The following is a 106,604-nucleotide window of genomic DNA, read 5'->3' as shown; positions in this document are numbered from 1 at the left end:
CAGCTTCACTAAGTCACAGTAGGATATGTGTTGCCGTACATATTCCTGAAAGCTTAAGGCTACCTAAGATTTTTTTCTTAAGATACATACTGATCTCCCATAGCATTACATAATCTGAAAGAAAAGCTCTAAAGCAATAAAACTTTTTTTTTAAATAATTCAGTCTTTTCGAAGTTAGAACAAGTTCTTTTATGTAGTTTTTTTCTTATGAGTTAGATTAATTTTTAATCAATATTATTTTCCTTTGTTATGGGAATAATTCTAACGTGATAGCCTTGTCTTTCACACTTGTCTTTTCTGAAAGAGTTAATATAAAAATTCTTAAGGCTACACAATAGCTGAATTATAAACATATTCCAATCTTTATAAGATAATTAATAAGCCAGTCTTACACCGTTGCTTACTCAATAAATTTATTGCCACTTCTTCCAAAGCTTCATAGAAAATTGTGGAAGTTGTCTTAACTATCAGCTGCACGCTCCTGAGCCCTGAGGAAGCTAGCCTTCTTCTGAGCAACACGGTCTTTCTTCTGGGCAAGGGACATCTTGGAACTGTTCACTCTGCAAGATAAAGACAGGGTACGATATATCCAGAGCAGAAATAAGCAAAAGGGTGGTCAAGAAAACTGAAGCTGCAATTAAGAATTCTATGTTAGAATATATTGCCACTTCTGTAACATGTTCTGTTTCTTAAGATATCGTTGCAGCACCACCAAAAGTATGCTAACAGTAAATTAAACTGTGCTTAACCAAAAAGCACAGTTAAGCTCCTGTAAGGACTAGACAGTAAGAAAGTCACTGCAGTATCTGTGCCTTAGTTTTTCTCCCAAATTCCTGAAAAATCTGAATAGTTTAATACTAACAACTTAGTCAGCCTGCCCTCTCCTGAATAGAAGACGCCTTCCCTCTGAAAACACGAGGATGCTAAAATACACTTAAGGAATACCAGTTATTCAGGCCACAGCTATGGTCTACTGCTTGATTTTTATTTTTATTTTACAGCTAATGGCTCTTAAATTTTTTATTTTCTGTTGAAAATAACTCCTTAAGTTACATATAACTGGTTATATCTTAATCTGATCTAAAACACATGAGTTTTGACACAAGTGTCCTATAAATCACTATCTGTTCCAACCTAACTAAAGTCTCTTTAACAGAAGTCATGTTCATGTTTACCTCTTTTTCTTGACTTCTCTCTTGGGTTTCTTTTCATGGACTGGATTATCCCGTATAGCAGCATGGGCTTTTTTGTACATTTCTTCCATCTTGGGGGGGAAAGAAAAAGGTGTTACTATTTTAGGATCATATCAAGAAATAACATACCCTTCGCAGAGACGGCAGTAGAAAAAGGTTTCATCACAATACAGCTTACAAGTTTGTGTGGTTCCCTTGACAGTATTTTCTTCATGCAGATCACTGTTACAACATACTGGAATCCCTGCCCATTGCTACGCTGTGATTTTGATTTGAATATCCAAAATGGCAGCTTGGACACAAAACCAAGGAAGTATTTTTACCCCTATTTTACAGATAGTGAATCAAGGATGTAGATTAACTACGTAGTACTTACAAGTCTCATAACTACAGGCTAGCAGAGAAGTGCTATTTCCTCTGAAGGCTACTTCCTAGGAGCTAATTTCCCTGTATTTAAATTTAAAGGCAGTACAGAAAGTTACTCTACTTCCACCTAGAGTAAAATAATTCTCTGAATTATTTTAAATATTAAATATTATTTTAAATATTAAAAGTAAAATTAATTGCTCTGAAGACTTAGTGCTTACATTAAACCAAAATTACTTAAGTACTTTCATCAGATGCAGTCTTACCACTTCTCAGACCCTATTGTGGTACACATTACAAAGCTAATTAGTAAAAGAGAAGGGAAGAAGTTGTGAGACTTGTTAATCTGTAGCTGCTTTCACACAAGTCCCTGCATCATCCCTAAGAATGTTGTCATGTAGCAGCAACAAATACATTAGAAGAGGCTACGCCAAAGCAGTTATTTCTGAGAGCTCACATGGCATGAGAACATACAGAACTCTGGGTACCAGGTCGTTGTGCATAAGTTCTTATTCTTTAACATAGCAGGACAGGAGCATGGAAGCGAGCTGTTCAGTTACACAGATCAGAAGACCCTAGCCTCTCTGACCCAAAGACAACTAGGGCTCTATAAAGGCACTGATTTGCTGATGGTTAATTACAACTAGACCCCAGCTGTGAAAAGATTCTCTATATTAACATTGTTTAGTAATGTAAATACAGTTACATTTTTTTAAGTAAAGATTACATAGCAAAAAATTAGCAAATTGGTTAAGTTTGCAGAAAAAACAGAAGAACCTATAGTAATAAAGGTATAAAGAATTAAGTTAGCTTTTCATAGCCTAGAAAAGGGACATTAGAATGTTTGTTTCACTTGTCAAGAGTGCAACCAGAGGAAACCAAGATTATTACAGGCAGCAGACAAGCCATCTGAAAGACATTTAATAGTTGAAACAAGCAAAAGAAACACTGTGGTAATTCCACAAATCTTTGTGTTTTGTGCAATATATTCAGAAATGGAAAGTTGTACTGAAATAAGATATACAACACTCAGAATATACTTCATCAGATGCTAGCTTCTGCAACAGAACTAGCTTGGGCTTTTCTGAATTTGCCACAGGCCTACAGCTACCTATAGTCACACATCATAAAAAAAAGATGTGATATAGAGCACATCTTCAGTTACCCCAGCTGCAGAAATGACAGGCTGCAGTGCAGGATTAGGAATGACTGGGTAGCCAAGCATAGAAACTGGTGATTTAATTTCTGTATCTGGAAAAATGTATGTGGTCTATCTTAGGATGCAGTCCTATAAGCTTATATTTTCAAGCAGAATGCTAAGCTTCAAAGAATGAAAAATCACTTTCCTTTCAAAAGACCTACTATATACTACAGATACCTTAATAACGGGATTTTTTTTTTTACATGGAGAACACGTAACATAAACCACATTCCCATTTTACATTATCAAGCTTTTTTGCATTACTGAGAATGCCCTACACAAGACCTATCAGCATCTCTACTAATGTGCAAGAGCCAAAAAGACAGATCTTACCCCATCAGGTGTTACATTGTTCTTTATGTATTGGGAGAATTGCTTTTTGTAAGCATCTTCATCCTCCTCCATCAGGTAACGCATATAATCTGCAACATTTTGGCCCATGATATGCTTGCGGTGAACCTCTGCATTGAATTCTTTGCTTTCTGAGTCATAACCAGGGAAACGCTTGGTACTGTGAAAGAGCAGTTACATTCAGAGTAAGACATACTGCCAAATGCTCTGATTCAGAGGCAAGCTTCCACAAAGAAATAACTGTTGGATAAGATTCTGCTATAGATAACTGAGGGATGGGACCCTCTACTTAAAAATGGAAAGATAAAGAAAAAGAAGAAACAGAAGTTCATCTCAGCTGCCATCAGTCCCGTCTTGAAACAATGCAGTACATCATATACACACCATGGACCAATTACAGAGTGCTCAGTCACGGGGTATCATCATGTAGCAGCCAAGTTAGAAAAACTGAAGAATTAGTCAAGAATAACAGGACAGCATGAGAGGGAGTAGGAAAATGCACAACAGATTTCTGAATTGTTTTCCCCACTGCTGCTGTCAGAAGCAGTCAACTGTATTATTAGTGTTAAGTAATACTACCAAAAAAATCTTGATTTTGTCACTGGTAGCTTCTGACAGGAATTACCAAAACTTCAATGTGGAAATTTTAAGTGCAGGTGGACCACTCAGACCTACTACTGTCTTGACAACTGTGGGAAAAACCAATGGTTGTTTTGCATCTGGTATGATGTACCACTGCAAAATTAATACCTACATGCAATTTGCTTAAGACTTGAAAAAACAAACACTAAAGAATATTTATGGATGTGCATTCTGCATATATGGATGCACATATCATCCAGTACATATGGGTGTACTGGATGATTTCAAGTAAAAGCAAGAAGGTAGCTCTTTAGTTCCTAATTTATAGATTAATTTATATAATTTAATAGAATCTCTTGATAGTCACAAGATTCATGCAAGTTCTATCAGAATTGCACCAATAGATTAAAAAACAACCAACCAAATAAAAAAGCACTACCCCAGAACCTACACTAAAATAATAATTACCAGGTTATAACAAAACTATTTCAGCACAAAAATGACAGTATATTTAGACTGTCATACACAGAAATATCTCAGGTAATTCTAAAGGGATTTTTCCAGACAGACTAGATTACCTGTGAGGGATGGAGAGACCACCATCCACTGCACCCTTCAGAGCACCAAAAACTTTGTTTCCAGTAGTAGTTCTGGCAAGACCTGCATCAAGGTAGCATGTGAAAGCACCAGGCTTTCCATCCACACTTTCCACATTGTATTCATCACCAGTCACTTCAACTAGGCCTTCATAGATCTTATCAAGGCCAAATTTATTCAGAAGCTGTGGGAAGGGGAAAGAAAAAAATGAAAAAAGCACATCTGAAAGTCTGGCCATTTACTGACAAAATTAAGAATCACCATCAGTTTAAAACACAAATTTGTAGTAGAATCTCCATGCTTTCAACCAATTTATTTATCAAAATGATGTACTCCATACTAGTAACAAAGGTTATAAATAACCATCACGGTAAGCATGCCTGTTATATTTCAATTTCTTGTTCCAACTGGTATGCCAGGAAACTCGAAACTTATTCACATGCTCGTATGGAAAATGGATAAATGGGGCTTACACATGTCTGAACTCTTAAAGGTACATTTCTTACATTTTTATCCTGACTCCCTCCCTCCAACAAACTTAAGTGCTGAGACTTAAAAATTGGCTGCTGGGCTTGAAATTGGATGTTTTCATACTTCTCGCTGTGATTTGACAGTCACAAGAGGCCATCAAATCTATACGGTAAAGAGAAAGAGTTAGAATTTAGAGAAGCCCGCAGGATCTAGTATCTATACTAACTCACCACTTAAGAAAGTAGGCTTTCCCTAAGTAGGCTTTCCTTTTTGAAAGAAAACCAGAAAAACAGAACAGCTACTTCCAGACCATTTGTCAGATACTTACCCTGCGTGCCAAAAGCAGACCTGTGCAGTATGCTGCTGCATAATTAGTCAGGCCAACCTTCACACCGTATTTTGGCAGCTCATGGGCGTAAGCAGCACAGACAATCATGTCGCCTTCGATCCTAGCATAGGCAATCTGACAGCAAAAAAAATAAGTTAGTTTTCTCGTTGTAATGCTGGGTTTAATTTACTATTACTTTGACATCTACTTAAGCCAATAGGAATTCTGTAGAGAAACGTCCAGCAAACTGCCAACCAAGCTCACGAGCTTTTGCTTCATTTTTCTTTTCAAAAATTTCTTACAGCATAATTAAATCCTCTGTTACAGAAGCTAAGAATTCAAATCCATATTAGGGCAGAGAAAGTAGATGATGGCAACCACTTTCTTTCATTTCTTCACAGACATCAAGATGCCAGGAAACTGCCTACAAAAGCAACCTTTCAAATAATTATTACATACATAGATGGATTCTGTCCCACTTTCTGCAGGTAGCTCTCATATAACACAGCATGTAAATCACCTTAGAAAAATGCAAAAGCACTTAGAGTTTGCGAGGACAGTGTTACTTCATGGAGTGATTTTATTTATGGATCTGAGATCTTCACAATCTCAGGGGTCTCCTGTGAGACAGCAGTAATATCAGATTTGTTTCTACTGTTCCTTTCACGTATAGAACCTTCTCCCTTTGACTCCCATCTCCTCCACACCTAAAAGTTGCCCCCTCTTTCCAGATTTTCCACGTACTGGAAAGGCACTATCTGTCAGATGTGAGTGCCTGCCACCACCACTTCTTGTTTTGAATTTCAGAGATAAAGTAACCTCGCCAAGGTCATACAGTTTAGTCTGAACTGGTTAAAACTGGTACTCTTTACCATTCTCTAGAGCTAACTACTCAATGAGGAAACAACAAGCATTTCTAGCTTTTTTAAGCTTTACACATATTCATGATAGAACAGGCCTAAGTTTTTAGCTTCAAAATGTTCTGAAAATAAACCAAGAAAGTGAACTACAGCAATAAACTGCATTACACAACGCAAGACACAACTTAATAACCATGAAAAAGTGACTATTCTTATTTGTCAGTCTCCTTTAATCTTACAGGAAAACTCTTGTAAAGCTTATCTGCTTCCTCCGATCCACACTAACATCACAGTGAAGACCTCCTGGAAATGAGGTCACCTTTATAAATAAGGTAACAGTAAATGCAGGTTGACCCGTCCCACAGGCAGTTTTGTTGTCTCCAATCAAGCAAAAAAGCCTCTCTTTTCAAAGTACTAAGTTTTAAGCCAGTAGAAAAGATAGGGAAGTTTTCCCGTCCCTAACCTTGTTTTAGAACACTAGCAAAATTACTTTTGTGAATATGGATTGTTACCAAAATCGTGTCAACTTTAAAGACTGTTTTTCTCCCTGAAGCCAAGCAACAATATACAAACTGCTCAGGACAAAACCCAACAAACAGCTGCCTCAGCCATCCATCCCCCTTTCCATTTACTACATTTCAAGGTTGATAAGTAAGTGACAAGCACCACAAACCTTACCTGGCAAATGATGTCTCTGTTGGTAACACGCACAATCATCCTATATTTAGGGGTGTTGTACTTGTTTTTATCCTGAATTACCAAACGCTTACGAGCATAGTAATCAGTTTTTCCCTCTGAAAAACAGCAGTTATATGTGTGAGAATGTGTGTTAAGAAACAGCACTATTTGTCAATATCATTTAGTTAAGTGATACAGGGAAGTTAACTATACCTCTCCTTCTCCTGAATTTTACTTGGTATCTCTTGAAGTAGGCCTTATTCTTGACAACTTTCACAAACCCCTAGAATAAGAAATATAACTAGATGTTATTAACGTGTAACTATGTAAACCAAGGCCATTTAAAATGAATTAATTCTGCTATGAAAAAAACAGCGATCAATCTGTAATAAAGTAACAGGTCATCTTACAGCTAAGCTGAGAGTCATCTCAGAAAAAAAAAAACACGAAAAAACCACAAAAACCAAAAACACACACACAAAAAAAAAACAGAATTCACATCCTTCACAGCAACTTTTCTTCTCCTGAAACCACATGAAGTCAGGGGCAAACCAGACATTACAGTCGATAACTACACGTTTGTCTGCACAGACTGAAGCAGTAAGGTCACTCCCACTCAGCTTATTTTCCGGGAGAGCTCTCCAGCAGCAGCCCCTTCTCTAATCCTCAGCTACCGAACGACAGCAGCACAGACGAAAAGGGAAAAAAACACGAAAGGAAACCTAGCGGGGCGTCCGGCCGGGCGCTGCTCGGCACCTGCCAGGTTTCAGCGCGGAGACCCCGCAGCAGGGCCGGGGGCAGCCCCCCGAGCACCTCCGCTCTCCCCTCGGCCCGGGGGGCTCCGTCCCCGCCGCCGCCCCCCGCCCCCGCCCCCGCCCGGCGCCGGCCCCGCTCTCTCCCGCCGCCGTCCGCCGGAGGCCGGGCCGGGCCGAGCCGCTCCGGCAGCCATTGCCACGTTGGAGCCGGCGGCGGGCCGGGGCCCATCGGGCTCCATCCGGGCGGGCCGGGCGGCGCGGCGGGCAGCGAGCGGCGGGACCGAGTCCGCCCCGGCGCGCGGGTGCCGCAGGACCGGTACCGACCATCGTGCCAGGTACTGTCCGGTCTAGGCCTAGGCCGGGGCCCGCTCCGCACAACGCCTGCAGCCAGCAGCAGGGGGGAAAAGGCCGCGCCCACCGCGCAGCCGCAGCTCCACGGCGGCACGGCTCGGCTCGGCTCGGCCGCCCCCCGGCGGAGCGGAGGAGCCATCGCGTCGCGCCCCGCGGCCCGGCCTCTGGGTGAGTGGAAACCCGGAGCGGCGGCCGGGTAGTCCTTCGAAGCGATGGCTTCGTCCTTAAAAGCTGAAATGCGAGGGGGTGTCAGTGCCTTCTGCTTCCTTGGGGGAGTTCTCGCGGTTGGTTGAACAGTAAATACCTGAAGCCAACCCAGCCCCAATGGAATGCAATTCCTAAGCTGGAGCTGCTCGGAGCGATCGGTATCTGATTAAATAAATCGAGAGCACGGTGCAGCTGCTGCTGTGCGTGTACACGGGGACACACAGGTCGAGTGCTATCGCATCGCTTGGTGTTATTGGAGAGAAGCGCGCAAAGCCAGCACCTCTGTACCTGACACATTTGTCCACCTAGCCACTTTACAAATGATAAACCAAACCAGTAATTTTTATTCACAGAACAGTATTTTTAAAAGTCATGCATTTGCTATAAGTAACCACAGGAGAACGAAAGAAAAAAGAAATCTCCAGGGTCAGCCAAGCACCAGTGTGATTCCACACCACTAGCTTCAGAAGTTATCGAACTAAGCCTGGATTTTGAAAAGCTGAGGTTTCTACCTACTCTTCAGTTTTTACATAAAAGCAACCCTCGCTGAGCACAGCATCTTGTCTGCTCCCCACCACACAACCACCTGCCTGCTGATGAGGCTACCACTGGGCAATGGCTCCCCTGGATGCGGAAGGCCCGATGGTGACAGAAGGGCAGGCCTGGCCTGCTGGGTCCCGGTGGTGAACACGACCAGTGGAACTGAGCGCAGTCCCAACCAGCCCCTAACCCACACCTCCACCCTGCAGGCTGCCCCACACCTGGGCTCGTTACCCCGCCGAGCCGCTTACAAATTCAGGGCCAATTTCCCCCCACACCTCAGAAGCAATGTTTGCTGGAACGAGAGCTACTATCCACAGAGGCTCTGAATTCGTTGAGGTAAAAACTAAGGGTTTGGGTGTTATAGTGAAATATTTGTTATTGGTAATGTTTGTTATCAGAAAGGGAAGCATGTTTGTACGTTCTCTTTGCTTCCCCCTCCCAGTTCCAGGTGTGCGTACGCGGTGTTCCTCCAGACACCAGCCCAGGGGAGCAGGACTTCCCCCGGCCCTGTGGAGCCCAGATTCCGGGGGCCGGGCTGGCGGAGGCCGCTGCTGGGCCCGGCGGTGCGGGGCTGCCCCAAGCGGCGGCGGCTGCGCGCGGAGTGCGCCTGCGCCCTGCCGGCAGGGACGTGGCCTGGCTGCCGCCGCCGGCGGAGCGCGGAGAGCCGCCGGAGGCAGCAGGCGGCGGGCAGGGAGGCGGGCGGGGAGCGGGTCAGCGGAGGTTGTCGCCCCGCGCCGGGCCCACCGATGCCCGCACCTCCCCGCCGCGGGCAACGCTTCCAAGGTGAGGCGCGGCTGGGGCGGGCTGAGGGGCCGGGGGCGGTGCGCGGCGGGGCCCAGGCGGGGCGCGGCGGCTGGGCCGCAACGGCCGGGACCGGGGGGCTGCGGCGGGGCCGAGCCGAACCGAGCGGGCCGGGGCCGGGGGGCTCTCCTGAGGCGGTTGTGTGTATGTGTGTGAGGGGGCTGCGGGCGTGCGGAGCGTGGGGCGGCCCCGGGGGCGGCGGCAGGGGGCACCTCCTGCCTGCGGGGCGTGTTAACGGATTTGTTTTGCGGGAGAGGGGGGCTCTTATTATTATTCTTTTATTATTATTGTTATTGGGGTGCTGTTAAACCTGGAGCTTCTGGACATTTCATTTTTGAGATGCAATTTTCAACTGCTGCTTCGGAGGTCTCGCTAGCACCTCCTGCCGCATCTGCATAACCGAGATTATATAATAAGGGTAAGCAGTTGAGTGTTCCGGCCACTCACTGTTCGTGGCAGCTCTAATGCCCCGTGTTTTCATGCGGTTATGTCGGATTTCTGATGTTTTTTTGCCTTGCTGGCCAGAGAGCAATTGCATGCTAGCTTCATGTCTGCTGTAATGCTTTGAATTCCCAACCCCAACATGAGCCAGTATTAACACTGACTGTGTTAAAACAGTCTCAAATCATCTTGGCACAGTTTCTTTTCAAGATTATCTAGAAAAGATGTAGGATGGAGTCACGTCCATATGGAGAAGAACTGGCAATGTTCAGTTCTACTTTTCTACAAAAGTATTTGAGAAAATACTGAAAAGATGTCTTTTTCCCCCACAAAAAAACTTTTTTTCTTCCATGCACTTTATGTGGCTGAAAGAGAAGGTAACAGTATCTTGGTTTTTTTTTTTTTTGGTAGCTGTTTTGTATAAATATCTTATTACTTCTGTAACCTTCTAACCTGCAGTTTCTGCTTTGATTGTGGCTGTACAGCTCTACATTTACACAACTGTATATCGAGATCTAAGGCTGATTTTGAAATATTTAGATATAAATCCTCTTTCAAGTAAGGGTTGGGAGAGGAAATAAATGGTAGTGAAAGAGGGACATGATCAGGGGGAAAGCACAGGGTATTATGAGTCAGCATTGCCTGAATTTGATTAAACTCAGATGAAAACAGCTGTTGAGTGGGTCCCTGAAGGTCCACCCAGCCCAGTAGTGCCTCTGAGAGCAGCAGATGTTTGGAGAAAATGACTAAACATGGGAATCCTAATTCCTTCCTATTTCTCCTCCTAGCTTCCAGCATGCTGAAGTTTAGATACTTCCTGGGGTAGAGTTTAGTGACTTGGGTTTCATCGTGTTTTTCACTGCCCTCCATGCGTTTTTCTTCTGTACCTTTGTCTGATAGTTTTTGAACAAATAAGCAAGAGATAGCTGGAGAGTGGAAATGTTCGTGGAAAGGAATAGATGGGAGAAAAGCCTTTCAAAGTTGACAGGAGGAGTGGGGGAAAGTGATATGCCTAAACAGTTGCTGTCAGTTTGGTCTCTGGGTAAGACTGATAATAAATGGAGGAGTATTTAAAAAAAAAAGTCCTTTGTCAGTGAATTTTGAAAAACAGTTTTTACCTTGCTAATTCAAGGTTCCATTACAACAGTGTAAAAGAATAAAAGCCATCTTGGGCTATGCTTAGATAGTACTAAATGTTTAAATTCTCTTGCTCCTTCTGATATATTAACTTGTAACAAGGTTTTTTTAATGCTTAAGGAAGAGTCCCAGTAGAATTTAATATTTTAGTTACCATTTTGTCAAAGGCATAGTTAAAAAGAAAAACCCTTTCAGCTGATAGTCTGGGAAGATGAACAATAAAGAAAATCCTGACTGAATGTTCTTTTCTCGATCAACTCCTGCTTGCCTTCATTATACACTCTGAATTCTTTTTTTTCCACGATATGACTACATTTTTTTTTAATATCTATAAAAGCAAATAGTAAATATTATAGTTGCTTAGAACTTTGAGTTGTTAGATGTGTTCTCTGAAGTTCTTGACTGTCACCTCAGTGTGTAGATGGCATGCTGAATTAAAACCCCGTGTCTTATCTACTGGTAAAAAAACAGTATCATCTGTTGGTACATTTTTGATTAATTTAAATGGGGAATGCAGTCATGCTTTCATTATAGTCTTGTCTGCTTAACTGTCTACAGTTCAAGTGCATCCTTCTGCAGCAAGTGGTGATTGGAATAAAAGGGGGCTGGGGATTGGGCAGGAGGCTGGGTAGTAACGTAGGTGGACTTGCCTTGCTTTGCTCAGTTCACATTCAGTCATGATGTTTTCGTTGAATGCACGTGTGCACTTTAGCAAAAACTACGTGCTGGCAAGAGGCTTTAGTGAATCCTAGCTTGTCCTTGATTACTGCTAATTTGTTTAACTTCCTGTGAACTCTGGTAACTATCCAGTTAGCCTTGAAGTGGTGTTTTGGGGAGGGCCTAGGCAATGTCTGGTCTGCTATAGGATTCATGTAATGAAGAATGTGATCTCCTTTTGGTCACACTGACCGGGATTGTATGGTGGTCATTGTGTTATTTCAGGCTTTATTAATGGTCAACTTTGGTGATTTTCTGTAAAAGTAATCCTTCTGAGACCTGGTGAGGCAGTTCCAGTGTAGTTGGGGTTAAAGTACAGTGCTAGGGTTGGGCTTTGTTCTGGACTAAAAATAAGGTGGTGTCCGTGAATGACTGTGGGCATCTAATCTTTCTGTGTTGGTTCCCAACTTGGGAAACAGCCAAAAGGCACTACCACAAATCTTTATTTTTTTTGTATGAACAAATTTTACTTGTCTCCCTAATATAATGTTAAATACCTGCTTGACAGCATCGTAACATGTTCTTGATCAATTGTTTTAAACATTGAAAGTGTAATTATTGTGGTGATACAGAACTCCAGTTCACCAGTATCTTATAGTGCATTAACTCTGTTTTCTTTATTTGGTTTCTTCAGACTGGCAGATGGGCCCAGTCTTGTAATAGTGAGTTGCTATTGTCAGAACTTGACAGTGCACTTGTAACTAAGAGGATGTTATGAGAAGAGCTTACTGTTATTTTTATTAGAGTAAAACTATTGAATGTCATTTAAAATGGATGTAAAAAAAATAATAGCTAGCCAAAAACCGTTCTGGATGTGTATTTTCCATATCACTACATAGGGTGATACTGTATAGGAGAACTTAACTTTAAATCTTTTTCACAGATTCTTGATGCATACGTAGTTTGAATGGCAGACTGCTTTCAGACATGGGGAAAAAAAGTTCCAACTTAAATGTTCTTTGAAACAGCAGAGCTAAAAACAACATTCATTAAGTAAAGTTATTTTTGTTGGATTTTGTTTTGCCTTGGAATGCTGGGACTTCGTGGATTTGGCTGAAGCTTTAGTGTTTCCCAGACATGTGGAAAAAGAATTGTGATTGATATTTCTAAAGACAAAATGAGGATGCAAGTTAAAGTTCCATAAGACACTTACAGACCATGATATAGACTTGGGAGTTTTATTCCTTTTTTTTTTTTTGGACAGATCTTTACAAAAGAAGTGAATAGGCATTTATTTCTAAACAAAAGCATAAGACTCAGTGGTTAAACAATCAAAATAACTTTTCATTTGGCTATGAGTAACGTAATTTCTCTGAAGAGCAGGCTTCTTTTTCTCTAATCACTAACTGGAGGAAAAACTTTCATTTAAGTGGCGTGTTCAGAAAAAACTGCAGGAGCACTGCTACAGACTTTGGTGGCATGGAGGAAGACACTCTACAACAATAAAAGGCTGCTTGCTTTGAGTTATACTGTAAATGCTTGTGAAGACAAGTCATGGATATCCGAAGCAAATCGGTGGGCAAAGTTAAATACTACAGCAAGGCTATGGATGCTGGCATGGATCATGTTACTAGAAACAGGGTACTGATGTATGTCCTTCTATTCAGATCTGCTGGGCTTACTGTGGATAGCTTAGACAACTTCCTGAAACTGGAAGTTACTAAATTGGTTGTGCTTTTCACTTCTAAAAGTTTTACATTTTCTTATACTCTGTCAGCAGCAGCAAGCTGTGATGAACTTGTAGCTTGCAAGTAAGGGTGGTTACTGGTCAGTCACTTTGGAACTGATTTACATGTTTGAATGTGAGTGTAACTGATAGGAAGTTGATTAATTTTACTTGATTAATTAAAGGAAAGAAGAGAAGTATCCTGAGGGGAGGGTCTTGCCAGTCTTTGTCATCTAACTTGTTTTAAATTCTAGTAAGTAAGTAATAAAATTGTAAACTTTACCATGTTCTGTAAGGCCATGCCTGTGTTCTCCATCACCTCACTTCATGCAGCCCTTGGGAAAGGGGACTGTGCACAGCCATGTAAAAGGGAGATAAGCATTTCAGTTCTAGCTTGTGGATTGTGATGTATGTCACAATTAAATAAGGAAAACTAAACCTAGAAAACAGGCTGCCAGTATATAGAAATAAATGTTGTATAGAATGGTGTATTTTTTATCTTGTCCAATATTTGATCCTTTTAACTTACCAATTTAACTCCTTGTAAATCTTGTATACTTTAAAAGTAACATCAAAAGCATTGGTCTTCATTGTGGCTCAGTGACTATTTTAAAAAGTAACTTAGTTGTTTCTGACTTATGAAATATGGATCTAAGGCTTTTATTAAATTTAAGTGCACTGATGTACTTTTGTTTATTTTCACCCTAATGTAGTTTAGCTGCTAGTACTGGCACTGCTCCAGGAGAAAGTTGGCTGAAAGCAACATTAAAGGAACTAGATATTAAGGGATGAGTAGGAAAGTAAAATCTGTAGAAAGGAGCTTTCAGGATGAAGCATGTCTGTCCTTCAGGCTATGCTATTTTTTTGAAACGTGTTGATACTTGAACTCCAGTGAAATGGCTGACTTGCATTTTATTGAAAAACATTTCAAAGTCTTCCAATCTAGTTCATGAACAAACTGAATTTGCAGTTCTTGATTTCAGCCGACTGATCTATGACTCTTCCTGTTTTGTTAGCCAATGGGACAGTCCTTTGAGGATAAGCATGTAGCTTGGCACTCAGAAGCACAAAGATGTTTTCCAAACTGAGGTCTAAGACAACAAAGAAACAAAGGAAATTCCTTCAAGTTCCCCATAAAGCTTTTACTGTAGTCCTTCAGTGCTTCCTTTCATAGATCTGAGGCATTGTTGTCCATCTTGTACTCAGGTGCCATATCTAGATTCCTTACCCTGTGAAAGAAGGCATGGATGGTTCCCTGAAGGTTGTTAGTGTTCATATGCCAGGCTTGAGAGAGAACTTGTTTGATAAAGGGTCATCTTTAGGTAGTGCTTGCAAAAGCACCTTGGTTTGACTTCTCAGCTGGTGTACTGGCCAGTACTTGAGAGACTGTAAACGACAGTGGTCTTCAGAGGTAATTAAAAACCTGGAGTTGTTTGTGGAAATAAACGGAGTTCAGTACAACTTTGAAATATTATTTATATGAACTTTGACAATCATTAACCAATGGCTTCAACCTTTGGTGGGTCACTGCAACATTTTTAATTAAGTACCATCTCAAAACACCTTATATATTAGATTATGTTGTGAACTTGCAGCTTTGTTTCTAGATATTCTAGGCACACCAAAGCCTGAAGACAACTTTAAAGAAAGTGTATTTATTAAGTGATACTACAGAGAGCTTCCTGCTAGCTTTAGATCTACACAGTCTAAAATGTTAGTCTGCTTGTTGTTTACATCAGAAAGGCATGGAGAGCTGGTGATTATCAAACGGAATGAAAGCTGGTGTATGCCAGCGGTGATATTCCTGACTGTTGGTAGGTGACATTACAAGAAAAACTTGGGCATATGAGAGTAAATCAGGACTTTCTCAGACTTAGGCTGAAACCAGTTAAATGAATTTCTTGTACAGAAGGTACAGATGAAGCTGATAGTGAAACCATGCTGGAGTCCTAAATTAGGATTTCAGATTGTCAGAAAGCATTATAACAAGCTGATTCACCAGCTGCATCTCCTGCATGTCATTGTCTGAGTCAGTTTAGTTTATTCTTCAGCTATTAGAATGCTGTTACCTTTTGAAGCAAGCAGTAGACTGGGTTTATGGAATGCTATACAACTTGCTTGAAAACCATGTACACAACCACTTCCTTGTTTGTTTTTTTTTTTAGGATCCCACCTCTTTCTCTTAGGAAGAGAAGAAAGGATAGAGAGAGGATGTGAAATACATATAGTATACATATTAATGTTTGTATAAGGCTTGCAGTTACTTTTCCTTTGTGTGATAAGAATAGTTGAGAGAATAATTCAGGTAATTAAGATAATAAGATTTAATACGTGCTGCTTTCAGGGAAGCACAGAATGCAGATATTAATTCACTGTAGACATTGAGTTCAGTTATCATTTTTGTCAATAAGTCTAAATCAATGTTGTTTTTCCTAAACAAATATTGTCTGCGTAGCAAATATGATGGTAACATTTTGGGGCTTACAGTAGGGTGTTGCAGCATACGTCTGGGATTCTCAGGCAAAAATAACTAGATAATACATACGTGATGTGGGATGCTGTGGTCTATCTAGAGCTGGCCTTACATAAAATATTAAATCTATTGTTCCACTGCAGTATTCATTTGGAATAACTCAAACCTAACATGGTATTGCACTGATCAGCAGCTGATTTAAGATACTAAACTTAAAGCTGAGATGCTGAGTTCATGTATTTTAGTTGACATACGTAAAGTGCACATCTCACATACCTATACAGAGATCAATACAAATGTCTGTTACCTTTGCTGTAGCTTAAAGAAGCAGCCGTAGATCTGTGCCTTGCCTGGTGCTTGACCAGGTAGGTGAGCAGTGCTGGCTGTTTTCTCACTGGAACCTGCAGGGGGCTAGAAGGTCTTTAGTGGTTTAGCCATTGTTTGGTTTTGTTCCCCTCTGTCTCTTTAAAGATTGATCTTTTCAAACTCAAAATTCCTGCACTTAATTAGGAGGTATCTACCTGGTCTTAGGCAGGCAGATGCAAATGAGCTCTCCCTGTGCTCTTCGTCTGTTGGACGTAAGCTCTGTGGCAACCTGGGAGCAGCTGCGCTGTTCCTCCATCTTGGAGCCTCAATGACTCTGGTTTGGAGCCGAGTTGTCTGCTCAGTTTGGAGTGCTGCAAAGGGTGAAGTAGGCATGATCCTGCCTGCTGGTCTGCAAACCTGGCCTTCTTTGGTGGAAAGTGTCGGTGTTCCTGCAAGCAGCGCTTGTATTCCCAGTCTGGTTAGTTAGCAGGCTCTTGAGGGAGACCCCTCTGGGGGAAGAAGATGTGCTCCTAAAATGGACTGACACAGTGGTCTTGCTAATGTGAAATAATAGGTAGTGGCTTGATCAACGGTGCTCTTGGTTTGGTGTGTATCCCAGCTGTTGTTGGTTACCTCTTCAAATGTAACTTAAAGGAGATCAATGAAGCCGGTAAACTGCAGAGGTGAGCTGAGCAACCAATGCTGTCAGCTAGGACCGTCCTGCTGAAGCTGGCTAGCTAAAGGGACAGAGCTTTCATGGTTGTGGTGAGTAGAGTCTGGTGGGTTGCATGCCTCGCTGCTGCCTCTGGTACCTGCTGCAGCACAGGAGGGCCCCAAGCAGAGCAGCCCCACGTGTTTGTGCTTCACTGGTAAGAAAAGGCAGAACAGAGTGGATGTAGCATAGGTGTAGTATGCCTTGTGAGAGGATGATGGCAAGGGCAGAAGTCCTGTTTCATGTTTGGCTAGATTTATTGCTGTGTTCCTGTTAAGATTTTGAATAGGCTGTGGAGTATCTGGCTGTCCTTGGTATTGCTGCAAACAGCTGAGCACCCTTTGCCACGATAATAAAGAGTAGCAAATGGAAGGATGGTTGAAACTTGGCTACATCAATGATGCTCTGCGAAAGGGAGGCATGGCTGTAGGCCTATGGAAATACGGCTGGTTAAGTAATAATCAGCTTTTAAAAGAAATGTGTTTAGGAGAGTGAGGAGACTGTTGAAAAACACCACAGAAAACATCAAAGGTTTGACAGTACTGGCTTTTTTCAGTCTTTCCAGAATGTTGTGCTAAGCAACATGACATTTCTAAAGCAGAGGTGTTAAACCATATGCTTGTATGCTTACTGGTGTTTTTGCCATCCCTGACCCAGATATCCTGCAGCATCACACGTTCACAGCACCTGGAAAACTTGATCATCCCCAAGCATGCCTGTGTTGCAGAGTAAGCTTGGGTGGTACACTGAAGCATTAGGTTAGCAGATATCTCCATTCCGTTTAGGTTTGGATGTGTTTTGTTCCTGACTGGCTGATCGAGGGGTAGAGACTTGCTGTGTGGACATCTGCTACTTGGGCTAACAGCATACCTCGTTAGTGAAGCATTTTATTCTTGAGTTTCTTTGCCTAGCATGTTTTGGATTTCTAGTACGTTTTCAAGCAATATGTTTTATTCAGGGTGAGAGGAAAAAATGAAGAGAAAATTGCTGGGTAAATGTCTTATGGGGAGGATATTAGGGATATACTGTAGATAAGTAGGATGAGAAAGATGGAAGACGAATGAGGATAAGAAATAAAGTTTTGGAGGTGAAGGCATGGTCTTTTAGACTATGAAAAAGTAGATGAAAGTGCATTTTGGTTTTTATGTGTTCTGATCACAGAAGACAGATTCCTGTAAATCACAGCTTCAGGGTATGTGATGCAATGAGTGAAGGCATGGTTGGTGTCTAGTTCTGGCTAATGCGTTTATGCCTTCTAAAGGATGTTTTTTCTACATCTCACAAATACTTTGTACAATGATCTGGTGGTTGGAAGGCTTTTTTCTCCCCTTGATTTGAGCTTGTGGGAATCAAATCTAATTTTTTGGCTGTGAGCGCTTTCATCTAATCAAAAACAGTTTTGCCATCCCACACTTGAATGTAATATTTGAAAGGCAGTATGAAAAGGGGGGATTTATGGTTTGGTATGATTTGCAAAGGTTCCTATTTCTCCATTTAAAAAGGGCTGTCCATTAGCTGCTGCTGTGCTGAGATGGAGTTACTTTTTCCAGTTGAAATTATGCTTTACTTGCATTCTGTTAGAGGACCTTGGGAAGCATTTTTTTTCCTGTTGTTCAAGGTCTTTAGAATCTTAGCAAGTACTGTATAAGCTGTATTGAAGAATTGTGACAACCATTGAGCAAGTCATTATTTTGAGGAAGTCAGAAGATTAACAGTTGTCAGCAACACTGCTTCAGGAGAATTTCCTCTTCAACCTGGTTTTGTTTTTGAAAAATTTGCTAGGCAACTTGCTCTTCTTTTCAGGTGTGTCTAGGTTGTCTCCAGTTGAGCTAGGACAGGAATCAGACCCTGGTTCATGCTGAGCTGGTGAATCAGTGTAGGTCAAGGTCTCTTGTGCCTTTGGTGGCTGAAGGAAGGTGTAGTGAGCGTTCATCAGAAAATATCTCCAGCAGCTGCTGCTCTTCCTTCTCTAGTGATCAGTGAAGAAATCAACAAAAGAACCGGCTAGGCTGGCTGCATTACTCCTTAGTCCTTGACCAGCGTTACTGCAGTCCACGTGCGGTTGTGATCAGCCCCTGCTAAGCAGAGGGACAGATGGATTCCCCTGGTCAGAGCTCAGAGCTCCCTTCTGCTCCAGCTGCACCTCTCAAGAGTGCCCCTGACCCCTCTTGAGCCCCAGAATTGTCTGGGAGCTGGCAGTGGGGTTGGGCTCACAGATGCTTGTTTGTGCAGGGATGACCTGATGAGAAAGTCAGGAAGCAGAAGAGCTGGCAGTGCAAGGCCTGATGGAAGGCAGTCAGGAGCAGTTGTGGATTAATGGGCTTAAATGCTTTGTGACTGTTTTCTGCAGATGCTAGAGGATCTTTTACTTTGTAGTCTAGAAATGTGGTGTCTGCTTCTCTGCTCTGTCACTGTAGGGGGTTAATGAAGGTGAACAGAAGCCAGGGTGGTTGGGGTATTTACGCTGATACACTTCTGCTTCAGTGCCCGTCAGTGAAGTAGTTGACTGCTTCCTTATATATTTTTCTACATTTTTCTGTGCTGTCTTTAGTTTATTAAGATGTTTTAAAGTAAGCTTTTGTTTCTATTCATTTTTGTAATGGGAAGTCTTAACTGATCTGCAGTATGTACTGCAAAAACCAGCTGTTGAACATACATCACAAATTCCTCTGTCTTTCTTTGTGTATTAGCAGCATACTTGCATGTCACTGCTTCTGTACTATTTTATTGCTTTTGCTCCTTGTATTGCTTCTGACAGCTTTGAGTGTTTTGGAAAAGTAAATAATCCCAATGTCAGTTTATGTATATTGTATCTTTTTTCCTCTGTTCAGTGACAGCAGGTTTACTGAAAAGATGAAAAAACAACTGTTGCAACCTCTTCTTTTTGTCACCACAGGTGGCGACAGACAAGGTTGCAGGGAAGCTGAGCTCTACTCTCTCATGGGTGAAGAACACCGTATCGCACACCGTCAGTCAAATGGCCAGTCAGGTGGCAAGTCCATCTGCCTCCTTGCACACTACATCCTCCTCTACCACTCTGTCTACGCCTGCGTTATCGCCATCCTCACCAACACAACTGAGTCCAGACGACTTAGAATTACTGGCTAAACTTGAGGAACAGAACAGGTGAATGGAAAACACCTTGGTCTTCAGGATATAGTAATTTAGACTAAAATTGGGTTGTTGCAGTTTCAGCAGACTCTGTTAAAGGAGGTTGGGTAAAAACTTCATGGCAGAACACCTTCATTTCAAGGCCCCTAAGTTAAAGAATTGATGTTCTTGAGATGTGTGTTTTAGATGCTCTATTTTTGTGGAATGTTCGAGGGTGTCTTTCTCTTCCAGTCTTACAGGAGTGTTTATAACAGCCTCTTATCTGAAGAACTTACGCTGGAGCCACATGGTCTTCAGTATTCAATTTAAAATAGAGTATCATAGGGTTGAGACTCTTGTATAAACTCACATTCTTAAATAAAAATGATATTCCTGTTGGCTTTTTGAAATCAGAAAGACCTCAGAATCCCATTGTTTTCTTGCTTTCCACTATACAATATGCTCAAATTTAGTCTTTAGCATGTTACTTGTTTACTGGTTTACATGGGGTAAAATTTAGTTTATAAAATTTAGTTGGAAACACTAGAATAGCAGTTCTGCTCTTCTGTTACTTATACAGTTTAACGGCTCAAACAAAATTTTTCAGTTTGTGTTCTGTAATTTAGTCTGTGGATCAGGATATCTAATCTAGTACAGGTACAATTAATAGAGGAGGCTTTGCATCTTCTCCAATGTCATGTGGCTGGAGACAGTGTTCAACTATCTATTATTTGCAAGAAATAATAGGTGCATTCTGCTGGTATGCTAATGGTGATTGGTGCATAATACCTTAATTTCATGAAAGGTAAATCTCTAATTAGTCTTTCTTGTTCTTCTGGACTTTTTTTTTGCATAGGCTGCCATTCTCTTTGCAGCCTTTGCATGCTTGTATGTTTATCCGCACCATCTGTGTTTAAGATCCAACTTTTGTTTGGATCAGTTGCTATTGACTTGCACAGTCATTGCAAATTGACAATCTCATTCAGAAATAAAATTGGACCATATGGTTTCTTAATGCTGAATTTCTAGAACCCTTATTTCTGCTCTTGAGGCGTGATTTTTTTAAGTTATCTGGCCTCTTGCAATGTTTTGTTATATTTGACGAGTATGTTTTAGTAGCCTATGAGAGGTTGACGGTAAAGGAAAATTTGAGTTCCAATAGCTTTCAGACTTAAGCTCTATAGCTATCTGCTGCCTTCCATTGAAGATTGCTGTCCCTTGTGCTTCAGGGAAGTGCAGAGACTGACAGTTGAGCTCAAACTGGCTTTTGCTCCAGCATCTATTAGCTTGCTGGACTTTGCAGTGAGGCAGCTGTGGTACTTGTGGTTTTCTTCTACTGATTTAGGTGTGAGGGTAGTAACTTTCAGTAGAGGAGAAGAGGAACTGGAAGGAGGGGCTAATGCCACTGTCTTCTGGCATGCCTTCTCTCATATCCATATTCTGCAGCCTAATAGTAATGCAGTTTACAGGGAAGTTCTTGATGAAGAATGGAAATCTGCTCCTAAACCACCTCATCCTCTTTCCTTATGGTTTATGGGATGGTCGCTCCTTTGAGGATGTATTATGTGTAACTTTTTTTTTTACCATGCTAGTAGCAATTCAAAATTTATTAAAAGAAGAAAAAAATGGAGGTAAATAGTTCTTTGAAGAAAGCTAATTGGCATTTAATCTGAGGTTTTCAGCTCTGTTCATGACCAAGGGACTAACTTATATATGAAAAGCAGTAATATCTGTTCTTTGGACTGCTTATCTGTGTTAGGGCATAATGCTTCTGCCTCTAGAGTAGTCATATTACACCCTGTAGTTAGACTAGTTTGCTTGTTGAAAGCTGCATGTGAACTTGGGCTTGCTAATCTTCTTCACATTAGCTTTTTGCATTTAGTAAAAGTTAAGAAAACTTGTTGGGTTTCATTTGATTTTTTTTAAGCTAGATCTGTTGTTCAATCCTATATTTAGTCTTTTTTTTGTTGATGAATTCTAATCAAAGTCTGTCCTATCAGTTTACATTAAATGTACCTTTTCTTGTGAGATACAATACTTCAGAGCACCAAGTTTTCGTTTATTTAATCATGTGAGGTGCACTATAGTTTAGGAACAGTTTGAATCTGCATTTTAGCACAGTGACACTTTGGCAAGGAATTGTACTCTGAACACAGGGAAGTTCTTGTTTCTGCTTAATGGAAGAATAGCTGGTGATGGATAACTTTAAAGGTTTCATTTCCATTGTTGACTTTCATATGAATAAGAAGAATTTGAATTTTTAAACAAGTTAGAAACTGAAAGAACTCAAACTGTATCAAGTTATGAAGGTATCAAGGATTCTATAATCCAATTATACTGAAAGCCTCCTCAGAATAGTGAGGTAGCTCAGTCCAGAGTCCTGTTGGAGTTGTTTGGCATTAGTAAATCATTTATGAAGTTTTAGGTGAAAGAAAACAGTCACTGAACACCACGGAACTTGTATGCTACTTGCTTTATAACAAGTTTCCCGTTTTTAAATCTATGGATAATGAGCTTATCCAGGTAAGGTCAAATTACTGAAATCTGGCATAACTTTTATCAGAAGCTGTGAAAACTGAAAGTAACTAGTCAGAGCCTTTTACAGTTATAAGGGTTTTTGTAATTGTATTTATAATCATAATGTTTCTTCTGTGCTTGTTTTTCCTCTTCATTACTTTGATCTTTTGATACTGGCCCAGGCTGGTAAAGGAATTCCAAACTATGTTTTCATTACGCATAAATCAGGTTTCTAAACATATTTTTGATTTTTTTCTCAAAATGAGATTTTTCTGCATTGTCTTAATATGAACTAAATTGAAATCAATTGTGGAAAAAAAGCTTGAAGTTTGTTTGAAGGCCATACTATTTAACCTTTCTCTAAATAATGAAGTACTTCTGCAGAGACGGTACTTGTTGTTATTTTCATTAATGAAAATACATTTTTCCTAATTTGCATAAAAAAACAATAGGTGAAAGCTAGGTGCAGGGAAAGATAATGTAAATAACTCTACCTTGGTTGAGAGCTTGAATTGTAGGTACTCCAAAACTTGTGTAGAAGGGCTGTAACTTACTAAATATCTAAAACCTGACTTGGCCTTGCTAAAATACTGGAAGGTTTTTAGATTTTGTGCAGATGCATGAGAAGTTAATCAACCATATCTGTCTGCTTTACAGATGGTAGAATTCTTGGAAGTTCAAGAACAAATAAAACTGTTGATACAGCAAAACACTTTTTTTTAAGTTACTCTTCAATTTTTGCTCTTAGCTAACATGTGGTTTAAAAAAACACCTTCCCCCGCTTATGGGGCTCGGTATGAGTTGAGGATAAACAGAGCAGGCCTCTTTGCCATGGATCCCCATCTGTCTCTACCTCCTTGCAAAACTGATGGTCATAGCAGCCAGCTAGCAGGGAAATCAGTGAATTGTTCTTCTTCCAAAGCAGAAGCACTGAGGTTGCATCTTCCCTATAGGAGGCAGCGCAGGTCAGTGCCCTGAAGTCTGTAGGAACCTGTCCAGCACTTGGTACATCTTTAATATACCTTGCTACCTGATAATCAGAGAAGTTCTCATGTCTGAGCTCCAGGCTTTAATTACCCATTCATTAGCTGTACTAACAGCTGTTGTTGCCTGGTTCATATTCTTTAGGTCTGAGACTTCTCTCATGCACTTAGAAAACACCATGTTAATTTGAACAGTTGTCAGCAAACTTCAGGCATTCTAAAATTGCTTTGAGTTTTAGTTATTCTGTCTGTATTTACATTGTCATCAAAAATATAATGAAAAATGTGTCAACAGGTGGCTTTTTTGCAGGCTTCTTTTGTCTTTACTTTAAAATTACTGTCTTTTCTAGGACTTTTGACATTTGACACTATTGTTAGGATATTGAGTAAGGATATTTAACTTGCTTGTGTTTGTGTTCTCTTTGCCAGAGTGATGCATGACAGCCCTATTTTTTTGGTCTGTTGCTAGTAAAATCAAATCCTCTTGCTGGTACTTACACCTTAAAATAAAACTCATCAATATTTCCTGTAGGACTGTTAATCTCTAGTTGGTAAATGTGTGAAAAAGTTGGACTTGCAATGCTTTTGTACTTTCTCTAATTTGATCTTTTCACATTTTAAGATCTAGTTCATGAGATCACAAAGAACTTGTATTAAAATCTCACTTCTGTTAGTGCTGATGCATTTTAAGGCATTTTTATTCCTTTCTTGAAAGACTGCAATGTGAGGTGCTCTTCTGTCCTCAGAATTACTTGAACTCAAGAAAAAACAGTAACATTGAGCAGTTCTCTTCAAATTTAGTATGGGTGGAAAAACTGTACTGCTGAACCTCTGGATGCATTCTTTAAGAGTTTGAAGAACTGGCTTGTAAACAAACTACTAATAGTATGATACTGTGATAAGGTCTAATTTTTTTTTGCATGCTTTCTTTGCAGACTCCTGGAAACTGATAGCAAATCCTTGCGATCAGTAAATGGGTCAAGAAGAAATAGTGGATCTTCTCTTGTATCTAGCTCATCAGCTTCTAGCAATCTCAGCCATCTTGAAGAAGACTCGTGGATCCTGTGGGGGAGGATTGTGAATGAATGGGAAGATGTACGGAAAAAGAAAGAAAAGCAAGTTAAGGTAGTAGCTGGACAGCTTTTGTAGGATATATTTGTAATGTGATATAAGTGATAGCTTTTTATTTTTCCTGTTGGCTTTATTCTTTTAGATAAATATGTAATAGAAGCTTCTGATTAATTCTGCTTCAATTCCTAAGACTTTGTGCTTCCTACATGACCATTACTAGGCTTTGGTTTTGCCTAGTATGTCTTAATGAAATTAGATGCATACCAGAGATTTCAGCATACTTGTAATGAGAGATTTCCTTGAACACGGGGAGATATACTACGTTTTCAAAATGGAATTACCTACTTAGTAATACAACAGCTGGATGCTATGATTATTTTCCCACTGAACAGCAATCTCTTTAAAAACATTATCACTAGAGGACTTAATTCTACTGTATGAAGATCTGATAGGAACTTAGTTTCATTGTGCGTGCCAAGTAACTTGACCCCAGGGATGACCTTAAGTGAAAGAACACACAGTTTCTGAACTCTGAGTGGACCAGACAAATTGTGACCAGTGTGTGTCCAGTCTGGGTCAGTTGTGGGTTTATGCAGCAGCAGAATTCAGTTATACTTCAAATTTAAACTAAAAAGCATCTAAGGCATTTAACATATCCGTGTTTCAGAAGCAGCAAGTACAGCAGCGTGGGATTTTTGTTCATAGGCAGTCTGTTCTGCTTTGGTTCTTTATTGGCTGTAGTCAGTAGTTTTATGTGCAGAATACAAATTTCAAGGTCTTTTGAGCAGTTTGAAGTGTGTGTGTGTGTGTGAATAGGTTGTGGGAAGGCAGAACAATGGACTAAAGCAAAGTATCTTTTATGTGAAGCAGTTGTGAAGAAAGAACATGACTTGAGAGAGGAAACAAGGGATGAAAATGAATTCAAGACTTTCTGCTTGCATAGGGAAAACAGTTTCTGGAAAGGTGTTCCCAAAATGCCATGAAAGGAAGGCCACAGGAACCTTGCAAAAAAAGAAAAAGACACAAGTGGGATGATAATAAGTAGATCTGGTTGGATAGAGTTCAGTGTTTGAACTGCCTGCATGTGGACGTTTTAGAGTGTAATGTGTCACTCACTTTTACTGCTGGTCAAGTATCATTTAGGGAGTGTTTGACTAACTTTTACTAAATATTTAAATATATTGCTAGTGAGTTTTTCACTGCTTGTTAAATAATTCTCAGGTGTGTTTTTGTTTTTGTGTTTGTCAAAAGTCAACCTAAGCTTTGTTATCCTGCAATTAAAATGGAATATGGGAACATCCATACCTTTTTCAGGATGGTACTAGTAGGTATGATTTTTAGCAGCACAACCATCTCTTTGTTTTGACTATGAAACCTAGTTTGAAGTTATTAGATAGCTAGTAAGTTCTTGAAGCTTTAGGCATAGGTGTATATACCTTCTTATGTATGTGGTAAGTTCCATTTGTGTGTCTTCGTTCTGCTTTGGAACGTGCTTCCTGTTTATGGGGAGATTCTGAAAGAAGACAAATCCTGCATTACAGTATGCATAATACTATGTAAAATACTATCTTAGTGATAGTTAGTAGGTGTGTTTTCCTAGGTGTGTTTCCTCTAGGAATGATGAAGATACTGACCCTGTTATTTTTGTCAAGGAGGTGCATGGTAACTTAAGGCAAGGGATTACTTGCTAATGCTTTGTTTTTATTTTTAGCCTTTCTGAGTTATTAGATGACTCATCTGCAATCTGATAGTGTGTTGTTGACATATCAGCTTTCCACATCTGTCTCTAGCTATTATGTTAGGCTTGTCTTGGAGTTGGAGATGTAGGAAATAATATAGGGTGTCACAGTTGTGTCATACACTGAACAAATAGTTGAAGTGACATTACTAGGATGGTTCTGAAAATGGCTGGATATCTTGTGGATATTAGAAAGCTGAGGTCAGTGATGTAAAGCTGCTGTGGCAGAGTTCAAGTTTAATAAGTAATTCAAAGCAGGAGTGTCTCTGAAAGTATCACTGAATTAACTAGTCTTTCTGGCTTGGTATCTTCCTTCTTGGAGAAGTAGGAAAAATACTTGGATAAATAGGAAAAAGAGGAAGCTTTGCACAATAGAAGATGACTGGCTTCAGAATAAATACTAGTGAGCAAAATAAACTATTATGTAGGAGACAGCGTACTTAATAACAGTTCTTAAGGTTTAAAACAAGAAGGGAACCTTCTTGCCTTGAAGAGGGGGTCTTCTAGGTCAGATTGATCCCAGTTGCAGAAAGTACTACTAAGTCTGTAAACTCCCTGACTTGTACTTTTTCATCAGTTTTTTCAGATCAAGCAACAAAACTACTTCCTACTTGTGCTTTATGAAAAGACAAGTACCAAACTTGAAATCTGGTTCTCAGATCTATTTATCTGGGAAGGTTTGAGTTGTATGATACTTAGCTGGTGGTTTTTCTTGTGTTTGTTTGTTTTTTTTTTTGGAATGTAAAGTTAGTTCAGTAGATGTGAACTTAATGTCTTCTTGGTACATCTTCTTGGTACAGTGTCAGAAAATAAATTTAAATACTTTCTTAAAACAAAAGAGAACTTGGAAATACTGGCACACCAGTGAAATTAGATGCATCAGTGAAGTGTGTCAAGTAACTTCCAATAGTAGTATTGTGCTATTTTTTTCTGATTGGCTATGTTGTGGTTAGTTCCACTTTATTGTTTACTTGTATTTGGGATTATTTTTTACCAGTAATTTATTGTATTTTAAACTACAAATATAATTAAGGGTGTTGTCTTCAGTACTATTTTGTGGAAAAATAACTATTAAATTCTGGGTCAGGGGAGTTCTTTTTAAAAAAGTATATACTTTTTTAATACTCAGGTTTTTGAAGTAGCTTACAGGGGAAGAACTGCTTTTATTAGCTAATTTAGCCAGTTAAAACGATGTGACTCACTTTAGTTAGCTGCCAGTAATCTATCAGGCTACAACAGAGGCTTACACTTCATGAACTACGTGATTGGTTTGTGACATGTTGTGAACATTTTCTTGTTGTGAGGAAATGAATTCCTTGAAATGCTATGCTTTTTAGGCTTATGCTTATTTTCAGCAAGCAGTAACTTTATATCCTTCTTTATGCTTTAGGAGCTTGTTCGAAAAGGGATACCTCATCATTTCAGAGCAATTGTTTGGCAACTGTTATGCAGTGCTCAAAGCATGCCAATAAAGGATCAGTATTCAGAGCTTTTGAAGATGACATCTCCATGTGAGAAACTAATAAGAAGGGATATTGCTAGAACATACCCTGAACATGATTTCTTTAAAGAGAAAGACAGCCTTGGACAGGAGGTTTTGTTTAATGTAATGAAGGTAAGACAGTATTTCAGTCCTTGAAAATAATTTAACACGAATGTGTGTAGAAGTTTGGAAATAATTTGCATTGTAGTAACTGAACTTGCGTCAGTTACATGTATTCTAGTTTTTTAAACTAGTTCTGCTTACCAAATTATATTCCAGTTTCAAAGATAGCTTTGAAATATTCCTATAGTTAATGATTTTATAAGAGATTTAAAACATTTGCCCACTAAACATACATTAAAACAATCACAGGGTTACTGTTGAGACTATAATGGAGTAAAGTATACTGTGAAGCAAGGTAAACAGTGTTGACAATGAGAACACTGTAAATCAGAACTAGCACTTTTTAAGTGTTTTTTAAGGTTTAAGTGTTTCTGAACCTGTATATTGTAACAGAAAATGGCAGATGCAGGCTAATGTGCAGCACCTAGTGCCTAAGCACAAAATGAGAACACAGTCCTAAAATTAAGTTGTTGTATTGCCTCCATTGTACCAGAGCTTAAATTTTGAAAGACTTTTTTCCATAGCACAATTTTTACAGAGAAGTTAGCAGGTTTCTAAATCATAGTAACTTTTATAATTCCAGGATGAAGGTGCAGCATGCGTGGAAACCAATACGTTTCTTCCACCTGTAAATAAAACTTCAGATTTTCTTTTCTGAAGAGAACTAGTGTTTCTCTGTCAGGTCTCCTGCAGAAGTGGTAATGCTGTGCAGTTTGTATGCCAGTTCTCTCTTACCTTAGTATACTTGGCAAATTCATGTAGGTAAAAACTGCAAGCTTTTTTTAGGTGTGCTTTAGTTTGTGCTTTCAAAGCCATCAGAGAGCAAAGTTCATACTCCTTCATAGCTGCAGGTAGCAACTAAATATCTGACCAAAACTTCTGAATAGAATGTCTGTCCTCTCTGGATTTAGGAGAGGAAGACCAAGTTATTAGCAAAATAATAGCATGCCCTATTATTTCATTCCACTAATAATGAGACTTTAATTGTTCAGAGTCTTAAAACTTTATTTTGTAGGCTTATTCTTTGGTGGATCGTGAAGTTGGATATTGTCAAGGAAGCGCTTTTATAGTTGGATTACTGCTTATGCAGGTAAACGTGGTGTTAAAATGTGAACGTTTAAAATCCCAGCTAGAATGCGTCATTGTGGTGGGTGGGGGTTTTTTAGATTATTTTTTAAAATAATTTCTGTTACAACGCAGTTGTCAAGGGCTACCACTTACTCTGCAAATCAAATGAGACTTACTCTCTGTAGTCTTGTCTTTACCAGGAAGATACTACCTTTCTGGGTGAGAGAATACACTTATTTCCCAGAGCTAAGATAGGATTACAGAATGTTGTTTAAGATATTAATGAAATTCTCACTTTCGTTTCTGTTACATGGAACCTCCTCTAAGTTCAAATTAAACTTCATAAATTTTATAATCCTCAAGTTGCCTTTTGCTTTATAAGCTAGGGTATATTATAAGGAATTTGCAGACCTCTGTTTCAGTTTAGATAGGATTTAGGTAGGATTTGGTATATACAAATAGGTTATTAGAGTAATTAGCTATAAATACCTCTTTTTACAGAGGAAAAAAAAAGAGCAAACAAAACCGTAAACCCTCTCCATCACCCACTCTATCCTTACTTTTCCTGAGTTTTTACTGTGTTTTGTTTGTTTTAATATAGATGCCAGAAGAAGAGGCGTTTTGCGTGTTTGTTAAATTAATGCAAGATTACAGACTACGAGAACTCTTCAAACCAAGCATGGCTGAACTGGGCCTTTGTATGTACCAGTTTGAATGCATGATTCAGGTACATACAGAAATCTATTGGACTTCCTTTTCAGTAACTAGTAATAATGGACTTGGAAATTACACTTAAAGAGCAGGCATGTCTGACTAATAAGCTGTTCTCTGCCAGTAGCTGGTTTCAGGACTTCAGAAGTATATCCATGTGGCTATATGATGTACTTTTTAAACTTTGGCAGACTGTCTGGTTTTAAATGTTGAAGCATGAGGATTTGTGGTGCTGTAGTTTAGGCATGTGAATGTTTAATCCTTTTTGGATTCGAGATTCAAAATTCATATCTTCATAGTCAATTTATAGCCATTTAAAAAAAAAAAGGTGACAGAAAAATAGGCTTGTGTTTTTGTAATATGGTTCCTAACATGAGGGTGTCACATAGTGAATGATAAGACATGGGGATCTGGCTATACCCTAGATCTCTCCAGCTCTTTCTGTAGCCTAGCCCATTCTTAAGTGTGATTTAAGGATTTAGAAGTTTGTGACTATTAGGATCAGGAAGTGTTCTTGTAATCTGTACTGTATAGTGCAGAAATACTGTAGAGCATTATATACTGGGACTTTTTGGTTGAACTGTATGTTTTTTCATAATGTTATCTTTTCACATTCATATCAAATAACACTTCCAGTTGTGTGTTTTATATAGCTGTTGCCTGTGCTAAATAAGTTACCTTTTTTCTTGTATCGTCAAAACAATGTGCATAATAAAAACTACTGGCAAAAGCTTAACATATATTTTTTCTCATTTTCTTTTCCAGGAGTATCTTCCAGAGCTTTATGTGCACTTTCAGTCTCAGAGTTTCCACACTTCTATGTATGCATCATCATGGTTTTTAACTATCTTTCTTACAACTTTTCCACTACCAATTGCAACAAGAATATTTGATATCTTTATGTCTGAGGTAACTACTCAATACTCACATGCTGCATTTCAAGAGTAGATGTTAAAAGCAGTTATTTGGGTAGCAGTATGAATTCCATTCTGATAGGCAAATCTCAAGTACCCTTGTTTTTCAGGCCTTATGCTTAACAGATTGTTTTGTAGGGCAAGTTTTTTGTGCACATAGCTTCTCTGGGAAGAGCAACTACATTTTTGAATGTAGATACTGTACTGTAGATACTGCAACTTTGTACTCGAAGCCTATTGAAGAGTTACTCTATCTGTCAGAAGTTCTGGATGCCATGCAGTGGTATCATATAACAGGGACATCAGTTTTCCAGTATTTTGGGGTAGAAAGTAATTCTGCTTTCAGGCCAAAATTAAAGTTCCATGGGGATAAGGAGATCAGGAAGAGGGAATGTTGGCAAAACCATTGCACAGAAGATGGTGAGTAGCCAAAGGAGTTTATAGAATTAATCATTGGCATTATTAGTATAACATTGAAAGCATATTTAGAGGTAGAGCTTTGAGTGGTTGTAATTAGTAACAAACCGAAGCTTATGATCTGTTTACAACCTTCCTCTGCAATAATATTTTAAGGAAATATTAAGTCAAAAGTGGATCCTCTTAGCTGACACTCTACATACAGTGTCTTGGACATTCCTGAGTTGGGTATTCCTATGCATCTCTTTAAATAGTTAATTGCATTGTATCACATATGAAATTAAAATATCCTTTTTTGAGAAGTACCTATCTTTTGTTCCTTTTTTCCCTTCTTCTACTAGATATGTTTTATGCTTTTGATAAAGCTCACATAAAGAACAACTGTCATTCAAGATATTTTTACCTCAGCCCTAGCCTCTCTGAGGAGGATCTGACATCCTCCTTGATCTTCATGCAAAAAAGGAACTTGGGACCAATTTGTTACTTAGAGATTTTTCAATTTCCCTCTTCCTTGTTTAGGAAACTGGATGAGCTTTCCAATGTTAGTAAATAATAGAACTAAATAATAGAATCATCCTATGCTGTTGGCAATGCCATGAATAATTGTTGGTTATTTTTTAACTTCTGTTTTCAGGGTTTAGAGATTGTATTTCGAGTAGGTTTAGCTCTACTTCAGATGAACCAAGCAGAATTACTGCAACTTGACATGGAAGGAATGTTACAGGTAAGTTAAGGTTGATATAATTGTAAGAGATGCCTGAAATGTGTAGTGTGTATATTTCTTTGCACCTACTAACTGTATGTAATCTTGTGCTCTGATTGCTTTTAGCACTTTCAAAAGGTCATTCCACATCAGTTTGACAGTGGTCCAGACAAATTAATCCAAGCATCCTACCAAGTCAAATACAATGCAAAAAAGATGAAAAAGTAGGTAATAACATTTCGAGAAAAGACTGCTATTGCTTTGGGTTAGTTTGTTTGTTTCTTTAAAGCTAGTTGTTCAGTACTTCACTTTGAATTTTCTGTGTTTAAATTTTGGGGGACTTTATTACTGTAAACGGTTAGGACTAAAGTTCTGTTCGCAAGAGAATACTTCTAAAGCAGCTTTTGCTATTTTTCTTGAATGTAATAGTTATATCTCACCTAACCTAAAAATCTTGTTGAGGAAAGCTACAGGTTATGGAAAATCATGGAACTTCTGTAAACAGGATTTGAGTAGAAAAAGCAGTGTGGTGTGGGATGTGTGGTTTTGTTTTTTTTTCTTGTGAGGATGAAGTAGGGGAAGGGATTTTAAACTTAAGAACTTAGGCCAGATCATAATAAGGTGTTTAGTTTACAGAATGTATATGTACTCAAGATTATTGCTGTTTAGAATACAAGTTGATTAGATTTTGCAACACCATTGATAATTTTAAGATGATCTTGGTTTTGGGTTTGAAATTCTGAGCACACTGCTACCTTTTTTTTAAGGTTAGTTGCATGTCTTTATTTTTCTGCCTTCTGTAACAAGCCAGCTTGCATAATTCCTGCTTTTCCAGGGTTACATTTGGCAATTCTTCTGTTCTTAAGCTGGGCCTTTATTGCAGTGCAAGAACAGCAGAGGTACAGATTTGTGGCAGGGTCTTTCAAAATAAATTTGCCAATTCTTCTGTCAGCAGTCCATGATCAGTACTGTGGAGTGAGCAGTCAGTGTTCTTTAAAACAGAAGTAGTAACAAAGCTTTCAGGGAAAACGCTTTCTGTGAAAGCCAATACTTTTCATTTCAAAGTCATCCCTAATAAAAAAAAAAAAAGAGAAAATGAGGTTTGTTGGAGGGGGAACAAAACTGTTTTTATGATTAAAATTTTTTTCCTTGTATCTCTTTGCATCCTGCTGTTTTCCTAGCTCTGTTTTTTTAGCTGAATGTATTGAATTGATTATTGTATAACTGCACTGAATAGTTGTTATAGTTCCAAATCACTGTCACTGCAAATGTGTTATCAAAATTATACATGGAAGCACCTGCACTTCAAAGTGCAGGTTCACAGTATGCCTACAGAAGTCTTTGTGTTTAAACTAGTTTTAATGTCCAATCCAAGTATTCACAGGAGGAATGTATTGGCAACTTTCAAGCGGCTGTCTAAACAGAGGAAATATCAACCTCTGTGTTCTACTGTGCTTGTTAGCTATTAGACCAATTAATTGTCTAATTTTTCTAATCATCCTTTACGATTTCCAATTTTTAGGTTAGAGAAGGAATACACTACAATAAAAACAAAAGAAATGGAAGAACAAGTTGAAATTAAAGTAAGAGCGCCTCAACAAGTTTATTTGTGAATCAGCTTTTCTGAGATGTGGGTTACATGTCTGGTCTGTATATCATGGAATCACAAAATGTCTGGGTTAGAAGGGACTGTAAAGATCATCTAGTTCCACCCACCTGCCGTGGCAGGGACACCTCCCACTGGTTCTGGTTGTCCAGGGCCCCATCCATCTTGGCCTTGAACACCTCCAGGGATGGGCATCCACAGCTTCTCTGGGCAACCTGTTCCAGTGCCTCACCACCCTCTGAGTGAAGAATTTCTTCCAAATGTCTCACCTAAATCTACCGTCTTTTCAGTTAAAAATTATTACCCCTTGTCCTATCACTACACTCCCAGGTAAGAGTCCTTCCCCAGCTTTCCCGTAGGCCCCCTTTAGGGCCCCCTACAGGTACCAGGAGGGAAGGACATGTAGCAGGACATGTAATTGAGGTCCCAAAATGTCTTTCAGCAGTGGAATTGTTCATAAAGGACACTTACAGTGAAATTGAGAGTGCTGGTGGAAAAATTTAAAGAAAAATCATTGGTGGAGACCTGCTGTGCTTAGTTCTCTTTATTTGCTCCTTACTAAAGCTTGATAACAGATGACCTCATTTATCAGAGCTTCATTATATGCTGGCTTGGGTGTAGGTGTCCCGCACAGGTCTGGAAAACGTATATTAAAGGAGTTTTTATCACAATTCACTTGAGTGGTTTACCATTGACTTGAGATTTTTTTATTATTATTATTCGTTAGACCCAAGGCTAGGTGTCTTCTGTCTGCAGTCACTTTTTCTTATGGAGCTTCTGCAATTGATATAATGTGGGGGGCAGGGAGTGGTGGTGGAAAGACCAATAAGCTCAGCTCTGTTCCGAAAGGTTTATATTTTCCTAACTGACCTGCCTCTTGTACTTAATCACTATATCTCTTTGCTTTTGTGACATAAAGAAACTTTTGGTATCTTTTTTCCTTTTTCATAGTTCCTAAGTTTTAACTGTGGGTTTGTTTCTTTGTCATAAAATATGGTCAGCTCCATGAGAAAAGGCAGTGGGAGAAGTAATAGGCTAGTGTGGTATACAGAGCTTGTTAGAGGGAATGAGTTGCACCCTTCCTTTTTCCTGTCCACTACTGTTCATTTAGCTTTCAATATCAGTTTTAAAGTTTCTGTAGTTCTTGAGGAAAATTCAATGACATGTACCTGGGAGCACAGAAATGTTCCATGCTTTTTCGGACAGTTTATTCTAATAAACAGGTAGCAAAGCAGTTAGTACCATTCTTAACCTCCTTCAGGACCTGCTGGGGTAGCTTCTCAAGCCATGATTTACAGGAAATGCACTAGTAAAATATGCAACTCAGTACAATTATTTTTAACTTCTGAGGCATTTGAGGTAAATAACTCAGTCCAAATTCTTACAGATGAAATAATTTAAGAAAAATTACATAATCCTTTCCTTGAAAGGAAAAGGAAAGATACCTTTGTAGCATCTCATTAACCTGTCCTAGTTCAAGGAGTATATTTTCATGTCCCTTAACCATGAGATCTGTGTCAGTTTCATTTATGAAGAGATTAAGTCTAATGGTGTGTGGTTAAACCCTTTGGTTCACCTGTACATCTACTGCTTTCATCTATTGCTGACACAAATAGATGCAAATACTTTCTTATAATACAATACCTTTTTCTTATCTTTGCTGTGTCAAGATGTTTAAACTCGTGTTTTGAGTTAGTACATGACATAAAAAGGATGTTTCAAAAGGCTGTCTCTACTAATTTTTGTATTGATTTTGATTTTCATAGGCAGATATTTTTTTAAAGTTAACCTGCTTGGCTTTTATCTGACTTTCCATTTATAACTTGAGAAATGTAATTCTGAATTGTTTACATTGCAGAGGTTACGAACTGAGAATAGGCTCCTAAAACAGCGCATTGAAACATTAGAAAAAGTAAGTATGTTAGTGACTAGATTTAATGTTATTTATACTTATATCAATGGTAATTGTATTATATGAAATGAGAATCTCATACCTATAGCTTTCTATTTTTCTGACTAATTTATGGTGTATACTAACAGTGCTTAGTCAAAAGCACGGCAATAACAAAGCAATTAAGGTCAGTGTTTATAAATGTTTATGATGTCTGATTCTTACTTGAAATTGAAGCATGTTTGACATCCAGGTTTTTGTAGTGCTTTTTCTGAACAAGGAGCATCTGTTCAGAGTACAGAAGACTGCATGAAATAGTGGAATGCTTGGGTAGAGAAGTCTGAATTTCCTGGGTGTTTTATGTAGGAGTTCAATGACAAACTTATTAATGGTCAGAGATGAAGATGAAAGACTGTTATCACTAATGAATACAGCAGTAAAGGTGCGTTGTTGCAGCATTCACATTCAGTACAGGACATCTGCCATTGGTTAGTCTTGCACTGTTTTTGAATTGTTGCATAAGCTTAAGGTACATGGGAGGTGGAAAGAATACCATTTTAGGTATTTTACTTCTACTATTTTTACTTTTACTACCATTTTACTTCTCATAGGTTTAGTCTGGAATAGAGTTCTGTTAGCCTTCTTTAACTGGGTATAATTTTGGAGTATGTATGATAGCTGTCTATAAATTGCTAATACACAGGCATTGTTCTCTGATAGCGTCTCTATTCTGGTATCTGGTGTGCTTCCTGTGACAGACTGCATCTGAGCTGGTCTGCTCTAGAATGAAAGCGTTCTTATTCATCTGAACTGTGAATAGCAACTATCTTTGAGCAAATTAAATTGAATGCTCTTGAGTTGCAGGGAATTGTTCCTGTTTTACAGGGAGGAAAAGAGCAGACTGAATTTAGAGTAAAATAACTGAAAGATGTCACATTTCGGATGTTAAATCTATTGTGGTTTCTTGGAGAACCAGTCAATCTATGCTAAATTATAATTAATTGCTATTTCTGAACTTAATTTGGAAAAGAAAAAATGCCCATAATGAGGATATCTTGTGAAATAAAGCTGTGACCAAAAATACAATTTTGTATCTTCATTTCAAATACTGTCTTCATTTCAAATACTGAAATCTTGATTAAAAATAACTGAAGAGAAGCAGAATTTTAAAAAGTTCAAGACTGTAGCAATTCACATGAGTAGGTTTGTGGCAAACTTAGAATACTAAATATGTTTTCAGGCCTAATATGCAGAGGTTTGATTTTTTTTTGAATTTTTGATTAGGAACTCTGATGCACTGTCAAGACAATAGCACTCTTGTAAATTCTGTTTTTGAAGTTTCAGAATTCACTTCCAGACTATCCAAGTCACATTGGAATACTTCAAAATTGAAAAATATCATCTATTAATTATTTTCATCAGAAATTCTTATCAAGGCATCTAAGTCAAGGTCATAAAGTGAACAAATATTCAGTTCTTCTGTTGGAAACTTCTGTTTTTTAAAACTTTCCTCATCCTAACATACATGATTTAGTTGCAATTTCCTTAGTTTACCATGACAAACATCTTGACTTAAGATGTTACCTTACTACATGTAAGTAAATAGCTCCTATGAGCCAGTTGAAACTTTGTCCTTGGAATTTTTATTAAGATTAAATAAGGTTTAACTGTCTGTGAATAGATGCGTTCTGTCATAGAAAATGCAAAAAATGAGTGCCTACAGAGTGATAGAGAGGAAATAACTTTCATTAAATGTGTATTTCCGCGGTGATGCAGGGGGTGGGGAATGTAGTGCTTGTCAGCATGCATAAATTTCTTTTTTGCAAAATTTTGGCAAGGGAGGAGAATCTATGAACTGTTTAATTGAGTTACTGCTAGAGCTTAGTGGAACAAAATATCAGCTGTCATAGTTGAAATTTTCTACTTGTCTGTCAGTTGCACCATTTAATTTCCCTGCTTCATCTTGATGAAAGCATTAGTTCTGCATGAATGTCTCAGCACTTAGTGGAGATGCCTTTGTGCTCAGATTATGCCTTCCTTTCTTAATGTGGATGGACCACAGAGCAAGTCTTGCATTCATCTTAGATCATATCAGATAACTCTTCTTAATTAAGAAAGCAAGCCATTCAGATAAAGGTAACCAGACTCCTGTAAGTGAATTCTAAGTGTTACTGAGGTCGACTTTGAGACCTTCTTGCATCAAAGACCGCCTGGTAAAATCTATTGCAGAAAGGCTGCTTCCTGTGACTTTCAGGCTGAGATGCCTGAATTTTTATGGAGAGTTCTTTTGTTTGTAAAAAGAAGTTGCCTGTATAGGAAATGGGTAGAATTTGGGCATTTTCTTTTTCTACTCACTTTTTTTGTCACTATTATCACTCCTTTGTTTTTTCTTTTCCTTATTCCTATCTGAATTTTTCCTTTATAGGAAAGTGCTTCCTTGGCAGATAGATTGATACAGGTATAGTCTTTTAGTCTTCTACTGTATGACTCTTTCTACTCTCAAAAAAAAAAAAACAAAACTACTTTAATGCATGCATATTTGCATGCTGCGCTCTATCCATGCCTTGATGATTTGGAATAAATATGTAGCTAATCTCTTGTTTAATATACTAAAAATATAAAAATCCAATACCTGCACGTTATAATATTCTTTCTAACCTAATGTACTTCTGGTACAGATCCTTGTTTCAAATGGATTGAGATGTATTAACACTAAAATTGAATATTGCAAACTTAAATCTGTGCATGTACTACTGAGTAATATTGCATGAAAGGAATTTTATTGAATGCAGGTACACAATTGTGCTTGCTGAAAGGATACAGAACTTAACAATAAAGTCCTAAAGCAGCTGCTTAGTACTGACTTGTCCAAAAATTTCTACCAATTCTTTGCTGTTTGCAAAACCAATCTGATGAAATGAGCAGCTGAGTGTCACAAAGGCGGTCTTTCTTGGATTTGTCCTCAATTGCTTAAAATAAATTATGTCCTAAGGGACAAGTGACAAGGGCCCAGGAGGCTGAGGAAAACTACCTCATAAAACGGGAGCTGGCCACCATCAAACAGCAGAGTGATGAGGCCATTACTAAACTGGAGCAAGCTGAGAATACCATCAGGGAGCTCCAACACCAGCAGCAATGGGTAAGGAGCCTGGCAGCACATCATCTCGTATTTTTCATTCACTTGTGTTTGTTTTTCCTTGTCATAACGTGGTCTCTATGCTGTCCTTATAAATGCTTGTGTATTGTGATTTGCCTTCATAAAAACTACACAAATTGGGCTACATGATATTTTGGTCTCTTACTGCGAGATGATGGAATTTATAACCCTAGGTAAATGCAAGTTATTAAAAAATAAAATAAAAAGCAAAGCCAAAACCAACACACACAACTTTTTGGTAGCTCCTAATGCTAAAAATCTAGCCATTGCAAATTGTCACTCTGAATACCCAGATATGAGTTGATAATGCCGTTGCCTGGCTTCTCATTTAAGTTGGTCCATTCCATGTTGATGTTTCTTCTGGGTACGTGCATTTTTATTTTTTTCTGGCATGGTTAAATTTACTTCTTGCAAAACAAACAGAAAAGTATCATCCCTTGGTTTGGGGACAGGCTTCATTAGAAAGTGTGGGTTTATATGAAGATAGAGCAGGAAAATAACTGCCTGTTAGCAGCCATATGTAGTAAGTACTGTGTTTGTGTGTACTGTGTGTTCTAGGTTGTATAACTTGCAAGACTTCAGACTGTTACTGTGCAACTGAAGTTAACTTTCCCTAAGCCACCTATGCTTGATATCAGAGAGAGAAAAGCAGTTTATGCAGTCTTCACTTGCTGAATAAACTGTGTGTTTGCAGTGTTGATGCAAATATGCTCATACTGCTTCAAATAAGTGGTATCTAAGTACTTGTCTAAAGCCCTGGGTGCTCTAGGTGTATGCAATGCAATTTCATGGAACTACAGCATATTGCAGCTGCTTACCAAATCCCTTATGGTCAGTACAGCAGTCTCTTTACATATCCTGCACCAAAAGTCTGGAAATACTTGCCTTCCCTCATGGAAGGTAGAGAACAGATTCAATATTAGACTGAAAGAAATTGTAACTTAAACTATTCCTATAATACTGTATTTATTACCTCTGTTTAATGCAGTTCAGTGAACAAGTGATACAGCTTTTAGAGTAGTTGTGGGGAGTCACAACTGGGCTGTGACTGTAATGTGTAATGCTGATTTCTATTTCAGCAATTTCTTCTTGAGGAAAAAGCATGAAGAAATTATGACTGAGGAAGTTGGGGATGTTCTAGTAATGTTTGGCAAAGTTTTAGATATTCTATTTCATTGGCGAGATTACAAAACGTTTATAAACTAACTAGGGTTTTTAACTATCTAAATATGATAGTATGCTTAGAATTATATAGTAGTACACTTAGAATGTTTTTCAAGGCATCCTAGTGACTGTTAATTAACTTTACTCTTCTGCATCTTACAAAAAGACCAAAAGGCCACATTAAAAATTCATTTTGTGAATTCAGTTTTAAACTTGCTGAACTCCATCTATTAGTTAATTGATGGTTAATATGTTCAAAGCTAATGCTTTTAGTTATGCTGGGGCATCTTATTAGGTAGCAATGGTAGAGAATCCTGGCAGGTTGACCAGGCATGGGAACTGGTCTTGACCAATGCTACAGATAACTGAATTGCAATATTGGCTGGATTTGATCTGTGAGTACAGAAGATCAAATATATACTGCAGGAGTGGAGAGAAAGCAGTGCAAGAGTGGGCACTTAATTTATGCCTCATTTCCAAACTTGTGTGCTTGGCTTGCAGCCTTGTTTTTTTTCCACTTAAGCATGAGCATGCCTGTAGGAAATGCTTGGTGCCGAGGCTGTAAATTCAAGTCATTATAGAGGGATTTTTGCGTACTAGCTGATTAATTTTGACATGCAATTTACTGTAATATGGTTCTGAAAATAGCCTGAATTAACTTAATGTGGTGAAAGTGTTATGGTTTGAGTTAATAGTTTCCTAGATTCTGCTGCATTAATGAAATTGTAACTGAACTGCTTCCAAGCATGCTAGCAGGAGCAACAAGTGTGAGCAGGTCTCTTGCACCTTGGGCACCACCTAGTGGGAAGCCACGAATTCCTTTCCAATTCTGGTGTTTCACTTCAGGCAGAACCTGATGGTGAATATTCTTGCCACATCCTAATGCCAGTAGCTCTTGACAGTACTCATCGTCAGTATTGCCTTATAGCTGTTCTGATTGTTTTTTTCCTCCAGTTACTTTAGTTTCATTTGTGGTTAGAAAAAATAATTGCATAGTGGACTTATTGCTACATATTATAAATGCCATAGAATTTCTAAGAAGACTAACATAACCTTAGTAAAAAGGATGTGCGTTTGTATTTAAATATTATTTAAGGTTTCTTATATCTGTCCTGTGAGCTTTGATGGCACAAATTGGATGTCTTAAATGTAAATCTTGAAGGGGCCTACAGAGTGTGTGTGTGCACGTGAAGAAATTCGCCCTTACAGTACTTTTTTCTAAGGGTAAATATAGAGATGGGTAGAAAAACATTCTTCTGACATCTGACCCTGGAAGCCCTAATTATGTGCAACTCTTCCTGTGCTGAAGTAATTGTAGGGAGTTTTCAGTTGAACCAGAATGACCTTATTACATAATTACAGAGTTTGAAGTTTATTGTACCATCGTTTCCTGGTGTAAGGAAGGGAAATTCTGCTGTAGTTCCCTTGGATGACCTGAAAATAATGCTAATGCCGCCCTGCGCGCCCCCCCCCCCCCCCCCCCCCCCCCCAAATAGTATATTAAGTCATCAAACGCATTCTATGTATTTCTGAATATATTTTAGGTCATTTGGAAGCTAGAGGTAGGGAAGATGGAGGAGGACGAAGCAGAAAATAGTAAGGTTTGAGATGGAGACTTCACATTTCATTTTACTTTGTACATCAGCTTTCACATCTTTATAACTCTATCAGTGATATGTTTTTAAAAAATAGTGCATAATCTTTACAATTTTTATATTTCTACCCAGGAAGAATATCTGTAAAGCTAACAACATTCTGTAGTGCTCTTAGAATTCAGTGCCGCAGCTACTCCTCAAACGTTTGCCTGAATGGTTTCGAAGAAAATGATACTAATCTATCTTTGTGGCATGTCCAGTCCTTAAATGAAGAAACTTGTCAAAGGCTTCTAGACCTAGTGGGTAACCAAAAGATTAAGAAGGTGGTTTCTTCCTCATAGTGCTAGTGAACCAAGAACTATAGAAAGGAAGCTGTGCCTGACTTCAACAGAATGCAGAAGACCTTGTTCTGAGGTGTGTTAAGAGTGCTGGTGTTTGAGTTACAGTGAGGGCAGGGAGACTGCTCTAACATACTCCTGATAACTCTGCTCTGGAGTGTGGGTGTGCTAGAGTACTCAAAAGGCATTTAGTGTATATAATTGCATGTAATCTGTTGATGACCACGATAATATTAAGAACGGTTATGACACTAATCTCTGAATTTTAATATCTTAGATTTTAAGGAATAATGGAAAAAAATGTCTAGTTTTGTGAAGCCAAGCAAGGATTTCTTTCTTTCAGGAGTAGATGGCTGTAAAACTACTTTTTAAAACTACATTTTTAGTACTTCATATTACAGAGGCATCTCTTCAACACATGCCAAGGAGATGGTGCTTTTGTGATAAAAAGGTTGGGATGGTGCTTGGAAAGCTAGATTCATGTTGTTCTGTCACAAACATTGCAGCTTAAGGCAAATACATAAAAGCAATTATTTTTGGTGCTGAAGATGTCTGTCTTAAAGTAGAAAACTTTGAAGTTGTTTTGACTATAAACTTCGGTTAATTTTAATATGTAAGGATATGCATTTTTAAGAATTAAAAATCACAACTTTGAACTTCTGAATGTTGTTTTTTAAATATGTTTTGATCTTGGTTGTACTTCCTTGCCAGTCTCTCAAGACTAGGCTTGAAGGTGTGGGGTTGTTTTTTTTCTTTTGTTGCAAAGTAGATAAATACTCCTAACATATTCCTTAGGTAGGCTAGGTCTAAAGACAGATTTTTTTTTAAAAAAAAAAGGGTGAGTTGTGCCTGAAACTGGATAAGTAACTTATCTTTTTACACTCAAGTGTTCTTACGGTACCTGTTATTTGACAATCAGACTTTTTGTAGTCCAAAACTATTTATAGTAGGTGCATATATATATTGCACCAAAATCAGATGTATTTAGTTCAGATCTTCTGTTTCCTCTGTTTCCTGAAAAGTATAGGAGGATTCTCTACCTGAAAAACGCACTTTGCATTCATTCTTGTTTCATACCATCTCAGAAGGAGAATCTGGAGCGAGAAACTGAGACTCCATTCAAGTTGCTGTCTGTATCATGTAATGAACTTGTACAAACAGCCAGGGAAGAAGAAAGCTGTTGGTTATCTGCCTCCCCATTTTGCTTCATATGCTACTTATGCTCTCATATCATGTGAAGCAATTGTAGAAGTACATCGTCGTCTACTGATCGTTTTGTATCATCCAAATCAGGGTTACCTCTGCTACTTGCTGAGGAAAGATAACATGCAGATTGAAAACAGTACGCATTAAATCAGTGTTGTGTAAGGGGAAGTTAAATATCCTATGATCTTTGTGTATTGTGTTCCTGGTGTGTTCAACTATACAGCTAAGCAGGATGAACTCGTAACTGTTCTAAATGGATAGCCTTAATATTAGACTGTGTGTTTGCCTTCTAATGCCTTATATGCATCCCCTCTGTTATAGCTCCCTGTAGATGTATATCCTGTGTGTTTTAAGAAATGTAATAAAAATGTAACAGTGAACTTCAGGAGTTAATTTACGTGTTGAATTTTGATTAAATGGCTTAGTTGGCATGAGGAAGTATGAAAATGATAAACTTCCATGACCATGTAGTTGTGTGTGGTAAATCCTTATTTTGTCCTGTTAGTCTTTAGTTTGTGCATTGAAGTTCAGGGAATGTCATACCCTAATAGTAGCGTACAGAACTGAAGAATTCTTGTTAACTTTGTCAGCTGTTTTTAGATGCCAAAAACTAAGTCATTTGCAAAAACAAAATAGAAATAGTTTTATAAAAGTTCATAGAGTATTAAAGTTGCATTGTTAATTGAATAAAACTTCATCTATGAGTTCAAGTATAGTATTAATTTGTCACAATGTAGTTAAAAGCACCAAAGATGTGTTGAATAATTTCCCTTTCAACTGAATTTTGAGGGTAGCTATGCCTAGACAGTAACTGGGCAGCTATGCTTTGGGGATTTCAACTTTGTTTTCCTAAATCAGGAATGTAAATGGTGATTTAGGATGGCATAGCCTGTCAGGCAGGTCTCACAGTCTGTGATGAATCTCAAGTTACATTTTCTTTCTTGAATGACTTTAAATATTTTCTTACTATTCACTGGAGTGAAAAGTTAGGTGGGAGTTCTGAAATCATACTAAGCACTTGTATTCAATTGGATATATCTGTTGAAAGAGACAGTTCCACAAAATTATACTTCAGCAAATGGAAGGAAAGCTCTCACTTTAGCTCTGGCTAATCAACAATCCAAATGGTTAATGGGAATTAACTTGACTCAGATTGTGGGATTTTTTTCCTTCCCCCTGAAGTTTGGAAAGACTGACATTTAAGTTCTGAACTGTTGTCTTATTACTGGGGGAATGTTCAGGTGTGCAAAGCTGGCTGAGGATCATTTTAGAGGAAGTCCAGTGTTGAAAGAACTGAATTTGATGTAGCCTGGGCTTCTGCTATTTGTTTAGAAGGGGTTATACTGCTACTTATGTCTGGATTTTTTCACTTTAATCCACGGGGCTTGCCTTAAAAGAGAACCTCAGAAATAACATGTTTAGTGTGAACAATTAGGAGCCAAGGGTTGGAGTGGATTAAAGAGGCAAGCCAAAGTGATAGTCATGTATGTACTTCAATGCACTTATTTTACACCCAAGGTTATGGAAGGCTTCTGTTGAATCCAAGTCTGAGTAGGGATCGAGAGTTTCTTGTATTAACCTTGTAAATAATTGATCTTTCCCAAGCTTCTTTTTCTGCGTATCACAAAATAGCCACAGATCCTTTTTTAATAGCAATGAGAAGAAAGTATGAGTTGTTGCTCATCAGTACTACTAGGGGTCTAAGTCTGGTCCTATGTGTTTGGCTGTGTGTAGGTGCTGCTGTTTGAAAGGAATAGCATTAGGGCTCATACTGTTAGCAGTGAGGATGGATGTGTTAGTAGGCCTGTATAAGGTAAGCAGTTCTGGTGATCTTAAGGTGGTGTTCCTAATATTAAGCATTTGAATCTTTTTTACTCTAAATCTGGCACATAAAACCCACTTCAAACCATTTGTGCTTCATACTAAATATATTTCTGCAAACTTTGTAGCATAAATGCAGTTCACGATACAGTGAAGACTTTGTGCTACAGCTGGAAAAAGAGCTGGTCCAAGCCAGGCTGAGTGAAGCAGAATCCCATTGTGCCCTGAAGGAGATGCAAGATAAAGTTCTAGAGATGGAAAAGGTAAATCAAATCCAGGCTCTCCTGTGTAAAATAGTATGAGAAATAGAATACAAGTCCCTGTAAGTTTGTGTAGTTGTGCTCTATACTTCTTATATGTTTCCTTGATTGCAAGATGCTCTTCAAAACTGAAGTTAATATAGCAAAAGAAAACATCCAGAAACACCAAAAAACACCAAAAAAAATATATCTGCTTGCACTGGGAAAGGTCTATGAAGAAAGTTCATTTTCTCTTCTTCCTGAAGCCCACTACACTGGAAAACAGATTCTGGTGGAGTCCTCATAATAGTCCTCATAATTAATGTTAACTGTTTCAAAATTATATCCTGCCATGAGCAGTTGTCTTATGGTAAGCTTTGAAGTGACATGAAATCCACAAATAGTTTGGGGATGAGGGGGAAGAAGGAAGAGTTCAATGTTCTCTTGCAGGTGTTAAGTTCTTGAGTCTCTCCCACCTCCTGTTATGGGCAGGGAAAGAAGATGCTAAGGACAGTAGATAAAAATCTCTACTGCTTTTCGGGTGACATCTCAGCTTGTAATTCTCTGTGCTGGAACTCCAGTTGTACTCAAACCATCTGTCAAACAATTTTCTTTGAAAAAACAAAACAAAAAACTGCAAATAGAATAGAAGAAATCGAACTGACCTTACATAAAGCATGCTATTTAGCCAATGCATTAGCTTGGGAAATTGTTTTGCCATGGAAACCCTAAAAAGCTCTATACTCAAGAATGTGGCCAGAACTTACTAGTTAACTCCACTGGATTAATCTCACTAAGATTTCACTTTTTTAATTACCTAAGGCGTTTGTTTGGGAACCTGACAGGCTAGTAGTGTGGTAGTTCTTACTCTACTGAATGCTTGTAAGAATTCAGCATCTAAATGATCTTTTTTCAGAATTCTGTCAGTTCTTAAATTTGGCGGTACTTACAGCCTATGGTTTGAAGCAGATACTAATAAATGGTGTTTGTGTTCATCTTATATATTACTTAAGAAAATCTGGCAACTGTGACGGTACTAAGTATCTACAAAAATACTTGATTTTGCAGAAAACTACTACTGAAAAGTATAGTGGAAAGTGATGAAGTACAGTTCAACTTTTGAGTATTGAAGTCACTGGTGACCAGTGACTCAATGTAGGCCAACTGTAGTTGGGCAGACCATGTCCTTCTTCCTCTCTCTTTTACAGACTTTCATTATTATGTTGTCATCACTGTTTTACTTGCCCCACATCATTCCTGCAGTGTGTTTTGCTGTTTTCTGTTTAGCTTTCTCCAGTCTGTCTACTTTTTCTCATGTTCTTCGTAAACATCCATGCACTTTCAGCTATCTGTAAGAGCTTTCCTTGACTAATTATTGTTTTAAATATTAATGGTTGGTTCCTTTTGTCAACATACCTTTTCTGCCTTTTTCAAAGGCAGATGACCTACTTCCCAAAAACTAAACTTCCAGTTATTATTTTTTCTTGTATGTCTAAATAAGAGATATAAATCTAAAGGTATAACTTCAGTTTCTCAATTGCTTTACTTTTATCAACCAGTTCAAAATCTTTCATGCTTATCCCCATACTGTTGATGACGTGCCAAAAGTAGTGTAGTAAATAATGCTTTTTTAGGGATCCTGTCCAAGGAAATCTGGAAGTCAGAATACTTAAAAACCTTGTTAACTTGTTTCTGTAGTTGATGGTTTGAAGATGCTTAGACTCACTGCATGCAGGAACTTAGATACCTAAGGGATTTTATTTTGTAAGGGTTATGTCATTAAGAAGTTTTGGTTAACAATAAGAGTTATTCCATATATCTTTTTTTGAGTGGGTCTCACCAAGCACTATTTCATTCAAATACATACTTACGAGGATGTTCCTTGTTCCAGAGGAACAGCTCTCTCCCTGATGAGGAAAATGTTGCTAGACTACAAGAAGAACTGATTGCAGTAAAATTAAGAGAAGCAGAAGCTCTGATGGGTCTCAAAGAACTAAGGCAGCAAGTCAAAGATTTAGAAGAACACTGGCAGGTATGGGTAGCAATGTACTGTTCCATTTTTTTTTCTTTTTATCGGTGATAATAAAGCAATAGGCTGAAAATTTGAGATGTGTCAAATAAGAATGAGTGATTATGGATCAAGCCTATGAGGTAAGAAAGTCTTTAAATTAAACTGCCACAAGAATGTTATAGATGGCAGAAAGGCCTGTGCTACCAACCATTCTAGTAGAAAGGAAGTACTTGATCCATATTCCCACTTGCTTAAATTTTAATAAGAGCTGGAAGTAAGCAAAGCTCTCTTTCAGGATATACTTGCAGTTAGCTGACTTACTGTAGTTGGGAAGTACTGTCTTTGGCTTTTTAACTCTGTTCTTAAAGCTAGTTAATTTGCATGGCTTTCTAGTTTGAGGAAAAACTGTAGCACTCTTAGTAACTGTGCACCATACAGCTGAGACACCAAGGAGTTCTTTGAAAGAAATTGCTTAAATGAAATTAGGGAACAGCAGAAAAGATCAGGTTTATCAGCAGTGACATGTTTTTTAGCGTCATCTAGCTCGCACCACTGGAAGATGGAAAGATCCTCCAAGAAAAAATACAGTGAATGAGCTACAGGATGAGCTGATGACAGTCCGATTGAGAGAAGCAGAAACACAGGCTGAACTAAAGGAGACCAAACAAAGAATGATGGAGATGGAAACGCAGGTATGATATTGAATGCTGGCATGTGTGAATTGATCTAATTGGTATCAAATGACAAATATCAGTTACTGGTCTTCACCATCTATGGGTGTGACTTCAGCTCCAAAATATGTCTTGTGTTTTTTTCAGCTGTTTTTCCCCATTTCCCAACTGGTGGATTAGGAGGAAGAATTTAGTGCATACAGTCCAGTTTAATGTCTCTTAGTCTCTTACAGTACTAAGCTTTCTTAATTTCTAATTTGGACTAATTAGTGGACTCTGCGTGAATGTGAGTCTTAATTCATCAAATTGTAACTGGTATAATAACAAGTGCACTTAAGTTATTTCCAATTTCACAAGCCTTTACCTAATTGTTGATTCATATAGCACTGTCACTTTGAGAATCAGAATTACTGTTTACTTCTGATGAAATTGTCTATACTAGACCCTCTACCAAGGGCATGAATGTGATTACTAAAATGGACTCTGAGCAAAATAACTGCATGTTGTCAGTTCCTGGCAGAAGTTTTAACTTTAATGTGCCAAAAAGGAAAAGAATGATCTAGCATTGTTGAGATGTGCAGAAAAGGGAGGAAAAAAAAAAAAAACTTGTCTGCCAAGATCTTTCTTTTGCAACTACAGTATGTTAACCAAACAAATCTGAAAGTGCATTAAAATTTCTAAGTTCATATTACATTTGTGAACTCTCAAATGACTCAGCAGAATGTGTTGTTTATTGAGAAGTGTTTGTAACAGGATTTTGAGAAATCTTCCCATGCTAAATGATACTTGAGGGAAGTACGCAAACAAAAACTTGTCAAGCTTTTGGCAATCCCAGAAACCAGGAGAATATGTAAATAAGTGCTACTGGAGAGAGATGACATGATTGTAAGGTATGTGGTGGCTTACTACTGACAGAGGACCACTTCTTGTTATAGTAACTTAATAAGTTTCCTCTTGCCTTAACTTCTAAAACTTTTACTGAAGTGTTAATACTGTTTCACAGCAGCACTAATGTGTTTTGTTTTGTTGGTTTTCCCCTACCTATTTGGTTTAGTCGGTAGGGGGCATAGGTATCCTGTACTCTGCATTACATGTAGTAATTGCAAGACCTCTAGGTATTTCTCGCTTCAGTGTTAGGCATCAAGTCCCTGTGCATGCTTATGCTGTCCAGCTGTCACTTGAAAGAAAGGCACTGGTTCTCGTGTTGTGTGCTACTCTGTGCACAGCTTCACTTAGAAATTCACTTATTTTTGCCATACCTGATGTTTCTTGGTTATGTCAGCTTGTAGCTGTGATTGGGATGCAAGTTCACAAAATCTTTGACTTACCTAAGCATGAGACCAGTAGAAACAGATGTACAGCAGCATTGTGCTGATGTTTTTACAGTGAATCTTATATTGTTTAAGAACTCTTTAATTATCCTGGCTGATGTTTAAAACTTTTCTAATTGTATTTAGAAAGAAAATTCTGAATGCATTTCCATCAAGTCTTTCTATAGTGACTGATCTGTCAAGTCTGTCTTGTCAGACTTCAGGGAAGTAGACTAATCTTAAAAAATATAATAATAATAATATTTCCTTACCATGCATCTTCTTTTTCTTTCTTGTTACAAATGTCAGGGTCAGATCAATAATAACCATTTGCGAAGGGCAGAGCAGGAGGTTACCAGCCTACAAGGGAAGGTACAGTATCTTTCTGCACAGAACAAAGGACTTCTTGCTCAGCTGAATGAAGCAAAACGAAGACAAGCAGAGATTGAATGTAAGGTAAACAACATGAATAGAATATTTGTCCACTAATGCATATGTAATTTTAGTATTTTCCACTTGTGTTGAATAGTTCTAACTAAGAAGTAAAATCACAAAATCAAAACTTTCTTTACCAATTTGACAGTGTCATCTTGAATTTACCATCTCTCAAAATCATTTGAGGCTTTGACAGAGCTGCTTCTTTGTGGTCCCACAAAGATAAGCTTTTACTTCAAAATGTGGTTCTACTCAGAAAAGTCTGTGTGCAATATATAAAAAAGGTACTCTTCTGCTCAACAGATTCTGATCGCTGTGTACTGTCTTCAGTGACAGAAGAGGTTAATTACTTCAACGCTGGCTATTACTGTAGAACTAGCTTAGGTTTAAAAAAGGGAGTAAAAGTAGTGTTTGAATGGAGAGGTGTACAGAAAGGAGTGTTACGGTATTCATTGCCTAAAAAGTAACTAGCCTCTAAGAGATCAGCCTAAAAAAAATGGGTAAGAAAGTAATGTTTCTTACTGTCAGTGCACAAGAGCTCTATCTGATGCTTGGGTCTCAGACTAATTTTGTAAGTAAATTCATAACCAATCCTTAATACTTTATCTTATAAACTGTGCATACGATATGGAAAAGCAATAAAGGATTAGTCTTACAAGGTTTTTCTTTTAACTTGGATGAAATTGCTTCAAGATTCTTTGAAAATAGCAGTTGTTAATAACCAACAAGTTACTAGTACTGACATACAGTAACATTAGATTTTGAAACTTGTTTTGCAATTGCTATTAAAAAGATTACAGTTTACATCGTCTCAATTTTATAGTGTAAAATGAAATACTACCCATTTGATGTATGCACACTCTCTGGAGTTCTACTGTTTAACTGTTAGATTGTGACCTTTTCTGTTTAAATAGATTTTTTTTGCTAACTGTATTGAAAAGTAGTTAAATTTAATTTGTTGGAAACTACCTTTGTTAAGCATAGCTTTAACTTGTTCCTTTTTCCCTCTTCCTCTGACACTTGTTGCAAGTTGTTGTGACTTTATTCTGCAATCTATACAAACAATTCAAATTTTTTATGGATTTAGTAAGAATGCTGTCATCAAAACTTAAACCATGTTGAACAATATACACAAGTTTAACTGTTCTCCTACTCCTTAAATAGGACATAACTTAGTATTGAACTTAACACTGCTATTTCAAACTTATGAAAAACTTTTCTATTTCAAACTATATGATAGCATACTATTAAGTGAAAAATGAGAGGATATTAAAAGCCCTCGTACTTTGACTGTTGGTTTGTTCTGATTCCTTCCCCTCGTTCTCCACATGCAAGCTACTAGAAGGATGATTTTTTTAGCTTAATCTAAGATTTATGACGAGTTTTCTTTTCTTGTTCTAGAACAGTCTCTCTTAGGTTTCTGTCTCCCCATCTCTATACCCCAAACAAGTTACTGCTTGGGATTGTTTAAGGTTATTTCACTATCAGGAAAGTGAGACTTTAAAATTAAAGTGAACTTGAAGTAAAAACTAAAGTAGAAAGAAGTGTTGTTATGCTTGCTGAGCCAAAATCTTGTGACATCACTGCCTTTTTTTCTAAATTGACTGGGTTTATGAGAAACCAGCGTATCCTCTGACTACTATGTAATGTACATGCGGCAAGTGTGAAGGGCTGATGTCCAGCAAAAACGTTTGTCTTATCTACAGCCCTTCTAGAAGTAGATTCAGTGCCTGTCACTTTATAGTGTTGCTACTGACTTAGATTTGGCTTGATAATAGCAGCAAGGTTGAATTGAAAAGACACTTTTGCTGTGTAAATACCTGAAATAAGGTTATTTAATATGTCACTGATGCAGCAGGAAAAGTCTCAGTGATTTTTCAGGTAATGTCATTGAGGAATGAAGACAAAAGTTAAAAAATATTTAGTGCTACAGAAACTTAAAGTTCTACTTTGCATTTCCTTAAACATGGCAAGTTTGTTTTTCCTGATTCCATTAGAAATTTTTATTTGTATTTTATTTCCCTGCTCCTGTTATTTCAAATTATCTGAAGCATGATCTAGTTTTATTTGTCATTACAACTCTGCTAGGTAGTGAGATTTCTACTTAAAGGTTTATCAAAAAGACATTTGTATTTTCAACTCCTCAGTTCTTCTATGTAAAAAGAGCTAGTCTATTAGTTCTGGAGCTTATTTTCTTTAAATAATAGCTTAAATTAAAACTTGTGTAGCAAGTGTGCATCTTATACCACCTATACAGTAATTGTTTCCTGTCATTGTGTCCTGTGTTATGGATTTCCTTTAATCTGAATGCTGCTTCTACAGCAAGAATTTCACTTCAAACTTTCTTGAAACATAGCACTATCTCTAATCGGTTATGTTAAGGAATTTACAACATAAGATTTGTTCCCTCATCCCAGTCTTGTCTTTCCTCATATCAACTTCTGTGGTAATTATTGAGAACATACCGCGTTTCAGTGATAAAGCCATCAGCACCATCTAGAACGACACTATTGACTCATCTCAGATATTCAAGTCAAACCAAGTCAAAGAGTCATTTAGCTTTCAGTTAAATTCATGCAATCCTGTGGACTTGTGGGTTTTGCTTTGTGTGGGCAATTGTGCAGCAGAATTTAGCAATAATAGCTAAGTTTTGGCTGGCACAGGATACATTCCTCTGAAATGAAATCAACTGATTACAAATGCTGTTAATTGGATACTATAGAAGATGCACTTTCATTACAGCAACCTTAAAAACAAATGGCATCTTTTCAGGTAGCTATCATGGATAAACTTTGGCATGTTAAAATCAGTCTTGATCAAACTGCCTAATGAAGTTAAGTACTGTCAGTTGAAAGCACGCATGGAAGTAACTGAAATACTGTAACTGACTCACAGCAACTGCAGTTTGCAGAGTTCCACGAGTCTGCCATAAAAGTTTGTGTCCCTGAGCCTATTCTGGACAAAAGCAGACTAATTTGTGCTCCAGCTGAAAGTGTTGCTGACTATCTATCCCTCTTCTTCCTATGTGGTTGTACCAAGCTAGTGACAACATAATATTAGTTTTATGTTCTCAAGTCTTGAGGGCTTGCTACATCAGATAGAAATAAGGAAATTTCCTTCTCTTGTCCAAACTCGAATTGCCTGTCACTGTTAAACTTATACCAGGAATCTGATCATAGGTTATGGGCATTAGAATTTTATCCTAAACTGTCTCGCAGATCATTGTTGTATACTGTTACTAAGATAGCTAGACTAAAATGCTTTATTATTATTTTTAGACAAACTTATTCAAATAATGATGATACAAGTAACTTCTATGTAGCTTTGCTATTTATTAACAAAGCCGGAAGTGGAAGAATAACCTGATGGCCTGTTATAATCATGTTGATGCTTTATCTTAACTTAAAAATAATGTTTCTGGAACACAAGACATGTATTGTTTGAACCCGGACGTTTTTGGACCTACAGTACTTTTGAAAGTTTCATGAGTATTAGGGGATTGTAGTTTGGAATTGATAGCAGATGATTGCACAATTATATGGGCTAAAATTAAATGTGGATTCTTTAGAATATGCCTTATCAGTAGGTATGCTACTCTTTGGTATAAGTTTTCTTTGTTTACGTGATTTTGAGTAAATGGAGCACATGGTTTTTAATCAATTAAAACTGGTATTATTTGTTAGCTTTAATTTATTACTTCTTTTAGAGTAAAGAAGAAGTGATGGCAGTACGGCTCCGTGAGGCAGACCGCATTGCAGCTGTGGTGGAACTCCAACAGCATATTGCTGAATTAGAAATCCAGGTAATAAGTGATGGCATTAAATGTGTGACTGGATCCTGATTACTTTCTGTACTTTTTCCTTCCTCCACTTTCTTTCCTTTTTAACTTGCTGTGCATACAAGGCATTGCTTTGCCAAGAGGGATAATACTATCTTGCTGAATGTGCCTCCTTTGTAAACAAAGGCCTTAAATTTATCTTCTGGGCATACTGGTCAGCTGTTAGTAATTGCTTTTGTACAAGCTGCTTGTGTAAGGCAACACTTTTAAACTCTGACTTCTGTATTTGTTTTTCATCTTGTAATTAGTAATTTTTACTAGTATATTAGATTGAAAATTATTATTAAAAAAAGCCCACGTTTTAATTCCAGTAAGCATCCTTATCTGCACTTACTCTTCTGCTATGATCAGTTGGTGGATTTGTTGTAAAGCTTACTCCCTTTGTTTAAATCTTGAAACCAGAAATGTTATTTAATACTGTCATGCCACTGTAGGATCTGAAGGTGCATCCTTTAGCCCCTGTGCTGTTCCTTACACTTTCAGTTCCCTTTGGAGCTTTTATAGTCCCATGAACTCACTGCTCCCTTGATGAGAGAACCACTTATGGGAGTGATTGCTTTTTCTATTTTTTTCCTTTGAGAAATTATGATGGATATACTGTCCTTCATATATACTCTTACACTGTTTCTCTGTCTGAATTTTGCTATGTCTATCTGTAAAGGTTTTCTTGGTTGTTATTTGTAAGAGAATAAGTAGCTTTAAACTTACATTTTTTGAAACTGGCAATGCTAGTGTCAATTTTTCCTTTGAAATCTCCCCTTCACAATGACTTCATTGTACAGTGTCAAAGCCTTCTTTTTGCCTGTGATTTCCAACTACTTAAATATTTTTCAACTCTTTGTATATGGAATTAACTTGCTTCCTAAAACAGCTTTTTATTCCTACATAAGTCTTGGTTACCATTTTGCTAACAGCATGAGAAAAATGTACAGTAACATGTTCTCATCTTGTTTCTGTAAGATCAACTTGTATTATGTAAATGACTGTAAAATAAATCTAATGGAGATTGCATAAAGATTTTTCACTTTGAATATTTTTTCCTGTACTGCAGTAGGCACCAAGTATATTAAAAGATAAAGTAATCACTTCTTTTAATCACATAATGCTTAGATAATGCTGTGATCAGTGCATTAGAAATACTTATCTAAGTAAGCATTGCATATGAATCACTTATCTTCTAGTAAGATAACGAGAGAATAGCTGAGTTTAGGTCAATCTTTTACTCCTGTGTTAGCAATTTATTTTAAAAAGATTATGTTTATTTCAAATAATGTTATTTTGTAGGTGAGAAGTCAGTAGTTTATTTTGAATTATTTCTATTTTAACAGACTTTAAATGCTATCCTGCTTTGTTTGTTTCGCTAGTACGGGTAGCCCAAAAAGCACTGTAGTTCTGTTACTACTAAATGAAGAAACAGTGAATCCCCCAATGATCTGTTTTGTCACCCCATTAGAATTGTATTCATATTTTAATGTAAATACACTTGTTTTCTGTGGTTTGACAGATCAAATCATCAGTGCTTAATCATACTATAGTGTTCTTCTATTGTTTCCGTATTTCTGCTGGAGCTATGGGTGTCAGAATTGTGTGTAGATTTTTATAATACCTTATATAAGATGGGTTAAGAAGGTAAATACAGGCAGGGAATCTGTTTTGTAAGTCTGCCTTATACATCCGAAGAATGCACTGTCTCATGTTCATTTGTTTATCCACATCATCGCTCCTTCCTTTTCACAATCACTACTTTGCATGATGTAATCTTTAGTTATGTTTTTCCATTTTTCTCATTTTCTAGGTTGCCTTGTTTTTGGTTTCCTATTAAAGTACATTTGAAGTTCTCATCTCTTTGGTATTCTTAGATCATCACCTGTTAATGATTTCTTGATCTGTAACCTCTTAGTAAGATTCTTTCATTCTGCACGAATGAGAATGGCCCTACTTTCTGTACAGTCTGGAGCACGAAGTCAGTGGTTCATACTTTTAATGAGTTTCCATGTTAGGTTTTTGGTGAACTATTCATCTCAAACTTATGCTAGTCTGAAGTATAGCTTGTTCAGTTGTGAAATACATGTTTTGAGTGTTAACTGTGTAGAAACATTTAAAACAAAAGTGATTTAGTTGAAGTAAGTTCCTCTAATGTCAATTTGGTTATTTTCGATACTCCAGACTTGATTTCAGAGGTTTCTATAGGGCTGTGACAACTTTTTCTGCATGTAAGATTCTGTAAGCAAATAGGTATTTGACCAGCGTGTTTTTTCTCAGCAAATTTGAAACTTAAGATCAAAATTTCTTTTTGGGTACTTGGCCTCAAAGGCCTCTGAAACACCTGCAACAAAAATACGGATGGAGTTGGAAAGCCTTAATTTCCAAAGGAGTAAACTAAAACATGCAATTGATACTAGAGCTTCAGTTAAAAAAACAAAAAAAACAAAAAATGGCCTTTTAAGGAAACTGCTAGTCTAGGCAGAGAGACAAGATACTAGAGAACTTCTTTCCCAGAGAAAGAGCTGCCTTCAATTTTCTTCAGATCAGCTTGTTACTGGGATGCTGTGGTCTGATGTGAAGAGTGGAGGGCGTTTTAATCTGGGCTTGCCTTAATGATTTGAAATACAACATTTAAGACCATAAAGCGCATGTGACTAGTCTTTAGTGTGTAGGTTTCTCTCAAAGTAATCATGCTTAATATGGAGCATCATAAATAGGTCTGTCTGGGATTATTGTTTCAAAGCTGATAACAGTGAAGGGAGGAAGTTAACACATACCATTCCCCTGGAAAAAAAACACCAGATGCTTTTATGAGAAGCAAGGGTAAAATCTAGGGATTCAGTGCAAGGTCCACATGGTCCATAGAAATGCTTAACCTAAATCATGTGGTTTTCTTTTTAAATGTTCATGTAGGTGTAGGTGCAAGACACTGGCGTTAACTCTGTAACACAGAGTATCACTACTCCCACGTAAGAACTGATCTGACGTTACATACACAAATGCTAGATTTAAATCACAGTTTCTGGGTCACTTGTAGTTTTGGTTAGTAATAATGACAGAGGGTGAAGGAGGTAGTTCTATCACTTACTAGTAGATGTAATTGTATAGCAAAATGTCGGTTTATTGTGATATTAGGAAGTTTTTATATATTCTGAATGTCATCTCATCTTTGTCAGGCATTCAGTTCCTGACGCTGACTCTTTACACTTATGTGTTTTGAAGTGCAAAAAATAGTCCAATGCATGATGGATGTTCTTAAACAAGTCTGATGCATTCCTTAATGAAAATAACACAAAACTGAAGTGTTACTGAAGTTTAATTTGTTGCATATGCCTAAGCCACAGAAGTGACAAAGGAAAAACCCTGAAGTTGTATATAAACAAAGGTGTACTCCATCAGCTCTTGTTTTGTCCTCTGCTCTCTTGTTTTTTCCCCTCGCTAATTCAGCTCATGAAGCCCTTGTGAAGCAAGTATCACCTGAAGTACTTAGCAGGCTTCTGAGTTTTGAACAGGGCACTTAACCAAATCATTAACAAATAAAGGATTTTTGGATGGCTGGGCTGCAGGTTTTTGTACCTCTGTGCTGGTGAAAAGCCGTCCTCCTCATTTGATGTTTCACTTTCTTACAGAAGTTAGTTTGGCCAAAATAAGTCAGTTATAAGATGGGAGTCTATGTGTACTCTGACCCCTTTTATCTCATTCTTGTGTAAGATTTAGTAGATAGCTAGGACAAGGAATGGATATTGTCTCCCTTTATTCCTATAGTCAATCAGTAAAACGCTGGGTTTGCTTCCTCATGTAATGCTTCCTCATGTAATTCATCTTTTTTGTTTTCACTTGATCTGGACTGATAGCTTTAAATGTCCTTATAGCTTTTAATGTCCTAATATCAGCCTTTAGCACACTATTAGTTTGTGTAGTGCTTTCTTAAAACTGCCGAGAGAGCAGTCTACCAAGCTTAACTACACTTTTGGCCTAATAGCAAGAGTTCCTCCCGATCATATCGGCAGTCCTGTTGGTCACTCTGCACTGCTGAAGTTTTCTTTTGGTTGGGTGTTTTCTTTGTTTTTTTTTTTTCAAAGCTTTCCTTGTAGTGGTCGAAGGCAGGATGGGCTAAGGGGGGGAGGGAGGCTTTAGAGAAATTCAGGCAGGGTTAAATAAGTTGTAGTTAAAAGCTGCAGTTAGTCAGCTGGCCAAGGTAAGGAGCACAGTGCCAGTGAAGCATAGACAGACTGAGGAAGCAGAGCTGTGGCAGCTGCAGACTCTGCTCTGCATCTTACTCCCTTGCTCTCCATTTCCATTCTGGCTGGTGACCTGTGGCTATCCTCTTGAAATAGTCCGTGTCTGCATTGGGATGAGGAGGTACAGAGCACACTTGTAATATAGAAAACTTTTTACATCTGAGTAATCTTAAAGGGGAAACTGTCTATTAGAGTTCATTCTTCTGTTGGTTATGTTGATCTGGACAGGGGGTAACATCACTTCCTTCTTGGTGTGTTTCCTGGCAGATTCAGAGAATTGTCACACTTACCCTATCTTTAACCATGTCAAAGCTGCTTTAAGAGCAACTGTAAAGGAAATCCATGATTGTGCTAGTTCTCTCCCCCACAGTTTAAACTCTTAGCACTATTTCGCTAGAATGAAGCCTTTCTATGACCTCTGTTTAATAACTTTTCCAAGTACTAACTGTTGAGTAAAGAAATTGTTTCCATCTTTTCAAATTACAGGAAACTTTTTTTACTCTTATCAATAGTGGTGTGTGATGTTAGTGATGTGTTTTTTGAAAGTCTAGAATGAGTCATTGTAAAGTCACTGAAAGGACACTAGTTACCACATTTACCCTTCTGAATAAACTTCATTTACATTTTTTAATGCTATCTTGCCACAGAGTAAGAGTTTAAAAGCCTGCCCTGAAAAGAGGCTGAGGCAGATTGGTACTAAGTAAATATTTTTAAGTCAGGGAAAAAAAGAGGGAAATATCCTACCCTTTATACATCTTTAGTAAAGCTGATAGATACACTGTCTGAGGAACAGTATCTGTCTGGTGTCCCTTCATTTTTACTGCCCATAAAACTATTGGTTTTGTTTTTCTGTATTTAAGTTCATAGTTATTAATGTGAAAACAACCCATGATATCGAATTTAAGTAGTCTAATTTCTTGTTGACATGTATTTTCCAACTGTTATCATCAAGAATGTTTTAGAAAACTTTAATCTTGCAATTTTCTTGGGATGAAGCACCTGCAACTACAGACATAAGGCCTCCGGTGTGTTCCAGGTGTTCTCAGTGAATTTTTCAATTTAAACTTTTTGTCATGACTATTACTGTACTTGATTTTTGTAGAGGATACTATACAGTAATAGTTTCAGGTATTTAATACTAGCACTCTGTCCCTGTGCTGCTTTTGCCAGCAGTGAACCCTGGTTCTGGGCTGATTGAGGCTGGAGGTTCTCCACATACTCAGTAGTTCTCAGACTGCAGGTTAATGTGCTTCTGGAGAACTTGCTGCTGCTGCTTGGGAAGGTATAGTAACGATGCTTTTCTCTTAAAAAGGCAGACAAAGGAGGATTATGTCTGATATTACAGCCATGTATCTCAACTGATAAATTTTGTGGGCAGAACTTTTCCTCAAGCTAAAAAGCAAATTTTTGAGGAACAGACTTCTTGTCTCAGGAGCTCTGGGTATAGATCTGGGTATGCAGACAAGTACTCTTGAACTTCAGAGCAGGGTGAGGGAGGTGAGAGCTTCTACAGCTGAAGAGGCCTAAGTGACTTCTGTTTTAGCAGTTGCTTTTTTGATCTGCAGGGCTCATTTCCTGCTCCTTCACTGCCTGTGCTGCTCCCTCTCTATGCACAACCTCTCAGGCCAGAGGCTGGATTGCATGTTGGCTGTTTGCACTGTAACTTTGCCTTGAGTAGAGCTGATACCTGGCTACCAGGGCGTTTTTCCCTGGTACAGGGATTTCTAACCCTGTTAGTGCTGGTAGAGCCCGTCAGTTGAAAAAGTCTGAGGGGGACAATAAGTCCTCTCCAAAAGTAGCAAAATTGAGATGATGGCCCTCAAATTATGTTATGTAGCACCAACTGGTATTACTCTTCTAACTTTTCTAAAAACCTTCCCGGGAAGGGGAGGTAGGCAATGCATTGGTGCCAGTATGCAGAAACAATATCTCAAGGAAATTTATGTGGAAATTCATTCATATGACTGTGGGTTTTTAAACAGAAATTCCTTGATTACAGAGTTGCCTAGCTTTAATTTTTTTTGCTATTCTGGTTACTTAGACATTTTTTCTTCTTGATATGTTACCTAGCTTCAAGAATGTTTGTTTTAAACTTAAAATTACTATTATTTGCCTAGAGACCAGGCATTCTTCTTTGTGTCGTGACCTCCCCAAATACCACAGATTTTCTGTAATAATGCTCCACTTAAAAAAAAAAAAAAGAAAACAAGCCACATCCTATGTGTGCCGTCTTAGATTTTTTTAAACCCCTATGAAGAGAGATTAGTAATTGCTTATGTTATTTCCTTTTAAAAGTTGTGATGTTAATACCCTAAAGGCTTGTTAAGATGTAAGTAAGCATTCACTTTTGAACCAGTCCAGTTTGAGTGTTTTTTCAGAAATATATAACAACTCAAGTACAGTATAAAACTAACGCAGAGCAAAATGCATGGTACCTACTGAAGTAAATGCTATGATAGGAAGCATTTAATTAACTCAGCCTACATGAAAGCAGTTTAATTTTTCTTTTGTCAGTGGAACTGTCTGCTAAATGAGGAGGACAAGGCAGTTTACAGCCAAAACATATAAAAATGTGACTTAATGGAAACAGAAACCCTTATATTGTATTACCTGTCTTTATACGAGACAGGTTTTATGTCCTTTGTCCTTTATGTCCACCCTTGGCATTCAAGACCGTTAAGATGAATTTTATTTTTTTGCTGTGGAAGACTTCCTGAATCTATCCATCCTAAAACATGCATCTTCCAGCACATCTGCAATGGCTTGATGCTTGAAGCTAGAAACTAGCAATAATAATAAGATTGACAAGGAAGAAGAGTATTAAAAATGTTCTGAATGTAGGCTCAGACCTTCTAGGCTGCTGGGGCTGGACTATGGAGAGTCCAGGCTCTGTCCTTTGGGCAGGTAGCTCTTTGTTCCCCATCTCAAGTTACTCTTGAAATGGAAGCTTAGTAGCTGAGCTTCCATCCACCACAGCAGGTTCCTAGGCTGAAATGACTGGAGCAAGAGAAGATCCACATAAGATTGATTTCTGCCTGTCTGAATGAATATTTTCAATATTCCTTCCTAGTGGTGTCTCAGGAGGAGAAGTAACCCTATAAAGAACAGACTAGTTTGATATCTGGAAGTGAAGTAAGTCTGGCAGCAGAAGAACAGAAAAATGGAAAAACTCATTTCTGTAGAGAAATGCATGATAGAGGGCTATAGCTATTCCTCGAAAATTATCTTCCGTTACCCTGCAGTATATCAACAACCATAACTAATTGCAACAACCTTATCCTGCAAATAATAGGTTGAGGATGAAATGTGCAAGAATTCATCAGTATTACTGTCTAAAGTCCTTACACGTGTTTCAGTTCTATTCAGTACTTGTTATATCTTCACTTCTCAGTTTCTTTCCCACTTGTATGTCATTTGCAACCTAGCTAATTCCTTGTCCCTCTACTTCAAGCCAAGTTTAATTCAGATTCAGAGCTGAGAACAAACAATAACCATCAGTTGCAGCATGCCACATGACTAGATAAATTTGAAGAGTCAGAAATTATTTCTGCATAATATGGTGTTATATTCAAGGCTGAAAAAGCTAAGCTGAAACGGCTCAAGCTTAATAAGCCACTAAATGAAACACGAACTTAAAAATCCTTTCTGCAGCTTCCTTTTGTGAGACAAATATTTGGAGCATGGGTATGCTTACAGTCTGGAGTTTGCAGCAGTCTCAGTGGCACATAGCATTAAAGCACAGCTAACATCATCCAGAATTATGGTGCACAAGTGGGAATCTGACCAGCATGGGGACAGAACTTGGGGTTTTACTGTGGTGGTGGTTTTTCACTATTTCAAGATACGCACACACTGACAGTACTCCTTAAAAAGTGACCCTAGGATGATACCACGATCATTTTATAAAAACATTAAGTTCTTGTTTCACAATTACCATAAAAAAAACAATACATAGTGCTGTGTCATATAACCTAGCGTAGGTTGAGAAACAAATCTAGAATGACAGAATTTTGGGAAGTAAGTATTCTTCCTTTGTGACATAGGAAAAAAAAAAGTAGGGAAAGCTGTTCGTATCGTTTTCTGGAGTAGTAAAAGGAACTGCACATGTTGAAAGTTTCCTGCCATCAGGTTTTGGTTTTGATGTCTGTCAACTGCTCTAATAATAAAAAGCTAGTGTTAAAGAATGTTACTACTAAATTTAAGCTGTTCAAAATAAAACTTGCCTTTAATTACTAAATGCTCATCAGAAGCTGAAAATTGCTAGCAAGTAGTATGAACTTAATGCAAATATAAAATGATTGGAAAATGCAACAGTTTTTCATATTTTTTTTATTATATGAAAATATTGGTGAGAAACTTCAATCTTTTACAGTTTTAAAGAATTATAGACAACAAAGACCATTTTCTGACATAAAACTACTTGAAATGTTTTGATTCATCTGAAAGATGTAAAATTTCATCTGTCTGCATATCTGATTTAGAGAACAAGTAATACTTCTTCGGAAGAATTAAATATTTTAATGCTATGTCTGATGCCTGCATGTTTTCCAGTGGTTTGCTAATGCAGCTGCATGAGTGTGTTTTAAATAACCAATGACACAAACAACAAACCTAATTTAACAGCAGCAACTTTAAGCAACTTTAAAATAGGTTTTAAAGTGTGTGTATGTGTGCATATGTACATCTTTGCTGCTCAGAGAGATGGACAACAACTGAGAAGATTAATACCTTGTCCTAAAATTTATGTAGCACCCATCCAATTTACCCACTGCAAATATATTTTGTAGCTTATAGAACATAGTCTTAAATAGTTAGAGCTAGAAATACCTGATTTCTTTATTTTTATTTTCCACAGCTGGTGAAAAGGATCAGCTTCTGACTTCTAGTATTTTGAATACTGCAAGAGGAAGTTACAGCATGAGTTTTCTTTGAAAAATGTATTTGTAGAAAATCACATTGCAGGGTTCCTTTTTTGTGCTAAATACTTCTTGAGTTGTCAGCTCTACAAAATCTGTAAGGAAATTTCTGTTATGAAAGGAAAACTGAAACCTTCCTTGTCCTTCACTAGTAATGAGGACCTTGCAAGCCAGGCTTATGCTGACATTCAGCTTAAGTCAGTTTAAGCTGACTGGAGGTAGAGTCTGCTCTTCCATGAGCAAACTTAACACAGATATCACAGAATAACTTGGCATTAACTTTATGGTAATATTTGGGATAAAAAACATTTAAATTTAATGATAATATATAATTCCCAATAGCATATATACTCTGCATAGTATACAGTAGCAGTTTTCAGCAATTTGTGCAGCGTTGAATTTAAGCTAGTAACTTTTATTGTCTCTGCTGTTTATTCCGATTTAATCGGAAAATGCCTGTTTTGTGTCTTCCTGTGCACTCAATTCCAATGTAAAGCCACATATTTACTTGTTTTAAAAGGGTTATGGCACCTGTCTTAAATTTATGGTGAAAATCCGACTTTACCCTTGTTTTATGATACAGTGGTTTATGGTCACATCATGATTTGGAATCCAAGGTACCAGAGGCTAAAATGGAAAAGTCCATTTCAAATGGGGATAAAGGATTTAGATTAATGTTTCTCCCATGTACATTTTTGCTGTCGCAAGAGATACAGTCCTTCTTGTCTGGAATCTCAATACCAATGAAGCTTTTTCTGTGTATGAATGTAAACTGCATTATTTTTGGTCTGCAAGTTTTGTTGCTTCTGTTTGGATTTCTCAGTACCAATAGTCATCCTTGTAAAGGGAGATAAGTTTTGTTTGCGTTGTTGTTGTTTAATCTATTTAGCATGGGAAAAATGATAATACTTGCTACTTTTTTTTGTAAATTTGAGCCATGGATTGGCTAGGAAACTAAGTTTGTGCAGTTAATTTACAACATGGAGTAATAGTGCATATGTAAATTAACAGTGAATATCAGAAAGTCATTCTAGTGATGTATACTCTGCAAGAAAAAAACATCTCTGAAAGGGAAATTGCTTTGAGTTTGCCAACACTGAGACTATGCAGGATTGTTCTCTTTATTCAGCAAAAAGATTTTGGAATGCAAAATACTGTCCTAGTACATATTTGTGTCCTGGTGCCCTTTCAGGGAAAGCTATCTGTTAAAGCTTTTTGCTTTGTATTTTGAAGAATAGTTGACACCTCTCATTCTACAAGGTATTTAAGTTCCATTTGCAAGTAACTTCAAGCTTGCCTGTTGAAGTTGATTTTTTTTTTGCTTTCTTAAGCATATGTAGAGATTTAGCAAAATGAGCTACAGGTGGAGAAGCCAGATTTTCTTGTTATAGATTTCTGGTTGTATGTGATTTACAGTCAGGTTAAAGACTTGCATAAAATCAAGGTGCTTCTACCTTCCAAAGTTTATAGCTGCTTTGGAAATTATTCATTGGAGGGTAGAGGGGGACACTACAACATACCTACAGCTGTTGACTTGTACCTAGCAAAGTGAAGACATGGGCTGCTTTCAGAAAAGAGTTCTTTGCAGCAGGTAGTTATTTTTCTGAGATCTGCCAAGAATTTGGTTTAGTCACGTTAGGATTCCCTTTAGAGATTGCCACATTAGGATTCCCTTTAGAGATAAGCTGAAAGTGTTGCAGGCTTTCACGTTTCAAGATGCTCAAAAAGATGTCATTGGCACTTAAGAGCTACATTAGGTTGACAAACCTTTTCATCTCTGACTTTTTTTTTTACTTGCCAATTTGTCATTGTCATTGTACCTCTTACAGCATTGGTACTAAGGGACATTCTTTTCTTCACTTTTGCTCTCTGGGGTTCCTGCACAATAAATATAATTTTACTTGGGGGGGAGCCCTTTTCATACAGTGTTTCCCAGGGGATCAGCTTGGTCTGAACTACTTATACCTGCTTGTAACTTCAACCAGATGCAAAATGCTGGATGGTTTGTGTGTGCGTGTGTGTGAATGTTGTCTGTACGTGACAAAAATAAGCAAGCTGTTAAAATAGAATTTTAATATACCATATCTGTGAACAATTTGAATAAGATTCTTTTTTTAAATCAAAACAGAAAGAAGAAGGAAAAATTCAAGGGCAGCTTAATAATTCTGATTCTAACCAGTATATCAGAGAACTGAAAGATCAGATAGCTGAGCTGCATCATGAGGTAAGTGATAAAATTCTAGTGTCTGATCACTTGCACCTTTTGTCATATTTTAAATGTAGTAGGTCTTGCTTTTCAAGTAGCTATTATAGCTTCAGAACCTGATTTTGCCAGCGTAAATTATTTTAAATGAATTGAATTAACTTTTGTACATGAGTCTTGCCCTTGTATCCTGGGATGTAAGAGAACAAAAATCCCCTTAATTATATGATTTGACATTAAATGAGACCAGCATGTTCCATCTTGTGTTCTCCTTGATTTCATGAGTTGATCATACATTGTGCTGTGTTGTTATTTGCTGCATTCAGAGCTATGTGCATGAAAATAAGCCCCTTTGTCTTTATTTGTTACAGCTTTTGAGGATAATTCAGTTAGAAACTAAACTGCGTTTGTACAAGCTGAAGAGTCTGTGGAGATCTCTTTTGGTACTTGCTATTGTGAGGACGAATTTTATGTGGTAGTGTACCGAGATTGCTTAAAAAGAAAAAGGATGCTTGCTTAATATCAGTTAACAGATTAAGTTTTAAACTGCCAAAGCCTTTAGCCTATGAAATTTGTCTTCAGACTTCCTTGCTTCAATAGTTGTCATAACTGTCTCTTAGTTAAAAAGATCAGAAGGTCTTGAAACCGAAATGGCTTGTGTAACTGCTGTGCTCACTGGCTCATTTCAGTTTGTCGTATGTTGTGAAGAAATGTCTTTACTTAACACTGTTATGTGCAAAATGCCCAGTCGTCACTGCATTTTAGTATGCTTCTGTATGCATTCTAATAGACAGCTCTGATAGAGTAGCTTAAAATTGTAGAATTGTAAACAAATACAACAATAATTTTGTTTGTCTTTTTGGTTTTGTTAAATAAGCACATCCTTTCTTTAAGTGTAGCTAGTGTTTTTGTAACAACCCTAGTAGATTCAAACTCTTAGGACCCATCCCTTGAGAGTTATAATATAGCAGAGGCTCTTGGAATGCTGTCTCTTCTATAGATAGAAGATAGTCTCTAGAGCCATCAGTCCAGCACCTCTACTGATCACTAAGCTCACTTAAAAAATAAATTTAAAAATCAATAACCTGGCATTTTCCATTAAAGGACTATAACTAGCTTGCTTTGTATGAGAACGTTGCTTGTAGAATTCCCAGAAAGCCAGATACCTTGTGTATTTTGCATTATGAAAAAAAAATAAAGAAAAAAAGAACTGTACTGATTCTGCTCAGTGTAAGTTTAAAAGATTAAAAGTTTTGGAGAAAAAGTAGGGTTACCGTTGGAAAGCTGTTGAATAATTTTCTGTATACAAGCAATTGTCATATGCCTGTCTGAGCAACACTCTTTTCATGAAGGCAAACAAGTGTTTGTTTTTATTGTGAACAGGTTGGAAGGAAGGTTAGGTTTGTTATCTGAGAGAACAATGATGGAGTCATTCTAGTGAATCCTAAACAGTTAAGTCTGGACAAATCTTTAATAGTATTTCTATTTGCTTAAAGGAAAAGGCCAGCTAGGGAGTATACGAATCTCTACAATACTAGAGTTCACATAATTCCATGTAGAAGAGCACTTCTCTCCCAGAGGTGCACTTTGTTATGGCTTACTGCTTACCTAGTTTGAGAATTAAACTATAGAAACAAAATATCTCATTCTAGAATATATAGAAACAGCAGCAAGAAACCCTTATATACTAAACAAATTATAAGCTGATAGCATCTCTGAATGCTTCCTTACAGTTTTTTTAATCCTGGAAGTCCTTGTTTATTAATCACTTTTTTCCTGTACTTTAATATATCTAGTTGTCTAGTATTTAAATAGAAACTTTAGAGGGAAAGTAACACTTCAGGCACAATCAGGCTTTATGGAGGGAAAGTAATACTTAAGGCTTTATTTTGAGCATAACCCACTAGGCTGATTTTTATGATAATGTAAGATTAAGTCTGAAATGTAGGTAGTATTTGTGGGTAGATTGATTCTAATGAAGTCTTCAATCAACAGCTGCTAAGTGAAGAACTTCATTTGTAGTGTTTCCTGGAAAAGCAATATTTAACTGGCAATAAGAAGAGGCAAAAATGTTTGCTCTCAACTGCTAAATGCTAGGACTAGTATACTTCAGTCAACACCGATTAAGATTAACTAACTATATGAAATCTGCACTGAAATGTCTTCGTGTGTAGCTGCATTAATGACCATACTACTTGGCTGCTTTTTTATTATACTTTTGCAAAAGCTGGGGGCAAAAAAAAAATTACAAATAACTCTGTGAAGTCATCTTCCTGAAGACATGGTGATAGGCTGACCACAGCCTCCTAGCTGGTTAAAGGTAAAAGGCACTGGTAAAGCAATAGAGTTCTTAGTGACTGTATGAAGTTAACACTTCATATATTTTACCTGCAGAACTTTAAACTGGACACCAATTAACGCAAAAGTTATAGTTGGGCGAAGTGACACAAGGTTCTTGGCGGTGCCAAGATACTTATTGATGATTCTGTTTATTGAACACTTTTCCTTGCTGAACACTTCTTGCAGTACTGAATTCTTACAGAAGTTTACGTCAGAAGGTTCTCAATCTGAAGGCTGGAACAAAATAATGAAAAATCATGTATTGAATGAATACAAGTAATTGGAGTGAAGTCCATATTAGCCTTCTGACAAACACTTTTGTGTCTTTGGCCAGAAATATGAGTGCGTGTGTCCCTATTATCAGTGGAACCTGGAGTAGTGAGATACTCTAATTCCATCCTGTGATGTGATCATGTCAGTGGAAGGTCTCCAGTAAGAAACACCAGAGAATGGGGCAGCAGGAGTTGGTTATTAATGCTGCCTGGGGTCTCAAGCTGAATTCTCCCAGTGGAAAGTTGGGTTTTGGGTGTGCTACTACAGAGCAGGAGCAACAGGCTGCTGCTGATGTGGCACATCTTGACTTTGTAATGGAGAAAGCTGACACCCAAATTTCAGTTACCATACTGGAACAGGTGAGAGAAGTAACCCAAATCAGCTATGTTATCAGAACTCTGCATATAATGTAAGATTATAAATTTTATTTTTAAAAGTTTTTATTTCCAATCCTCTGCCTTTTGTTGTCATCTACGTAATTAATTTTGGCCTGTCTCTTCTGAGCTCTGACAGGCTGCAGTTTCTGTGAAGCAGCTTTATTACTTGTCATTAAATACAGTAAGCTTGGTTCCCCTGTCTTTGGCACAGAAGTCAGATCAGATGAGTGTCATTTGACCTTACATCATTTAGAGCAGGTTAAATTTTAATGTTAATGACATAAGTTTACAGGCACTGCAAGATTTGTAACGGGTTACGTATTGTCAGATTGTGTACTGAGTGCTTGTATTTCAGTGAAGTTTCCTTTGAGTAGACTCTAAGGTATTAAGTAAAAGCATCTTCTGTGAAACATTTTCACTATTCAAGAAACTGTCTCACTTCAGTAGGTAGCACGGAAGTGAACAGTTAATGTTTGTGGGGGAAAAATACATGGAAATGTTAAGCTGCTTTGAATTCCCATTAAATAAAGTAAAGGGCTTAAGGAAAACTGAAGTAAATCATAAACTAGTTCTTGTTCATTTCAACATAAATCACATAGTGGGAGGAAGAAAAGGGAGGAGGTACTTTGTAGTTTGCCACTTTTTTTTACTTTTAATTCAAACTGAATGAAATTAAATGATTTATAAAGTGCTTAAGTTCTGTATTTCATATACTACCCCTTTGTACATGCAGTACTTTATATATATTACACAGCAGCTGTCTCTGCTTCCTGTTGGATGTTGCAAGGCTCATATGTGTTACCTAGATTACAGGAGTGGTACAAAAGATTAGAATTGACATGCTTACCCACAAGCTACACTGGCAGACCACAAGACACCTTTGGAGACAGAAGCAAGTGGTTTCCAGTCTTACAGACTTTGTGTTTTAGGACTGAAGTGCTTAAGGTTAAATTGTATTCAAAGCAAAACTGTGTAAAAACTTGTCCTTGTCATACTGCTAGCTGATTTTTGTGTCTCTTGGAATGTTTTAATGAGTTTTGCTGTTACATTTCAGTTTTTTATTAAGTCTTTAATCTTAGCACAATTTTCATAATAAGCTAAATTCTTCCTAGTATGTATTCAAATACAATAAAGCACGTAGCCTCTACGATTTGGGATTGTAGAGCATTATTCTATGCTGTCACTACTGCATGTTGTACATATGCATTGGGGGATAGCTTTATGAAGGAAAGCAGCAGCATACAGAAACTTACTGCTTCTTTCACTCAGTATGTGTTCTTCCTTGATATTTGAAAATCACTGAAGGGTATAAAACTCAAAGCATGCAAGAATAATAGAATGGCACTGAATGTCTAAGGGATGAATAATCATGAGATTTTCTTAGTTGCCAGTGGAAATTGTCATTGTCCAGGCGAGCTCCAATTTCAGTTTTCAAAAAAGTAGCATTAAGTGGATCCTCCAAATACTACAGTGTGTCTGAAATTTCACTTCTAAGGTGCCGATTTTGCTCACTTCATTTTTCTTAATGCAGTTCCAACACATTTTGTATTTATTGTACATTGCAGTATAAGTTTAGGACTGAAATAGACTCAATTTAAATGTTTTCCTGATCTCACTCAAGCTGACTAGCTGCTTTAACTTTCTGTCCATAGAAGGCAGGAGTATATCTGATATATTTAAAACCATTTTTCACACTTACCTGTACTTCAGGGATCTGGTAGTTGATGAGTAAGGAGCATTTACTCACTTCTCTCCAGTGCAAAAATCAAGATCCTCAAGTGAAATGGGGGCAGGGATAAATTCCTGAAGTTGCATAGATGCCACTTGCATCACTGAAAAATGAGCTACTTGCTAAAGGCCAGGGAGAATGTTCTGGGAAAATACTGCTGTTTGCCTCTTATATTCTTTCTGCCTCTTATAATATTTCTCAGGCATCTGCTATTGACCAACATCAGAGACAGGATATGGAGCTAGTTTTGTCCTAGCTGTTCTTCTGTAAATGATATATGCTTTTAACAAATAAATGCTTGAAATATTTTGAGGAAGGAAGGATGAGATAGCTCTCAAATATAAAAATCTTATGCATATGTTTTTGGTGTTTGAATGAAAAACAAAATCCTGATATTAGTGTGCCACAAAGGTGAAGAATTCAAGAGGTTAGAAAACCCTCTGCAAACTGCCCTCATTAACAGCATAGCTGATGGAAAAGAAGATGACAGATGCAGCTAGAGCATTACTTTCCAAAATGATTTTGTGAGGTTTTTAGAAGGCTATAATGGTAACTTCAAGGGAAATTCTGGTGATTAAATTCTTGCATATTGACAATGCAGAAAAAGGGTTATGTTTGTGTCTTTTATATTTCTCACTTCTAGTATCTTGAAAACTTGATGGCTTCTCAAAGAAGTAGTGACCACTAGTTTACTACCTTTCCATTCCCACGTACAGAGTTTTATCTAGGAATGGATCTGATACTATGTTGTAAGAAACTAATGCAGTCAGTAATATTCTGATACAGGTGTTATCTCATGGTCTGATCTTGTTCATGGTGAACTTGCATTTTAAGGTTGGCTTAATGAAAAGAGATATAAAAGTTGGGGATTAATTAATATGCTTTTGAATTATTACACAAGCAAAATCTTTTAGGACACTTTAGGTAATTACTTTGGTCATATCTTATGCATTATTTATCCTCAAAGGAGTAATTGCTAATATGGCTAAAGCTATGAGTTAAAGCTACTTTTTGCAACTTAGGGTAGCTTTCTAGACTTACCACTGCTGAAACTAAAATGGAGAAGGGAAAGTAAACTCTAGCCATCAGCCTGAAGGATGAAGAAAACCTGTATAGGCCACATAATACAACAACCAAACAGAATTCAGTGTGCTGTCATCTGCAGGAGGAAAGTTTAAACCACATTAACAGTTCCTTTGGTCTTAAATACCATGAACTTGTAGGTAAGCTCTGTTTAAAAAGTGCTCATTTGTTTCCTCCTTATTTTTATTTCAGTGGTTAATCTTAAATCAGCATGGTACAGTGAGTGGTTCTGGTCCCAAGCACAGTTTAGTCTTTATACAAGCTGTACAAGCAGCTAAATGATGACTGTGTCAACCATGGATGAGCACAAAATGACACTGCTGTTTGTGGCCACTTGAGTAGCATGAGATCAGTTGATCACTCCTAGCAGCATTCCTAGCTCCTGATTCTCTCAACAATAGTATCTGGCTTTGGTGATGGCATACCAGCAGGGAGCATTATCCCTTTCCTCTTCATTTTGTTATTAGGTCATCTTTGAGTCAAATTCAATGCTTAGCAAATCAAATGCTCTGTAATCTGAAGCACCACTAGACTGCATTCAGAAGCAGGGTAAATAACTGAGCTTTATTCTGCTGTACTTAGGCTACTGTCATCCAGCTACTCAATTTGGATGTGCCTGTACTGCTTTGCTATCACAAGTGACTGCAATGTGGACATGTCTTCCACCCATTCAGAGCTTTAAAGGTTATACATAGCTTTGGGTGATGGACATAGAAGGATTAACTGTGAGAAATGGATTCTAGTTCAAGCTATCAGAAACAAAGTTCTTCACTGAAGACGTATTTATAAGGCAATGACTTGCATGCATCAAATCGTATGAGTTAATGAGACAAGATCAGACTTACCAGCATTTAGATCTTGGAAAGAAATATGTAACTTATTTCATTAGAATTGGGGTGAGAACAGCAAGTCCAAAAAGGCTTACTACTGTTCTTGTAACATCTATAGTTGTATATAATGCTCTTCTACTCAGTCTCGTGAACTTACTTCCCCTCCTTGTCTCCTGGAGATAATGAGATTCATGAAAGGTTGGAAGTGTGCTGCTTACTGTCCATGTAGTATGCTGTGTACTGTACTGTACAGGCAGATATGTATTTGGCTTTTTGTGGTTGTCACTTTTCATGCTTGCTTTCATAAAAACAGCTAATCTCTAAGATTGCAGTCAATTTCTACATTGTTCTTATTTCAGTTTTCACTAAAACTAATGCTTGTTAAAAGTACTGCTTGTTTCTCAATACTGACCAGAATCACATTATCACCTTCCAATAGTTTGTTTTACTGGACAAATGCTTTCAAAATGTGTCTCTCTAAACGTTTTCTTACTTGATAAGAAGTGCTGTCCCTTAAAGGAAATATGTTAGCCCTCAGATTTACAAAACAAGTGCTTCAACTTGTGGTAGAAGTTTATAGCACAATAAATCATGTGCTTTTCTTCTACCATATCTTGCAAGCACAGTTGGACAACAGACCATCAGATTTTCCCTCCCCACAAGCAAAGTTCTTGCAAGGCTGCTGGACAGCTAAAAATGTAATTGCTCTACTAGTACGTGTCAAAGATAGAGTCTCTGTGCTGGCGGAGTCTGATTTAAGTGGTTGTGGTCAGTCTGAGGAACCTGTGATGTGATAAGATAGCGTTTGTGAGGTCATGTGGTTTGCAAGCACCCAGTCTAATGTAGCAGCTTTGTCTACACACGATAGTTAAATATATAGTGTATGCTTTAGAAAAGTGAATTGCTTTATTTCTTTATTTCAGCTTGTACTTAAGAATCAAAGATGTTATGCTGGCTTGATAATCCCAAGACTGTTACAGAAGTGAGACTGAACAGATTGAGAGACTTAATACTTTCTATTACTTTCTCTAGTTTAGTTACCGTGTTCTTCACAAAACAGCTGGCTTTAAAGACTATATGGCTTAACTAAGCGATGAACAGGCAGAAGTTCTATTGCACAGTGGAAGCTGTGTGTGTGTATTTTGTGAAAATCAGTTTTTTATTTTGATTCATTTTGAATGGGTGTTTATAGCATAGTTAACACAGACATCCTACACTTGTCCAAAAAGGCATGATTGATTTCATAACAATGCTACTCTGTTCCACAAACCTTTGGCCATTGACTCCACCTTCATCTTTGCATCAGCTACATGCCCCTCAATAACATCTTCAACAAAATGAGTGAACAGTGTAACCAAGAACAGTGATGCAGTGTCACCTTAGAGCAGGTATGAATTTGTTCACTGCAGTGGGACTAGAAGATGAGGGCAACAGTTTTAGATATGAATCTTAACTGTTTCACTGCCACTACTGACAGATTCAGTGATAAAATGAAGGCTGGTGACTGTTCTCTGTAGAAACACTTCCCTTTTTTTTCCCTTGTTTGTATCCTACAGTATCTGAGCTTCAGATCTGTCTTGTGGAGAAATATACTAGTTCTTGATTGCAGTATTAGAAATGAATGTAGCAAGCTGTACCTAACTATACTCCCTGTTTAGAATTTGGATTGCTAAAGGAAGTGAACTGATTATAGGTAACAGTACTTCATTATCATGGCAGTAATGCTGCTCTCCTTGCATGTTGCTTAAGGTGTGTGACCTCTCTGCTGTACCACACAGAGCTTTGTCAGGATCTGTCCTGTGCTGCTGCGTACAAATCAAGTTCTGTTGGGGATTGAGCAGAGGGAGGGGTTGTGGTACTGGTTCGAACTTAACTGAGTAGTTGCTCCTTGGAAAGATGTTGTATGTACAGTGGTAACACAGGTGCCATCTATTTTCTACTCGAGAAACAAGCTCAGGAGAAGAATGCCATGTATTAGCTTGTTTGTATGTGGAGCAAACGGTGGGCATGTGGTAGAAACCCATCCTAAAATTCTCTTACTGCTCTCAGAATAGCAGGCAGCATGGATAGAAGTTTTTGCCTCTGATCCATGAAATTAATGTTACATAGTCTGATAAAAATGCAGAGGTTAACTCGTGTTTTAAAAGGACAGAGTAAAAGTGCGAAATGATCATTTCCTGTAACTGTACCCATTATGGGTACATTTTCAGTCTCTGTATCAGCCAGTACATTCTAGTTAACACTTGAAGTTTCAGTAATTATTCTATTTATAGATGTGCGTGCTCTATAGGGAGAAGGAGCAGTGAGATTTAGGTAGTTCCTTGGATATAAGTTTGTGATAATTGCAGTGCATTCAGTGTGATCATGCTGTTTTAAATTATTTTTGTTGCTATGTCCTCACTCCAAATAAACACCTTCATTAAAACTTCATGTGGGAAGAGTTTCTGGGAACTTTCCACCTACCAGCTAGCTACTTACAGAAACTTCTCAGGGTTAAGTCAGCTTAACTTTTCTGGAATTATATATGATCTCATTAAAATAAATTTGGCAAGATCTTAGAAAAATACCCTTAATAGACAAAATCTGACTTAGAGTTACTGAAGAATGACTACTTTTGAAAATACTTGTAGTTTAAAAGTTGGTTACTTCCTTAGCACTGTTACTATTTCAATTGCGTATTTGATACAGAACTTCAAAGTTTAATTTGATTATATGGCAGTAGATCAAAAACACTCTTTAACCATATAGTACAGTGATCAAAAAGTCATGACCTCCCATTGATCGCTTTATTGGTTTCCTGTTCTGATTCACTGGAAACCTTCTGGTCTGAACACTTGTTGCTAGTTTTAATCTTTGTCACGTTTACAATACAGCAGACTAGTCTTTAGTAAAACTGATATACAACATACACTTAATATATTTCGTTTTGGCTTAAGAACTCTTTGATAATATTGAAAAAACACTTTTTATTTTAAAAAAAAGGCAGCAAATGTACTCTTACATTCAGAGCAATATGAAGTACATAGTGGGAGAACTAGAAATGAGCTTGCTTTAATGCATTAAAACTACTTCATAGTTTTTATTTCAGCTTACTGGCATCTATAGGGATTTTATAAAGCCTTTTGTACTACAGTAAGACTGAGTATGACTTTTAAAGAGGCAATTTAAAACAGAGGCCACATTTTTTCTTATAGCACTTAAATAAGCCTGAAATGACTCAGTCTTGGAAATTTCTTGCTGCTGTTTTGCTTTTTTCACTTTTGACACACTGCAATGGCTTGAACTCTGTTTAGTGATATGGTCAGCAAAGTTCATTTTTAGTAAATAGTTTGTGTGCCAGTGTTACTCTGCTTTTAAAACTCATAGTTTTTAAAGGATCGTCCAAAGGTAGTTCTTTCTTTAAACTGCAAAACATAGATAATCATATGAGCTTGGAATACAAAGAATTAATGACGAGTGGGGAAAATTCATCTAATATCGTGGTACCTTATGACTGTTGTATTTAATCCCATCAGAGATGACAAAAAAAATCTCACTCTGGAGACTGGGCTTTCAGCTTTTAAAGACAGCAGCAGCCATATTGGTACAACTGAAAAGGCACCCTAGGTCCTTTCTAGTAAATAACATTGCCGTTCATTGGTGGTTTGGTTTGGGCCCGCAATGAAGTTATAAGGCCTGGCATTTAGTGTTCGCTTGTCTCTTATTAGTTTCTATTGTTGCCAGTTTCAAGGTGTTTTGCTGCAATTGCTATAACAAGTTGGTAGGTCATACTGAAACTGTTAGACTGAATTCAATTTATAAACTTCAGAAACAGTTGTACTGTTTTGAGATAGTATGGATCAAGAAGTTCAGACACATGAGACCATGGAGGCAACTGGATATAGAGAGATGCAGCATCTTCCTACCATGGAGTTATGCTGCAAGTTGGCCTTCTTTAATCCCTTATGCCTTACTAAAAACAACATGAAATTAATTTCCTCTATCTGCTTCTTTCTGCATGTTTTAAAAACCATAACAAATCAAATGGAATTTTCTCTAAGATTCATTTTATTACATTTCAAAAGGAAGAGCCGAAGAATTTTTGTCAACTGATTTTTATCTTGGTATGTACATTATAAACATTATAAATTTCTTGGGATGGGCAGATGAGGTAATCTGAATAGGCAAACACAGTTTGAACTCATCAATACAAAGTGGAGTTAATTTTCTTCAGGAAACACCTATTAAAAGGAATACTATTTAAGAGAAATCACCAAACTTTTTCTGTCTAGAATCACTAATTTTTATTAGGGTCCGTCGTGGATTGTGCAAGGTTCCTACTTCAGTTATGCCAAACTCCATCCCAATTAAATGGCCAAATGTGCTGAGTTCCAAACAATCTTCAGTATGCTGGGGTACAGTTGGATTTTCCTACGCTGACTGACCAACAACGTAATTTCAGAGAGCATTGCTAGACTCCCTAAAAATCAACATTTTGTTGATCTGATTTAAAACTTTTGTAGTGTGAAATTTTTTAGATGAGGAAATTAATTTCTACATTTAAAGAAATCCAAATCAAAGCTGTTTAAAAAAAAAACAAACTTTAAAAATAAGTAAAAAGCCTCCATGATAAAGGAGATGTTTAATAGGGTTTTATTAGCTTAGTAGCAAAGGAAGCAATTTTGCAAACAAACTGAAACTCTTACTGATGTTATTTGTATGGCATGATCAAGATATTTCCTGCTCTAAGTCACAGTACCTAATACACTGTTCTTAAACAGCAATTTCAATTTGTTCAGTGATTTTTTGTTCAGTGATTTTTTGTTCAGTGATTTTTTGTTCAGTGATTTTTTGTTCAGTGATTTTTTGTTCAGTGATTTTTTGTTCAGTGATTTTTTGTTCAGTGATTTTTTGTTCAGTGATTTTTTGTTCAGTGATTTTTTGTTCAGTGATTTTTTGTTCAGTGATTTTTTGTTCAGTGATTTTTTGTTCAGTGATTTTTTGTTCAGTGATTTTTTGTTCAGTGATTCAATTAATGCATTAAATACTGATTTGTATTGCCTCACAAACCTCACTTTTGGGGGTGGGGAGGAGGGGAAATCAAAGACAAGTTGTAAAGCCATGTAATGGTGATTCCAATGTGATGTGATGGTGATTCCAGTCTGCTAGAATGCAAACTTATGTCAAGCCCACACCCCTAACAATTCAGGCAAACTTTACTATTTGTAGTTTAGGTGAGCTACAAAGGGAAGTAAGTGTTTTTGTCCAGGCTACTGTTGTATTAAAATTTCCCTGAAATAGTTTTCCAGTCTTTTAATGGATTTTCACTCTCCTACTTATGTTCATGTCTCTTCAATGAGCTATTAGAACATGTTGAATGATTTGCATTTCAGCAAAATCTAGACAGTTTCCTACGTGTGTATTTAAGAATTTCGACATGAAATTAAACCTGAGGGAAAGCACCAGTAAATACAACAGCATAATAACACTATCTATGTAAGAATATACTTGTCTGTTTTGTCCATTTCAAGTCAGATCTCAAGCTGAAGCTTTTTTCCTAAAGAAGGAAATCTGAGGTGACTCAAAGTTCTGGAATAGTCTGAATAGCTTAATCTTAATATTTTACATAAAAACTGTCTGAAAACATGCAATGAAGATGTGACTTATTTCCTGAATTCCTCTTCTAAGGAGATATACAACTATCCTTCATGTCTGCCTCAAAGTGAAAAGGAAGAAAAATTTACTGATTTTTTTTCTTTTCCTTTTTTCTTGTTTTTACACGTTGCTTGCAAATCTTCTGAGGTCTGCAAAATGTATTCTAACTGTTTCAGTTAGAAATCTAGGGGTAGATATGGCAGTGGAGAAACCAAAATGGCTTTTGTAAGAGATAGGGATGGCTATCTCTAAATTTTCATATGGATCTCATGGAAGAGAGGCCCATACAGTCCCTCTCAGCTGCTATCTTTCAAACAGCAGTCCCTGTTATTAAGGCCTCTTCCTCAGGAGGAACAGCAGTGATTGGATAACTTGAATAGGCAGAGTAAACAGAAGTTCTTGTATTCAGCACCTGTCCTAGTTTGGTTGGTTTGGTCTTCGTGAATTGTCAGTAATTTCCAGGAATGACTCTCATTTGGCATTTGTGATGGCTGTTATTTACAAATTAATAATCATAATTAGGCCTGCATTTATAGCTATGGCTTTAGGGTTAAAAAAAAAAAAGACAACAAAACAACGTTAAAGTGAGACAGGAAATTCACTGGCACTGAAATAAGAGCCACAGCCTTGAGCTTTGTCTTAATACAATTATAATGATAGTACACTTCTAATTTAGCAAATCTTTCTTAAATTGTCAGAGAATGTCATCATGTTTCTACACAAAGAATGTCTTCTGTAATACATGATAACTTATTTTACACACAATATTGAGTACTGTGCAAGTTATCAGGAAGTTCTCAAAAGACTGTCCTTAGCCTTTTGCATATGGCCCATGTGTTTGGGTAAAGCTGCCTTACAACTGAAGAAAAATTAAGGATGCCTTTAAGTCACTTTTTTTGCATTAAACTTTTTCTTTATTGTGTGATATATTATGTCATACTTCTGCTTTTCTTAAATCTCAGACTGTTAAAATGCTCTGATACAGTTCTGTCACAATGCAAGCCTAGCAGTACCTTTTGTATAAGGAAGCTGATTTTGTTGGGGAACTTAAACGCCATTTGCATTCTAGCTGTACAGCCATTAAACTTGCTAAGAGGTTTTAGGTGAAGGATTGCTAATATTAGTTTCTGCAACTATTTGGTTTAGCTCATGAATTCTGTTTGTGCAGGGTTCATGTTGCAATGGTTTCATTATGAATGTGTCTGGCTGTGGAAGTACAACCTTATATTTAAAAATGGGTTTCAGAAAGCATAAGACATCTAAGGAGATGCTTGTGTGCGTGGAAGTGAAAATGCAGCATGAAAAGGCTTGTAACCTTAACTTTGTACATGCTTTTTGTGTGCATATGCAGAAATGTTTCTGCATTGCAGTGCCAACTGGACATAATACTGCTATTTGTCTCTCAAGTTACAACGTATTTCCCATTTGTTCAATCCGAGATGCTCTGACTGCTTCATTTTCTGAAATGAGCACTCTTCCCAAAGAAGCTGCCAGGAGAAATGATAGTGTGCTAGTATATGCATTAACTGGAGTGGGACCCTCACAATGGATGAGTGTCAGCAGTAAGTAGTAGTCAACTGCTGACTACCAGGGATCCTATTAAATACTGTGGACCGTTAGTCTCAGGAACTTGAAGGAAATTAAACTGCTTTTATTCATGTTAAATGTGATTATAATTTATTTGATATTTTTAATTGGCTTATAATTAGACTTAATTTTCAGTTGTCTTTTCATGTTGACAGTGTTTTTACTGAATTATAGGACAGGCATTTGAAAATGCTTATAACTTGTTTCCTTTAGCTAAACGTGGTTAGATCACACTTTCAGCAACACACTAGTTTTCTTTTGAATCATATTTGGTTTATAACCAGGAAATCTTACTAAGAGTTACTAAGACTTCCTACTGTTACTAAGGTAGAGACAAAGAAAGAGGGAACTCTGATTTTTAGATTTCTCTTGCTGCAAACGGTAGCCTTGAAATTTCAGTATCGTTATTCTGTAAATGCAAGTTTAACATACTGCCTTCTGCCAAAATCAACTTTATTCACCCAAGCCAGCAATCATATTTTTATCTTATTTTGATAACAGTTGTGCATTGCTTGCTTTATCCTACTGTGAATAGATTGAATATTTATTGGCAAATATTCTTGGAACCTGTCCTTACTACTTCAGAATTGGGTGAATCTCAAGAATTGGTTGCTGAAGCCTTTTAAAGGAATCAAAGTAATACTTCAGTTTGACTTCTTTTGACCACTGAATTCCTAGCTAAAAATAAAAAATCTGAGGTTAAACATAAAAATGTTTCACAGAGCTTAAGTTGAACTCTTCATAACAAAAAGACGCTCTTAAAAGCTTGAGTTACATTTTATATTTAAAAAACAAAGGGGCTTAGAAACTTAACTTGCTTGCAACTGACTAGCACCCTCCATTTAACTTGTAAGAACTTATGAAATGTACTAAAAATTCTAAATGTTTCTTTGCTGTCTCTCCCTTATGCCTGGCTTGATGAGGCAGTCAGCAACAGGTAAGAAAGTTCATGGACGGTGAAGGATCTGATTGTTAATACTCTTCCAGCCTTTTTTTCCTGCTCCTCTGAATTTCTGAAAGTACACCATTATTCATGAGTATGTGTAAGTCTCTTCATATGTTGACCAGCAGGACATGCTGAATCCTTTAAGCACAAGAAGGTACATAAATGCAAGAAGTTGGTTGTTTAGTCATTATGATTTTGTTCTTGGTTCAGATGGCTTTTGTGAAAGGATAATGATGAAATGTTTTGGTCAGTGTCATTAACCCTTTGTAACATCCCAAAGACCATGTGAATGTTATAGTGAAATACAGTGAAAACTGGGTTAAAGCCACAGCCACCTAGACAGTATGACCTGGATGTGCAAATTAAAGCAAAACATGTGGGTTTACAAGACCTAGTTTTACAGACCTGATGAGATTGGAGATTCTTGCAAAACTGAAGCAATAGAAAAAAACAAAGTTCATTTGAGTGTTACTTCTCAGGGTCAGAGAGGTCTAGTTCCCTTCATAAGAAGCAGAGCCAGACCTAAGACTGAAAGGATTAACTAGTATTGGCTCTTTTTACAGAAGTGACAGATCCTGGTGTGTACCTGGGGTGTAAGTCCATATTCTATTCATCATGGCTGCAAGAAAAAGGCTGTTCTTTTTCTTCAGGTGGAATGATAAAGATAGAGAGTAAAACTAGGTTGGTTTGTGTTTTTGTTTGTTTTCCCCTGCCCCCGAATCCTTAGTTAGATGTCCCATTATGTATGATGCTTTACTACCTGAATGACAACATCTTGGCATGATGCTTTATTTCCTACATTATGTTCAAGCAACATGCTGATGGTAAGGATCTCAAGGAGTCTCTCAAAAGTAGGTGAAAAAAAAAAATAAGGTAATTCATCAACTGCAAAATCTAAGCCATGCCTACTGAACAATAAACAGTAGCTGTGATTCAGGAAAGATATTTTGGGGTTATCACGGAGTCCTCTGACATCAGTGCGCAGTGGCAGCCAAAACCAACATAACGTTGTTGGGTGACAAGAAGAGTGTATTTAAAAAAAAAGAAAAAAAGGCCACCTTACTGCCATCACAGAACTTTGGTGCAGGGCTAGTTTCCACTTTAAGATGGATGTAGAGAAGTTAAAGAAGGTCTGGAGGGAAGTTAAAGGGCAACTAAAATGATCAATGGTCTTGAGTGCTGCTGCTTTGTGAGGAGAGGCTAAGAAGACTGCAACTCACCAGTTTTAAAGATAAGGTTGAGGGAAGCATTATCTTCAAGGTTTCAGAATTGTGACTGAAGAATTGCTTTTTACCACTAGCTCCTGCATTACTAGAACTTGGGAACAATCCCTGAAAAAAAAGTAGGAGATCAGCTTAAAACAAAGGAATGCCTGGAACTTACTGCCACAGGAAACTGTTGAGGTAGACAAACTAGGAAAAAAACACGACAAACAAACAAACCACCACCACCAAAAAAATAAAAGCCAACTCATAAAAGCCAACTCATCATTCAAGGATAACTGGTCTATAAGTGAATGCCAAAACAGCTAGGCAGATGTATTCTTGTACCTGCTATGACAGTTCCGAAGTGGGAGATTGAGAATATGAAGGGAATGGATGCAAAAATTGGTCATGCTCATGTTTGTCCTTAAAAGCAAAACAACGTGCAGTCCTATTCTTGCTATGGGAGACAGAATACTGGGCTGATTGGATTGCTGCCCTGACTGAAAAAGGATGCTAAAGGTCCTGTCTTGGGGGGCAGAATACTACTTTCTTATTAGAAGTGCAGAACCTCACTTCTACACTGCAAAGTGGCATTAGTATGAAACTCTTCATTTTACTGAACATCTGTTAGAGCATTTTACTGGTGTCAGCCACTGGTATCTAATTACAAAGGAGTACTAATTACAAAGGAGTACATACTGTTTGCAAGTTATTCCAAATGTTTTCAGAAACCTTCCCAAGCTTTTCTGCTGCAACACACACTACTGATAATGGGTCTCCTTCAGAAATGTGCCTAAACAAATATTAGAGGTGCCCTTGAAGTATTTTCAACTCAAATTTCTCAAAGTTGTAAATAGTGCCAAGTTCTTCCTATACTCATCTGTTTGGTGCTTTTAATTTCTTGAAGATTAGTTGTTTCCAAAATCTCATTTTTTCTATCAACATTCATATTTAAAAGAATTTAAGATGTAAATCACTATCTTCAATTGGGGGGAAAGTATTTTCAAGATGAAATGTCAGTACATTAATGATCACAAAACCTAGATTCAGCAGAATATTAATTTTATTTGACAATTCAGTCACTTCAGTGTTCAAAGACATTTGGATATGAATGACTGCGCTTACATTTTAACAAGTTTTTTTTTCAGGTGTTGCTTTTTTAATTTCTCAAACTCAGAATGGCTGCCATGAGAAAAGTAATGCGCATCCCACTGTCTATGCTTTTCATACATCACTGAACTAGAATCTTTCCAGGTTGGAGGGGACCCTGCTGGGTCTCTGCTTCAACCACCTGCTCAAAACAGGGTTGACAATTTCAAAGCAAGCTGCTCAAGGCTTTTTTTTTCACTTGGCTGTTGAAAACCAGTCTCTTTGGGCAACCTGTTTTAATTCTTAATTGCCTTGTAACAATTATTTTTCCTTCATATTCAAACAACCTTCTGTTCTGTGTTATGATCAATGTCTTTTCTCACAACATGCATTTCAAGTAAGGAGCACACCTCTGTCATCGTAGGGCATGAGGTCCTGTCTTTTAACTGTCCTGATGCCCTTCCACTGAATCTACTCCTCAGTATCTTATACTGAGGAAGGAGTGACGTAATGAGCAAAATAGGCCAGATGTAGTCTGAGTGCCAGGTAAAGAAGAATCATTTCCCGTGATGTACTGGCTATGCCCTTGCAGTACAGCCTAGTATGAGATTAGCCTTCCTTGCTGCTCGGGGATGCTGGGGATTCATGTTTAGCTTACTGTGTGTCAGGACTCCCACGTCATCTTCAGAGTTGGTAGCCAGCCAGTCAATCCCTATAATACAAACAAATTCTATGCTACAGTGTTTCTGTATTTCTCTGTGCAAGTCATTTTTCAAGCAGACAGAAGTTGTGGGACTGTATCACCAAGCACACACTTGTCACACGTTCTCTACAATACATTCATGTTTCTTCCTAGCAGTCTGGTTCCTCTTGGATGTGAGGAGTAGTTGGAAAAGAAGGCAGGCAAGCATAAAGCTGCAGGCCAAAAGAAGTGTTTCTGGAAGCTAACAGACTGTGTATCCTTTCATTAAGGTAAAAAAAAAAATAATAATAATAAATATAACATCACACTGTTATCTCAGACTTACTTTAGGATTTCACAAAGGCAGTGTCTATTATGATCTGCCAGCCACCCCCCCCCCCCCCCGCCTTTTCCATAGGCACATATTTGGTGTCTGGAAAGGCTACTGCTTAAAACCACAAAGCCGTGATTCTGTCACGTTACCTAAGTGTGTTCATCTAAAGGTACCACATGTTGAAGTCCTCAGGACTTCAAGAACAGTTGAGGCTGTTGGCTTGGCTTTATGAATGTTTAAAACAACTAATACTGAATATCAGCTTTATAGTTCAGATGAGCCCACAGCTGAAGTGTGCAGATACAAAAGTGTTTATCTCTTACTCTAATGTGAAATTTGTAGGTTTTTTTTTTTGTGGTAAGAGTGGAGAGGAATTGCTGGGTTTTGTTTTGTTATTCTGGGGTTTATTTTCTTGGTGACTAAAACTGATAGCTGTTTTGGAAATGTTATGTGGCAACTAATCTGATCATATTGCAGGATATTTTTAGGGACAATATTTCTAAATCATGCAAGAATCTCTGTATCAGGCTTTCTGTATCCAGGTATATGAATTAGTACGAATCTTGTTCCAGATATATATTACTGTCCAATATCTAATACATGACATGACCAGATTTCACTTAATCATGAATTATGTTGTGCAAGTGTGGAACTTGTTTTGCTCGTCTTTACACAAGCAAGTTCCTCATTAAACAACTGCAGCCTATGCACCTGAAAATAAAATGCAAATACTAACACTAGTATGTGTAGTTATAACCAAGGTTTAGGTCTGCCACATGTACCTATGTTCCCAACAGGGATATTTTTACATGCATTAAAAGTGATTAGATACATGGAGCTTTTACACGCTGGTAACATCTGACTTGATGGCTTTTTAGCTTGTTGTGACTCTTGTGATCTTTTTTTCCAAACCCTTTTTTACTCTCGTCTTTTGTACAAACCCATGATAAGTATAGAGATTTCTTCTTCTCCAAATGGACAGGTAAAATCTTCTACTGATGTAAATAGCAAGAGCCTACAAGCACTTTTTACTTGTCAAAGTGAACATCACTTCAAATTTCCAAAACATCAGATAGATTTGTGTTATAAATAGCTCTTCAGACTTTTTCTGTTTTCCAAGACTCTGTTACTATGAGAAGTTGCTTACAAAATAGCACTTGATTTATCTTCCTCCTTAAACTTTGTGATGTTAGGAAGTTTCTGTAATGCTTTTTAATATTCTTCTGCATCCTTATTTTTTTTATCTTAATAGTCTTGAATTGTCAGACTGACCCTGAGATGATTGTTACTAAAAGCTAGCAGAAGTGAAATTCTAAAGAAAATCTCAGGAATGTCTTCAGTAAGCAGTGTTTATTTTGATTTAAATTAAGAGGAGGACTTGCCAGTCTTTAGAGCTTTAAGTTTTACTTTTGAATATCTTGAATATATGGTTAAATAACTTAACTTCAAAGTGCATTTTGAATTAATATTATCATATCTGTCTGCGGACTGAGAATATTTTTTCTTGTTTGTTCTCCTAAAATTGAAAAAAATGAAATTAGGATTTATTTATGCTGTATGAAGAGAAGTTTGTCTTGTAGTCTTGATCTGAAATCTCCCCAGTTCTGAACTAGATAATGAAAAGACACGATGTTGCAGTGTAGTTAAAATTAAGTTTTTTCTATGGCTGTATGAAACTAGCAATATTTCCTTGGGATCTTTCTGCTTAGGGTTGTGAGAGGGCTTTTCTCAAGTGAGAAGTCAGGTGATAAGGGAAGTCTGGTGATAAGGGAAAGAATGAAGCTTTAAAGGTGTGAGATGTGAAGGCCAAAAGTGCTGTGAAAACGAATTATCCACTCTAGAAAAGCAAGCGTAAGTCATCATCGTGGGGATATTAAAGATGCAGTAAATAGCCTGGAGGAATCTGTCATCTGTGATTCTACATACCTTGATTATTAAGCCTTAAAACTGAAATAGTCTGGGGGCAAGAGGAGAACTTTTGAAAACTACCAGTACTGTCAAAGACATTCTATTAAGGTCTCTGATTAGACAGCCAGAAATGAGAAGTTGCTTTTGTTCTCTTTTAGAAGTTATCACCAAATATGCTACTTCTAGCCGTTAATTTAAGTAAGGTTTCAATGAGGAGATGCTTCTTGAAAATGTTGTTGGATGGTTCTGTTTTGGTTTTTACTGCCAGACTCTTTAGCTCTGTTTAATTGCTGAATTCCACTTTTTTTTTTTAAACAGATCAAATGCCTGAAAGGCCAGAGAGACTTCTCAGACCAACCCACTTTTGATGGGATTCACATTGTCAACCATTTCACAGGAGATGATGAATCATTTCATTCTTCTGATGAAGATTTTATAACTAACTCCATACAGGAGAGTGGGGTGAACTTTCATCTACACAGGAGGACTGGTCAGATGGCTTTGGATCACACAGTTGTAGACAGCAGTGACAGTGATGCTGAGGAAAGTGCCCTCCAGACTGGGAATTCAGACAAGATAATTTCCAAGCAGAGGAGAATGGAATCTTACTCTACTACTGTGTGATTATCACTGTGACTAGCATTTGAAGACTTTCCTATTTCTATTTGTTTAAGGATTAGATTGTCAGGTAACTGAAAGTATCCAGCAGTTGGTTTAGGTAATTATTGAATCTGGTCTGGACTGTGATAAATATACACACGTACTGTCTATCTGCCTTCTCTTTGCCAAATCTTGCTAATGATATACCATTGCCATAAGAAGCTGGAAGGAAGTTAATGGATGACAGTTCTGACAGTATTACTGAATGTTCCTTGTTTTAGAAACTACAAATACATAATTTCTTTAATGCATAAGAACCCTTCTTGCTGTTCACAAGCAGGGGATTATTTTCCTCAGAAGAATTTGCTCTTGTGCAATATTTTATGCTCTGAACAAATGTGTATGTTTTACATTGTTATCCATTTGTGATCAAGATGGACCCTAATAAACCATCTGATCATGGCATATATATAATTATGCTTCTCGATTACTTTTGTTTTACTCAAGTTACTGAATGCCCACAGAAGGCTTGAAAGAGGAGCCTTTATCTGTACTACTTCATATGTGCAAATACTGGTCACTAATGTCATAAAGGTGTTTTTCACCATTTTCACTTAAATTTATGTGCATCTGCTTTTGATGTTGCTAAATAATACCTGGTCTGAATATATTAACTACAATAATGTTTATTTTGTACATATTTATATATCTGCACCAAGCTGAAAATGTGTATTATACCATTTTATACGAGGAATGTAAATGTTGCAATATGACTGTCTCTGGTACTCTACCTGGAAAATGAATTCTGTATATACACACTAGAAATGAATTACTAAATAAAAGCAAAACACTAACTTTACATTTAGTTTCAGCCTAGCTACACTAACAGGTTCATGTCTGAAATGCTTGTTCAAAACACTATTGACTGAAATCTTTTACCTTCATATATATGTAATGAAAATAAATTTTTCATGATTTAACATGGTTGTAGCATTTACTGTTTAGTTGCTTCTAACCTACAGTCCTGAGTTACCATGTAGTTTCTCTTGGGGTCTGGATTAGAGTGGTACTTCATATAAGGTGAAAAATTACTCGTGTCTCACTCTTAACAGTTCTAATGAACTTATGATCAATGCAGTAAAAATATGTAAGTTGTTTACTGCAGTCTTATATGGCAGAGCTACCTAGGTACTGAGATAGGTTCTGTCACCAAAATAGTTGTAGTTCATCAAAGCAGTAAGTGCGGAGCGTTCTGCTTTCACCCTCTCATTCAAACTGAGGTCAAGTAACATGGCCCTCAGTTCTTGAACAGAACAACTTCATCTTCTAATATGGTCATATGAACTCTTATCCTCTGAGGCACCTTCTAGTCAAGAATATCCTTAAGAGTGGTTATTGCCATCATACATAACTAACAATCCTTAAGACTTGTATTCTAGCAATGTTTGCGATTATTTTATTCAAAAATAAGCCACAAGTTGGTACTGCTAGCATGTGTTTTGTAACTTGTGAGAAGCAGTGTAGTTGTTTAAAATCATGGAACTGTAGAAGCATACTGCTGAACATGTTTGAACACCTTCTGAATGAGTCCTTAGAAAAACAGTAAAAGTGAGGAGAAAAAATTTCAAAGAATGATAGGGAAGGCTAAATGGGAAAAGCACCTTCTGGGCCACTCAACTGCAAAATCTGTCTAGGTATGATGCAATATAAATCTAAAAGCAGGTGGAAGACATCCTAAGTTTACCTACTTCTGTAGCTCCTGACTTGCTCTAATATTTCTGCAGATGGTACTCCATCTTACCACTGACTACATTGTTCCCAGTATAACCTATGGAAATTGTCATCTCTGAGGAGGGTTAGTTTGACTTTGGTTCTGATCACTGTTAGAAATTCCAGGCGTGCAGAGACAAGCCATGCTGTTTTGTTTTGTTTTCTAGTAAGTAACACTTTCTTTTGTTTTTGTTTTCCCCTTCCAATGAGCATCTGGTAACTTATTTTGCACCTGGGCAATTGTTGCTCAAGAGAATAGGTGACAAATGTCTTGTTGCCTGTCATCAATACCAGCTGCAAGCTTCTCTTAGAGGTAATGTTGTATATATTAAGTGACAGAAATAAAATTCAGTTGGAGTGCCATAAAAATCCTGTCTGTTTGAACAGTGGAGTGTTATGATTTTGTAGTAACTGCCTTACTGTTCAAGTGATAGTAAATGAGATTAGTTGGCAAGGGTTATTTCGTGAACTTCTGTATTTCTATGTATGCTAATAATATTAAAACAGATACTGAATAATAGCATAAATATAAATACCAAGAGAAAAGCAAAAGGCTTTATCCAGCTAGTTGCATCTGTTCTAGAGATGAGAGTGAATGGTTGATGTGCTACAGCTTCAGAAGACTCAGACACAATATCCTCAGACAGCAACCCCACAGAGGTTGTTCAGGCTCATCGTACTTTTCCTCTGATACTCTGCCAAAAATGACGCTAATGTCTTTGCCTGTGTGTATTACAATTTGAATATGTACCTGAATAATGGCAAATAATTAGCAGCACAGATAATGTATTTATTAGTAGATTGATAAAGAAGGCATATTATGCTACATTACCATGACCTTGCTTGCATGATCTTCTAAAGAAGCTTTGCACATCTCTTATATTTGCTGGTTTGCTACATGCAGGGTGCAAGAGCTCAATCTGAATGTGAAAAGTAAAAAGACAAATAAACACCATGTAAATACGAAAACTTAGAATTATGGAATATATAAGTGCTGCAGTTGAGAAGGCATTTAGGTAAGGCAAGAAAAGAGGATTCTGTGCCATCCACAGTTTCCATGTACATTCTATTCTGTGTTTGGCAGTAAAAATGGTTCTGCTTCATCAGTGTCATAATCAAATTTCTTCATTAGCTACAAAAGCTTCAGTATTTACAGGTTTTTTACTCCTCCAGTCTAAGGGAATTCACATTTTAGGATAGCATTCATTATTAGACCTCTTCTTACTTTAGGCATGTTCATTTGATGAATTATGTGATAGTCATGGATCCCTTTTATTTTGCTTACTGTAATAATAAAAAATTAGGACTTTATAATATTTGTTAAAAAGTAAAAACATGAGTAGTTGGGAGCAAGTATATCTGTGAGGGCAAGAAGCATGTATTACATACATAAAAGGCTCAACTAATTTGTTCATGTTGGCCACAGCATTGCTAGCTGGTCAATGGAAGTGACCATCCTCAGCTCTGCACTGGTATGGCCTCACCTCGAGTACTGCGTGCACTTTTGAGTGCCGCAGTATAAGAAGGACATAAAACTATTAGGGAACCTCTAAAGAAGGCCTACAAAGACAGAGAAGGGTCTAGAGGAAGACATAAGAGGAGTGGCTGAGGTCTCTTGGTTTGTTCAGCCCAGAGCAGAGCAGGCTGAGGGGAGGCCTCATGGCGGCCTGCAGCTTCCTCACGAGGGGAGCGGAGGGGCAGGCGCTGAGCTCTGCTCTCTGGGGACAGCAACAGGACCCAAGGGAATGGCATGGAGCTGGGACAGGGGAGGGTCAGGCTGGGGGTTACGGAAAGGTTCTTCACCCAGATGGTGGTTGGGCACTGGGACAGGCTCCCCAGGGCAGTGGTCATGGCACCGAGCCTGATAGAGTTGAAGAAGCATTTGGACAACGCTCTTAGATATAAGGTCTGATTTTTGGGTGGTCCCGTGGGGAGCCAGGAGTTGGACTTGATGATCCTTGTGGGTCCCTTCCACCTCAGGATATTCCGTGATTCCATGCTTTTGACAAAATGCAGGCATCATCTCTGTACATATTAACAAAGTATTATTTCCCACTAAATTCAATTTTCAACCGTGAATGTGGATTCCTATATAATTTTCACTGAAATAAATTCATATCAGCTATTAAAAAAAAGAGATGTTAGCATAAATTTAAGAAAATCACTTTGTAAATCATGTAATACTGTACTTAATCACTACTCAGCCCTTTTGTGGAATAGCAGCACAGAAGGAATTGCATGTTTCTCCGTTTTGGCGTTGTTCTGTTGTTGTTTTTATGTAATCGCTGTTCTATATCAGACACCATGCTATTGACTTTGAGTGAAACAATGCTCATACAAAAATTGTATTTTAAGCTAGAGTGACCTAAAGATATGTGAGCATAAAAATATTCACATTTTGGAATGGATGTGCTGCTAATTCCTTTACTTGCAGAGGAGCAAAGTGTTACACATTTTGATGCAAGAAAATGCAAATTTCCTAGGAGAGTCATTAGGCTAGTCCCAAAGACTAAGAAAGAAAGAAAAAGAATTCAAGCTATAAAATAGTGGTTAGTACAATCTAAGTAGAAATTACAGTGTTAAGTTTAATTACACATCAGCTACCGAATCTGTGTGTGTTGAGAGGGAAGGAAAAAGCTGTGTGTTAACTATTGGATTTCTAGATTTAATTACGTTTTATTTTGTTCTCTGAAATACTCTTATCAGTATAATTACATCAATATAAGATGATATAATCAATAATATATATATTGCTTACATCAATATAAGGCTCTGAGGTTCGGGTTTATTTTCACAAACTAGTTCAAGACAAGAAAAATCAATTAAATAAATTCATACAGTAGTCTTTAGAACGAGAGACTCTAAATGGTGGAATGAAAAGCACACCACAAATTGCCTTTCAACATAAATTCTAAATAGCGAGAAGTTTCAGCTTCTTAGAGTGGAGCAAACATGGTAATGTACATATGACTAAACATACATGGTCACTGATTGACTCAGATACAACCATACATATGCTAGATCCAAAATACAAGTGTAACACCTTCTCTTTCCAAGAATGAATACCTCATTTCAAAATTATGAGCTACAAATGCAATGTGGCATACACTTAGAGTTGTATGTATACTGCTGCATAAAGTGACTGAAATTTCTGGTGTCCCTCTACTAGAAATAAAATTCCTGAGACCATTTTGCATAGTCTACACTCTGTAATCCACTGATTCAACTTGCTTCTGGTCATAATCATAGAATGGGGTAGGTTGGAAGGGGCTTCTAAAGATCAGCTAGCCCAACCCCCGGCCATCTTTCACTAGATCACGTTGCTCAACGCCGCAACCAACCTGGCCTTGAACACCTCCAGTGATGGGGCATCCACAGCTCTGAGCAACCTATCAGTGTCTGACCACCCTCATCACAAAATATTTCTCCTTTGTATGTAATAGCAGAGGTAAGTTCTGGGTCTACTCCTTCCCAAAGCTGGAATACTTCTTTTCATCCCAGTCTTCAACAACACCCCAGCTTACTATCACTTTCTGTCTCCAGTTTGTGCTCGCAGTGTTCATTATTTTTCTAATCTGCTCTGAGAGCAGCAGATGAAGTTACTTTGGTTTCCCCAGTGATCTGAAAAACTACTATCAAAATCACTGATTAAAGTCTCACATATTTACAGCACATTTTTATGCCTCAAGGAGAAACATAAAGTTATGAACTGCCACTTGGGGGAGAAACAAAACAAACAACAACAACAATGAAACACAAGACAATAAGCAGGAAATATATTAAAAATAATTAAATATTACCAAAAGTTATTATAAAAATTAAGACACTTCCCAAGAAAATGTTCAGTGCTACAACTTCTAGCAGCTTCTCCTAGTTGAAGTGGTCTGTGATCTCAGGTTTTATCATGTTAAAGTATGGATGTTACTCATGAGCTCCCCATAGAATCACTCTCTCCACTGCTGCTTATTCCCAATCCTGACTTCACAGAATCACAGAATCATCTAGGTTGGAAGAGACCTCCAAGATCACCGAGTCCAACCTCTGACCTAACACTAACAAGTCCTCCACTAAACCATATCACTAAGTTCAACATCTAAACGTCTCTTAAAGACCTCTAGGGATGGTGACTCAACCACTTCCCTGGGCAGCCCATTCCAATGCTTAACAACCCTTTCAGTAAAGAAGTTCTTCCTAATATCCAACCTAAAACTTCTGACTGACTTCTACAGATAAAAAAATGCTTCTTCTCCCCAACATACCAAGCAGCTAACCTGTCAAATCCAGCTCTTCAACTCCTTCCTCTCTCTACAGTCTCATCACTTCTGACCATGAAGATCTCATCTGCATCCCATCACCTTTGCTTCCTTATGCCTTCTTAGCTCGAGTGGTGATGTCAGGCAGCTGCTGTGAACAGTGCAGTAAATTACATCAAGTAGCTCTCTTCAGTCTTAAACACTGCTGTAATATAATCCCACACTAAACCCGTCCTTTCATTTATTATTAATTTGATTATTTAAACCTATCCTTTTATTGATTTCCTCTCTTTTGTCACAATGGGGTAATAACCATGTACTTATGTAGCATTAACTGTATCTTGCCAAGTTTTGATGGTTAACTTTGAATATTACACATCCTTTATCCTTTTGGGGGGAGCATTAGGGAAATTCTATTAAGTCCAGCTCCACTCCTATGACTTGTATTTCATATGAATTCCATCTCTGCCAACTCAGGATCATTGGCTTTTGGCATTTTCACACTGGGATATGGAATATTTAGTATTTTCACACAGCTCTAACAGTATCATGCGATGACCACTGCATACACTGCATACACCCTCGTAAAGATTTCCGACCTGTGGCAAATAGGTCGCACCGTAACCCAGACTAAAAGCTCGCTCTCTTTCCCCCTGCTCAGTGTGTGCGTTCTGCCCTGCGCTTCAGTCATACTTCAGTCAGCGAGCTCCTCGGGGGGGGGGCGGTGCGACCTCCTGGCACAGGAGCGGGGATCGCCCTCAGGCGCTCCGCCCGGCTCGCAGCACCACTTTCCTTTCTGTCCCTTGCTCATCAGCCTCACGATCGCGTGAGGGGCGATCTGCAAAGAAAATGGAGATGGCGGGATGAGGACAGCTCACGCACTGCACCGTGAGCCCGGGCCCGCAAAGCCCTGGGGGCAGGCGAGGAGACGGCGCTGCCCCAGCTGGCGAGGTGCGCGGCGGCCGGCAGAGACCCGAGGGTCCCTGGCAGCCAGCGGCAGCCTTCGCCACCGTCCCGGAGAAGGCGAAAACGGAGCCTGGGAGCGGGGCCGGGCTGCCACCTGCCCGCCCGCAACGGCTCTCCTCAGGGCTGAGGAGGCGACGCCCATTTCCCGCCTCGCGCCACCGCCCGCGGGCACGTGCACGCAGCGCCTGTGGCAGACCGCTCCGGCGGCGCCGGCCCTTGTGCGTGCCCAGAGCCGGCGGGGATGCAGCCAGGCCGGCACAGGGCTCCCGCGGGGCTCGGCTCGGCCCGGCGGGCGGTGGCCGCGCTCCGCTTTCCCCGTCCTCGACGGGCAGGCGGGGAGCGTTCGGGCGAGGCTTGGCCCCGCACGCTACGGGACGAAGCCGTTTTCACGCGTCTGGGTAAGCCGCGTGTACAGCTTGGTCACGGCTCCCTGGAGGGGTGCGCGTTTTCTTGTCCCGGGGCCACAACAGTTTGTGAGCGCAAGAAGTAGTGCACAGGAATGCTTTCTGCTGCTTTCGTAAGGTGCAGTCAAAGGGCTGCTCGAAAAGGTAGGCGAAGGGCCATCCGCTCACGGTCCCGATGTGGAGGTTAACGAGATGGCTTTACAGAAAGTCACAGCTACGCATACACGAAACTACGTCGAGTAGTTCCAGTTATTTCTACTGATTCCATCATTTATTTTTAAAACCGACGGCGTGAATGATTTTCAGAGTTAGCGTAAGCAGCCCAGAGTGCAGCCAGGAGACCGCTGTGCACAGCTGCTGTAAGCAAAAGTGCTGTGCCCAGCACCAGGAACTTTCCGGCGTTAATAAAGGTGTTAAGGGCGACGTCTCAGGCGTGTGCTTCGACTTCCTCTGTGTCACTACCACACACAACCTTCGAAAGGTTGGAGAGGTTTTTTTTTTCTTTTTTTTTTTTTTTTCGTGGTGGTGTTTGCTTGCTCAGCTAGGTTTTGGGAAGCTAGGTTAGTGCCGTGTCCCTCACGGGCACAAAGTGACTAATTTCTCGGTGTCTGCTGGAGGAAAGCACCTGCTCCGCCAAGGCAGCGAGCTCCGGGGGCCAGCGGCTGCTTCTGCCTTGTCCCTCTGGGGTCGCTCAGTCGTTTCGGAAGGTGAAGCGGCGCTGTCCCCCAGGCCGGCTGGCTGCAGAGCCGTGCTGCAGCACCCTGCCGAGCACGGCCCCGCGGCCGCCCAGCTGCAGCCGCTGCCGCACAAAGATGCTGGCGTCGGGAACCCGCCGGGCCTGGAATACGGCGTGCGGGGGGCGGCTGGGGGTGGAGCGGGGCGAGCTCCCCTCGCCCTGCCCAGCCGGGGGGTCCCGCGGCAGCCCCCGGCCGCCCCCGCTGCCGTCCCGCCTGGCGCCGCTCCCCGCCGGCCCTCGATGGCTGGCAGGCGACAGCGGCCTCCGCAGGAGGGGGGCCGGGGGACCTCGCCTACCCCTTCCATATTTAACCATTACCTAAATCCGAGGGGAAATGAGCAAACCTCCAGGCTTGGGGCTTTAGGTATTTTCAGCGCTGTTGGGCGTATTTATCCCGAAAGAGTTTTCCACAACAAGTTATTTCTAGGCTAGGGGAGGTCTCCGGTGCCCAGGCCCTGCCTTAGCCCCGATTATGCGCGGGGGGCGTCTGCCGCCAGCCGCGGGGCCGAGCGGGGCGATGCTGCCCGCAGCCGGCTAGGCTCGGCTCCGCTCGGCGGGGCCTGGGCCGGGGTCGGGGCCGGGGCCGGCTCCTCCATCCCCTGCCCTCTGCCTGTGCCTGCGCCGAGTCAATCTGTGTTTTGAATCTGTGACTTGTTCTCGTTGCGGAAGTCGAAGGGGATCCAAGAATAGTTCAGATAGATGTGTGTAATTTCTAGAGCAGAACCCCGAGAGAAATGAAACGCCCCATTCCAGTGACACTTTGATGTCACTTCAGCGGGCCCTGTGAGGTGGAATACGGTAAGACATTTTCATTTAAGGAAAAATGAGAGAGAGAGGAGGGGGAACGGTGCTGATTTGTGAGGCTTTGGCTTTTTTTTTAAGCTTTTTTTTTTTTTTCAGAAGCTCCTAACGCTCAGGAAGTGGAATTTGTGGTTTAGGGGGCCGAGCTCTGAAGGAGTTGAGAGAGACAGAAAAAAAAAACAACACACCAAAAACCAACCCAACTCAAGCACCATCGCTCCTTAAAGGGAGGCTAAATTTAAAGTCACCCAAACGAGCAGGCTGCGGCGCAACCCCCCACCTGTGCAGCCCGGCTCCCGTCGCCCCTCCAGATGGGTAAGCGCTCCTGATTCCCTCGCCGGGTGGCAGCGCCCCCTCTGCCCAGCTCGCCCCCGGCCCTCGGCCTCGCCTGAGCGGCTCGGGGAGGCTCCGGGCTCGCGCCCCCACAGCGGCAGCCGTTGGCGGGCGCGGGCCCCGCGCGCTGCCCTCAGGCCAACGGCCGCCGGGAGGGGGGCGGCGGGCTCCGTCGGGCAGGTGGGCCCGGGCCTCGCCTTCCCACGGGCCCCGGCCTTGAGCTCTCGGAGGGAGGAGAGCCGCGACGGCGCGGCAGCACGCGGCGGAGCGGCCCCGCCGCACCGAGCCCCTCCCCGATCCCCCCGGTGGCTGCCGTTGGTGCCGGGGGGGCGCGGCGTGCCGGGGCCGCTTTGATCTCTCGCCCCCCGCCCCGCTCAAGGATGAACGGCGGCGCAGGTGGGTCCGGGCAGCGCCGCTCCCACCCGCTCGCCCGGCGCCGTGCCCGGGGGCGGTGCCTCCCAGCCCTGCCCCCGTCGGCTGCCGGGGGCCGGCGCGGGTTCCCTCGTGGGGGGCAGCTCCGGGGTGGGGGGGACCGGCCCCTTCCCTTTGCTCTCTCGCAGCTCGAGGAGCTGAGTAAAGACCTGCGAGTTCTCGGGAAGCGCCCGACGGACGCGACCTAACGCGGCTCTTTGCCAAGGCCGAAGCGCTGGCCGGTTCGGTTCGCCCCGCAGAAGCCGGCTGAGGCGGCCCCGCTCCCGTCCCCCCGGCTCCCGGCGGGGCCCCCCCCGGCGTTTCCCACCTCGCCCCCCGGCCACGTCTCTGAGTGCCCGCAGCTGCGAGGCGTCGCGCCGCTGGCAGCCGCGGGCCTCGGGTCCCATTCCGCTTTGTTCGTTTTCATGTTATTGCGCTCGGCGCCGGGGGCTGAATCAGTCCCTCCGACGGCGGGGAGCGCCGCGGCCGTCGGGGTTGGCGGCGGTTTTGTACCAACCCTCCCGGCCCGGGTCCTGCCGGTTGCGGCGGCCGCCTCGCGCTGCTTGGCCCCTCGGGGGCTGCTGGGGACGGACGGGGCGGCCCGGGGAGGGCGTGCGGCCGGCGCCGCTCCTGCTTTAGCCGCTGGGACGGCCGCCGGTGCTCCCGCTGAAGCTCGGGAGAGGCCCCTCGCCGGGGGGGGCGGGGGCGGCGGCCGCAGCCACCTGCGCGCCGCCACCTGCGCGCCGCCCCCAGGCGAGCGGCGCCCCCGGCCCTCAGCGGCGGGCTCGGCGCCTCCCCGCAGGTCGCCTCCCCGCCGCCGCCGCCCCGCGGGACGCTCGGGGGTGACGCTCGACGCCGCCGCCGTGCCCGGCCGCTCGGAGACGGAGCGCGGCCGCGCCAGCACCCCACCATGCCGAGGTCCTTCCTGGTGAAGAGCAAGAAGGCGCACAGCTACCACCAGCCCCGCTCCGCCGACGAGGACTACAGCCTGCGGCTGGAGACGGTGCTGGCCCAGATCTGCGCAGGTAGGGGCTCCCTCGGCGGCACCCCGCTGCCGGCCGCCGCAGCCCCCCGCAGGGGCCGGTGCGGGCGTCTCGCTTTGCAGAGCCCGGCGGGGAGCCTCGGGGGCAGCGGGGCCGCCGCGGGAGGCGGAGGGGCTCAGGGCGGGGAAGGGAGGCGGCGGCCGGTTTGCCCCGCGCTGAGCAGCCCCTCGCCTCCACTTCCCCGCAGACAGCAAGATCCCCGAGGGCACTGGGCTGTGCCGCACGGTCCTGCCCGACCCGGAGCCGTCCCAGCACCGCTTCTCCCCGGAGTCCCACCTTACCGAGGCTGCCGATGGCACCTCCGAGTCAGTGCCCAGCTGCGAGGGCAGTGTCTGCGACAGGGTGTCCGAATTCGAGGACTTCTGGAGGCCGCCCTCGCCCTCCGTCTCGCCAGGTAGGAGCGGGGCGACCAGCGCTCGGCGTGGGGCCGGCTGCGTGCCGGTGCCGTGGGGCAGTGCCGCGGGTGGCTGGGCGCCGCTGTCGAAAACGAGTGGAAGGGACAGATTTGCCTTTCCCGCTCCTTTTAGTGTCCTCTCTCTTTCGGGGTGCTTTTCCAGCCCGTCTCCCACTGCTAAGGGAGTCGCAGGTTACGGTCAGGCTGTACGATAGTCGTGATACCACAGGGCGTTGTTTTCTTTTTGTTGTTGTTTGTTTCTGATTAATTGGTAAAGGCAAGCCGGTTATGTTTGAAAAGTCCCGGCATTTTTCTACAGGGCCCTGCTACCCTGGTGCTTAGCGGATAAATAGTTTTTAAGACAGTATATGTTTGTATGTGGCTATTTGTATACCTGTAGTAAACAGTGTTGGCTTTGTATTCCTGCTAGACGTTTTCCCATACTCTCTTTGAGTTTTTTTCTTGTCTCTTGTCTATAAAAAGGATCTCTCCCTCTCTCTCTTTCTCTTCTCTCTTTTTTTTTTCCTCTATAAAAACGCATTCGTAAAAACCAGATGAAAATAATGGCAGTCAGATTTAAACACCCCAAATCCAGGAAACTCACACTTATGGCTGCAGCGCTTGTCTCTAGCTCCCTCATCCTGCCTTTGATGTGGTTGGAGCAGTGGGAGATGCTGTCCCCAACCTGGCGTGAATACTTATCTCGTTTAAAAATAAAACGTTGACATTTTATAACAAAAATATGTATATATAAACCCCACATTTTTATTGCTTTGGTTAAAAATTGATGTCTGAAAAAAGAACAATTTCTATCTTAGCAAAGGAAAAACTGTCTCAGCTTTACAAAATGACAGCAGATGCCAGCAAACGAATACTTTGTCCTGTTTCCCCACTGATTTTCCTGCTTCATCTGTATAGCGTCCTTGCATATCGATGGCTGATTGTAATGATGGGGAGTTGCAGTTTTAAAGCCCCTGCCCCGTTTAAAAGTTTTAAAGCCCTTTGAGGGGACATTCAAAATGTTCATGAGTACAGTATTGTTACAGCCAGCCGCGGAATGGTTTCAGTTTGTGCAAATGACAAACTGGACCAAAAGCAGGAATGCAACAGCCTGTCTTTTGCTAATATTTCTTCACAAAGCATAACAATGTGTAATTTTTATTCTAACAAATTGGTCCCACTCCTCATTCCCCAAATAATTATGATTCCTTGATAGGAAACAGACCGTTCTCACAAGATGTCTAAAAGACAGACATAAAATGGAGCAGCTGTTTCCCAGGGCTGCTCTGCCTTTGCCTCCTCCTCAATGATTTCTTCCTGTGCTGTGGGATTCATTAGCTCCCTGCCGCCCGTCCAGTTACCTGGGAAAGGTACCTCTACAAAATGCATCCCCAGATCAAGATTTTTCAGAGGAGAGGCTCAGTCTCAGACTGTATGATCGCATTCACAGGGGACAAGGGAAGGTACAGGACTCCCAGTCCTGGCATGAAAAGCCTTCATTAAAGGAACCTCAGTATGTTGGGAGAGGTGCTGTTATGTTAAGGATTGAGGCAGCGGCAGCAGGATTAGATAGGCGGGCTTCCTCCCTCTGCTCCCCCCGAATCCCTGCCCTGGTCACATTCAGTCCGAAGCTAGAATTTGTGCCTAGGTCGCTTCTGCAGGATGTGCTGGTGAGATTCTGGATTTTTTTGATTGTGTTTGCCTGGGTGGGGCACAGTTTCTGTGCTTCCACAGGCAGGTCAGATGTGAAATGATGTTTCTAAATCACGCTTAGGGCAGGTGCAGTGAGCAGTACCGTCACCCCCTCACCCCAGCAGTGAACATGGATGCAGGCTGCACTTCGATGTGCAGTGAAAGCCTGATTTCAGGTCTGTCTTTGCGTGCAGTGCTGCTGATCCAAGTGAGCAGACAGAGGCACAACACAGTACCTTTACAGTGTTGTTGGCATTCTACATACATCGTCTCCATCAGTGCAAATCACTGTATTATTTAACCTCGCTTTCTCTGTGTGTCTGTAATCACGTTTGCATATGCAGAAAGTGCCTGATAACTCTGTGCAGCAGTATATTGGTATTGTCTGATGAGCCAATTGATGTTAGAGTCTTGGAGGGAACCATTTACTGGGTATAACAGCATTGTCATTCCATTGTCATTGTGGTATTTTTTGGTCTGTGGAGGTGGACCTTTGAATCTTTCTTTTTGTGTATATCAATCAGTTCCCAGCCGTTTCAGGTTGAGTTTGCCTTGCCTTCAAAAAAGGAACATTGATGTTTCTTCTCCCAGTGGCTGCACAGAATTGCTAGGAAGAGGAGGGAGAGTCTGTCAGTCCCTCCCTGATCACCCTGTGGAGGGCTAAGTGCTGTGAAGCAGAGGAGAGGCAGACACAGCAATGTCTTTTGCCTTGCAGTGTAGCAGAGCAGGGTTTGACGCTGGATGTGGGGCTTGGGTGGCTTAAGCTTGCCCTTGGGAAGTGTAGCGTGAGTGGCTCCCTTGCACTTGTGCTTGCGAGGTCTCCAAAGCGTGTGAGGTGATGGAAGGAACATTGCACGCAAACTGATCTGCGGTGCAACGTTTACATGTCCAGTGTTGCCAATTCCGAGGGCTCAAAAATCAGGTCAGCCTTCCCTCCCCTCTCTCTCAACAGACTGGCATAGAGATCAAGATTGTAAGTAATACCTTATGGATATTCGATTCTGGTGTTGAAATATTGAGGGTCTACGTTTTCGTGCTTTTCTTTACAGTCTGTACTAGTAGTTGACTTCAAGGGGAAAAAATTAGTTACAACAAGAACAAGCAAACAAAAGGAAAGCTGAGGGCCTGATGAAATCATGCAGTTTCAAGAGCTGGGGCTTTAAGATAGTTTTGAATCTTGTGATAAAATCGTGAGAGATGGCAACACTGAAACTGGTTGCAAAGACACAAAGATAGATGATGTGATGCTGACCACAACTTTGCAGTCAGTGCAGAACAGGAAAAATCATGCTCAGCACCATGTCAGCTAATTTGATTTCATCTGTCTGTTCAAATGTCCCAGTTGGTATGCGTGCATATCTTTCCATCCGAAAGACTAGTAATTTCAATGGCAGAACTTGAGGCCGTTAACATATGAAACTATATAAAAGAAGGAAAACAGGCCAATCAAAACTCGATTTTTGCCTTATTTTCACTCCCTTCTGTAACCCTCAGTGACCATCAGCCTACCTAAATGGGTAGGCTAACACACCGTGCCTCTCTTCCCTATCCCACCCCGGCTTATCTTGATTTGCTGAAGGCTGTTAAAGCCGTGGGATCTGCCAAGCTGACAGGAATGACAAAAGTCAAGCAATTGTGAGTGTGCACGTTTTTGCTTAGGGGAAATTGTTCTGGTAGCCCAATTGGGATGCCAATATCTCTGTGAAGGCATCAGCACTTGAACAGTTAATTTGTTCATCTTTTCCTTGTTTCGCTAACACATTTGTCCAGTGGAAACATTTGACTCTCCCAGCGCTGCTGACTCTTGTGATGAAGAGTGAAAGCAGAGCACCTCGGGCGTTAATCACCATCTCTGGCAGACACAGTTGGGGTCTGGTACCCGTGTTCCCTGCCCAACTGTGCTTTCCTCTGCGCAAGGCACCCTGAGCATTTGTGCTGTCAAGACACTGATCTCAGAGGCTGTGTTCCTGCCATTGCATCAGTCTCTGCTAAAGCCCCCACCAAGTGTGATTCATCTTGTGCCTACTGTCTTGGTCAGATGTTGTTGCCAAAGGTGAGGCTGTTACAGCCAGCTGAAGCCATCTGAGCTTGTCCTGGTGGAAGATAGCTTTGATTATGGCTGATAGGAAAATCTCTTTGTCTCTTCAATTTTTAATGCAGTCTATACCAGTGATTTTCATAATGTGTTTATGAACTCAGTGTTTTGGGTGGACTCAGTTTCTTTACTCAGAGGAATCTGAAACAACCATGATTTTATTTCAGATTTCTTTTTCTTTTTCCTTTTTTTTGGAAAAAGTGAGACATCAAATTCAAGCATCTCAGAAAGAAGCTGTTCTTTGTTTCGATTATGCTGTAGTTAGTACAGTTGCAGGCAGTTGTTACATGAAGTTGAGAGACTAGATTTGGACATGAAATTGCACAAGAAACAATTTTTAGTTCTGTTGAACAGGTAAATCTTAGCACGCTTGCTTCTTTTGATACCTCTATAATGTCATTTTTATAACATGGGTGGGTGCGATCTACATCAGAACTTACATATTTGGACTGTCAGCTGCGGTGCTCAGCCTGGGATATAATACATACACTTTTCTGAGGAGATGCAGATAAAACCAAAGGAAGTTGAAGACCGAGTTGTTTAGTATCTCAACAGTCAGATCAGTGTCTATGCACCTGGGCACCCAAAGATGGAGGCAGACAAAACTGGTGGTTGCTTTAAATAATTTGGCTTTGGGCAGCAGGTGAGGAGTTAGCACTGGAAGCAATATAAAATGCCCTCCCACGGGGGGTGAAAGGCCAGCTCTAATGTGCAGTACAGGGGTCTGGCTCTGCCACAAGCCTGGGTGCTGAGCCAATTCTGCTCCACAACAGAGACTGGACTGTGAAATGCACTAATTCCCATGCCCTTGTGTTTCCACAGCCTCGGAGCAATCTGTGTGTCCATCCCTGGATGAAGCACCCCCCTTCTCAGTGCCCTTCAAACCGTATGCGTGGAGCAGCCTGGGGGGCTCTGAGCTGAGGCACCTCGTGCAAAGCTACAGGCCCTGCCCGACACTGGAGCGAACCTCAGCCTTGGGGCTCTTCTGTGAGCGCAGCTCCGAGCCTGCCCTCTATGGTGCGGAATGTAGCTCTTCCCTCGGACTTTACGGTGACTTCGGCTCCCCAGGCCCAGGGCTGTTTGAGCGGCCTCCAGCAGCAGCACCCGGACTCTATGCTGAGGCGCAGCCTGGGCTGCAGCAGGAGAAGGTGCCTGGCGGCATCAAAGTGGAGTCAGACCTCTTGTGCCGCCCATTGCTCATCAGCACTGGCTCTTACAAGTGTGTCAAGTGCAGCAAGGTAGGGACTTTTTTCTCCCACTCCGGCTTGACTCTTTTCCAGCCCCTTCTCCCTGGCTAGCCTGACCCTGTACACTCTCTCCCCTTCAGGTCTTCTCCACGCCGCATGGCCTTGAGGTACATGTGCGCCGCTCACACAGTGGCACAAGGCCCTTTGCCTGTGACATGTGTGGCAAGACCTTCGGCCATGCAGTCAGCCTGGAGCAGCACAAGGCCGTGCACTCACAGGTGAGAGCGGGGCGGGCAGCCAGGATGAAAGTTGGAGGGCCAGGGCCAGCTGCTTGCTTCAGCCAGCACTGGGCAGGGCACGAAGGCAATCACAGGCCAGTAGGTGGGCGTTGAAGCTGAGGAGAGGAAGAAAGCGTGGTAGGGCTGCAGCGGAGAGTTGTGGGTGAAGAGTATGGTGGCAGGCAGAGTAAAGGGTGGGCAGCTAGGGAGCAAAAGAAGAGTAGGAACAAATCAACAAATTAAAGAACACAGACTTTGTTTCCATTCCCCTGACTTCATATGTGTGTAATAAGCAAAGGTCTCTTTTGGCAATCCAGAAGTAAAAGATAATAAATAATAAATTTTTACTCTCTGAGCTGTAAACTGTAATGAGGGTGTGTACTTTTTTAACAGCTAAAGCAAGTCACCGTGCTTTCTTTTGACACAGCTCTCCTCATTCTTTCTCCTCCCTGTCCCCCAAATAAGTGAATCTTCCTTTGTTTGCAGTCATTGTGTCTGTGCAGGGAACATCTGAGCGACCAGTCAGGTATAGAGCACAGACTTCACCCGTCTCGACACCCTCTGAGTCACACACCAAAAGAATATGGTAGTTAATTTTGGTAGGAGGATTTGTAACATTTTCCACCTGCTGATACTGTGCCATATTTCCCCTTCACCCACTCACTTAACCTGGCAAATCTTCCTTCCTCAGATTGGGTTTGGGAGGATAGAGTTACAGCAGTGTTTGTTTGCTAACTGTCTTATTTACAGTTGCATGAGTGTGCAACAGCAGAGCACACAATGAAGGGAAATATCACCCATTAAATAATGTTGAAAAGAGCAGCACTGCATATTAAGTCCATGGAGGGGAGAACATTTCAGGGAGAGTGAATAAAAAGCCAAATATAATAAGGTGACTGTATGAAAGCATATCAGGAAGAGGGAGATAAAGGGTGGGAGAAAGAGATGGTGGAAGAAAGTGATAGAAATGCATGTGTGAGGGAAAGGAGAGAAAGACAGGAGTCTTAATGCATTTAGTTTGATTTGTTAAAGTAGTAAGCCAGAAAGCTCTTTTCCCCAGGTGCTCTAGGTACCTTTCACTTGAATTATAATGGAAATAGAAATATGCAGTTAGTTGTTATGCTTACAGCAGAAATCAGCCTGCCATGGAGATTTCCCAGGAGAGCCACGCAGACCTTGGCACCCACTCTCCTGTGTAGAGTGGAGAGGTGGCCTTCGAACAGATCTGCTGCTGTTGGTCTTCCCAGCAGAGCGATCATGTCTCAGGCCCACGTTGAAATGTGCTGGCGGACTCTGTCCAGCTGGGGCTGCTCCCACCTGGCCATTCCTGACAGCAGGAAGAGCTATTCAATTAAATTTTTGTGAAAAGTGGTGCAGAGCACTGGGAGAGGATACACTTAATCTTTTTTACCGTGTGGTGCTGTCATGCCAGTTTTAGCATCTCCTCAGGCCAGTCCTGTTCTCTGGAGAAGTGGAAGTGCTTGCTAAGGCAGGAGGGGCAACACTGATGTGCTGCTGGCCAGTTTGTTACTGGTGGGTTCTCTGGCATGGTGTAACGTGGGCATGTTTGGGCTCCTCTTTCTGCAGGAACGCAGCTTTGATTGTAAGATCTGTGGCAAGAGTTTTAAGAGATCTTCTACTCTGTCCACTCACCTGCTCATTCACTCAGACACACGACCCTATCCCTGCCAGTATTGTGGGAAGAGGTTCCACCAGAAATCTGATATGAAGAAACACACCTTCATTCACACAGGTAAGCCCTGCAGGTGCTGCTGTTCAGCCCCAGCTGTAGGTGCAGGTCTCTGAAGAGGTTTCTCTGCAGCAGCCTGTTCCTCCTTAGCTGGGACAGCACGTGCACCTCCCCATGCTTCTCACTGCCCTGCTGCGGTTCACACTATCTGAGTTCTACTTGTGCAAATGAGGGTGATTTGAATGTGGTTTCATGAACAGCAGCTGCAAAATAACCAAAATCCTCGCAATCCAATCAGTGTTCCCTTAATAGGATGCACCAATGTTTATTCAAAGTGCTTTTGTGTAAGATGATTTGTAGAGTATTATATTCATGTGGCCTTGATTTACAGCTGAGGTCCCTGGAAAATGATAAGGGAATTTGCAGCATCCCTTTTTACAGGATCTACCAATTTATAATAGGAACAAGAGGAGTCTCCTCCTCTAGGTCAAACACTAAACTGGCAGTCCCAGGATCCAACTCTTAGACTAAATATTTGTTCAGAGATTGATTGTCTGCACTTCCACCCGGACTTTCTGAGAAATGGCTGCAGTCCGATACAGAATGCAAGGAGAGGTGCAGAGTTCTCAAGTTTCACTGTTAGTAATAAACATGGAAACGAATAAAGTGCAGGTGAATCACCAAAGGCAATTGTTTTAAAAGTATTGTTCAGTGAGAAGGTAGGTTTATCAGAATTCTTTAAAAGTAAATCTTGCCTTTCAGACCCTCACTGATCACTTGAAGTAGAGGGAAGTGAGTGATATGTGAGATACAGAAACATTTGTAGGCATAAAATAGTAGCTGTACTGGCCTAACCCAAAGTTTAGATGACCAAAATCCTGTTTCCTGAGAGTGGAATATCAGCAGGTATCAAGGGTGAAGTATAAAAATGGCAAATATGTAGAAAGATGGCATTATATATAGTGCTGCCTGCTTGTGTTTTTTTCTAGATCACAAGCAGTGAAAAATAATTATTACTTAAAAAGATTCTCTACCAGGTGTCTGCTGGATGAAAGTGAACTGATTGTGAAGAAAAGCAAAAAGTATTTCCGTAGTAACTTTTTCAAATGAGGCTTGATTAAGTGGAATTTCAGCCAAATTTTGAATTGGCCAAAAATGTTATTTGTATTATTATTCTGAGATCAGAAACTGTCCCTGGGCTTTCAAATTGCTGATATAAAACCAGCTCCTTAATAGAATCAGGAATCACTTTCATATGCAACATACACTTGTGAACTGAGCCTCCAGCACATTTTACACATTTTTTTTTTTTCTAAGAATCTAATTTTCAAATGTACAAAGAGTGCTAGTTGCTCCTGCTGAAGTTAGTAAGCTCTGCAGGTGCAAAGTCACTCTGAAAATCAGGCTTGGTTTTGTGGTTGGGGTTCCCTTTTATCCGTTATTTGATAATAAACACTACGAAAACACACTGAGATCCTGCTCGCTTGGAGGCCAGCGGAGTTGTTCCACAGACCCCTCTGTGGGAGTAGTTCAGAGGATGAATTTATTCTCATTACCATTGTTTGCCTGCAGGAGAACTTCAGGGCTTGCTGAAGGTGACTGCTAGCATTTCAGGCTGGGAACTAGAGAGAGAGAGAAGAGCAGATCTTTGGGTGAACCCTGTCCCTCAGGGTTTACTCAATGGCCCTTGTATTCCCTTGGGGACAGGCCCCAGCTCATTGGTTTGGCTTAACAACCTCCATCTATTCCACTTGCATCCATGTTGATGCTATAATAATTGATACCAGGTAGTCATCGTGAGCTGGGGTCTTTCCAGGAATTCCTGATGTTTCTAGGCCACAAAGCCAGTTGTGCCAAAGCCCCAGCTAATGCTTTGGGGCTCACAGTTGCATGATTTAAGGAGGAATGAGTTTTTTTGGTAATCACACAGGAATCGCTTTGATTAGCTCTAAGGCCCAGAGTGCATTTCCTGTTTGCTCTGACCCTGTGTAAGCAGCATGTTGTCTCTTTCACACACTCTCTACTGCCTTCTGCTTGCAGGTGAGAAACCTCACAAGTGTCAGGTGTGTGGAAAAGCCTTTAGTCAGAGCTCCAACCTCATCACCCACAGTCGGAAGCACACAGGCTTCAAGCCCTTTGGCTGTGATCTGTGTGGCAAAGGCTTCCAAAGAAAGGTGGATTTACGGAGACACCGGGAGACACAGCATGGCCTGAAATGAGCCCTGCAATAATGGAAAGCACCTACAACACTATGAGAACAGACTCCTTCGGATTCCCCACTGGACCTGAACCTTGTCTGCAGCACAAACCCTGGCATTACCTTTCTGACCAGGAGCTTGGAGACGAAAGAGGACAGGGACATGGCACTGGCAGCTCAACCTGCATGACTGAGAGTGGAAATCAAAGGCTGAGGTTTCTCTCTTTTCCCCTCTCTTTTTCTGAAATAACACAGGAAAATAAGCCTTTAGATATGAAGCCTGATTCTCCAAAGACGGATAAGCTACCAAATATCTGTAAGCAGGAAAGTATTTCTCCCATGGCCAAGATGAAAACCCTGATATTTTCAATAGCTTGAATTACCATGCAGGAAAACATGGGTATAACAGTGTTTACATGGTAATCACAGAGCAGTCAGTAAATGGCGTAGGGAGTGCTTGCCTTCATTGAGTTTCAGTGCTGAATAGCTTCACTCTTGGTTTCCTGTCAGGAAAGCCTGGAGGATCTGAACTGAAGTGTGCAGTTTGACATCTGGTTGTTTTTTAAGCTAAGGCACTAGCTTGGGCCTGATCCTGCTCTTAGTTATTCTGGTGTAAATCAGGAGTTGCACTGACAGTTAGGAGGAGGCCCTTTTTATTCCTCCCAAAGCTGTCTCTGTGCCTAAGCAAGGCCTGGCTGTGTGAGTGTGTGTTTGAGGTATGGGGGTTACGTCTTGCTACATCCACTGGGGAAAAGGAAGTTTGTGAAAGACAACTGGAAAAACCAAAGCACAGAGTTATGCCTTATAACTGGAAATCTACCCAGCAACAGATCTTGACTAAGAGAGCAGGAGCGTAGGTGAGGCACAGACTTTCTGTCCAGAGCAATTGTTGGCCTCTGCACTCTGGGCTTGTTACAAGTAACTGGAAAATAGCTACTCAATAGCATCATTTGTATATTTTGGTTTTTTGTTGTTTTTTAGTTTTTAAAGGGAAACTCACCTGAGGTGGGCAGGAATCATGATAAAAGTATAATTGACTGAATTTGCCTTAAATGACCCTGCATGTACCTCAGTTAAAAAAGCTGTTTTTACTTTATTGCCAGGTTTGTAAATGTCTTTATTTAGGTTTTATGGAGTGTCTTATGTTTATTAGTACATATTTATTGGAACAATGTTTTAAATTAATAAAGTATTGAGGATCATCCAGAGTGATTTTTTTATTTAATATGTGTCTTTAACATGTTTGTGAATGTTAGCCATTATAATGCTAAACCACTTCTGGTGATGGTCAGAGATGGTATTCAAGGAGCTCTGGTGATTAAAGAACACCAGCATCCTATTTATGTGTACAGCTCCCACTGATTTCAGTTAAATACTTAACACTTGAAGACTGGAGTATGCTATGTTTAGGACTATCACCATGAAAGGGTTTAGAGGGGGAACAGCAAGCAGTTCTAAGTGTCTGCATTTGAAACACAGTCTACCAGAATTCCCTGCTCAGCCCAGGAGGAACTTGAATGTCCTCCTCTAAGATAGAATGGCTGTTCCAGGAGTTT

At 39.6% G+C, this 106,604-nt stretch overlaps 3 protein-coding genes, 1 long non-coding RNA gene and 1 other non-coding gene across 17 annotated transcripts; 2 read left to right on the top strand and 3 right to left on the bottom strand.

Moving 5' to 3' along the window:
- Nucleotides 1-396: 396 nt before the first annotated feature.
- Nucleotides 397-7,970, bottom strand: RPL5 (ribosomal protein L5). Its single transcript, XM_048067090.2, has 8 exons — nucleotides 7,707-7,970; nucleotides 6,841-6,910; nucleotides 6,628-6,743; nucleotides 5,090-5,224; nucleotides 4,272-4,474; nucleotides 3,094-3,271; nucleotides 1,176-1,264; nucleotides 397-560 (listed from the first exon to the last, which is right to left on the bottom strand). The coding sequence occupies exons 1-8, from the start codon at nucleotides 7,707-7,709 to the stop codon at nucleotides 461-463; spliced, it is 894 nt and encodes a 297-aa protein (XP_047923047.1). The 5' UTR covers nucleotides 7,710-7,970; the 3' UTR covers nucleotides 397-460.
- LOC125183169 (small nucleolar RNA SNORD21) lies at nucleotides 3,448-3,542 on the bottom strand. Its single transcript, XR_007164619.1, has one exon. It is a non-coding gene; the product is annotated as a small nucleolar RNA SNORD21 (small nucleolar RNA).
- Nucleotides 7,971-8,663: 693 nt separating the features above from the next.
- Nucleotides 8,664-85,778, top strand: EVI5 (ecotropic viral integration site 5). Of its 10 annotated transcripts, XM_067001592.1 has the most exons (22): nucleotides 9,171-9,266; nucleotides 9,601-9,702; nucleotides 19,633-19,862; nucleotides 24,262-24,451; nucleotides 27,526-27,750; nucleotides 28,757-28,831; nucleotides 29,411-29,536; nucleotides 30,286-30,429; nucleotides 31,486-31,575; nucleotides 31,681-31,778; nucleotides 33,077-33,137; nucleotides 35,019-35,072; nucleotides 37,477-37,509; nucleotides 38,044-38,190; nucleotides 44,461-44,595; nucleotides 46,463-46,603; nucleotides 47,116-47,274; nucleotides 48,873-49,019; nucleotides 52,705-52,800; nucleotides 64,107-64,202; nucleotides 64,553-64,624; nucleotides 84,517-85,778. In XM_067001592.1, the coding sequence occupies exons 3-22, from the start codon at nucleotides 19,714-19,716 to the stop codon at nucleotides 84,820-84,822; spliced, it is 2,544 nt and encodes an 847-aa protein (XP_066857693.1). In that variant the 5' UTR covers nucleotides 9,171-9,266; nucleotides 9,601-9,702; nucleotides 19,633-19,713; the 3' UTR covers nucleotides 84,823-85,778. The 10 variants fall into 10 exon arrangements, with proteins under 10 accessions (XP_066857692.1, XP_066857688.1, XP_066857689.1 ...); XM_067001591.1 differs by lacking the exons at nucleotides 9,171-9,266; nucleotides 9,601-9,702 and adding an exon at nucleotides 8,664-8,819; XM_067001587.1 differs by lacking the exon at nucleotides 9,601-9,702 and having other exon boundaries at nucleotides 9,104-9,266.
- On the bottom strand, nucleotides 78,980-94,163 carry LOC136791384 (uncharacterized). Of its 3 annotated transcripts, XR_010833281.1 has the most exons (5): nucleotides 94,009-94,145; nucleotides 87,401-87,488; nucleotides 81,933-81,986; nucleotides 80,201-80,311; nucleotides 78,980-79,118 (listed from the first exon to the last, which is right to left on the bottom strand). It is a non-coding gene; the product is annotated as an uncharacterized lncRNA (long non-coding RNA). The 3 variants fall into 3 exon arrangements; XR_010833280.1 differs by lacking the exon at nucleotides 78,980-79,118 and having other exon boundaries at nucleotides 80,129-80,311; XR_010833279.1 differs by lacking the exons at nucleotides 78,980-79,118; nucleotides 80,201-80,311 and having other exon boundaries at nucleotides 81,849-81,986; nucleotides 94,009-94,163.
- GFI1 (growth factor independent 1 transcriptional repressor) lies at nucleotides 93,614-106,256 on the top strand. Of its 2 annotated transcripts, none has more exons than XM_048067088.2 (7): nucleotides 93,614-94,043; nucleotides 95,275-95,497; nucleotides 95,703-95,909; nucleotides 100,519-100,934; nucleotides 101,024-101,161; nucleotides 102,749-102,914; nucleotides 104,892-106,256. In XM_048067088.2, exons 2-7 carry the CDS (start codon nucleotides 95,383-95,385, stop codon nucleotides 105,068-105,070), a joined length of 1,221 nt encoding a protein of 406 aa, XP_047923045.1. In that variant the 5' UTR covers nucleotides 93,614-94,043; nucleotides 95,275-95,382; the 3' UTR covers nucleotides 105,071-106,256. The 2 variants fall into 2 exon arrangements, with proteins under 2 accessions (XP_047923045.1, XP_047923044.1); XM_048067087.2 differs by lacking the exon at nucleotides 93,614-94,043 and adding an exon at nucleotides 94,319-94,457.
- The last annotated feature ends 348 nt before the right edge of the window (nucleotides 106,257-106,604 follow it).

The sequence above is a fragment of the Anser cygnoides genome, chromosome 8, assembly GCF_040182565.1.
Source record: "Anser cygnoides isolate HZ-2024a breed goose chromosome 8, Taihu_goose_T2T_genome, whole genome shotgun sequence".
NCBI classification, from domain to species: domain Eukaryota; kingdom Metazoa; phylum Chordata; class Aves; order Anseriformes; family Anatidae; genus Anser; species Anser cygnoides.
The sequence above is the reverse complement of the archived record's forward strand: the minus strand, read 5'-3'. Positions and strand labels throughout refer to the sequence as shown.

Bases quoted from the DNA above. Each gene is read 5' to 3' on its own strand.
- RPL5 (XM_048067090.2), bottom strand. The intron at 5,225-6,627 runs GTAAGGTTTGTG...TTTTGCTGTCAG, and splicing joins ACAGAGACATCATTTGCCAG to ATTGCCTATGCTAGGATCGA. The intron at 4,475-5,089 runs GTAAGTATCTGA...CCCTTCCCACAG, and splicing joins GTCTGCTTTTGGCACGCAGG to CTTCTGAATAAATTTGGCCT.
- EVI5 (XM_067001591.1), top strand. From the start codon at position 8,769: ATGTTTGCTGGAACGAGAGCTACTATCCACAGAGGCTCTGAATTCGTT. The intron at 37,510-38,043 runs GTATAGTCTTTT...TTATGTCCTAAG, and splicing joins TGGCAGATAGATTGATACAG to GGACAAGTGACAAGGGCCCA. The intron at 52,801-64,106 runs GTAATAAGTGAT...AAATCAAAACAG, and splicing joins TTGCTGAATTAGAAATCCAG to AAAGAAGAAGGAAAAATTCA.
- GFI1 (XM_048067088.2), top strand. From the start codon at position 95,383: ATGCCGAGGTCCTTCCTGGTGAAGAGCAAGAAGGCGCACAGCTACCAC. The intron at 95,910-100,518 runs GTAGGAGCGGGG...GTGTTTCCACAG, and splicing joins CTCGCCCTCCGTCTCGCCAG to CCTCGGAGCAATCTGTGTGT. The intron at 102,915-104,891 runs GTAAGCCCTGCA...TTCTGCTTGCAG, and splicing joins ACACACCTTCATTCACACAG to GTGAGAAACCTCACAAGTGT.